We start from the raw sequence: 142887 nt of genomic DNA, 5'->3' as shown, positions 1-142887 counted from the left end.
CTTTAGAAGTATGTGTAAATGTCTGTTTTTCATAATTGCTCTTTATATCGTGTGTTATCAGACAAGATAGTTATTTAAGAAACATGGGAAATGCAGAAATGACTGCAGTGCAGCAGTAATTATGGTGCACTTTTTCGCTATTTAAGTTGGATATTTCTCTACATTCCTGAAACAATTTTTAGGTTTTTTTTGTACTAGAAAATGCAGGCAGTGTTTTCACAAAAGTAAATGTACAGTGATTTGAAATACAATAAATGAAGGCAATGCATGGCCTTCCAATAAAAAATATTTGAAGACTGAATTAAGTGGAAATGGTACTTTATTTTACATATATAATGTCATGTAAAACTTGGCTTAGATGGTCTTTTTTTAATCATAAAAACTTAAATTGAGTGCTTTCTATAGTTTTGGGAAGTGGGAAGATCAGAAGGCCCTTCTTCCTGTGATCTATTCCTATTTTAAGGATTAAAATGCGATTGATTTAGGTTGATTAACAATTCTAGGCTAGATTGCATAAAAGCTCTCTACTTCTCAACATCAGGTGAGTCATTTAATAGTCTCTTAGCAGAGGGGTGAAATGAGATACTAGAACATACAGGAAATAACTATAGCCCCACCCTCAGACCGCTTAGTGTGAGAACACAGATGACTTCTGTTCCCTTTGCAAAATTTATAATTAGAGAACTCTCCAAATAACTTATTTTTGAAGAGATTATATTTGTGCTCCTGGCCATGTTATGAATTAACTGAAATACTGAACGAAGCTGAAAAGACTACACCCTTGAAAAGATGGTTGGCCAAGAGCTAAGTTTGAATTTGTTTTCAGTGTTAGTGTAGGTAGTATAGAGAGAGGCTCGTTTCACAGGCTTCCTGGGACTCTTTAACTGTAGTCACACTGGGAGTCATGAATGTCCAGTAATTCAGGGAACTCAAAATGTAAGGTGTATTTATGTTCAAATGAACATTAGGAAAATCCTCGAAATTAACGGTTAACCTAGAGGAAAGCCATGTTACCAAAAGCACGGAGACTACGATATAGGTCCTTCTGTTAGGGTCAACGTGGGTTTATTGCTAAAAAGATCCAGTGGGTAGCTTTAGGTTTAACTTTGGCTCACCAACCTTAATACTTCCTTTCGGTGATGGCTAGAAGTAAGACCTGAATGTCTTCCCAGCGGCTCTGGTGTGTGTTTTTTTGCAAGAAGAGAAAAGGTCTTTATGAGACTGCATTTAAATACTGGTTATTAAAGTGAGGCTTTAATTGGTGTTAATGCCTTAGGTCTAAAATGTAAGACTGAACTAGAATTTTCCTGGGGCAGGATAATGAGTGGTATTTTTAGGACTAATACATTGAAAACTGGCTCAGGCTCTAGTAATTGAACAGTTTTCAATAGCATGATTAGTCAAATTCATTATGACTTTTAACTTACAAGAAGCTTTTGGGGTAGGTTGGAGTATTTATTACATTTTCTGTTCAGTGTCTAACGTGGGCCTTTTATTTTGTAAACACAAATGATTGTGGGGCTGTGGAAAATATTTAACTCTTTACCTTTTGAAGTAAGTTTTAAAAGACAGTCCACTTTTTAGCATGTGTGTTGTGTCCAGCCTGTGGTTGTCTTAACTAATAAATGTGATTTTTCTCCCCGTTCTCTCTTTTATTTATTTGCGTTTAGGCCTCTCGTGTGTTTCCGGGGTGTGGAAAACACACATAAATGTTACCCAGCTTTGCAGTTAATATAATTGCTTTCCAGCAATACCGTTTTACTAGCATCTTCTTTTAAACAAATTTTCACATGTTCTGTATGGAATGATTTTTTGAATGTGTCCAACACCACCTTAAATGTGATGAATTTTAACTTCCTATATTGTGTTCATTGCTAAGCTGCTACCCTTTACATAAACTGTCTCTTCCAAGTGTTAAAATGGAGCTGTAAAGCCAGAAGTCTGCTCCGTAGTCCTGGATCTCCGTTTTAAGCAGGTTTTCTCAAGTTATTTTTGAAGGGCCTTTTAGAAGGGTACTCTGGTAGAACAACTCTGCACGAGTGGTTCGTTGTCAGTGTGCCTCCACGTTAACCTGGAGAGTTTAAATACTGCTGGGCCCTTTTCAGCAGCTTGTTTTTTAAGCAACGTTTCCAGGTGATGCGGGTGCTGCTGGCCCAGGGCATCCCTTTTAACACCAATATGTAAAGGGACTATACTCCTTCCCCGTCACAACCTCAACGGGCACTCCCAGGAGAGGGCAGGCAGGACACCATTTTACTAGAGATGCACGCAAGGCGTGGGTCTCTAAACTACCATTAAGGAGTACAATTGTAAAGAGGGGAACTAAGATTTATTTTCGTGAACACATAAGGCTGAGAAGGTGTATTTAAATGGTAGTTTGTAGAATACCGAAGTAGTTTATTTTACTTTTTTTTTTTTTCGCGGTACGCGGGCCTCTCACTGTTGTGGCCTCTCCCGTTGCGGAGCACAGGCTCCGGACGCGCAGGCTCAGCGGCCATGGCTCACGGGCCTAGCCGCTCCGCGGCATGTGGGATCTTCTCGGACCGGGGCACGAACCCGTGTACCCTGCATCGGCAGGCGGACTCTCAACCACTGCGTCACCAGGGAAGGCCACCGAAATATTCTGATGTTTCATTTGCGGAAAAAAAAAAAAGGGAAGGTAAAGCTGACTCAATAGTGGCAACAGCGGGATAGTGAAAAGTAGATGGGAATGATCTTTATCGGTGTTGAAGACAAAAAGAACAAGTAGAGAGAGCCGGACGTGACGGATGTAAGAGACAGGAAGCCTAACTTCGCCTTGGCGAGTGGGATAGGCACGCGGCGGTGGCGGCAGCGGCCGGAACGCAGTGACGTACTTCCGTTGGTGGGGTCGGCCGCGCGCACGCTCACTTCCGTCGCGCCTGCGCAGGTGGCCCCCTACTCCCGGTTGTGGCGGGTTTTCGGGACCCATATTACACATGTTAGCCTTTCATAGGAGTCTGTGCACTTTTAATTCCTGAGGGCGATGCGCTGTGGTGCAGCCGTCAGGGCCGGCCAGAAAGTCTGCAGGTGCCTGCTGTCTGGGTTTAGTCGAGTAGATGGAGGGCAGTTGACGGAAGGGAGCGGCTCCTTTGTAGGGCCCTTGAGGTCGCACGGGGAGCTGCCCCCGGTGAGCGAGCTGAGAGAAGGCCCCGAGTCTGGCGGCGAGGAGAGCGAGGTGCTGGTAGAGATCTGTCAGAAAAGGCGTTTCCTCAGTGGCACCAAGCGACAGCTTAGTCGAGATTCTTTACTGAGCGGGTGCCACCCCGGCCTTGGCCCCTTGGGTATAGAGTTGCGGAAGAACCTGGCGGCGGAATGGTGGTCCACGGTGGTGGTGTTCAGGGAGCAGGTCTTCCCGGTAGACGCCCTCTACCATGAACCAGGCCCTTCGCTGCCCGGGGACAGTGCCTTCAGGTTAGTTTCTGCAGAAACGCTACGCGAAATCTCGCAAGACAAAGAGCTGAGTAAGGAACAGCTAGGAGCATTTCTTGAGAACTTACTGAAAACTTCTGGGAAACTGCGGGAGAACCTTCTTCACGGTATGCTTCACGATTTCATGCTTCAAAATAGGTGTCGGGGTGGAAAGGCAGACTCGCTCGATTTCCCAGATTGCAGCTGGCCCTGTGTTCACATGGAAAGGAAATTATCTGGTTCTCAGTCTTCTTGAAGTAGTTGGGTTTGTTGACAGTGTTGCTGCCTTGGAGAAAACTGGTTCATGGGATCGTTATTGTTCCTTAAAGAATCCGGCCCGGGGCCTCCCTGGTGGCGCAGTGGTTGAGAGTCCGCCTGCCGATGCAGCGGACACGGGTTCGTGCCCCGGTCTGGGAGTATCCGACATGCCGCGGAGCGGCTGGGTCCGTGAGCCCTGGCCGCTGAGCCTGCGCTCCGCAATGGGAGAGGCCGCAGCGGTGAGAGGCCCGCGTACCGCAAAAAAAAAAAAAAAAGAATCCGGCCCAAGGCTCTAGTAAAGCTCTCAGTTTCACAAGGCAACCCTAGAATTTTGGAGTTTATTGAGCGGCCCTAGAATTAGGACCTAAATTAAATCGTGTGTTTGAATCATTGGTTCATTGTTACTGAAATATTTATAAATACTTCCATAGTTTTCTTTTTTTTATTTTTATTTTTTTTCATAGTTTTCTTTTTTTTTACACACTATAGGCTAATCGAGAGCTCGTTTTTCTAGAGCAACAAGAAAATGTCCTCCCCCAGTTTTTCTTACCGAAAACTGATCTACACAATCTGTTGTTTGAAGAGCCCTTAAGGTAATTTTTGAATTGGCAGAATAATAGGACTAATCAAGTTTTATAAGCGATTCTTGAGTGAATACACAGAAATTTGTAGGGCACAATATGCCTTCAAAGTCAAATAGATCATGATAGCAGAGATTCTGGAAAAAAAAATTCAGAATTTTTACAGGACAGACTTGCTGCCACAGCATCTCATCTTTGCAAAATGCTATCCTTACCATTTTTTATTAAGTGGTACTAGGAAGTAATTTAAAATAACCAGTGTCCATGGTTCTCTGAAAATTGGTACCTATATTGTAAACTTTAAAGATTTCCTTAATAAAATAAAGCAAACTTAAACTGGTGGGTAAACGTGACAATTTTGATTTGTACTGCTTTAATTATTCTATGATGATTTTACTTTGGGGAAGTTAAATCACTGCTCATTACCATGTCCCAAAACAAATAAATCTTTTCTTCCCTATTAGAAAATGAAACATAGCTCTCTTAGATTCATCAAAGCATTTATTGATGTGCCAGACATTTTCTTGCCTTTAGAAACTTAAATCCACTTACTTGCCAAATTTTTGGTTGTCTAGTGTTTTTAGTTTCTGAGTACCCGTTTGCCATTTCTTTCTATGCCCAGTGCCCTTACCCTCTTTATTTCATGTTTGAGCTGTTGTGGTAGCCTCTACTTATGAACGGTTTTTAAAATTTCTCAGCCATTTTGTCTCCAAATATTTTTACTGCCCCATTCTTTCTTCTGTCCTTCTGTGATTAATTACACATATGTTAGACTCACCCCCCAGCATCTTGTTATCAGCTTTCTTGAACACATTAATTACACTTAAAAGTCTATATCTGATAACTCAGATATGTCGGTTTCTGTGATCTGTCTTACTCCGGGCTTTTGGTCATTTGGACTTAAGATTTTCTAGGTAATTTGTGTGTTAATTGTAGAGATAAATTGAGGCTCTGGGTGGCATTGTTTTCTTCTACCTGGGAGGGTTTACTTTTGCTTTTGGCAGGCAGCTAGGGCATATCTTCTTAATACAATCCGGGATTAAGTGTATTGAGGCTGGATTTCAGTCTTTTTGCTTCACCTCTGCTCCTAGAGTGTAGCCCTTTGAGTGTGCGTAGTGAAAGGTTGGGGTGTTTTCCAGGGCCCCTCCTCCTTAAGAGCCTCGAACTACAATTTTTGGGCTTCCTAGCCCCATACGATGTCAGGAAGCTCTGCTCAGCATTTCAGCTTCTTAGTTCTCCTACTTCAGATTGGAAAAGCAGCACTAAATGTTGGGTTCACCTCTGTTCTTACATTCTCTCCAAATCTTGGACCCTCAAGTCCTTACTGCCTTGACAGCTCTCCTGTGTCTTTAAACAGATTCTTTTTTTCAGTTTTTTGACCTGTTTTTCTTGTTATCAACAAGCTTGTCTACTATTACCAGAAGTGGAAATCTCAAATCAAGTAACTTTTGAACACAGTGTTATCATTTAGTGGGATATAATCTAAGTGCATAAAGAACTACAAAGAAATCTTGAACTTTATTGTATTGATTTATTGTAAGTAGAAATGTTGGGATTATAATTCTGAAGCTGTTTCACATATAGGATAAAGCAAATAGACCAATGGATAGATTTATTAGGAACCAAGATTTTCACTGAAAGAGAAAAGATGTACAAGGCAAGGATAAACTTTATAATGTTAAATTTGAAATGACTATTAGTGTGAATTCATGATTTTTTAAAAATACAAATTTCCTAACTTTCTTCATTGAAGGGGCCTAGAAGCGATGACAATAGCAATGATCACACCTAGTACCCAGAATTTGGTTTCTAAAGGAACCAGTGCTTGGAGAAATGGCTCATTCCAGGTATGGGGCAGGGCAGTACAAAGTGACTCTGGCACAGTTTATGGTGCTAGAAAGCAAAGAATTACTAGAAGACTAGTGGGTTTATGTTAAAAGGACATAGATGCTGGCTTGAAGGAGACTCCCACTGGCTAAGTTTGGGACAAATTGAACATTAAAATAAATATTGATGGTAATGGGATCAGAACACATTAAATAAAATTAAAAATCTAATCCACAGTGTTAAACAAAAAATTAAGTAATTGAGGCTGCTGGTAGAAAGAGGAGTTGAAAAGAGTTTGTCTTTGTAGGAGCTATGCAATAAATGTAGAAGGAAAGATAGGATAGAAAAATCACCTTTTTATGATTTTGTAATCCTCGGTATAATAATAATTCAAGCAGGGGTTCATCAACAGATTCTAAAATATCGGGTGTGGGACTTCCCAGGTGGTGCAGTGGTTAAGAATCCGCCTGTCAATGCAGGGGACACGGGTTCGAGCCCTGGTCTGGGAAGATCCCACATGCCACAGAGCAACTAAGCCCATGAGCCACAACTACTGAAGCCCGTGCGCCTAGAGCCCATGCTCTGCAACAAGAGAAGCCACTGCAATGAGAAGCCCGCGCACCGCAACAAGAGCAACCCCCCCACTCGCCACGACTAGAGAAAGCCCGCATGCAGCAACGAAGACCCAACACAGCCAAAAATTAATTAATTAATTAAAAGATAACGATTGCCCCTTTGTTAAAAAATAAATAAAATAAAATATTGGGTGGAAGATTGTTGGGGAGCAGGATAATGTTGGGGAATGGATATTCACTACCTTAACTTGGTAATCAAATCTGGTTTCATTAAAAGTGGGATTATTTGATACTGTGTTACTCCTGTTAGGATGCAACAGCACATATACATCAACTATGTAGTATTTATTCCTGCTAAAAATGATTAAACCAAATTAAATAAGGAAAAATTCAGACAAATCTAATGTGAGATAATCTATGACTGGCCTGTTCTCAAATTAAAAATTGATATTAAAAGCAAAGTTAGAGAGGGAGAAGTCCGGGGAAATATTCTAGATTCAGAGCGATTTAAGAGACCTAATAAAATGCAGTGAGTTAACCTTAATTAGGGAGAAAGAGAGCAGCAGTAAATGGCTTTTGGGGTGACAATTCGAGAAAATAGAATATTGACCATAAGTTAGATGAAATTATGATATTATGATTAATTTAATGGTGTAATAGTGGTATACAGTGAATATTTTTAATTTTAGGAGGTACATGCTAAAATGTTTTGGGGTGAACAAGAAATAGAAAATAAATGTGGCAAAATGTTGACAATTGGTGAATCTAGGTTAAGGGTTTACAGATGTTTATTGTACTGTTCTTTCAACTTTCTTGTAGATTTGAAAATCTTCATACTAAAAAGTTGGGGGAAACTACCTAAAATTAAGTGGTAATCAATTAGGATCTGCCTTAGTAGCTCCATGCTACTGTACTTACTGCTGTGTTAGCATTATATTATTAATTTGTCTATAAATTGACCAAAATTATTTGGGTTTATAAAATAGGTTTATATAGTGATTGGTTTATCTTTTGACAGGCGCCTTGGAGCATTATGTTAATTACCTGGATCTGCTAAACAAGAGGCTACCTTTTGGCCTTGCTCAGATTGGAGTGTGTTTTCATCCTGTTTCTGATACTAAGCAGACACCTGATGGTGTTAAAAGGTACACAAAAAAATGGAAATAACTTGGCCTTGTATTTAAACAGTCACTTTCACTGTGGGATAGATTATATGATTTTCAAATAAGTGATTATCTGATATTTCTGATATCCAAAGAATCGGTGAAAAGACTGAAGCTTCACTGGTATGGTTTACTTCAGCAAGAACTGCGAGCCAGTGGCTTGATTTCTGGTTACGTCATCGACTCCTGTGGTGGAGAAAGGTACTACAATAATTACCCTTAATTTAATAATGATTAGGCAAATTGTCTTAGTGTGTCAGAGGTAATACTTCTCTACAATAAATGAAATTTATTTTGATGTAGCTATGTTATATTTATAAGAGACAGCTATAATAAATTAACAACTACATATAAAAAACTCTTTGTAATAATTTTCATTGTTCCATAAAACAAAGTTACTTTACGTCTGTTGATGTCTTGCTCAGAAACTTTTGTTGGTAAGACTTTACATTCTAGGTAAAGTTCAAATCCCTCACCTGGCATTCCTGACTGGTGTAGAGTTGGACCCTTGCCCACTCTTACAGCTTTAGCTTTTTTTTTTTTAAAGATCTTTATTGGAGTATAATTGCTTCACAATACTGTGTTAGTTTTGCTTCCAACCTCCATGAACTCTCCATATTAGTCAAATGGTCCTGTAATTTACAGTCAAGTTTCAGTGTAAGCCTAAGAGAAAAGAGTTGAAGTAAGCATTTTTGTCATGCCATTGTCTTATTTCTCTAACTCTCAAAATCTCCAAACACCCATGTAAACTAAATGGAATGATCACAAATAAGGAAGGATGAGAATGGTGAGTGTGTGATACTTTCTTCTTTATCCCACTTAGTTCATGGTTCCTTCCCTTCTTATTAATTGACCACAGAAATGCTAGATAGCATGAACAGTTTTTCTGTGTAATTCTTTCAGATTAAAAAACACTGTTTGTAACAGTATATTCACTCATATTTAATTAAACTTAACAATTTTTTATTTGGGACTTGACCAGTTTCATTCAGTTGCTGGGGGCAACTTTACTTTTTAATATTTATTTTAATAAGTTAATAAGACAAACTTTCTTTTCCAGTTTGCTGTGAGTCCATCTAACTTCAGCAGCAGTGACTGTCAGGATGAAGCGGGCCGAAAAGGAAACAAGCTTTACTACAATTTTCCGTGGGGAAAGGAGCCAATAGAAACCCTTTGGAATCTAGGAGATCATGAACTTTTACACATGTATCCTGAAAATGTAGCTCAATTACATGTATGTTTTACCTTGCGCGCCTATGTATCCTTTACCCAGATTCTCTAACTGTGATCATTTCTGAACCATTTGAGAATAAGCTGTAGACATGGTGCCCCATGACGTCTTAATACTTCAGTATGCATTTCTCAAGTACAGGGACTCACCTGTATAACCACAATGCAATCATTATGATCAGGAAAGTAGCAGTAATCTGCTATTATTCTCAAATCCACAGAACCCTTCAGATGTAACCAATTATTCTAATCTGCCCTTTATAGGTCCAGGATCCAATCTAGGATCCTGTATTTCATGTAGTTGTCATGTGTCCTTAGTTTCCTTCAAATAATTCCTTTTATTTTTCCTTGTCTGTCATGACCTTGACAGTTTTGAAGAGTACAGACCGGTTACTTTGTAGAATGTCCCTTGGTTTGAGTTTCTTTCATGTTTCCTCATGATTTATGTATTTTTGCTAAGAATGCCACAGAAATGGTGCTACCCTCTTCTCAGTGCATCATATTGGCTTGTTACTGGTGATGTTAACTTTTATCGCTTGGTTAAGATGATGCTTCCAGGTTTCTCCAGTGTAAAGTTGACAAGTATTTTGTACTTATTAATTGATGAGTAATTAATAAGCCTTTTGTGGGCAGATACTTTGACTATGTAAATAACCTGTTTCTCACCAGATTCTGGCCTACTGGTTGCAACATCCATTGATGATTCTTGCCCAAATCGATTATTACTGTGAGGGTTGCCAAATGGTAATTTTAAAAATTTCATCAGTCTATCTAGACTTACTGATCAATTTGTATTCTGATTCTGTAAGTGCAAAATGTAATTTTAAGAGGTAGTTCTGCTAAATGATGCTTTATTTTTGTTCTCCTTTTCTGTGAAGGGCAGAGATGGACGGAAAAATGTGGTTCCTTCTGTTTTATCCATAAATGGAGATCTAGACCGAGGCATGCTGGCATATCTCTATGATTCTTTCCAGCTAACAGAGAACTCCTTCACAAGAAAGAAAGATCTTCATAGAAAGGTGCTTTGATATTTCAGAGATAGACTTGGGAAATTAAAAATATAAATTTCTCTCCCTTTTTTTATGTTAGTGTACTTGGTTTCAAATATAAACTCTGAATAATAATTTTTTTAGTGCAAGTTATTTATTTTTCAAGTTTTTTTAGAATCTGCCCACAGGAATAATAAGCAGGTTCTCACAGAATAGAAGAAGGAATCCCTCTTGGGTAATCCCAAAGGCGTTTCTGTTTGAACTTGGACATCTGGACAGCTGTCTCTGATTCTTAGCCCCTGAGCCTTTTCACTTATGGCTTCTGCTTGTATCAGAAGCTGAGTGTTAAGTAGGAGTAAGTAAAACAGGCCAGCAAGACTTGTGGTATTAATCTCTCTGCTTCTGGTCTGACCCCAAGCGGCTGATCACTGGATCACAGGAACTAGACATGGGTCTGGGTCAAGGGAAAGGCTTATTTTAGGATGTGCAATTTGAGCATTTTTATGGGCTCAAAATCAAGAGAGAGGAGAGGTTGAAGCTATAGGAGAGAAATGAAGTACCTAATGGAGCAAGATTTTAGAAGAAACAGGAAGGACCAAGACAGAATCAAGAACACAAGTTGGGGGGTTTTGTCTTGAAAAGGGAGTTATTTTTTGAAACAGCAGGGTGGAAAGAAACAATGGTATAGATATAAATAGGCTACTGGAGCTGGTTAGCCCTTGAAGGAAGTTTTACTCATATCCTCTATTTTCTTGGGGAATTAGGAAGCAAGATTATTAGCTTAAAATGTGGAGGAATAGGGGTTTAAGTGGCAAGAGTTTAGAATAGTCATATTTCCCTTGAATGGGAAAGGGAGCTTCCCCAAAATCAAGTTTTCACGTGTTGAGTGCTCAACTGGGATTAGACACCATGAGTTTGTAGCACCACTCTGCCTAGTTAGTGATTTATTATGCAGTGCTCGTTTAGCCTGATGTGGCCATTTATAGAATTGTTTGGGATTTATAGGGTGTGTGTAGCAGACAAACAGGGGGATCCTTTCTTTTCTTTCTCTTACATACTGCACATCCAAACCATCAGCAAAACCTCTTTGATTCTGTCTTCAAAATATATCCTGAATCTGACGGTTTCTTAGCACCTCCCCTGCTTGCAGTCTGATCTAAGCCACCATCATCCTCACCTCCCTGCACTGAGTGGCCTTTTTAAAAGGTACGCGTTACTTTGTTCCTCTGCTCTAAACACTCCAATAAGCTCCTCCTCTCACTCAGAGGAAAAGCCAAAGCCCCTAAAATGTTTTACAAAGCATTATCCTTTTTGACCTTCAACTCCTCTCCACCTTACTCAGTCTGCTCCAGCAGCACAGACCTATAGTTGTTTCTACAACATGCGCAGTGTGTGCTCCCAGCTCAGGAGCCTTGTCATTAATGCTCCCCTTTGTCTGAGTGCTCTTCCTCCAAGTTCACATCTCGTCCCTGCATCCCCTTTCAAGTCTGCTCACATGTCACCTCAGAGAGGAGACTTTCTCTTACCCCCTTATTTATTTATTTATTTTTAATGGTCCCATTGTAGCTTTTTTTTTTTTTTTTTTTTGGCTGCACCGTGCAGCATGTGGGATCTCAGTTCCCTCACCAGAGACCTCGCCCCCTGCAGTGGAAGCGTGGAGTCCTAACCACTGGACTGCCAGGGAATTCCCTCTTACCACCTTATTTAAAATAGCAAACAACCCTCCACCAGCCCACCCCTTGCCAGCACTTCCTATCTTCTTTTTTTTTTTAACACTTACCACCTTCAAATATATTATTTACTTATCTATTTTGTTATCTGCTTCTCTGCATTATGAGGGACAGGATTTTTGTCCCCACCACCTAGAATTATTTCTCGTACCAAGTAGCCATTCACATGTTTGTTGAATGGCTGAATGAATGCATAGAGTGATGGGTTTTGGCAAGAGAAAGTCCAAGTGATAAGCCACATGGCTCAGGCTGGGTAGGGAAGGCAGTGATGCCAGAAAGGGGCATTTCAACTGAGAGAAAATGGATTTGTCAGAAAATGGGAGAATATCAAGTGAACTTATTTCTGTAGAATGCCTGAATGGAGACATCTATGAGCAGTTGAATAAAGATGGTTGATACATCATTACGTGATATTTTTTATGACCTCAGCTAGCTTCCATTTTCACACAGAAAATTTTAACTGCTTAAACATCTTCATGTTTATTAGTGCTTGTCCTTTTTACCCCTTCTCTTTAAATTGTTTTAGGTGCTTAAACTTCACCCTTGTTTAGCCCCTATTAAGGTTGCTTTGGATGTGGGAAGAGGCCCAACAGTGGAACTAAGACAGGTGGGTTAAATAAGTTTTAATGTCATGATTTCAATTATAACCGTTATTCCAAGTAAATGAGTAGTTTGCCATCTAAAGTTTTATTTTCATTCATTTTTTTAAAAATTCTAATTAAATAATGAACTGTGAACATATTTTAATTAAATAATGAAATTTTTATTAAATGAAAAAACCATTTTTAATGAATTTTTAAATTTTTAATTAAATCATTCATTAATAATGAATTTTAATTAAATAATAATAAATACTACAGTTAATTACAGATAATTTGAAGTATATTGTATTAAAGAAGCTGAATACAGTTCAGTGGGCTTTGCTGTTAATGTCATGCCCAGTCATAGTTGCGTTTTTTTTAATGAGTATGCATAATTTTGGCAATCAAAATATTTGTACAGACGTCTAGTGAATTATTTCTTACCCTCTTCCCTTTTTAACTTAACACTTTTGATACTTTTTGGTATAAGCACAAGTTCTAGATCTGTAATCTTATTTTTCTAATCTATCTGGTCAAATTAAATACTGTTAAGAAAAACCAGGACCCCTTCAGCAGTCATTTCTGTTTGGGTAACTCAGACCCATCCAGGGACCTGAGTGAGGATACTAGAAAGATTGACCTGGCTTTCCTGGGCTCCTGTGCAGGGGTCTGGGAAGGTGGGGATAATGAGTTCAGGGAAAGGGAAGAGAATGGCTTAATTTCCACATTTCCCCCAGGATTGCAGGAGGCTCCACAACACCCTGGTAGGTACCAAGTTCCTAGGGATTTTTTTGCTTGAAGGACAAAGAACTCTGCTTCCTAGATTTTCATCATTACCATTGCAGGCCTTTTGTTTTGTTCTGTTTTTGTTTGTAAGAATATTAGTAGTATCTTGTGCCTTGGGTGTTTTACCAAAAGAGTAGTGTCTTATTCTGTTTTTAACACTTTTCCCCTCAGCAGTATGACAAAGAGAATCCTTACGTATGTAACTTTCTGGGCTATGAAAGAGATTTTGTGGGTTATTTCCCCATGTCTTCACCTGCGCTTTATCATGCTTAGAACTTTTTCTCTCCTTTTCTACCTTCTGTTAGAGCACATTTTCTGCTGGCAACCAAAACTAAACTTACTAAAACTCATATTTATTTTTCCCTGATAATTTCTTAGATTTATTAATATCTATATTTTCATCTATCCCCAAAATATCCTGTACCTTAATACCCATTTACTTCGCTGTGGTCTTTCCCTGGGAACTTGTTAGAAATGCAAATTCTTGCCAGACCTGTTGAATCCGAAACTCTGGGGGGCGAGGCTGAGCCATCTGTGTTTTGCAAGCCCTCCAGGTGATTCTGGTGTTTAAGTTTGAGAAACAGTGCTCTAGCTCAGGCACACACCCCTACCCCATCCCACCATCCTCCCCCTCTCCCTCCCCATGGGGACATTTGGTAATATCTGGGGACATTTTTGGTTGTCAGAAGGTGGGGAAGGGTGCTCCGGACATCTAATGGATACCAGGGATGCTGCTAAACATCCTATATCAGTGCCAATGAGAGAAATTCTGCTTTAGAATTTTAATTCTAGATTGTTAAGGGAGTTTAAAATTTTTCTTTTTCTTGCTTCACCATTTTTAAGAAAACAGTAAAGTGTACTATGTCATTTACTCATCATTACTTCTGTATTTCCAATCAGGCTTTTGTCTCCAGCATTCCACTGAAACTAATCAATCATTCTTTTCTTCTTGAAACATTTTCTTTTGTTGGCTTCAGGAACACCACTCTCTGGGTTTTCTTCATACTTTTCTGGCTCCTTCTCCTTAGTTTCCTTTAATGGCTCTTCCTTACATCGTATTATAACCCTTAGGCTCAGTTCTCAAGTCTCAGATAAGTTTAGAGTTAACATAGCCCTTTGGACTGTTTTTTTCTGATAGAATCTGTTTTGCTTTTGTTTATTTGTGTTATGAATGATGATAATAAAAATTCTTATATTTGGTATAAAAATTTCAGATTTGCATTTAGTATTCAGCTTTGCAGTGTTTAAGTTCTTCAGAAGAAGTATACAATTTATAAGTATACAATATATAAAATTATCAACAATATTATCATGTAATTAAAGGGATTTATGCCCACTTTAAAGAGTGAAAAAGATGATTGGTGGTTTCATAAAAATAGGGTAATAACTCTAGCTACTTTTCTTTCTTTCATATTCAGAGTTTTTGTATTTTTCCCCAGGTTTGTCAAGGGCTATTTAATGAATTATTAGAAAATGGAATATCTGTGTGGCCTGGTTATTTGGAAACTGTGCCATCCTCATTGGAACAACTTTATTCAAAGTAAGAATTGTGTTTTTTCTTGCTTAAAAAAATGTATTCAGAGTTTTTGATTATACGATGTTTCTTTATGAGTAACAGATTTCTTCTAAATATCTATATATACTATAATTCAAAATTATTCCTAACTTTCCTGTTTACAGAACCACATACCCTTAGTTCATTGGTACAGCAGGAAACAATACTCATCAGGTATATATGAGCACAAACTATGTGAAACTTCAAGATTTAACACCATGAAGTATGTGTACCTGAGTTTATCAGTTTATCAGGGATGGAATTATTTATATTAGACACATTTGTTGAATCGGGACTGGGGGAACATGAGTGGAGTGCCTTTTCCTTGCTGGCCTTGTTCATTCTCAGGCTGAGTGGAAGGTAATTCTATTCCAGAGAACAGAGAACTAGTTTTTTCGGTGATCTGCACCTCTGTTTACCTGATTGCTCAAGACTGAAACCTGGATATTGTCCTTCACTCCTCCCTCTTCCTTACTGTTAGAGTCTAGTCCATCACTAACTCTTGTCTTCCTCCTAAATGTATCTCACATCCACATCTCCCCATTAAGATCACCAGTATCTCTTGACTGGATTATTGAAATAATCTCCGAACTGATCTCCTGTCTCTAGTCTTACCCCCTGCTATTTTCATTAACTTCTGTTTTTTAATAAAATAATTCATTTTTCCCTACTTTGGGTTTATTTTGTTATTTTTTTAGCTTTTTGTGTTGAATACATATCTTTTAGGTGAAAAGTTGTGAAGCCTCGTGTTTTGCTCCTCAGTTCTGTAGTAACTTGTTAAAATATACCTTTCAGATGATGTCAGAAGAAAAATAAGTTTCTATAGATAAAGCAACTGATGGCTTTATCATATATAAAATGAAGGGGTGGTACTTGAACTTCCCAGTGTTCTCAGTTTCTAAAATCTTACCCTTTGAGTCATGTGGACAATATCAAGTTACAGTTGTTCTTTACATGGTAAAGGCTTTATGTTCCAGGATAGTTTTTTTCCTTTGTCCCAGGATACTTTTCTCCAGATATTTATTAAGCACCCACTATATTTTTTGTTCTTTGATACAGCAGTAAACAACACAGAAAAGTTTCCTGTTCTTAATGACACTTATATTCTAGTGGGATAGAATAGACAACAGGCAAGTAGATAAATAAGATAATTTCTAGTGGAGTCCTAAAAGAAAAGAAACAATGAGATAGTATGACTGGGTAAACAGAAGGAAGGCCAGTGTGGAACATATTCAGTTATTGCTAAACTAGAAACTGTAAGTTAGTGTACTAAGGTATATATTTAGCATGGTTTTTGGTATAATTTGTTGTACACTAGATCTTAATATTATAGTAGTATTATAAGAGAGTTTTGTCTAAAATTATTTTCTTGGATTGTATCCAAATACCAAAAGGCTGAGGTTATTCTGAGGTTCATCCAGATCACACCAAATGGTGTGTTGAGGTACCAGTGTTCATTTCTTATATTTTCTTTTCTTTTATGACTGCCTAGCTATTATAATAAGTCAGAAACTTCCTGAAAATTTTACTTTGAAAATGATTCAGAAACTTGAAAAAAGTATTTTTGGGTTCAGTTCTCAAGCCCTGCCTTTGAGTTTTGTGACTCTTTTTTTCCTTTCTTTCTTTCTTAATTTTTTTATAGAACTTTAGTTGTTGTATACAGGAACTTTAGTTGCAGCATGTGGGATCTAGCTCCCTGACCAGGGATCGAACCTGGGCCCCCTGCATTGGGAGCTTGGAGCCTTAGCCACTGGACTACCAGGGAAGTCCCTGAGTTTTGTGACTCTTGAAGGTGGCATTGGCTCCTGAGTAATTAAAGCTGGTAATGTGGTGAATTTACAATCTATATTTGTGCTCACGTGTTTTGGTTAACTACCTTTTTTTCTTAGATACGATGAAATGAGTATCCTCTTCACAGTGTTGATTACTGAAGCTACTTTGGAGAATGGATTAATACACCTGAGAAGTAGAGACACCACAATGAAGGAAACGATGCATATATCCAAAGTAAAAGACTTTTTAATTAAATATATATCATCAGCTAAGAATGTATAGATTCTAATATTTGTGTAATAAATATTCTCCTTTCCTAATTTGGTTGTCTTATTTAACTGAGATTACTATTAGTGTTTTTCTTTTTTAGCCTCTTTGCACTCAGAAGTGGATTTTTTGGTGCTTTTTTTGATTCAGTTTTTATTACTTATATTTCTTGATGTATTTCATGGTATCAGGAATATGTTCAGCTATAAGAAACAAAAGGACTGCTATACTGGCTTAAGCAAATTGGAGTTTGTTTCTTTCATAACAAGAAATCGAGGGAGTAGACTGTCCAGAGCTGGTGTAATTGTTTCCTCTATAGTAGTTAGAGAGCAAGGCGCTTGGCTGTCTTTCCACCATCTTTAGTATATTGGCTTTTAACTTTATACTTGTTTCTTCTTAGTCACAAGATGGCGGATGTATTTCTAGCCTTCTCAGCCACATTCGAGTTAGGAAGAAAGTCAAAGAGATAAGAGCTAGCCAGCCAAGGCTCTTCTGTTTTTAATTAGGAAAGTAAAAGCTTTCCCAAACATCCTGGTCAGAAGACTTATTTACATTTTATTCTATTTATCAGAACTGAATCACATGGTCATTACTAGGCCAGTCATTGTCCAAGGGAATGAGAATATCATGATTAATTTGGATCAAACACAATTTATCCCTTGGGGCAGTACTGTCTTGTCTTCTCTGAAATGGGTTTTGTTATCAGGAAAGAAGGGTCTTTATATACACTGTCAAATATCAAAGATTAACCTAAAACTAAAATTTTAATAATGAGAACATTTATTGACTTTTACAAAGCAAGCTAAAATAAATGTTAAATGGCATAATCTAATATTAGTGTATTTCATGTCTGATTCTAATAGATATGTTTATAAGAAATCTTTAAACTTTTGTGTGCTGATTATGTTTGTGTTAACTATGTTGTCATTACCAACCTGACAAAAATTCTGATACTTTGTGTAAAATGTCTTAAAAGCTTGGCTGGCTTATCTGAGTTGACTTTACTTAGTAGGTCTTTATTTTTTGGTTATTATTTTTTGCTCTTGGGGAGAATTTCAAACACAAACATACACAGAATAGTATAATTAACCCCATGTACCTATCACCCAGCACCAACAACCACCAACCCTTGACCAGTCTTGCCTCATCCACCCCACATCGCCCTTCTACGTTATTTCGAAGCAGATCGCAGCTATCAGTTCATTTGTAAATATTTTAGTTCAGGATCTTTTGTTAAGTTAACCATTCTCATGCCTGAAAAAAATTAACAGTAGATGACAGTAGGAATTATTGAGAATTTCCTTGGGTGTGATAATGATATTATGGCTTTATTTTTCTTTTTAAAAAGTCATTGTCTGATAGAGACACATACTTAAATATTTTTGAGTAAAAATATATGATATCTGAGACTTGTTTTAAAATTTAGTTTTAAAAAGTGGTAGAATATGGAGGGAAAATAGGGATAGTGCTGAGTTGTTGAAGTTGAGTGATGGGTACATGGGAGTTCATGTACTGCTTCTTTTTGTGTATGTTTGAAGATTTTAATAATAAAAAGTTTTTAAAAACCAATTCTTTAATATCATATCCACTTAGTTTCCAGTTGTCTCATTGTTGGATCAGGATCCAAATAAGACCCATTTATTGAAGTTGGCTGTAGGTCTTTTAGTCTCTCTTATCCTTATACAATAGATTTGAGTTCTCTCTCACCTGCTCACACTCTTTTTTTTTTTTTCCAAGACATTTGAGTTGTTTGTTATGGTGTTTTCTACTGTTTGGATTTTGCTTATTGAATCCCCTTGGTGTAGTTTAACCTATTCCTCTCCCGATATTTCCTATAGATTGGGAATTGAATCCAGAGGCTTGATCAGCTTCAAGTTCAGTTTGGCGGGGGGGTGGGCAAGATTATTTTATAGGCTGTATTCTCCCATCAGGGAGCGGTGACTGTCTGGCTGTTTCTCTTGGGGGAATGCTAGCAATCATTGACCAATGCCTAGATCAGTCAGTTCATTAGAGGTGGCAAAATGGGGATATTCTGATTCCATCTTCCTTCTTTATTTATTAGCTAGAATACTTATATAAAAGAAAATATCTCATCTGCTGTTTGCTTAGAGGTATGGGAAAGGTGGGAGAAATGCTAGATTTGTCCTCTTTAAAGTTACTCTTTTTCATACACAAATTGTTCTGTCTTTGGCCAGTAGGAGCCTCTTCATGTTGGCCTCAAGTCCTTTTGGCACAACTTTAGTAGTCTTTGATAGCTTCCTTGGTATCTAATATGTAATATAGAGATTGTATAGTTTAGAGTTTCTCCAAGGAGCCCTGGTTCATTTTACTGGAAAACTGTTTGGAGACTATACTCTGGGTGCCATCACGAACTCACCAATAATTGCAATTCAAATTCAGGACTGGTGTGTGTGTGTGTGTGTGTGTGGATTAGCTTTATTGAGATATGATTTACATACAGTAAATTTACCTATTTTAAATGTACAGATTATGAGTTCTGACAAATGTGTAACCACTACCACAATGATAATATAGAACATTTCCATCACCCCCCAAAAGTCCCCTCATGCCCCTTTAGGACTTAAGAGTTTTTACTTTAACCTCTTCTATCACACATCTGTATCTCCTCCCACATCAAGAATCCCGGGGCTTCCCTGGTGGCACAGTGGTTGAGAGTCCGCCTGCCGATGCAGGGGACGCGGGTTTGTGCCCCAGTCCGGGAAGATCCCACATGCTGCGAAGCGGCTAGGCCTGTGAGCCATGGCCGCTGGGCCTGTGTGTTCAGAGCCTGTGCTCCGCAACGGGAGAGGCCACACCAGTGAGAGGCCCACGTACTGCAAAAAAAAAAAAAAAAAAAAAAAAAAGAATCCCAATTCTCAAGAATACTGAGGGTGATAAAATTAGAATGCCATGACACACAACTGCTCATTTGCTTTATCTCACCTTAACCACAGAACTCTCAGAACTGCAACGCCTGTATTCCCACCATGGCTACTTAAAAGTTTAAATTTCATTTTTGCAGTTTGGGGTCCAATATTTAGTTTTAATATAACTGTGAGACTAAAATGTTTTTAAAAATTATTTTTCTGAAGAAAATCTCAGTCCTGCCCACAGGTACCTTTATTTAGGTACTTTGTCTTCTTAGGGGCCTCAGCCTCACAGGAAGATCGAATTCCTGGTCTCAGATCAGCTGACTGCACTAACTGGCAACATGGAATGTCTATACTGCAGTTGAGGTAAGTAATATTTATGGAGGATTAAAAAAAAAAAAAAAAAACAAGCAAAAAAATATTTATGGAGGATTATCCAGATCAGAAGTGTCTGACTGGAGTTACACATCAGAATCTCCTGTGGAGCTTTTAAAAATAAACATATTTGAGCCCTATCCCAGACAGACTTACTATTTCTCTTAACAGTGGGGCCCTCATAAGTATATTTTAAAATATTTATGGGTGGTTTCTGATGTTCACTCCTGTAGTAACCACTGTTAAATTTATCAGAGAGCTGCATACCTGGATGGTATTATTTTCACAAAACTTCCCTCCAGCCCAATTGCATTTAATAAATTTTGTTTTATCAAATACTCTTCTTAGGTATTACACCACACCAATATGTACTGAAAGATGTTATTAGAAATAGTTCTATAAAACTCATTCTTCATTTAGCCATAAGAATGTTCTTGAGGGCATTTGTTTGCTATGTACACCACGTCTTCCTGTGAGGAAACATGGGAGAAATTTCTCTCAGATTTAAATGCCAGGGGTAGTTGTGCTTCTCCTAAAGACTGGCCTGTTATTATATGTGTTGTATATCTGTTCATTTTGTTTATTCATAAAGGCTTTTTGAGCATCCAAGTACCAGGAACTCTAGGTGCTGGGGATGTAGTGGTGAACAAAACAGACAAGGCCCTTCTAGGGGTGGGGAGGCGGGGACAGACAATAAGCAAGTAGGTGCATGGGCAATTTCAGGTAATTTTGGGTAGCGATAGTGTTGTAAAATAGGACAGGATGGCGTGCTAGATCATGCCTAGGGTAGTGTGCTTTACATAGGTGATCAGGGGAGCCTCTGAGGACTGGCCTTCCAGCTGAGACTGAATGATGTGAAGGAGCCAGCTGTGTGAACATCTGGGGCAACACATTCTAGGCAGAAGGGAGTAGCAAGTGCTAAGGCCCTTAGGAGGAAAATGGTGTAGAGTGAGCAAGGAACATAAAGCAGGCCAGAACAGAGGGGAGAAGGGGAGAAGGTGAGGTCAGAGAGGTGGTCAGGGCCCATGTTGCTTAGAGCCATGGGGGCCACAGTAAGGACTCTGGAAGCCACTAGGGCAGGAGGGGGCACAGTTTGAGCAGAGAAGGGACATACTGTTATTTTGAAAAGATCACTGGAGAGTGGAATGTTAGAGGAGCTCTGACAATGCCCAGGTGATGGTGGCCAGGACAAGAGAGGTAGCAATGCCCTTCCTGGACCTGGCAAGAGGAGCCCCTGCCCTTTAGAGGGTCCTGCTCTGGCCCTTCTCCAGCTGTGCCTTCCCCCGCATTATGTCTGAGGGGCCAAGGAGATGTGCTTGGAGGTCATTGTAATCCTTAGGTGTCTAATTGTCCTAACCTATAAGTTTATGTACTACCTGAAATCTCAGTTACTGTCTCTGGTTGTGTGTAATAAAGGTCAAAGACAAGGCACTAGCCCATGTCCCTTCAGGGCAGTAAGGGAGAAAGAAGGAGCTTCAGACATCACTGAACCACTGTTGATCATTCCTCTGGTTAAGTCTCCCCTTTACATCCTTCAGGAGAAGCAGCACTGAGAGAAGGCAGTCTCCTTAGGTTGTAATCCCCCAGCTCTGGGAGCAGAAGGGGCAGAAGGGACAAATGCTTGAGGGCAGCTGGTCAGAGCACACCTGTTTGCAGCTCTTCATCCCATCAAGGTTTTTGTGCTGCCCTGGTGTCACCTTGCAGATACAGCCTTTTCCTGGTTTCCTATTGGATTTTTGGCTTTTTTCTTAATTTGTGAGAGCTCATTATACATTGTAGAACTTCATACTTTATCAAAGACATGGATTCAAAATACCCCCCATTCTTTTGACTTAGTTTAAGATTTTTAAATGTAATTTTTAAATGTTTCATCTAACTAACAATCATTTATGTCTTCTGGATTGTGAGTCATACCTAGAAAAGCCTTTCCCTCTTAAAGATTATTATAAAATTCCTCCTGTTTTCTTTTAGCACTTCTGTGGCTTCATTTTTAGGTATTTTAATATTTGAGCTAGCTGAATTAATTTTGTTGCAAAGAATGAAGTGGAGTTCTAACTTATTAAATATGGTTCTCAAGTTTTTAAAGTGTATTGAATATTGCATCTTTTCCCCATTGACTTAAAATGCCATATTTTTCATATGCTAAACTCCTATATGTATTTAGATCTATATCTGGACTTTCTGTCCCATTACATTTACATATTTCTACTTCTCCAGCCATATACCCATACCACACTTTCAAAATCATGGTAACTTTATAATGTTTTCAGACCTCATAGACCTCTCTCTCTCACTCTGTGCCTCCCCCTGACACACACACACACACACACACACACACACACACTTACATTTTCTCATATGCTTCTTGAATCCTACACCCTTCCTCTGTATTCAGTTTCCTTCTTCATCGAGTACACTGTGTAGTTCTTTCAGTGTGAATGTGATTGGGAAACCTCCTTCTCAGTCTTTGTCTTAAAATGTCTTTATTTCCCCCTCAGTCTTGATTGATATTTTGGCTAGTGTGGTAGCTATTTTGATTGGTTCTCTTAAGCCACATCATAACCCTTCTTCTATTTGGTGGGGTCTGAAACCTGAAAAATTACAGTTCCTTTGCTGCCAGGGCATGGCTGTGAATATCTTCTACCAATCAGATGCATGTACATGGGACCTGGAAAGTAGAAGGGAGGTGATGGTTTCCACTGAAAAGCAACTGTCTCCAGTGGCATAACTCCACACTCCATTGGGCTCCAGTTTCTGGGTGAGGCAGTTGTGGCAGAGGCAACAGCGGTAACAGCAGCAGTAGTTTTCTGATCTCCAGACTGTAAGAAAAACCTACAGATAAATTGTTAAAATCAAAAAGAGAATTTAGCAAGGTTGCTGGATAGAAAGTCAACCAAAAAAAGTGATTGTGTTTCTATATATCCACAGCATGAAATAAACATACAATTTACCGGCCTTTCTCACCTTCTGAGATGGCCCACACTGTCTGTGGAGTGTGTCTCCCAAGGCCACTCTTGCCTTCTGAGATGGCCCACACTGTCTGTGGAGTGTGTCTCCCAAGGCCACTCTTGCCTTCTGAGATGGCCCACACTCTGTCTGTGGAGTGTGTTTCTCTATAAATAAGTCTACTTTTTACCTATCACTTTGTCTTTCACTAAATTCTTTCTGTGATGAGACATCAAGAACCTGAGCTTCATTAAGTCCTGAAACCAGGTGCTGACCCTTTATTCCCAACTTATAGCTAGACCAACTCCCGCTCATCGTCAGCACCACTGGGATGTCTTCTGTGCCATTTCTTTGCGAGAACTTTTTGGGCACTAACACCTGGTTGAGAGAATACCTTGGAATGGATAGCATCTAAAATCATACGGAAACCCCCACCAGGTGGGAGAAGTTAACTCTATGCTGCCCACAAGCACGTAGACCCCAGACTGGTTTGAACCAGAAGGCTGAGGATGCTAACTCCCACTTACCTCCCCACCAACCAATCAGAAGCATGTCCACCACCTGATCATGCCCTCCTCTTTGAACCATTACTGTAAAACTCCTCACTTCCCCCTCCAGGTTGGGACACACAGGTTTGAGGGCATGAGCCTGCTGTGGCCCCCTTTGCCTGGCAAAGCAATAAAGCTATTCTTTTCTACTTCACCCAAAAAAACAAAAACAAACAACAACAACAAAAACCAATTTACCATAGCATCAGAATATCAAGTACTTAGGACTAAATCTAACAAAAGATGTGCAAGCTGTTTATGCAGAAAATGATAAAATGCTATTGAGAGAATTGAAGAAGACATAAACAAATGGTGAGATATTTGTAGTTTGGAAAACTCAATACTGTAAAAATGTTAATTCTCCCCAAATTGATCTACAAATTCAATGCAATATCAATCAATCCCTATTATGTTCATTTTTTCTTTAAGAAAATAATAAGCTGAGTCTAAAATTTATACAGAACGCAAAAGGTCAAGAATAGCTAAGACATTCTTAAAAAGAACAAGGTGGGAAAATTGTTCTTGCAGTTATCAAGATGCATTTGAAAGCTGAGTATGACATTGACATGGAGAGATAAGCAGAGCAATGAAACAGAATCTAGAGTGCAGAAAGAAACCCACATGTATATGGGCATTTGATTTGTGACAAAGGTGACAGTGCAGTTTAGTGGGGAAAGGACAGTCTTTTCAGTAGACAGTGCTGGAACAATGGGATATGTCCATGTGGGGGAGTGGAAACAAGTATGATGGCAATTTCACATCACAGAAACAATTCCAGGTGGATATAAACTGAAATATGAAAGTTAACTAAAAGAGCCTTTAGTAGATAGTAGTATATGGTAATGCTTGTATGACCTCAAGTTGAAAAAATTTTCATCTGGGCACACATCCAGAAAAAAACACTAACCATAAAGGACATGGCAGGACTTCCCTTGTGGCGCAGTGGTTAAGAATCCACCTGCCAATGCAGGGGACACGGGTTCGAGCCCTGGTCTGGGAAGATCCCACATGCTGCGGAGCAACTAAGGCCATGGCCCACAACTACTGAGCCTGTGCTCTAGAGCCTGCAAGCCACAACTACTGAAGCCCAGGGGCCTAGAGCCCGTGCTCTGCAACAAGAGAAGCCACTGCAATGAGAAGCCCACACACCACAACGAAGAGTAGCCCCCGCTCACCACAACTAGAGAAAGCCCACGCCCAGCAACAAAGACCCAACGCAGCCAAAAATAAATAAATAAATAAATAAATTTTAAAAAAGAACCAAAGGGAAACTTCTAGACATGAAAAAAGTGTAACTATTGAAATGAAAACTCAATAGATCCTCTTCCTCTTCCTTTTCTTCTTCCCCTCCTAAACAATTCATGCAGAAGCCATGGGGGTGGGGCTCAACATCTGCTCAGTGGGTAGGTACAGGCGGAAGCCACAGAAATTCAGAGTTGGGTGAGGATAAGTACACTTGGCACTTAACTGCCCATGGCAGTTATTATTATTGTCATTATTGTAGTTGTTACAAAGGAAATGTTGAGAGATGGCAGAGCAACCACCAGTCACATCCTCTGGGCCCCACCTCTGATTCCAGCTGCATCTGAGGCCTCACCCACTTTGTGCTGACAGCTTTCTTGCTTTAACTATACAATACATATCACTCCTTTTCTGCCCTGGGGCTTTCCAGTGCCCTGGGTGAGACGCCAATGGAAGCGCACTTGGAATGCCCACATGCACAGCCTAGAAGTGGGAGATGCATCACCTCCTGGGGCAGCCCTTAGTGGGGGATGGAAGCTGATGGGTAAATGCTTCTCACTATCAGTCCTCAAGTGGACAATTCTGAGAGACATTTTTCCACTCTGCAGATGGTTCCAGTGGGGTCAAGCGCCAGTTGCCCACAGCAATGCCCAGCTCAACCTTATACCTTGTTCTGGCTTTTTCTCCAGTCCCTCACGCCTGTTCCCTAGTGTCCCTTCTGTTCCACACAAGGCCTTTTCTCAGGCTCTGCTTTCCAGGCTAGCTCAGGATAAGACTATCAGAAGGCCCTAGAAAGCAGCCCTGGGAAACGGAATTCCTCCCAGGATGAATGGCAATAAGGACTCTGTTGCCGGTGGTAAGGGGAGTGGAGATAATCCTTACATGCCATAGCTTCACAATTTCTAAGACTTTCCCCTGCAGTGGGGAAGGGAGCAGAGGTAGATAATGAAGCACTAGGTTATGCAATAGTTCTAGCACTTGAAAGGCATGAGGCAGTAGTAATTATATGGATTGTGGAGTTGGTTGGCTTCTACTAACTGCTTTAGAAGCTTTGCAAGAGAAAATGAGAGGCTGTCAATTCAGGGCATGCTGTGAAACCCAGGGGCATTCTGGACTTCAAGACCTCAAAAGGTCTTCATAGGGGACTACCCTGGTGGTCCAGTGGGTAAGACTCCACACTCCCAATGCAGGGGGCCTGGGTTCGATCCCTGGTTGGGGAACTAGATCCTGCATGCTTGCCACAATGAAGAAGCAACTAAGACCCAGTGCAGCCTGCATACATACATACATAAAAAAATAAGGTCTTAATAGGATCAAATCCAGTTACTGGTATGCTCATTAATTTGCTAGCCCCTCCCCACCCCTTTCCTTCTCTATTTCACTCTCCCTGGGCCCTCATATAAACAACCTGCACCAAGTCCTTGCCTCAGGCTCTGCTTCATGATTGAGACATGAAGAAGCAACGGTGGCCAAGTCACTAAGTTTATAACCTCAAAGACTTAATGATTTCTAAGGGGAGCAGCCAATTAGTATAACTCAAGCTAAGCATGATCAATCATACTATGAATAGGTAGTCATTTTTTTAGTTCTTACTTTGTGCCAAGCCCTGTTCCAAACCTTTTACATCCATTACCTGAGTTAATTCTCACAGCAGCTCCATGATGTAGGTATTATTTCTCTCTCTCCCCCTCCTCTCCCCCACCCTCTGAAATGAGGAAACTGAAGCCCAGGGAGTTTATGTAACTTACCCAGAGTCACACAGTTAGCACAGGACTGAACCTGGATTCAGCTCAGTCTGACTCCACAGCCCCCACACTCTTAGCCTCTGTGATATACCGATTTCTTCCAAATAACAATATCAACAGAGAAAGGGGGGAAATTATGTTCATGAATGCTGCTTTAGGCAACAAAATCCTCAAATTCATCTGGACCTGTGTGCACAATATCCTTTCCCACCCTGAAGATGCATGCCCACAGCCAGTGCTGCTGCTGTTCTTTGCTGGGATTTAAGTCCCAGTTCAACCACGTACCAAGCTAGGGATGACCCTGAGAAATTATCCCATGTAAGCCTAAATTTCCTTACCTGTAAAAGCAAGTTAATAATACTGGCCTTGTAGGTGTTCCACAGATTTAGTGTCTAATAGCTATGATTTTGCTAGTCAAAGGTCCATTGTTGGGAACAGAGAAAAAGAACAGAGCAGAACAATTTTGGTCAAGTTATTTTGTTTGTCTGGAACCCAAGAAATGCCTCTTGGCTTTACTGGACTTAACTTATAACTCCTAGGATAAGAGATTCAAACCAGAAATAATTTTGTCCCCTGAAGTGGGCTGAATGGTGGCTCCCCAAAAAGACAAGTCCTAACTCCTGGAACCTGTGAATATCACCTTATTTGGAAAAAGTGTCTTTGCAGATGTAATTAATAAGTTAAGGATCTCAAGATGAGGTCAACCTGGATTGACCTAAATCTGCTGACCAGTGTCTTTATAAGAGAAAGGCAGAGGGAGAGAAGGCCACGTGAAGATGAGGCAGAGATTGGAGAGGTGCTGCCACAAGCCAAGAAACACCAGGAGCCACCAGAAACTGGAAGCGGCAAGTGAGACTTCTGCCCCAGAGCCTTTGGAGGGAGTGCAGCCCTGCTGGCACCTTGACTTTGGATTTCTGACCTCTGGAACCATAAGAAAATACATTTCTGTTGTTTTAAGCCACCAGTTTGTGGTAATTTGTTACAGCAGTCCTGGGAAACTAATCTACTTCTCTCTTCTCCCCCAAGTCAACTCTGCGCTGTTCTCTTGACAGAGAGCTGATGGGAAATGCAGCATATAAAGGCATGCCTTTGACATGACCTAAATCTTGATGACTGAGAAAGTCCATGGAAATCAATATAAATAATTTTGCAGGCTTCCAGAAGCTGAGAGCAAATTTTAATGGCAATGGATAATAAATGTGTACTTGTTGAGTAATCTTGCCTTCCTCCAATGGTGACTGCAGGTGCCATTTTCTTCAGACACCTTTTCAAGGTCACCAGTTTTTGTTTTAGAATTTAGACATGGCTTTTGCTCTGTGTGTCTGCTTCTGAACCTTTAATGGGCATGGGGATGGGTAGATGATCGTTGTAGCGCTTCCAGGATGCACTTATGAAGAGCATAGTGGTTGAACAATTATTCTTTATTAAATGGTGTGGTCATGGGGGAAATGGTCCATGCCTAAAAATAGCAAAAGCATTTAAAAACTGTCACTAGTCAGGATCCTATCTGACAAACCTGTTGTCTGATGACAGGATTGGATGTACCTGAAAGGTCCAAAGGATAGTGTTTAAACATGAAAAACAGTGAGTCGCTTTAGGTAACCAGGTGAAACCTTTTTAAGTGTCAATCAGGTTTGCTTTTTCGTTATGGAAATCAGCTTTATAAAAAGCATCTTACCCTGAGATGTAGTTTCTATCTTTAAATCTCAGAAGATGAGTTCAGAATAGACATATCCAGTTTTACAATCATTACAAGTTTCTATAATATAAAAGAGAAAATAATTCAGTAAACTTAGGATATATATCCATAGAAGCTCTTAAAAAATTCTATTTTAATAGCTGGGTGGCCTGACAGAACCAAGTATTAACTGTTTTTTTTTTTCCTGGACTATATTAAATGATTTATTCTTGAAAAGTTTTTAGAGGTGCACCTGCATCCTTCTCTCTGGAATTTTTATATGATATTTTCCCCTCCACATCCTTCTCTCCTCCCCATCTACCCATCTCCTGATGAAATTTGTTAGGAGCCATGGTACTGATTGCTATTGGTTTCCTAGGGTATGCATGTTGCCCCCATTCATCCCATCCTTGGGTTCCTAAAGCCTAGGAGTATGGTGACCTCACAGAGACTACTCTCCCATTTCGATAGCATCCCTTATCCCAAACTGTGGCTCACCCTGATCTCTCGGTGCCACCTCCTGGAACATGGGGGTGGCATAATGTATCTCCTGAGAGTATTCAGTCCCTGGGTAAAAGACAAGAAACAGAGTTATTGGGCCTATAATCCAAATCTCTGATCACTTGAGGGCAGTGGCTTGCCAGCTACCCTCACAATGTCATGTCACCTCTGGACTTTGCAGAGAGTACTTACCATCTCAGGCTTTGGAAACACATTGCCTTGGTTCTAAGCCTGGCACAGATTTCTCATCTGTACAGTGGGAATGATATAAATTGGGAGTTAGTGGCGTTTGTACCAGACAGGGCAGGTAAATTGCTTAGCACTGTGCCTGGCACATGGGTGGCCCTCAGTCAGCGTTGGCTGGGATTGTTCTCATTGTTGGCCAAGGTCCTGGGTCTGTTTACTATAAAGCAGCAAATGATGCCAGCCTTAAGAGGTGATCATCAAAGAGATTGGAACACAGTGTGGATCATTCTGAACTGATAGAAAAAAATCTCCAAGATACGTTGTTAAGTGAAAAAATCAAGGTGTAGAATGACATATCTATGACATGCTACCATTGCTACCATTTATTTAGATGCTAACATACACATAAAATATCTGTGGAAGGATTTTAAAATTGGTTAATGCCCCTGGCAAGTGAGATAGAGTGTCGGGATGGGAGGGAGACACTATACCCTGCTTCTGCAATTTTTTACACATGTGTCTGTACGACCTTAAAAATTTTTTAAAGACAAAAACCCCAAACCAACCAAAATCACCAACAAAGTTCTCTTACCTGCTTGATTTTTACAGATATTTGTATATATTCCATCTTCCATGGGTGTATTTCCATAGACTCTGTGTGCATTATCTTTCATAGCTTTTCCTATATAAATTGGTGCAGAATCATTAAATTAAACTACTTTGGCCACAGGAGGGGAATTCCCCAGAGTTCTGAAAGAATGACCTGCTCCAATGGCCTAAACTGTTGTCTATTAAAGGAAAACCATAGACTCAGCAAGGAGTCCATAGCATCTGCTTCTCTAAGGCAGGAACCCTTCTGATTTATTTTCTTGGGTCTGCAAATAACATCCTTTGCCTATCAGATTATGCTTGAGATGGCCAGAGACACCTTTTCTTTCCTTCGCTGAAAAGAATAGGCTGTAAATAGCTTTGTAATATCTGTGATAGTAAATTACCCAGCTGACTTCCATTTAGTCCTGGCCAGTACTCAAGAATATTAATTCCACTTTTGTAAGACCCTGCGCTTTTTGTAGGAAGAGGAGACATGTTTTTTAAAAGTATGAGATGCAATAAATTTAAGAGGATTGAAATCATATCAAGCATCCTTTCTGATCACAACAGTATGAGACTAGAAATCACCTACAATAAAAACACTGCAAAAAACACAAACACATGGAGGATAAACAATATGCTACTAAACAACCAATGAGTCACTGAAGAAATTAAAGAGGAAATTAAAAAAATACCTGGAGACAAATGAAAATGGAAGCACAACCATCCAAAATCTAAGGGACCCAGCAAAAGCAGTTCTAAGAGAGAAGTTTATTGCAATACAATCCTAGCTCAGGAAACAAGAAAAATCATAAATAAACAACCTAACTTTACACCTAAAGGAAATAGAAAAAGAAGAAAAGTTAGTAGAAGGAAAGAAATAATAAAGATCAGAGTAGGAATAAGTGAAATAGAGACTAAAAGAAAACAATAGAAAAGATTGATGAAACTAAGAACTGGTTCTATGAAAAGCCAAACAAAACTGATACACCTTTAGCTAGGTTCATCAAGAAAATAGAGAGCTCAAATAAAGTCAGAAATGAAAGAAGTTAAAACTGACACCACAGAAATACAAAGGGCTGTAAGAGATTACTACAAACAATTATACACCAATAAAATAGAAAACCTAGAAGAAATGGATAAAATCCTAAAATGTACACTCTCCTAAGACTCAATCAGGAAGAAATAGAAAATATGAAGAGACCAATTACCATTCAATATGAAATTGAATCAGTAATCAAAAAACTCCCAACAAACAAAAGTCCCAGACCAGATGGCTTCACAGGTGAATTCTACAAAATATTGAAGAGGAAGGAACACTTTCAAACTCATTCTATGAGGCCAGTATCACCCTGATATCAAAACCAGACAAAGACACCAGAGAAAAAGAAAATTACAGGCCAGGGCTTCCCTAGTGGCACAGTGGTTGAGAGTCTGCCTGCCGATGCAGGGGACGCGGGTTCGTGCCCCGGTCCGGGAAGATCCCACATGCCGCGGAGTGGCTAGGCCCGTGAGCCATGGCCGCTGAGCCTGCGCGTCCTGAGGCTGTGCTCCACAACGGGAGAGGCCACAACAGTGAGAGGCCCACGTACCACACACACACAAAAAGTTACAGGCCAATATAACTGATGAACATAGATGCAAAAAGCTTCAACAAAATATTAGCAAACCAAATTCAACAATATATTGAAAGGATCATACACCATGATCAAGTGAGATTTATCCCAGAGATAGAAGGATGTTTCAATATCCTCAAATCAACGTGATACACCACATTAACAAATTGCATAACAATTATATGATCATCTCAACAGATGCAGAAAAAGATTTGGACAAAATTCAACATCAATTTATGGTAAAAACTGTCAACGTGGGTATAGAGGGAACATACCTCAACATAATAAAGACCATATATAACAAGCCCATGGCTAACATTATACTCAGTAATGAAAAGCTGAAAGCATTTCCTCTAAGATCAGGAACAAGACAAGGATGCTCACTCTTGCCACTTTTATTGAAAATAGTATTGGTAGTCCTAGCCATAGCAATCAGACAAGAAGAAGAAAAAAAGGAATCCAAATTGGAAAGAAAAAAGTAAAACTGTCACTGTTTGCAGATGACATGATACTATATATAGAAAATCCTAAAGATGCCACCAAAGAATTAGAACTATTAGAACAAATAAATGAATTCAGTAAAGTTGCAGGATACAAAATTAATATACAGAAATCAGTTGCATTTCTATACACCAAAAATGAACTATCTGAAAGAGAAATTAAGAAAACAATCCTATTTGTAATTGCACCAAAAAGAATAAAATACCTAGGAATAAATCTAACCAAGGAGGTAAAAGACCTGTACTTGGAAAACTATAAGACACTGATGAAAGAAATTGAACACAACACAAACAAATGGAAAGATATACCATGCTCACAGATTGGAAGAATTAATATTGTAAATGACTGTACTCCCCAAGGCAATCTACAGGTTCAGTGCAATCCTTGTCAAATTAGCAATGGGATTTTTCACAGAATTAGGACAAATAATTCTAACATTTGCATGGAAACACAAAAGACCTCAAATAACCAAAACAACCCTGAGAAAGAACAAAGCTGGAGGTATCATGCTCTCTAATTTCAAACTGTACTACAGAGGTACAATAATCAAAGCAGTATGGGACTGGCACAGAAAACAGACACATAGATCAGTGAAACAGACTAGAGTGCCCAGAAATGAACCCATGCTTATATGATCAATTAATTTACAACAAAGGAGGTAAGAATATACAATTGGGAACAACAACACAGTAAATGGCATCGGGAAAACTGGACAGCCACATGCAAAAGAATCAACTGGCCTACTTTCTCACACCATCTACAAAAATAAACTCAAAATGGATTAAAGACCTAAATGTAAGATCCGAAACCATAAAACACCCAGAAGAAAACATAGGTAGTATGCTCTTTGACATTGCTCTTAGCAATATTTTTTTGGCTCTGTCTCCTCAGGCAAGGGAAGCAAAAGCAAAAATAAACAAATGGGACTACATCAGACTTGCACAGTGAAGGAGATTATCAACAAAACAGAAAAGCAGCCTACTGAATGGGAGAAGATATTTGCAAATGATATGTCTGATAAGGGGTTAATATCCAAAATGTACAAAGAATTCATGCAACTCAACATCAAAAAACCAAACCCAATTTAAAAACAGGCAGGGAGTTCCCTGGTGGTCCAGTGGGTAAGAATGTGCTCCCAGTGCAGGGGGCCTGGGTTCGATCCCTGACGGGGAACTAGATCCTGCATGCATGGCGCAACTAAGAGTTCGCATGCCACAACTAAGAGCCTGCATGCTGCAACTAAAAGATCCCACATGCCGCAACTAAGACCTGGTGTGGCCAAAAACAAACAAGTAAATAAATATTTTTTTAAAATTACCCCATTAAAAAAAATAAAAAGTAAAACAGGCAGAGGAACTGTATAGACATTTTCCAAAGAGGACATACAGATGGCCAACAGGCACATGAAAAGATGCTCAACATCACTAAATCATCAGGGAAATGCAAATGAAAACCACAATGAGATATCACCTCACACCGGTCAGAATGGCTACCATCAAAAATATAACTAACAAGTGTTGGCAAGGATGCGGAGTAAAGGAAACCCTCATGCACTGTTGGTGGGAATGTAAATTGCTGCAGCCAATATGGAAAACAGTATGGAGGTTTCTCAAAAAATTAAAAATATGATCCAGCAATTCCACTTCTGGATATTTTTCTGAAGAAAACAAAACACTAATTTTAAAAGATATATGCACCCCTGTGTTCATTACAGCATTATTTACAACAAACAGCCAAGCTATGGAAGCAATCTAAGTGTCTGTTGATAGATGAATGGAGAAAGAAGATGTGGTATGTGGTACACACACAATGGAATATTACTCAGCCAAAATGAAGAATGAAATCTTGCCACTTGTGACGACATAGATGCACCTAGAGGGTATTATGCTAAGTGAAATGAGTCAGACAGAGAAAGACAAATACTGTATGATTTCACTTATATGTGGAATCTGGAAAACAAAACAAATGAACAAACATAACAAAAAACAGACACATAGATACAGAGAACAAACAGGTGGTTGCCACAGAGGTGGGGGGTGAATGAAATAAGTGAGAGAGATTAAGAAGTATAAACTTCAAGTTACAAAATAAATGTCAGGGACTTCCCTGGTGGTGCAGTGGTTAAGACTCTGTGCTCCCAATTCAGGGGGCCCGGGTTTGATCCCTGGTCAGGGAACTAGATCCCACATGCATGCCACAACTACAAGTTTGCATGCCATAACTAATGAGCCCACGTGCCACAACTAAGGAGCCCAGGTACCAGAACTAAGGAGTCCGCCTGCTGCAAGTAAGACCCAGTGCAACCAAAATAAATAACTAAATAAATATATACAAAATAAATGAGTCACAGGGATGAAATGTACAGCATGGGAAATATAGTCAATAATATTGTAATAGCTTTGTAACAAGACTTATCATGGTGGTCATTTTGTAATGTATAGAAATTCGAAGCACTCTGTTGTGCACCTGAAACTAACATAGTGTTGTAGGTTAATTATACTTCAATTTTAAAATGCTTTACATTACAAAAAAAAATTTTTTTTAATGTATGAGATGTATACATTTTGACATCTGTTTTCAAGTTTCCTGTCAACTGGGTCCTGGATTTCTGTGAATTAGGACTTTAGAGATGGAAGAAGGCCAAGAGCCTAACATGTATCACTTAGTTCTCTCCCCAGGTCTGACAGTATCTCCCATGGCCCCATTTTACAGGTCAGAACGCTGAGGCTCAGGCAGGTGAAGGAGCCCACTCAATGCCCCGAAGCTCACTGGCAGGTGTCGGTCCTGAGACACAAACTGTCTTTTGTGTAAATCTCAATATTCCTCCGTAGTAGTGTGCCAAATGAAAAGGCCACTTTGAAATCTTAACTAGAGGTCATAAGGCGTGAATTATGAAACGCAGTAAATGAGGTTTAATGCAGCACTTAAGGTGGGGCAGAGAGAATGAGGCTCTTTTTGTCTTCATGTACTGAGCTTCCTCCGAGTGGCAGACCCAGTGAGGACACTGAAAACTACAAAGCAAAGCTCTGGCAGTCTGAACCCACTACGTCATTTGCAGGCTTTGTGCAAAATGAAAATGCAGGGCCTCTTGTTTAAAAATTATTGAGATTTGTACACCCACGTTCAAAGCAGCACTACTCACAATAGCCAAAAGGTGGAAGAAATCCAAGAGTTCATTGATGGGTGAACGGGTAAACAAAGTGTTAGTGTGTGTGTGTGTGTATGTACACATATGTGCGTGTGTATATATATGTGTGTGTGTGTATATATATATATATGTATATATATATAATGGAATATTATTCAGCTTTTAAAATGAAGGAAAAAAATTTTTTGGGCCCCACCGCATGGCTTGTGGGATCTTAGTTCCCTAACCACAGATCAAACCCGTGCTCCCTGAAGTGGAAGCGTGGAGTTTTAACCCCTGAACCTCCAGGGAAGTCCTGAAATGAAGGAAATTCTGACATGTATACAACAGCGATGAACCTTGAGGACATTGTGTTAAATGAAATAAGCCAGTTACAAAAGGACAAATACTGTATGATTCCACCTATATGAGGTTTCTAAAGTAGTCAAATTCATAGACAGAAAGTAGAATGGTGTTTGCCAGGGGCTGGGAGGAGAGAGAAATAAATGGGGAGTTACTGTTTAATGGGTACAGAGCTTCAGTTTTTGCAAGATGAAAAAGTGGATGGCTGGTGTTGGTTGCACAGGAATGTGAATGTACTTAATGCCACTGAATATATACTTAACAATGGCCAACAGGGTAAATTTTATTGTTATGCATATTTTACCACAATTAAAAAATAATATGAAAAATTTTTTTTATTGTATTACGAATTTCAAGACAGTGACAGCAGAGCATTAAACTGTCTCCTTAGCACGGGGCCCTGTGTGACTGCACAGGTCACACACCCACAAGCAGTCTAAATAGGGAAGTCTTTACCAGAGAAAAGAGAACTGTGCTATGTGTGAACCGTTCAGGAAGTCGTTCATTACCTTCTCCTTTTGCATCTTTTCCTTCTCTTCTCATTTTCTTCACATCCCATTTCTGATTCCCCTTTCCCTTCCTCCTTGCCCTCACCCTGCTGTCTGTATCCAAAACCCAGGGAAAACAATGGCAAAGCTCCTAAGGAACTTACTTGCTTTGTACTTTGGTAGCATCCAAAATGCCAGAATTAGGATTATTGCTATGAGTACCAGAAGCAGAAACCCCAGAAGCAGTAGCTGCAGGCAGAAAGGACAGCTCTCTCCTGGAAGAAGACAGCATTCACTGGTCACTGCACAGCCTTCTTTTCCAATGATATTGAATTGTGAAATGTTCTGGAAAGGGTGATCACGACTGTCTCCCAGGTTAACCAATGTACCCTGAACCCTGAATCCCTGCCCTGCAACTTGAGAGGTAACTTGTTAGTGAGGTTCTTAAGGTTCATACCAAGTCCATCTTCCACAAGGGGTCATACACAAGGAAGAAAAAGCAGCACAGCATTTAACAGACAGATGTTGGCTACGTTGTTAGGGTTATAAGCCTGAGAACAGCCTGGCCATTTATTGGGCAAAGGTTTTAGTCATGTCGGCATGATTTATGTCACCCAAATACCTGCCACTTATTGAGTGTTAATTATATGCAGTCATTGTGTTAAGCACTTTACATGCATTACTTTATTTTTCTCATTGGTATTACTCCCATTTTACAATTAAGTAGAGTAAGACTCAGAGAGGTTAAGTGACTTTCCTAAAGTCACACAGCTAGTGAATTGAAGGCTGTGATTTGTAGGCAAAAGCCTGACTCTGGAGCCTGACTCCAACAGGTTGCCTCACTTGTTAGAACTTACTGAACACCCAGGTGTGGGCTCTGATCTTCTGAGGATGAGGCCACATGAGGTGTTCAATGCCCAATTGTGCCTGCTACCTTTGCTAACCTAATTTTTGTTCTATCCTCCTACCTCGACCAATGTCCCTTCATAAGGCCAGATTTAAATCTAAAATTCTCAGACTCCTCAGAGTTCTGCACTGGAACATGACAGTATGGGGAGAGCCAGCCCCAGCCCTAGCCTGGCCCCCTTTCCACCCAGGCTCTGACATGCACCCTAAGGAGCCTGACATGCTTGTGGACACCCCCAGCCTGCATGGCCAAATGCCATCCCCCCACTCCCCACAAACAACTCCCTTGGTGTGGGCCCTGGAATGTTCACATCCTTACCATGGTCCACCCTTGGGAGGATGAGCTGGGAAGGAGACTTGTGCAGGCCCTGGAAGGTGGGTTCTGATCTGATTGGGTAGGGAATTCAGGTCTAGGAACCTAGAGTAAGGTATAGAAATGTGGGGGTATAGGGTCCAGGCAGACAAATCCCCATGGCTTATAGGAAGCTTATGGGAAGACACATGGCTAAGAAGCACCAGAGCAGTGCCTTCCAAAACACAAGGTTGGGACAGGAGCCATTCTTGCCTCAAGGAAAGGGTGGCACTGGAAGTCTAGACTCACCAAGCATTAAACAGCCAAGCAGGTGAGTACAGGTGTTGGAAGTGAATTTAAAAAATGATTTTTAAAAAGCAAAAAAAAATCAAGAGACCCAGCAGCTTCAAGAAAGATGCAAATTCTAATGTGACTGCTTAGAACCTGAGCAGTGAAAAGTCAAAACAGGAAGCAGGGTCAAGTCAGGAAGTCTTACTATTGATACAAGTTCCCTCCCTGCACCACTTTCCAGGCTTTTCTTTGGTTCCTTTATGGCAGAAAGCAACCCCATCAGAACGTGTGGACCCTACAGAAGGAAAAGCATTTGGAAGCAGGTGGGCAAAGTGGGAAATGGGAGGGCAGAGGAGTAGCTGGTTTCTGGAAGTAAATCCAGATCCTGTTGAAAGAGTTCAGGTCGCCTTTACCTGTTGAGGGTATGGTGATGAGTTGACTGTATTTTGCATGGTCAGGCAATCTGTTTTTAGCTTCACACCTATACTCTTTCCCTTCTCCAGTGTTATTCTTGGTTAAGTTAAATTCAGCAGGCTCCCTTACATTCTTGGAGATAACTGGTGATATGGCCATGTTTTTTTCAAAGAAAGTATAATTGATGGGCAGAGAGCCGTTGAATGAGATGCAGCGTAGCATTATGTATCTGCCTGTTTTTGTTTGAACAACACTGATGTTCAGCACTGGTGCAGTCACTGGATCTAGAAAAATAAAGTGCATGTTAAACAGATAAGCAGATTGGGTTCACTCACTCAGTTCACAAACATGGATGGGAGCCCTACTCTATTCCCAGCTGTTAACCCAAAGATGGATGACACCCCTCTTGAGAAGTCAAGTTGCTCACAAGAAGCTCCATCAGGAAGGATCAGTGGGTATGTGGTTAACCCCATGCCTCGTGGCATGCACCAGGTTCCGAGAAAGCCAGAGGGTGGAGGACGTCTCTGCTTTGAGGAATCAGAGTGCAAACTTGCCTTTCATCAGAATTCACAATTTGTTTGTGGCTGATAGTATAATTTTGTCAAGGATCCAGCTCCAAGTATGTAGTTGAGAGGTGCTTTTATTCCCAATCATTGTAAGATTGCAGTGGGTTTTTTTTAAATCAAAGAAATCTAAAAATAGCATCTTTTCTAACTGTATTGTCATTTATAGAATTCGGCTGTACAATTGTCTTTCACTTCCTCCTTAAAGAAGGAAGTAATCCTGATAGAGTCAAGGGAAATTCTTGACCAGAAATGAGTGGGTCTGGTAAGCTCTGTAAGATCATACCCTATATAATAAATTATATAGCTGGATAGTGGGAGAATCCAGCTATATAATTTATTATATAACTCATTAATAAAACAGTATTATAGGGAAAGGAAAGATAATTGTTAAGTATCCATCATGTGTCGGGGTCACTACCCACATTATCTTGTTTCACTTCACAACAGTACTACAAGGTGGACAGCATCATGCCCATTGCACAGTTGAGCCAACTGTGATTCAGAGGCCACAGAGCTAGTAAATGGCAGAGCCAGGGCCAAATCCCAAGCATATGCGTTTGTTTTTAATAACATTGTGCCAATTTAACAATTTGGTGCAGAAACAATGAAATATGTTTCATTGTTTAAGTCAAATCAAAGAAAGTAATTTAGAGTCTTGTTGCTCCATCCCTCCCCTGAGCAGGAATCCCTGTGGCAGTATCCTTGACAGAATGGCACCCAGTGATGGTGGCCTCAAAGAGCAACTTTGTTTGGGAATAGCATAAATAGGATGTTTTTCCTATGGAACTGAAATCTACCTCCTGTAATTTTCAGGAAGGAGGAAATGAAACATTCATGAAGAAGCAGAGAGCATGGATTTCTCTCTGAGATAAGATGATTCAAACTAGAAGTACCTTCCCTGAGGGTTTGTAAAAGGACTGGTAAAGTGTATCACAGCATCACAGTGATCAAGGGAAAGGAGTGGTGACTCTTCAATAAATTAGTTATATTTTTTAAATTAAAGGAGTATTTTAATGGGACTTCCCTGGTGGCGCATTGGTTAAGAATCTGCCTGCCAATGCAGGGGACAAGGGTTCAAGCCCTGGTCCAGGAAGATCCCACATTACGTGGAGCAACTAAGCCCATGCACCACAACTACTGAGCCTGCGCTCTAGAGCCCGCAAGCCACAACTACTGAGCCCGCGTGCCACAACTGCTGAAGCCCGCACGCCACAATTACTGAAGCCTGTGCACTCTAGGGCCAGCATGCTGCAACTACTGAAGCCCACATTCCTAGAGCCCGTGCTCTGCAACAAGAGAAGCCACAGCAATGAGAAGCCTGCACGCTGCAGCAAAGACCCAGTGCAGCTGAAAATCAATCAATCAGTCAATCAATCAAGGGGTCCTTTAAGGCTCATTCAGTTGCCACCTTCCCCAGAAAACTTTTCCTTAGTCCTCCAGGCGGAACTTCTCCCTCTTCCTCCGCTTCCTGTAGCACTTGGTCCCATCCTCTTAATACTTTTCTACTTCTTATTACATGATCCACTTGGATGTCTCCTGGTCACCTCAAACATAACCTGTTTGAAACTGAACTCTAGTTAATCTGCTAGTTAGTGAGTCAATTGGTAGGTAGATAAACATATGTTAAAATCCTGTTCTTTTTTAAAATGTTTTTATTCATTCAATCATTCATTTATTTTCATTGTGCTAAGAACAGTTAACGTGAGATCTACCTTCTTAACAAATGTTTAAGCGCACAGTACGGCACTGTTAACTATAGTCACAGTGTTGTACAGCAGGATCTCTAGAACGTACTCGTCTTGCATAACCAAAACTTTATACCCATTGAACAACAACTTCCATTTTTGCCCATCTCAGTAAACGACACCACTCCTCATCAGCTGATCCCACTTGACATCTGGAAGTCATTCTTGATTCCTTCCTCACCTTTACTACCTGTGATTCCAAATCTAATCAATCAGCAAGTCCTGTTGTTTCCTTCTCCAAAATATATTTTGAATCCATCCACTTCTCTCCATCTCCATCATTGTTTGTCTCCTGGATGACGGCAGAAGCCTCCCAACCGATCCCCAACCTCTACCCTTGCCCTGCCCCACCCAGGATGAATTAACATTGAAGGTGATAAATTGGGCCTGATAAAGAGGCCTGACTTGGCTCCCCCTCCCTTTCCAGTCTCACCTGGGGTCACACTCCCCTCATCAGACCTCCAGCCATACCAGTGTCCTATTAGGTCCTTCCCAACAGCCAAGTTCTTTCCTAAGTTGGAGCCACCAGCACAGGTTATTGTCCCTTGACTAGAGCCTTTTTTCCCTGTCTCTTCACATAGCTAACCCCTTCTCATCCTTCAGGGCTCTTCTTAAATGCCACCCCTGTAGCAAGGCCTTCCCTAACTACCCTATCTAAGGAGGTCACTCCCCCATCCCCAACCTTTCTCCATCACTGTGCCAGTTTCTTTTTCTTTATAACAATCCACACAGTTTGTGATTATGAATTTATTTGGGTACTTGGGTTTTATGCTTCCCCAAATAGACTGTAAGCTCCACCAAGGCAGGAACTAATATATATCCAGGGCTCGGCACATCGGGGATATCATTAAATATTTGATGAGTGAATCAGTGATTCATGAATTTGTGTTCACGGCTCACATCCCTTACTGGGTTGGGGATAAGATCATGTCCTAGGCATCATTGAAACCCTGGCAGCATCCAACACAATTACTTGCATGGGGTCGGCATTCAGTAGGTATTTATTAATCTGACGTAAATGAAGATGATGCAGGTTTTTATAATCTATTTTAAAAGTTCTACAGGATGGTATAATTACTGTAACGCATTGCAAGAAACTTGTGCATTTGCTCTGAAGGCAGGATGTGGGAAGATTGTATACATATCTGTGGGATGGAAGCTCAGGAAATGAAGACTTGGGGCTTTTTAAATCAATTGATTTAAGGCTTCAGCCTTGCACAGGAAGCTAGTGGTACACAGGTCCCCTGATGCCCATTCTGTTGCTCTTTCTGCAAAACCACGCTGCCCAGTCCAGCAGGAATCTGACCACCAGAGAATATTATCAGCCAGGGTACTGCCCTCACATCATCCACTACATCCCAGACCATGTTTGCATGGTCTTCTTCTTTTTACATTTCATTTACAATTATGGCTTCCATTGAGTTTGTGTTCAAATTTGTCCTAAGATGGTTGGCTCTAATCCAGAGCCCACGGTATCCCTTCAAGTCTTACGCAGAAATTTGCATCTGTCACATGTCTCAGGGAAAGTATCCACTGCTATCATTAGATTGTTAAAATGGTTATAACCTAAAAAGCTGAGAACCGTTGATCTAGAGCAGAGGCGTCCAGTGGAACTTTCTGTGGTGATGGAAATGTTCTGTGTCTGTGTTGTCTAATACAGCAGCCACCCCACATCTGTGGCTCTTGAGCACTTGAAATGTGACTAATGAGACTGAGGAAATGAATTTTTTAATTTCAAGTAATTTTAATTAACTTGAAATTAAACAAATAAAACATGTGGCTAGTGGCTACCATACTGGAGAGCACAGACCCAGAGAATCACTCAAAGATTCAATCAGTAAGTCAGGGCTTCTCTGTTTGGAAGACTCCAGGTACATATATTACCTGGAAACACTCTCTCCTTCTCCCAGGAGTCCACTATCAAGGTCACCTTCATGGATGAGGCCATTAATGCTAGGTTGTGAAAGGCTTGGGGTGGGAAGATGGGAGTTCCCTGGTGGCCTAGTGGTTAGGATCCTGGGCTTTCACTGCCGTGGCCCAGGTTCAGTCCCTGGTCGGGGAACTGAGATCCTGCAGTATACCCTGCGTGTCGTGGCCAAAAGAATGTGGTTGGGCAGGAAGAGTGCAGGCTGATGGCCATTGCAAAGGGAAGAAGGTGGGAAAAGCCTGGGACTCTGGAGACCCTTGCCACAGGGTCCAACGTTGATTCTAAGACTTCTTATTTGAATCTTAAGAGAAAAAGTCTTTTTTTACCTACACAATGAGAATCCTAGAGTAAAGCATCTAGAAAAGATCTCAACAACTTTTCAAATTGTTGATGTAATACTTTTTGCCTTGGGCCATCAGCATATTATTATCTGAAACAGCCAAAAGTATTTGGAGAGAAAGTGAAATGGAATTATTAAGAAAAAAGATCTCAGTGACATACTTGCCAGGCTCTTGAGGGAGTGTTAACAAGCAGAACAGAGAGCCCATCCTAGAACAGGAAAGAATCCCTCCAAATCACAGGGCCGCCGAGTAACAAGCACTCTACTTACCGACAGATGTGAAGTTGAACTCACGACTGTATTTTGAACAGTTAGAAACTTGGGCTTTGCATTTGTAGGGGCCCAAGTCACGGGCTTCTGAGATTGTTAGGTTAAAAGTCATGGGTCCATTCTGGATGCTCAGGCATTTCTCACCCCGAAACAAAAAATAGGTGATCCGCAGTGATTTGTTCTGGTTGAAACAAGATAGAGATACATTCTGACCCCTCATGACTGCATCCGTTTGTGAGTTCAAATTTGGAGAAGGGAATTCTGGAAAGCAAAATAACACAAGAGAAAGTCCTTGTTACCATCCATCAATAATAACTCAGTGGTTGTCTACCCACATTTCGTGGGTCAAGGTGGTGGAGACCCTCTGTGTCTGGTGAACTTCCCAAAGGTAGGGGACATTTCTTCCCTGCACAGCCAGGCTGGACAGTGTGTGAGGAAACCTCAGTGCCTACAGAGGCCTCTCCCAGTGAGAGACGGGTAGCCTTACCAAGCTGTTTTGTGCTGGTTAGGAACTGACTGGTCACCAGTACCAGACAAGGCCACTCTGTGACCGTATTAGAGCAAGACAAAGACAAGATGACTCCATAATCATGTCTGAACACAGATGAAGACACGAACATGGTCCAAAACACAAAAATGGCCAAGTATCCCTCTAAACAATATGATTGACTGCTGCTTCTTTATCAGTCAGAGCTTTTGCCTTGCACTGCTCTTCTTATCTTTTAGATGAGAATTATTAAGATTCCCAACCATATCATTATTTCCACTTCCTAAAAGAATCCAATTCAGAGTAAAGCCTGCTGCCTTGAATCTTCCTCCAAGTTACCTAACGCAAATCTTACTGTAAGATGCCCTCTTGCTTACTCCATGGTATGCATTTTCTCTTAAAACTCAACTTGGTTCAACTACACATGTGTCCCTGGTGATCTTTGGCTGGAGGACGTTAATAGTTTGTACCTCCAAAAGATAAGGACTCTGGTAAAAATAACAATACCATTATCACACCTAAAAATTAACAATATTTAAAAAATATCATCAGATATCTAGTGTTCTAATTCCCCCAATTGTCTGATTTTTCTTTTAGAATCCATAATGGTCTGTTGTAGTTAGTTGCTATGTTTCTTATGACTTTTTTCATCTGTAGACCTTTCTGTCTCTTTTCTTTCCCCCTGCACTTTGTTTTTGTTTTTTTTAAATAAATTTATTTATTTTATTTTTGGCTGCATTGGGTCTTTGTTACTGCGTGCAGGCTTTCTCTAGTTGCCGCGAGCAGGGCTACTCTTCGTTGTGGTACACGGGCTTCTCATTGTGGTGGCTTCTCGTTGTGGAGCATGGGCTCTAGGCGCACGGGCTTTAGTAGTTGTGCGTGGGCTCAGTAGTGGCTTGTGGGCTCTAGAGCACAGGCTCAGTAGTTGTGGTGCACGGGCCTAGCTGCTCCGTGGCATGTGGGATCTTCCCGGACCAGGGCTCAAACCCGTGTCCCCTGCATTGGCAGGCAGATTCTTAACCACTGCACCACCAGGGATGCCCTTTATTTGTTGAAGATAGCAAGTTGTTTGCTCTGAAGTGTTTTCCATGGTCTGGATTTCATTAATTACATTCCATGCTGTCCTTTCCATATTCTTCTCTCTCCTGTCAGAGGCTTGATGAAATTCAGATTAGCTTTTATTTAGCAAGAATGCAGCATAGGGGGTAGGGTGTACTTCTATTAGGAGACACAGAATGTCTGGCTATCTCTCTTTTTGTTTGTTAGCAGACTTTGATGATAATTACCCAGAAAGCATTATTTCGTTAGAGGTTGCAAAATGGTGATATACCAATTCTATTTTTCCTTCTTCATTTGTCATCCGTAATTATCTGAAGAGAAACACCCTTGTCAACTCTTTGGTTACACTGAGGTACAGTTTGCATAGAAAAGGGAGGATAGGGGACCCTCGTGGTCCAGTGGTTAAGACTCTGTGCTTCCAATGCAGGGGTTGCGGGTTCGATCCCTGGTCAGGGAACTAAGATCCCACATCCCACGGCCAAAAAGAAGAAAAAAGAAAAGGGAGGATAAATACTTGGTTCTCTTCTGTTACTGACCAATTTTGAAAATAATGAGTTGGTTTCCTAGCATCTTGTAACAGTGAGATATTTCCCTTTATTGTTATTATTTTTTGTTTAAGAATCATTATGAACTCATAGATTTAAATGTATTTGATGTGTCTCAACCCACAGCCCATTACGATTATTTTATTCTTATTGTCTCTTTTTTTTTTTGGCTATAGGGAGCATCTGCAAACTGCCTTCTGCCTTCACAGCTGTGAACTGCTCCGTGCCTCATTGAACCAATTTCTCAGCCCTGAGAATAGGTCAGTTTTGTTAAGCAGCTGTGTCTCATTTTAGGAGGCGATGTTGGGGGTGGGGTCCCGCCAAAGTGAGGCCTTTGTAAGGGCAAAGCCATCAGCGTTTAATGGGAGGTACTTCTGTAGAAACAAAGGAAAAGCCAACTGTCCAGCCTGGTCTGAGTCCAGAGGGTGGTCAGCTGGGGGGACTTCCAGGAGGGTGGTCTCCGTGCCTCCCTGTATGGGGGAGGGGCAAGGGCAGGTGGTGGCAGTTCTGCTGCTTTTCCTGGGTCGCAGTTGGAATGCGGCCGTGGCGTTGGGTGAACTCTGAGCAGCCCCCACCCCGGCATTACCAAGGTTGTCCACATGTAATCTGTGTGATTTCTCTGAAGTTTATACTAAGTTGTCAAGCTTCAGCTTGTAGGGAAGTTTTCATTTTTCGTGATTCCAAGTCAGAAGGGTAGGAGAGAAATTGGAAATGTTAACTGCTGACAACGAGATGTGGCCGTTCGACACCCCACAGTGTGTGCTGTACTTTTACTGAAGCAGAGCTCTCTCCCTACAATCACCCCCATTTTTTTTTTTTTTTTTTTTCCGTACGTGGGCCTCTCACTGTTGTGGCCTCTCTCGTTGCGGAGCACAGGCTCCAGACTCGCAGGCTCAGCGGCCATGGCTCACGGGCCCAGTCGCTCCGTGGCATGTGGGATCTTCCTGGACCGGGGCACAAACCCGTGTCCCCTGCATCGGCAGGCAGACTCTCAACCACTGCGCCACCAGGGAAGCCCCCCACCCCCATTCTTAATAGAGATAATTGAAGATTAATTAGTTTGCAAAATCAGTCTGGTCTCATTAAACTTGGCCTGATTATTGATATCAGTGCAGCAAGAGTAGATTGAACATGTAGGTCTTTTAAGTCTGCTTTGCTGGAACTTTTATAAGGAATTCCAGATTAGACTTTTAATAGCCTCTTGAGGCTAAGAAGCCAAGTCAGCAACTTGTCACAAGACTGTACCTTCAGTACCCATGAATTTGGGTGAATTCCTCTCTTCTCGATGTCCCCAAGACATCCTGAGACCCCTGGACCTGCTAAGAAGTGACCTTTACTCACTTGTGAGTGAAAAAAAAAGAGGAAAATAGGGAAATGTTTTTTATATCACCTGCTTGGAAAAAGTCTTCCAAGTAAGACACACGAAATAGCCATAAAGAAAAGAGAAAAAATAACAATCCTAAAACTTTAAACTCCTCTATGGCAAAATTAAGAGGTGTAAAAGGCTAGAAGAAAATACTTAAAACATAAACGAAAGCATAGTATTCTTTTTATATACATAAACCAACAGCAAATTAATAAGAAAAAGATAATCAAATAAATGGGCAAATAATCTGAATATGTAATTCCCAAAAGAAGAAATAGTGCTGGGGCTGAGGGATGGCTTGGGTGGAGGAGGGGTTTAGACCCCTCAAAAATGCCAAAACCTCCCTCCTTCTCTTTGATCTGGACAATTAATATTTTCTCAGCCTTATGTAAGCTCAGCTTCAAGATGAGACCTTGCCTCTCTTTCCAACCAGATAGCCATCCCTAAGTGTCCTTTATATGGGTGTACTAGAGCTTTCACAGTCAACAGACATGAAAAAGAAGCTCAACTTTATGAGTGATGAGGCAACCACGAATTAAAACAACATGGAGGGCTTCCCTGGTAGTGGCGCAGTGGTTAAGAATCTGCCTGCCAGTGCAAAGGACACGGGTTCGAGCCCTGGCCCAGGAATATCCCACATGCTGTGGAGCAACTAAGCCCGTGCACCACAACTACTGATCCTGCACTCTAGAGCCTGCAAGCCGCAACTACTGAGCCCATGTGCCACAACTACTGAAGCCCACACCCCTAGAGCCCATGCTCCACAAGAGAAGCCATGACAATGAGAAGCCCACACACCTCAAGGAAGAGTAGCCCCCGCTCACCGCAACTAGAGAAAGCTCACGCACAGCAACGAAGACGCAACACAGCCAAAAATAAATTAATTAATTTTTAAAAAAACAACATGGAGATATTATTTTGTACTCATCAGAGTGACACATTAAAAAACTGACTGTATCCACTGTTTGAGAGGGTGGGAAACTCACACTTACCCATGTGCGTGGTCAGTGTTGGTGACCATGCACCAGTTCAGCGTGTGGGGAGGGCAACTTAGCAGTATCTGTAACAATTCAAATGGACATGCCCTTGGACCCAGCCATTTCACTTCTAGGATTTTATCCTACATGAGCTCTCACACACTCATGTGTCCACAAAGCATGTTGTGTACAGCGATGTTTACTGCAGTATTGTTTCTATTACAAAGAAAAAAAATGGAACAACCAGTAAGGGGGTGATGGTTCAATGAATTAGGCCGTGGGACTTCCCTGATGGCGCAGTGGCTAAGGCTCCGCACTCCCAGTGCAGGGCATCTGGGTTTGATCCCTGCTCAGGGAACTAGATCACATGCATGCCGCAACTAACAGTTCGCGTGCCACAACTGAGGAGCCCGCAAGCTGCAACCAAGACCTGGCACAACCTAATTAATTACTTTAAAAGATATTAAAAATTATTTTTAAAAAATGAATTATGGCTGAGTCCTATCATGAATTGCCATGTAGCTGTTGAAAAGAAAGGAACTAAATCTAAATGTTCCTCTTAGAAAGATGTCTGGGATATATTGTTAATTTTAAAAAGGACAGGTCACAGAAGAGTTTGTTTACTATGATATTGAAACAAAAAGGACTGTTAATAGTGATTGCTTCTGGAAGTGGAGAGGGGAGAGGGATTGAGGGGATATAACAGAACTTTCACATTTTATAGTATAGTAACAACAACGACCTGAGCTAGCATTTGTTGATGGTTCATCATACACTCGGCTCTGTGCTGAGGCGCATGGCTTGTCTCAGTCCCCACAACAACCCTCCCAGGAAAGTGCTTTTATTTTCCCCACTTCACAGAAGATAGAAATTAAGCTTTAAGTGGTTTCCTCGTGCGCGCGGGCTGCCAGCTGGAAAACGGTAGAACCAGGGTTAGGACCACAACAGCCTAGCTCTATGGTGATAAACTGCCTCCCAGGATATATTTTTAGTGTTGCTTGACTTGTTTTACAACAATTATGTGTTGATTTTTCTAATTAAAAAAACAACAACAGAGAAAGAAGGAACCATTACATTGTAAAAAAAAAAAAATCTCAGTATTTTGTCTCTGAGTCTCAGGAAAGATTCTCCAACTCCCTTGCTAAAATCACTTCATTTTAAACAGTAGGTCATAGAAACGACTCTCCCTTTGGTTGTTCATCAGAAAGCACCGAAAAACCTGTTCATGAACGCGCATGATTTAAAGCTGACAGTCTCACCGTTTCGGTGAAAACAGCTTTAGTACAAGAGAGAAGTAAATGAAACTTACCATTTGTTTTTCTCATTCTTTCACAATCCAGTGCAGCCTTCTGAACTGAAAGAGAGAAAAGGAACATAAGAAAACTCTTTTTCCACATGTTGTTTTGGTTTGGAGATTCAAGCTTCAAAATGGTAAGTGAGCCTTATACTTGACAGCAGGAAAAATGCCCCCAAAGAACAGTCTGTTCAAATGGCCCCCACGTTCTCCTAAATGAAATCGGGGAGGAGGGCAAAGGAGGCTTTGTGGGCTCCGGGGTTGGTGAGTCACATAGAGAACTTCCTCCTTTTTTTTTTTTTTGGTACGCGAGCCTCTCACTGTTGTGGCCTCTCCCGTTGCGGAGCACAGGCTCCGGACGCGCAGGCTCAGTGGCCATGGCTCACGGGCCCAGCCGCTCTGCAGCATGTGGGATCTTCCCAGACCGGGGCACGAACCCGCGTCCCCTGCATCGACAGGGGGACTCTCAACCACTGCGCCACCAGGGAAGCCCAAGAACTTTCTCCTTTTTGACCAAGTTAAAGAAATGGGAGTTGCATGGACAAGGCTGACATAAGATGACTGGTTGATGTGACCCTGTGCTCCTCTGTGAGCTCTTGTAGGCAGAGAGAGATGTGACAGGTTGCCTCTAATTCAGGCTGGCAGGGAAGCTGGACAGTGGGAAAAAGAAAAAGTATTGTCTTTATGCAAACCCACCCAATCGTCTCTTTCTAGATATGGCCTGTGTCCAAAGGAATTTAGTGGAAGTTTGGTTTAGTCTTGGGAAGGAATACTGACTGTGTAGAGAGACACAGGGAAACATGGCAGCAGAAATGCCTGATTGTGTTAAATGCTGGCTTCTAGGCCCCACTCCAGGCTTACTGGGGATGAAACCTGGGACTCTGAATTTTCACAAGGGCCCAAGCAGTCTCAGGGTCTCTAAATCACAACCCTGAAGTAACTAGTGATTCACTTCTCTGCAGTGCAGAATTCTCCTGACTCTGCGAAGTGGATGCATGTTTTTGCTGTCGCCAGCCTGAAGTGGGGAGTGGGAAGGGGTGAGGGGTTCCCGAGTGGTGGGAGCTGTGATCAGGCTGGGCCACTTGGGTTACTGGTTCTTTTCTTTTTTTTTAATTATTATTTTTAAATTTTTTGACCTCTCTGCACGGCTTGTGGGATCTTTGTTCCCCTGACCAGGGATTAAACCCGGCCCTCCGCAGTGAAAGTGAGGAGTCCTAACCACTAGACCACCAGGGAATCCCGGGTTACTGATTCTTGTTGCCACTGAGGGTTGGCCCTGTAGGTCTGTTGCATTCCTGTGGACAGGTGCCCTCTCTGTGGGGGACACAGAGGTGCAGGTTCTTTCAGATCATCCAACCTCCAGTATTAACTCACTCCTAGTGCTCCTTTCTCGGGCTCCCCAGGTCCAGCCCGTGGTGGTCAGTCATTCCCAACCTCACACCTGGCCACTACTGGGGGTCTGAGCAGACCAGGACCTGCTGCCGTCACCCCCACTTCCTCCCTGTCTGGCTGCCACTGTCTGGAAGCAAATCATCTTATTTAGCCTTCAGTTCATAAAAGGCCTTTATTTCCTTCTGACAGTAAAAGTTACTTCTCAGGCACCCACTCTTCTAACAAAGATGGCACTCAGTGCTTGACGGTGACTTCATACGGTGATATTGGTGGCAATTTCTTTCACTAAAGAACCCCACAAGTTTAATCTCTGGTGGGATGACCCTTAACGCCAGAAATTTCTGCTAAAGGGAATCAGAGGTTTCATTTTTGACATTTCCCAGGAGTATCTCATCCATCCTGGCCTGAGCAGAGGGTGGAGCTGGGTTCCCGAGAACTGTCATGCCCAGAAGATGGGGGGTCTTTAGAATAGCTGACGTGTCTGGGGCATTTCTGTGTGTGGAACTTTCAGCTGGCGCAGGAAGCCTGCAGACCACAGCTTGGATACAGAGACAGCAAAGGAAACCAGAAGAAGTGCTACTTAGAGCTGTTAGTAAACGTTGCTAGGAGTACCTTAGCAAGGCCCCGGAAAAGGATCATAGTCTGTCAAAGATTACACAACAAATCAGCTATGAAGTCTCAAGTGGAAAAAGAAAAAGTTCATCCATGGACCTGGCACATTCCTTAGGGCCCAAATCATGGCAAATCCACATTGTTATGGTCCACAATAATTCACCATATCGATAAGCTTGATAACAAGAGATATAGTCAAACAAACGGTAAGGTTAGGCTTTCTGTTGTCTAAGAGCTTTACACTGATAATCTCATTTAATCCTTATGAAACCTCTATGAAGTGTGCAGAGATATTATTAAATATGTCACAACCAGTAGAGTAATATATATGTCGATGCATGGATCAGATATTTAAAAATATATTCTACCACCCCTAGTTTATCTCTAAATAAACTAAGATGTTATAAAACTACTCAACAAGTGATATAAATTTTTGAGCAAATCTTTAATAAATTATTCTAATAATTTCCAAAATTTTGTTGGTTTTTAGAAATAGTTGGTATGGTGTTTTGAAACAGGGCTCACGTTCCAGGATGATTGGACATGGGGAACTGCCTTGAATTTTTCCAGTGAATTCCTTGAAACTGGTGGCCATTGGATAATGTGTAATCTCGATAAATTGAGAATTTCTCTTCACACCGGTTGTTCCTGGTGTTAAATCCTCAACTCCTGATGAACAAAAACAATGATAAAATTTTTAAATATTCCAGCCCTTATAATGTTGTTTGAAATTTTTCTATATCCAAAATTTCTGTTATCTTATATTTCTAAATCACAAAAAATCATTTAATCCATTGGTTTAATTTCACTTATCCTTCCACAGAACTTTACAAATACCATTTAGTAGTGTCAGGATTCTATAAATTTAAATGACTTTAGAATTCATTTATTTTCACTTTTGCCCTCAAATAATAAATGTATTTTTATATAATAATTTATTTTAAAGTATTATATTTTCTCTTGGAATTGATACTTTATTTTGTTTTGTTACAAGAAGTCATGCCATATTTCTTCATTGTTATAGCATCTTCCACTTCTCTTTCATTTATCAAACTAACCTTGTAAATCTGAAAGTATTAAAATCTCCACATGATAATAAAACTATAGATTTATAATTTTAAAAATTCCACATGAAAAGATGTTCAACCTCACTAATCATCAGGGAAATGAAAATCAAAACCACAATAAGATATCTCCTTACACCTGTCAGAATGGCCATCATCAAAAGGACAACAAATAACAAGTGTTGGCAAGGATGTGGAGAAAAGGGAACCCTCATGTACTGTTGGTGAGAATGTAAATTGCTGCAGCCACTATGGGAAACAGTATGGAGAGTCCTCAAAAAACTAAAAATAGAACTGTCATACAATTCAGCAATTCCACTTCTGGGTATTTTTCCGAAGAAAACAAAACAGTAATTCAAAAAGATATAGGCACCCTTATATTCATTGCAGCATTATTACAACAACCAAGCTACAGAAACAACCTAACCCGTCCATAGACAGTTGAATGGGTAAAGAAGATGTGATGTATATACACAATGGAATATTACTTGGCCATAAAAAAGAATGAAATCCTGCTGTTTGCGACAAACTGGATGGACCTAGAGGGTATTATGCTAAGTGAAATAAGTCAGACAGAGAAAGACAAATACCATATTATCTCACTTATAGAATATAATATTACAAGACAATTATACTTTAATTTAAAAATATAAATAAATAAAAGTATTAAAATTTCTGTTAGAATATCCCTAATTAAGCATAAAACTCCCTAAAATGTTTCCTTTTCCAAAGATTTTACCATTTCCGTTAAAATGAACAGGCTTCATAGTTTCCAGACTGTGCGGCTGTAGCACCGCAAGTTCTCCATAAGGTCCAATGGCCTTCCAGTTTTCATTGTCTCAGTTCCCAAGTCTTGAGATATATTACTTAATTCTTTCTGATGTTTATTTGATGAAAGAAGGTAAATTAAAAGTTTGTCAGGCTTCTTCCTCTTCCAGGGATGGTATCTAGAGGCATTCAGGATGATCCAGCATTTGACATGCCGTCATAGGCTGTTCCATGATACAGCCTCTAACAAAACCAGGCTGTCTCGAACCCCTGGTAACAGAATTGTTTACCTTTATACCAAGAAGGTTGAGAAAGCACCAAAATTCGCATGTGGTGTGCCCAGGCTGACTTCGAGGAGTTCGTGCCATGAGACCTAAAGTTCTTATGAGGTTGTCTAAAACAAAAAAACATGTCAGCCGGGCCTGTGTTGGTTCCATGTGTGCTAAATGTGTCCGTGACAGGATCAAGCACGCTTTCCTCATTGAGGAGCGGAAAATCGTTGTGGAAGTGTTGAAAGCACAAGCATGGAGTCAGAAAGCTAAATTTAAAAAATGAAGCTTTGGGACTTCCCTGGTGGCTCAGTGGTTAAGAATCCACCTGCCAATGCAGGGGACACGGGTTCGATCCCTGGTCTGGAAGATCCCAGATGCCGCGGAGCAACTAAGCCCGTGCACCACAACTACTGAGCCCGCATGCCTACAGCTTCATGCTCCACAACAAGAGAAGCCACCGCAATGAGAAGCCTGCGCACCGCAACGAAGGGTAGTCCCCTCTGGCCGCAACTAGAGAAAGCCTGAGCGCAGCAACGAAGACCCAAAGCAGCCAAAAATAAATTAAAATTACAAAAAAAGAAGCTTTTTTGAGTATGAAAATTTTTTTTAAGTTTGTCAGGAAAATACTTTAAGATTGACATTATTCACATCTTTAATTACATCACTCAGAGGTGACTATAGAGGGTTCGACACCACCTGTCTGAGGACGGGTTCCTGAGCAACAGAGCCTGAGGTGGAATTCTTGAGCATGTGATTTACCAAGGGAGTGATTGAAGGAGAAGGGAAGGGCACTGGCATGTAGAACAGGACACGGGAAGCAACTAAGCAAAGATGAGGGTTCAGCTGAACTTGACGCACTGTCTGCTCCCATGGAGTGATGTGGGATGTGAGTTGTGCCATGGGGTTTGGTCCATCTTGTGGCCAGGGAGCTGGGTTTTTACCCCTCCCCTCCATTGTTCAGTCATGAAAACGGGCCTGGGGGGGGATGTGCCTAGGACCACTCAGGCATCTCTGGACAAGCTGTCCTCCAGGGAGGATGAGCCACTCCACCCAGTCCAGAGGAGGGGAGTGGTGCCTGCCCGACAGCACTTGTCTAGAAATAGCTTCTAAAATCTTGGCTGAAACTCCAGATTTCCCAGACTTCCTCTCTACCCTGCTCTAGTATTCCTACTCTGTACAAAACCCGGTAAGGTTTTCATGAAACATCATGGAAACCATATTTCTCAAGCACGGACAGTAACATTTGGATATAGTATTTCACATGTTCCTTCCCCTTTAAGAGATGAACAAAAACAAGTGACTATTTTTGAAGACTTGAATTTTACATTTTAATTTAAAAATACATGTTAGGGAAATAGTTTCAAATTTTGTTTTCTTATTTCAATAGTTACATTTTACAACAAGTAGGACCATTAATTTAGGTCACAGTGATACACCCATGCTTTTTTATTCTTTTTTGAAATTCATTAATTTCATGTCTAAAAATACTTAACTGTTTAAAACTATACACTAGATTGTGTTAAAAATTCTGATAGCAGTTTCTGAATATTCTCATTTGCTTTATAGATATAATTTTGATTTTTACATTTCCAGAATTTTTATTATTTCAAAAACCTACGTGAAACAGATTTAAGGTATTCTTTTCATTATTTTGCTCACTGGGTTTGCAGAATTTATCAGAGCAATGAGCTTTGCCAGAACAAGATTACCATTCTGATGAAATATATTTAGCATTTTCAATTTTTTACATCATAACATCTGAGCCCAATTTGTTCACAGCACAACTTTTTAAAAAAATTTATTTTATTTATTTATTTTTGGCTGCATTGGGTCTTCGTTGCTGCACGCGGGCTTTCTCCAGTTGCGGCGAGCGGGGGCTACTCTTCGTTGCTGTGCGCGGGCTTCTCACTGTGGTGGCTTCTCTTGCTGCAGAGCACGGGCTCTAGGTGCACCGGCTTCAGTAGCTGTGGCACGCAGGCTCAGTAGCTGTGGCTCGCGGGCTCTAGAGCGCAGGCTCAGTAGTTGTGGCACATGGGTTTAGTTGCTCTGCGGCATGTGGGATCTTCCTGGACCAGGGCTCGAACCCGTGTCCCCTGCATTGGCAGGTGGATTCTTAACCACTGCGCCACCAGGGAAGCCCCCGCAGCACAACTTCTGAGTCCTATTCATATTTTTTGTTAGAATAATTAAATTGGTTTTCATTCCAGAAATAGAAATCATTTGCTTTATTTTGTACTGCTTCTTGTACAGTGTAAAAAGACATTCTGGGCTGTTCTGATTTGAGCAGAAGATGTTCTGGGCTGCAGTTCACTATTCATTTCACTTCTGATTTGTTCCCACAGATTCTGTACTTGGTTGAATAGTGACCCCTAGACTTCATACCCACCCAGAACCTTAGAATGTGAGCTTATTTGAAAATGAGGTCTTTGCAGACGTAATTAGTTAAGATGAAGTCATGCTGGTATCCTTATAAGAAGGCAGCTTTGTGATTCATCGTAGGGGTTAGGGCTGGCAGGGACTCCACTTGTTCTCCAGTTTTCCTGCATCAAGATGGCTGGGCTGCTGCTGAGGAGGGGTCTCCATCCCTGGGCTCTGGAGTGATGTCAACTGACCCCCTACCCCCTCTCAGGGAAGGGGGGTGCTGAGGATTCTAGGAAGATCCAGTCAGTTCACAGGCCAGTTGCCAGCCTCACCCTCCTTGTCCTGATTCTTCTTGGGACTTGCTCTACCTGCCCACAGCTGTGAATAGTGAGCTTTGGTGTCCATTCCTGGACTGGGCTGGTGACCGCCCAATTGTGGGGGTCACCACTCAGGAACAACACCATATGAATAGATTCACCAGGGCCTTTTCTACCTCTTGGAGCTTGCTGTGCTCTCATCTAGAGTGTTTCAAGGACCAACGGGAAGGATCTAGCACTTGCTGAACATCTCCTGGCCAGGGGTCAGCCCATCAGATGGGCCAACTCACTCCATCTTCATAATAACCCTATGGGTTGTTCTGTTTCACAGATGGAAAAACCGTTCAGGAACAGAGCTAGGTCTCCAGCGTAGAGGCCTAGCCACACTGAGCTATGGCAGATTGTCGTTAGAAGACTAAACACGTCGCCCTCCTCCCCTACATGATCAGTGAGGGGATCACAGGCCCACCCTCAACAGAAAATTCACTTTAGCGTGTGTTTGACCCCTTATATACTTGGAAGAAATTTGCAGCGGCTTTTACAACACCAGCTAACATCAGAATTCCTGCATTCGCATCCAGAGCTGTGATGTGTAGACCTAGAATCTTCCGTCTAGAGCTACAAGTGTGCAAAGGTAGGCGCCCAGGGGCATCCATGCAGTTTTGCCTGTAATCATGAAAAATTACAAACACCTAAATGCCTATCAATTGGGAACAGGTTGTTTAAACTGTAGGATGTTTTTGACATTCTGTTCTTTTGTGAAACAGCTTTTTTGTGTTATGTAATTCACATACCATAAAATTTAAAGTATAGAGTTCAGTGGTTTTTAGTATATTCACGAAGAGGTGCAACCATAGCCACAATCTAATTTTAGAACATTTTTATTACCCTGTAAAGAAATCCCATACAAGATATTTTGGAGCCATTTTTTAAAAACAGAGGTAGTTCTCTGTGTATTTAAATGAAAATATGTGCATGATGTGCAAAAGGTTAAAAAAAATCACGTTGCAGAAAGTATATAAGATATCCCATCTATTTATAATATATATCTAAACATGTTTTTTTAATATTTATTTTGGGGGGCTGCATTGGGTCTTCGTTGCTGTGCACGGGCTTCTCTAGTTGCAGCAAGCGGGGTCTACTGTTCCTTGCAGTGCACGGGCTTCTCATTGCAGTGGCTTCTCTTGTTGCGGAGCACGAGCTCTAGGTGCATGGGCTTCAGTAGTTGTGGTGCGTGGGCTCAGTAGCTGTGGCTCGCGGGCTCTAGAGCACAGGCTCAGTAGTTGTGGCGCACGGGCTTAGTTGCTCCGCGGCATGTGGGATCTTCCTGGACCAGGGCTTGAACCTGTGTCCCCTACATTGGCAGGTGGATTCTTAATCACTGCGCCACCAGGGAAGTCCTAAACATGTTTATATGTTTGTTCATTCATTCATTCATTCACTTATTTGTATATGCATAGAGCACTCTGTCTGGAGAAAGGAACGAGGAAGTTTTATTTTAAATACCTTTTATATAGCATTTAAAAAAATTTTTTTTTTATTTTGGTCGTACTGGGTCTTAGTTGTGGCATGCGAACTCTTAGTTGTGGCACGCATGTGGGATCTAGTTCCCTGACCAGGGATGGAACGCACATCCCATTCATTACAAGGCGGATTCTTTTTTATTTATTTATTTGTTTATGGCTGTTTTGGGTCTTCGTTTCTGTGCGAGGGCTTTCTCTAGTTGTGGCAAGCGGCGGCCACTTTTCATTGCGGTGCGCGGACCTCTCACTATCGCGGCCTCTCTTGTTGCGGAGCACAGGCTCCAGACGCGCAGGCTCAGTAATTGTGGCTCACGGGTCTAGTTGCTCCGCGGCATGTGGGATCTTCCCAGACCAGGGCTCAAACCCATGTCAGCTGCATTGGCAGGCAGATTCTCAACCACTGCGCCACCAGGGAAGCCCCTTATATAGCATTTTTATGCTATATATTTTATACAGTATTTTTACATCAGTGCTGTGTTTCTACTAGAAATAATAACCAAGGGTGAAATAAGCAATGAGGGTGTCCAAAGCTGATAAAGAAGTGTTAGAAGTGATTGGTACAAATTTAAAGGTAAAAAAAAAATGATTTTTTTGTGTGTCTAACCTGATATTCCATTAGATGGTGCCATTGTAAAATTTCTGTAATTTCAAATGGGCCATGGAAGGACTGGGCACACCCATTAACTGTTTCTGCCCGTAAAGACTTATTATTGTTGTTGCTTGCTTTTCTTTTAAGTCACTTGAAAAAGAAAAAAGTTAAAGCCCCCTTCAGTAATACCCTTTTAGTTCAAGCCAATGGGAGTAAATGAAATGAGGTACTTATTAAAGGAATTTAATCATTAGATGAAAAATACTGTCAAATGCAAGTAAAACGGGCACTTGGGGACAAGTTATTTTCTCTCAGTCCTATAAAAATTCGCCACTGATACTCTGATTACCAGAAGTGCAAAATGTTGTCTGCTACTTTGGAATTTTCCACATTCCTGAGCAGGCTGGGATTCCTACCTTTTCTCCAACGACAACTCCTCCATTACTTCTCTGTCCTAAATCTCATTACTGGGAAGATTTTACCCATATAGTAATAGCATTTACTAAGTAGTTAAAGGTTTTTCTGTTTTGTATTTATGTATATATGTATTTGATCAATTGAAGTTCTTAACAGACAAAGGGATGGCCTTGCTGGGTTGATATAACTCCAGCCAAAAGCTGGAGGAACTTGAACTGGGTGGTAGAAGCAAGGGCCCTGGGGCCAGCCTCTGACCAGCCTGGCACTGTGGGCAATGACTGTAGCTGTACCGAACTCACGGGACTGAGCCACAGTGCATGTAAATCACATGTCGCACTACAACAAACACCAGTTACTATCATCGGCATTTTATTCAGCATGTGCCGCCGTATCTTCAGACAGCCACTTGGATTCTCTTTCACTGACCTACCCATCGCTCACCCTGGAATGCACAAGCTGAGCACTGTTGGCCTGGGTTTACCTCTGGGCTGACAGTTACGATGCTCACAAGTGCTTCTCTTCCCTGCTTGAAATGCCCCAAATCACCTTGTTTATACTGTTGGTGAGCTAAGTAAGGGGATTTTTAGTTTTACAGCTTTACAAATCATTATGGAAGCATCCACTTTTGGGGGCCAGTTTTCGTGAAATCCTCGGTACTGAAACGGTACCACAGAAGTAAAGAGCACAGAGTGGAACGTTGATGAGTCCTTTTAATTCAGAAAAGAGTCAGTTTGCAGATCTCAGATGGGGTGAATCTGAAGAACAAATTACCGTAATTTTGACATTTGGTCAGAATTTGGTACCCGGATTGCTTACAGCCAGACCTACCAGCAGGTGGCTTCGTCTGTACTAGGGACAGGTGCAAATGCGCCAGTTCTAAAAAGGGAACAGGCTCTTACCGGATTGCAAAATGCAATTCTGCAGACAAACCCCATAGATATAGGAAAATTAATTTTATCGGAGGAGGTGAAAAAAATTCTGTCCCGTAAGAGGGAGAGAAGAGGAATTGTTCTCTTTGCTTTTAATGGTATTAGTGTGTGTTGTGTGTGTGTGTTGGCAGGTAGGTGCATACTAGGCTTACGTTCTTTAGATGGTGACCTCCTTGAGAGCAGGGAAGTGTCGTACTCATTGCCCCCCACCTCACCCACCCAGCCTGTGCAGGGCATTCAGTGCCCACCCAGCTGATGAGAGTTGAATTGCTGGGTAGCAATTAGCAAGGAATGACTTTAGGTGGGGGTGACTTTAGTGTTTGGAGCTCCCAGCAAGTGGAGGCCTGCTCCAAACTCCAAACTCCCTGGTTTGCCCTACGGTGTTTCTTGCCCTGAGGTCTTGTCCTCTTTCAGGCCCCAAGCCCCAGGAGAACAAAGCTGTAGTGACTGTTCAGATTTCCTATACTGGCGATCTCTATGGGTTCCTGGGCTGGTGGGTTTTTTGGGGTTTTGTATGTGTGTGTTTGGTTTTTTTTGCCAGGGGTGAGAGTGGGGAGGGAATGGAGAGGGTGTCCAGAAGGAAAAACTGTACTTTTCTTTAAGCGCCAACATTATTCTAGGCACTGTGTTAAATTTAGTAGCTAAGCGTAACTTACATGCCATAAAATTCATGCATTATAACTGTATACTTCAAAGACTTTTAGTTAGGATCTGGCGATCCTAACTGCTAGGATGCCCAGTTAAATTTGAATCTCAGGTAGACAACAAACATTTTTTTAGTGTAAGTATGCCCCCATAGGAATATTTGGGATACACTTATACTAAAAAGATTATTTGTTGCTTTTTTGAAATTCAAATTTAACTGAACAGCCTATATTTTTATTTGCTAAATTTCAAAACTCTTCGTAAATATATAGAGTTGTGCAACCATCACCACAATCTGGTTCTAGAGCATTTCCATCACCCAGAAGTTCCCTCTTGCCCATTTGCCATCAATCCCTAATCCCTCCCCAAGTCCCAGGTAGCTACTGGTTTGCATTTTGCTTTTATAGATTTGAGGAAGACTGGGGTGGGGGTGGGGGGGGTTGTTTGGTTTTTTTGTTTGCTTTTGTTGCTGTTTTGTTTTGCTGCAAAAAGCTTTGTTGTTTCTATTTGGTCCAGGGCTTGGAAGAGGGCTCCAGGGTGATTAAAAAACTGCCTAGTAGCTGCAGAGAGAGGCTTCAGCTGTTACACAATTTAGTTTAAACTCTAAGTATTTGCATGAAGAGTTTGGTTTCATTTTTCCTGAATGTGAAACCACAGAGAAGACTGGCCACCCCATATGGGGTTTGGTTTGTCTTTTGTCACACACCTCACAGTATGGTGTGGTAAGTTCTGTGAGACCCAGAAAACAGGTCTCTGGGGTGCAGTTATGTGGATTATTTGAATCTCTCCGTGTTTACAGACCACTTGGGTAAACCGCCTGTGGTGAAGTCTGAGAGCCGCCGGCCCTCAGAGGGGGGCCTTTCCAGGCCCAGCCAGGGCAGGGCAGGAGGATGCCCAGTTAAATTTGAATGTCAGGTAGCCAACAAACATTTTTTTAGTGTAAGTATGCCCCCATGCAGTATTTGGGATACACTTATACTAAAAAGATTATTTGTTGCTTATTTGAAATTCAAATTTAACTGAACATCTATAAGTTCAGGTGATCTGAGGAGCCATTCAAGGACACTGCACGCTACACTGGTCGAATGCTGGTCCTTGGCTACCTGGGCCCAGTCTTGGAGTGACTTAACTAAATGAAATATTACGTGTCAAGGAGCCTTACACTGTGCCTGGTGTGTGTAGCTGAAAACAGCCTTCCGTGAATTCAGAGTTCATCTGACACATACTACTGGAGACCCAGTGAGGCCTACAGCATCTCCAACTGAGAGTCTGCACGAAAGATGGCCCCTGCTTTAAGACAGGTAATGCTTTAACAGCCTGTGTTTACTGAGCACTAGCTGTGTGCCAGCATTTGCTAAGTGCTCCGTGTGTGTTAACATCTAATCCTCACAAACGCTCTAAGGCAGTTACTGTCATTCTCCCTATGAGAATGACTGTCATTCTCCCTGTGAGGAAGTGGAGGCTCAGAGAGGTTAAGTCCCCCGAGGTCACACAGCTTGTCTGGACCTAGAAGAGCCTTTTCTTACTACTGCTCTGTGTTGCCTCACGTAATGACATGGTAAATTCTGTGCAAGCCCAGAAAGCGAGGTGTTTGAACCATGGGGAAGCTTTCCCAGGCATCTCCCCTCAGGGGTTAGCTAGCCAAAGAACTGGGGAACGGCATTCCAAGCAGAGGGAATGGCATATGCAAAGGTAAGAGGCAAGAGAACGAGGCACGATGAGGAGTAACCAATGAGGCCTGGGACAAATATTTCAGAGCATTTCCCAAAAAACTGGAATTTTCCTTGGGAAAAATTAAAAAGTCTAATTTTAGCAAGGGAAAGAGTCTCAGGTGAGAGCCCTGAAGACCTTCAGGAGCAACTTGCAGCAAGTACCTTAGATTGGTGAGCTGTCTCCGGCCCATCTCTCTCCCTCACCAGGCGTGCTTTTCTGCTGTAAAAAGGCTAATGATACCCATATGTGTGTGGCTCACATACCAGAACCCAGAATCCTATAGGGCTTAATGTAAGATAATGAAATGGAATAATGTGGGTGACATACATGGAGGAGTTTTATAGTCGGCATGTGGCCACACAGGTGTGACGTAGTGCTGGGCCCGCCAGGTCGCCCAGGCACCTGTGCCCAATGTACACCTTTAAGAGGAGCCTAAACCCCTTCCCTTCCACTCTCAGCAGCAGAGGGTTTTCAGTGTTGATTTCCAGCTAGCAGGCACCTCCTCTTTCTTCCTCTACCTGTGGTTCTGGAGGCTGAGCCTGGAGAGGTGCCAGGCATCTAACTGACTCTGGAGCTGGGATTTTTTTGCAGGGAGCCAGAGGAAAGGAAAAATCCTCTTGCTGACTCTCCCTCTCTGGCTTCCCGGTGATTTATCACTATGGAAACAGAGCTCTTTTCCTCTTTGCTGTGGGCTGGCTGGGGGCGCACATTGTTGGTGCCCTTGCTGCACAGATCAGAAGTTCCTTCCTCTTTCCTGTTGCAGAAATGCCACAGTCACCACCGTTGTCCAAGAACTGCAGCTCACACCTGAAGAGCTCAGTCTCGGGAAAAACAATCTCATTTGATTCCCCAGGGGTCCTGGGGGCCTTCTGGGTAATCGGTGGGGGCCTGAAAACAATGCCAGTGTGAGAACAATGCAGCCTCCAGGGCTGAACTGGGGCCCTGCTTTTCCCCTTCCTTCAGCTTTCCTAGCTGCATTTTAAAAATGGATTTACAGGCAGACGCAGGTAGTCTGTATTGTGTTAGGTTGCAGTAAACTCAAGGTGCCTTTGTGTGGGCAGAACCTTCTTTGAGGGCAGGGCAGATGTGACTACAGGCAGGCCTGTGCCCACCCACTTGTGGAGACCCCAAGAGAAATCTGTTCTTGGAGGGTAAGACTTGCAGATGGAGGGCAGATGTGGATACAGGGGAAGGGAGGTGCAGATGTAGGGGAGACTGCGTACCTGTGTCATCATCAGCCACTTGCGCATCCACATGAGGCTTCAGGTGCTGTCAGCTGGAGGCCTGGCTGAGGGCTGGCTCTGCTGCGGTTGGTCCAGCACTCAGGCCGCTCGTTAAAGGCTGGTGCCTGGGGCTCTTACCTGGCTGTCCAGTGGTTAAGACTCCGCGCTTCACTGCAGCGGGCACGGGTTCAATCCCTGGTCAGGGAACTAAGATCCCGCATGCTGCCGTGGGCACGGCCCAAAAAAAGGCTCGTGCCTGGGCTGGAGCACCCTAGGCCTAACATCACACGTACTGGGCTAGGTCCTGGGTACAAGGACACAGAGCATGTGGTGAGCAGGGATCCCAGAGACAATGAAGGAAGCTTCCTGGCCGGGAAGTCCTGAGACAGCACCAGATCCACTTTGGCTGCACGGGCAGGTCATGGCCAACCTCAGGGACCTTCTCTGTAAGTTGACCTAAGGAATATCTCTCCCAGCCTCGTCCTATGGGAGGAGGAGGGGGCTAAGGGCACCTCACATTTATCCATTTCACTGTTCAAGAGGGCCATCAAGAATAACTGTCTAGGGACTTCCCTGGTGGTCCAGTGGGTAAGTCTCCACGCTCCCAGTGCAGGGGACCCTGCTTCAATCCCTCGTCAGGGAACTAGATCCTGCATGCTGCAACTAAGACCCAGCGCAGCCAAAATAAGTAAGTAAGTAAATAAATAAATAAGAATAGCCGTCTACATGAAACTGGTCTTGAAATTATCTGGGAGGGAAACACTTCATTTAGGAGGAGCTGGTGCATTTCAGTGCATCTCTAGGATAGTATTCAAAAACCCCTTTACCTCCTCAAACATCCAGATCTTTCCTAGGTCTCAAAATATTCCTATTCTCTTTGCATCTAGAAGGTTCTTTTATTTGGGAGAGGATTTCCAAGGTTCTACCAGATTCATATTCTAAGTAGCAGTGTGAAAATTCGTGTTTTATTTTTGTCAGCAGAGCTGCCTGAACCCCTGGACCCCAAGGGGAGCCCTGGCCTTTAGGGAAAAGGTGACAGAGGTAGCCCTGCAAAATACCTTCAGAGCAGCTCAGCTCACCTCTTCCTCTTGGTACAAGAGAATGAGCCTCTGTGAGGAGGACCTTCTAGTTCTCTCTGATTCTCTGTGTGTACTCCTGGGACCAGCAGAAATGGAGGACTTTTGTGCAATGCTTAGCTTCCTCCTCACTGCCCTGAAGGTCTCATTCCCTATAAAACCTCAGGAGAAGTGGAGGGGCTACCCTCCAGTAATCCCCCCAGCAACACCTGAGTCAGGGAGCATCTGACCAGCGCTTGCATCCTCCAGGAACAGGGAACCAGTCCATTTTTTTTTAACAGCGCTTTTTTTTTTTTTTTGGCCATACCACACGGCATGCAGAATCTTAGTTCCCCCGACCAGGGATCAAACCTGTTCCCCCTGCACTGGAAGCACAGAGCCTTAATCACTGGACCACCAGGGAAGTCCCTAAATAACGATTTTTATTGAGATAATAGTAGATTCGCATGCATTTGTAATAAATAATAGAGAAAGCCCTTGTACGTTACCCAGGTTTCTGCAGTAGTAACATTTTAGTGTTACATTATAATGTCACAGTACATTGACATTGATACAACCCACCCATAGTATTTAACCTCCCCAGTTTTACTGGTACTCACTTGTGTCTCTGTGTGTAAAGTTCTAAACAGCTTTATCACCTCTGTAGAGTTATGTATCCCTCACCACAGTCAACACACAGTTCCCAAGACACAAGGATCCCATCCCTTTTATAGCCACGCCCACTTCCTTCCCTGTCCCCATCCCCAACCTCTGGAAACTGCTAATCTGTCCTTCATTTCTAAACTTTTGTTATTTCAAAAATGTTATGTAAATAGGATCACATTTGGGGGATTGGGTTTGTTCGCTCAGCCTCTTGCCCTGGAGATTCATCCAAGTTGCTGCATGTATCAATAGTTTGCTCCTTTTCATTGCTGAGGAATATTCCATGGTGTACATGTACCATCGTTTATTTAATCATTCATTGAAGGACATCTGGACTGATTCCAGTTTTTCAGGAAAGCTGAAATGACAAAGCTGCTGTGAACATTCACGTACAGATTTTTTGTGTGAACATACTTTTAAAATTTCTCTGGGCAGCTGTTCCAGTTTTTAGATAGCTCTAATTAAAGAAGATCCTTGAGGGACTTCCCTGGTGGCACAGTGGTTGACTCTGCGCTCCCAGTGCAGGGGGCCCGGGTTCAGTCCCTGGTCAGGGAACTAGATCCCACATGCGTGCTGTCACTAAGAGTTCGAATGCCACAACTAAGGAGCCCGAGAGCCACAACCGAGACCCAGCGCAACCAAATAACTAAATAAATTTTTTAAAAAAGAAGATCCTTGAGCTCTGTGAGGGATCCATTTGAGACCCACATGTGTTCTCACATTCTCAAGAGTTAGAAATGTTTATACAGACTCCTGGCTTGGTCCTAAATCACATGAATCTCATGTCTGTCCAGAAGCACCGTTTCCTGTGCATATTCTCCTACTCCAACTTGGCTGCCTTTTTTATTTGGGGGTATCTATTTTAATTTTGTTTAATCAGGTAATGAAGCTGTAAAGAAACAGGAAACATTAAGACAGTTGTATAGAACAAATTGAAGGATTACATCCTAAAATAACCTGGGTGAATAAATATTTCATATTCAGTGTGTTTCAACTTTTTTAGAGTTTGACCCCTTCAGTCTTTGTTCTAAGCCAAAGATTTTCCTGTTGTGGGGCATTTCAAGAAGCCCTGAAATGTTTTTCTTCCAGAGGCACCATGCAAAGGATTCAGGGCTCAGGCCTGGAGTCAGGCAGCCAGCGTTACAACGGACTTAAATCAGCTGTGGGATTGTGAGCAAGTGTACTGACCTTTCCGAGATTCTCTTTTCTCTCCTGTACAATGAGGATAATTCTAGCATCTAATCCACAGGATTAAATGAGACAATCCATGAGAAGTCGTAAGTCCTCAGTAAATTTTAGCAGAAACCCCTCTCCAAATCTCTTGAGAACAATGCTTCAAAACCCTTCACTGAAGGTTGTCTCAAGGGGGTTGTGGGGGAGAATTATATCTCATTGCCCAGAGAAAAACTGGCTGCAATTCTTCTGTACCTAGTTTCTCCCTCAAAGTCAAGTCCCCACCACCCCTCCCAAATCAGCCAGTCAGCCTCCCACTGTGGCCCTTGCTCCCAGATGGGCCCCTTTCTTCCTCAGGTAGCTGTTTAGAATTCTCTGTGTTTCGCCGGGGACTCTGGTCATTCTGCCACCCCCAGCTGGCACCCCATCCCCCTGAGATGAAGACTGAGCACTTGGGCTGCATTTTGCTTTCCTTCTTGTTTTCTCGGTTCCTGTTCAGTTGGTCAGACAGATCCACTCAGGTTTCCACAATAGGGACACAGATGCCTTTTCGCACCGTCTGACGGGTGATGCACGAGCTTCATGAACAACTTCATGGCTCTTCTTAGCATCGAGTCGGAATGGTGATCCCAGCCCAGCCCACAAGCAACAGAGGCCACTTAATGACCTTTGTGATGAGGACAACTGTCTTCTTTCCATTTCCTTTGTCTTCAACCCCAGCAATCAGCAGGAACACTGCTCAGACTCATGGCATTGGCTTTTTTCTTTTTTTTTAATAGATTTTATTTATTTATTTATTGGCTGCTTTGGGTCTTCATTGCTGTGTGCCGGCTTTCTCTAGTTGCGGCGAGCAGGGGCTACTCTTCATTGCGGTGCAAGGGCTTCTCATTGCAGTTGCTTCTCTTGTTGCGCAGCACAGGCTCTAGGCACACGGGCTTCAGCAGTTGTGGCTCGCAGGCTCTAGAGCGCAGGCTCAGTAGTTGTGGCTCGCAGGCTTAGTTGCTCCGCGGCACGTGGGATCTTCCTGGACCAGGGCTTGAACCTGTGTCCCCTGCATTGGCAGGCAGATTCTTAACCCCTGTGCCACCAGGGAAGCCCCACGGCATTGGCTTTGACAAATATTTGCCTCCTAGAAGCTTTATCAGTAAGATGAAGAGACGTGCAGTAGCCAGTCTTCCACTGGACAGAGGAGGAGTGGCCTCCGTGGCTGCCAGGGTTCGTCCCAGAGGAGACTCCGCAGCCCTCTGGAAACATCTCCCCCTCTCTCAACTGTCTTTAAAAACTTTCGCAAAACTTTCCCTCATCCGCTGTGTTACAAAGATCTAACTAAAATAGACCTCCCTATAGGTTCTACCCAAAGGTTAAAAAAAAAAGTCCCATTCCTTTTTCACATAAAAACAGTGCAATTGAGAAATGCAAATCAAAGCTACAATGAGGTATCAACTCACTCCGGTCAGAATGGCCACCATCAAAAAATCTACAAACAGTAACTGCTAGAGAAGGTGTGGAGAAAAGGGAACCCTCCTGCACTGTTGGTGGGAATGTAAATTGGTACAACCACTATGGAGAACAGTATGGAGGTTCCTTAAGAAGCTAAAAATAGAACTACCATATGATCCAGCAATCCCACTCTTGGGCGAGAAAAACATGGTTCAAAAAGATACATGCACCCCAGTGTTCACTGCAGTGCTGTTTATAATAGCCAGGAGACGGAAGCAACCTAAATGTCCATTGACAGATGAATGGATAAAGAAGATGTGGTACATATCTCAATGGACTCTTACTCAGCCATTAAAAAGAATGAAATAATGCCATTTGCAGCAACATGGATGAAACTGGAGATTATCATACTAAATGAAGTCAGACAGAGAAAGACAAATATCATATGATATGACTCATATGCAGAATCTAAAAAAAAATGATACAAATGAACTTGTTTACGAAACAGAAACAGACTCACAGACTTGGAGAATGAACTTATGGTTACCGGGGTGGTGGGGGAAAAGTGAGGGGGAGGGATAGATTGGGAAGTTGGGATTGACATGTACACACTGTTATATTTAAAATAGATAACCTACTCTAAGGTTATCTATTTTAACCTTAGAGTAGGTTATAAGGACCTACTATAAAATAAATAAATAAATAAATTTAAAAAATAAATAAAAGCAATGCAATTATTTAAAGATAATTATCAGATACTCTCCCAAATTTTCCTTCTTAGTCTTAACATTTCCACTCCCTTCAAATGTTCCTCTTATGATGTGGTTCAAAGGCCCCTTGCCTTGGTATTTTCATCACCCCTCCATATGCTTTTGGGTGTCACCCCCTGAACTGATCATGTGTGACAAAATACAGTGGGGCAGTCTTCTCCCCACTTCTGAACTCTTTCATTAATGCTGCCAACGGGGACGATAGCCACGCCCCTTTCAAACTCATCAGTCTTTCCCCACGCATCCTCCTGTTAAGCAACATGTCTGTCATCTGTCATCCAGTATTTGCAAGGTCAGCTTTGAGGAACTAGGACCAGGAATTTTAACTTTCTATTGTGTGTCATCATTTGGCCCATTGCACCCTCCTAGTGACATCCTTTTGACTACTGATCCTGTCCTTTGGCCTCTTACCTATCTATCCCTCCCAGTGTTGTGTTGTTCAGGGATCGAGTCAGCACACTTTCCACCCCTCCTGTGAGCCAGGAGAGGGAAGAAGACAACCACATGGCATTCCACTACAGATGTCTTTTGCTTTCTGGGTTTTTTGTTTGTTTGTTTGTTTTTTAATATTTTTAAAATATTTATTTATTATTATTATTTTTTTGGCTATGCTGGGTCTTAGTTACAGCACGTGGGATCTTTGTTGCGACATGCAGGATCTTTTTTTTTTTTTTTTTAGTTGCGGCATGTGGGCTTCTTAGTTGCAGCATGCGAACTCTTAGTTGTGGCATGCATGTGGGATCTAGTTCCCTAACTAGGGATTGAACCTGGGACCCCTGCATTGGGAGCACAGAGTCTTACCCACTGGACCACCAGGGAAGACCCTACAGATGTCTTTTGAATTGACCTTGAATAAAACTCTTTGGATCTAATTGTCCCACAAATGACAGATGCCACACACTTCTCCAGGAGGACCCCAGGACACACCTGGTCAGACGTCTTGCTGAAATCAGAAGCCCTGTACCTGCAGTGTTTTACTCATTCAACAATCTAGTAACTCTGACAACAAAAAAAACCAGGTTAACTTGTCTGACTTACTTTTGGAAGATCTTTGCTGGTTTCTGGTCATTTCTGCTTCCTGCCTGGTAGCTACAAGTGCCCCCTGCCAACACCTGTAAGAGTTCTGCTTTGATCTGTACTGACTGTTGGGTGCTAGGATCCCATTTTAGTCCCTTCACTGAGCACCCTTCCTCCTGTCCCCCCTCCTTCATGACCCAGGCTTCATCTAGCCCTTAATACATGGCCTAACTCCTCCTGGGCGTGACCCTCACTGGCAGCCCTGTCAGGTCTGACCTAGACTTCGCATTCTCTACCCTTCCCTGAATTCTAGCCACAGAGGTCTGGGCCCCCCCTGTATATATATATATGCGTGCATGCATGCGTGTGTGCGTGCATGTGTGTGTGTGTGTGTTTTTGATGAAGACTTTATTGAAGTTCCGTACACAATGAGAGCCATAACTCACTAGGAAAAGATTTTAGGGCGTGCTTAGACACAGCATAGAGTTTTTACATACCTAATAAGTAATCTGCTAGAATTTTGTAGAGGATGGCTATCAAGGCCCCTGTGATCTATGGTTTTTGGAGTCCCTATCCCCACCCTCACCCCCTTTTTTAAAACTCAGTATATTTCCTGGGGTTCAGGCTAGATATGAGAAGGGAACAAGTCTGCCCCCCCACAACTTCATCACCTGGACGTCCAGCTCAGGAATAACACCAACCTGCTTAGCCCAGAAGGCTGGGGAGGTGAAGCCTCTTCAGCAGGAACCATTGTTTCCTTTCAAAGCAGGGGATGGAGGGATCCCCTGAGAACCGAGAAGAGAGAGGGCCCTCACAAGCCCTGGCCTCTGCTTCCTCTGTGGCTGCCCCAGCCAAATTTCCTGTTAAAACTGAGGTGACGAATAGATGATCACATTAAGAAATGGACACGCACTTCTGCCGACCTCATGAAAGCCAGTTGGGCACGGACAAAGCTACACACACACACTGGACTGAGAATCACGCCGGTAGGTAATGTTTTAAATACTTTAAAGCAATTTTCTTTCTTAAATTCCTAGAATCTATGTGCAGAAGTGGGCAAGTCATAGAGAGGTGGACTTCCCTGGTGGCACAGTGGTTAAGAATCTACCTGATTAAAAAAAAAAAAGAATCCCCCTGTCAATGCAGGGGACACGGGTTCAAGCGCTGGTCCGGGAAGATCCCACATGCTTTACATGCGGAGCAACTAAGCCCATGCGCCACAACTACTGAGCCTGCGCTCTAGAGCCCGCGAACCACAACTACTGAAGCCCGCGTGCCCTAGAGCCTGTGCTCCGCAAGAAGAGAAGCCACCACAATGAGAAGCCCGCACACTGCAACGAAGCGTAGCCTCCTCTCGCCACAACTACAGAAAGCCCGCACACAGCAACGAAGACCCAATGCAGCCCCCAAAAATAAATAATTTATTTTTTTAAAAAAAAAGAAAGAAAAGAAAAGACAAGGGGCTCAGGCTGCTCACAGTGTAGTTTCAACTCATTGCAGACAAATGGTTTTGAAGAGGGCTTCCGGGAGCTTCCAGAGAACCTAATCAGTGTTTGTCAGATTGTTTTTGAGTACATTTCACATTTGCTCAACAGCCAACTTAAAACAAAATTCTGAATCAAAACCTGATGATAAGCTGAAACTGCCTGTTCTTTAAACCTAAGTCACTTTTTGTATCTAAAATTCATTTTGCTGATCCTCAGATAAACCATGACCATTTCCCACATCCTCCTCCAAGAGTTGTTCCTGGCAGGGTAATTTCTTCATGAACTTAGGATAAATTAATTTGGATTTTCTCTTATTTTAGCAAAGTTTACCTCGGTCTTGGATAGAAGGGACAGAAAGGGGAGGGTAAGGACAAAAATTACTCCGTTTATTATTATTATTATTATCATTACTGCTGCTAAGGTAGTATCAAGAGCAGCCACCATCTAATGGATGTATCATTACTTTTGGAATTTATCAAGACATCCTCATGGAGAAGGCTGGAGTAAATGGTAGTAGAATGAGGGAATTTATAGCTTGCAGAACATTTATATCAAAAGAATTTTGATTAAGATCAGCCTGGGGCAAGTCTCTGGTAGAGTGCCACAGGGCTCTATCTTCATTCTTCTCCTATTGAATATTTTTATTAATGAATTGGATTAGGACTCTGGTGACCTTCTGATAAAATCTGTGGATGACACAAAACTGGGAGGGAGAAGTCAGAGGATAGAATCAATTGTCAAAAAGATGGATAAAGGCACTGCCCTGGTGGTAGATATCATTACCCACCTTAGACTGATGAAGTAAACTAAAGAGCAACACCCAGTGCAGGCCACCTCTCAGTCCCAGGAGGTGCTTATCTCCCAGGAGGAGCTTCTCTCAGCAGCCAGACTGACTGTTGAACGGTCAGTTGATAGGACAGCCTCCCCTCCAAACCCCTGGAGGGCAGGGCCAGGCCTACCTGGTGCTTAGCCTGCTTCCTGCAAGGGTTGAGAGACGCCATCCCCTCTGCCAGGGCATCCTTGCTGTTTCATCCCTATGGGGCCTGGCCTGGAGCAGAAGGGTCCTGACACTCCCTCCCATCTGCAGCCCGACTTAGTGCCTTGTTTCTCTTCATGTCCCTTGGATAACCTGAAAAAGCAAAAATCAGGAAAGGGACGGCTTCAGCCCCTGAAAGTTCTGGCTTTTCTACACATGACTCCAGTTTAGCTGAAGCATTCCTGGCACAGGCTGCTTCCCAGAAGGAGTCCTGAACAAGTCCTGAACAAGGAGTCCTGAACAAGTCCTGAACAGGATGGCCAGTTACATTTGAGTTTCTGATAAACAACAAATAATTTTTTTGATATGTCCCATGTAGGATGTGAGACATACCAAAAAATGACTTGTTGCTTCTGTGAAAATGTAACTGGATATCAGGTATTATTGAAACAGGAGGGAAGGGGGCAGGGCACAACACTTGAAAGAATGACATAGCCCGAGGACCTGACATAAACTGATTAGAACCAAATGGGTCCAAGATGGCGGACAAGTCGACTTCCACTAAACCTTGAGCCCCACTCATTGTAACACAGCAGCAGGCTAAATGACACACCCACAGGGGCCGTGACAGTTCCAAGACGGAACAGAAGGATCAAAAAGTGGGTGGTGACCCAATTACTGGAAATCCCCACTCCTTCCCCAAATAGCTGGAATACTCCTCCCACTCATTAGCCTATGAAATTACCCACCCCTATGAAAACTGACAACCCCATACCCTGGTGCCTTTCTCACCTTCTGAGGTGGCCCACACTCTGTCTGTGGAGTGTGTTTCTCTAAATAAATCCACTTCTTACCTATCACTGAATTCTTTCTGTGATGAGACATCAAGAACCTGAGCTTCATTAAGTCCTGAAACCAGCTGTGATCTCAGTTGGAAGACTGTGGGTTTTGGCCAGGTACAAGTCCTGGCCGCATGGGTTCAAGTCCCAATCTGAGTTGCACGGCTTCATTATTATTTCCTGTCTCTGGTGGCCCTACCCTGAGCTCACCCAAGCGTGTTAGAAGTGATTACCATGGGCCTCTTGGAAGGCCTGGCCTGGCCCACTTCCAGTCCAAACCACCTCTCACCTAAAGGAAGAACATATGTTTGGGCTGAGGCTACTGCCCACTCAGGCCCCTCAGGGGATCAGGCCTCCCAAACCACCACACACACTTCCTTCTTCACTCCTGTGGGCTCCTCAAGCCCTAGTCGTCTGCGCTGGTCTCCGGCCTGCCCTCCCTTCAGGGCTGAATCTTGCCTCCCGGTGCTAGGGACTGACACTGGCCCTATCTGGCCCTAAGGAGCCTAGCTCAGCGCTAAGGACAGCCATCCGGAGCTAATTTGATGCCATGGCCTGTGCATGGCTACCGCACATGATGACTGTTTACATCTGGCTGTGCTTCCAGTTCATTCACTCATTTAGCAGAAATTTATGCGGGGCCCACTATATCAGACATTGTGTTGACTGCATGGGCACTGGCGTAAGCCCAAGAGACCCATTCCAGGGGAGATGCTTCTTGGGGATCATGTAGATAAATATGGGGTTACCAACAGTGATAGGAGCTATGAAGGAGCATATGGGGAGCTTTGAGAACATGCAACCAGAGGCCTGCTCTGGTCCAGGAGTCTCCTTTGAGCTGGGCCTGGAGGGGAAGAATTACCTAGATGGGGATAGGGGGTCAGGGAGAGCTTTCCAAGCAGAAGAGGAGCCTGGATGCAGGTTGATGGGGCAGGGGCGGGTGACTGGTACTTTCCAGGGCTGATGGGAGGCCGTGTGCAGGAACATTTCCACCCATCTCATCTCATCTATTCCTTTTCTCATTCAAAATCACATGCAGGACCCATTACATAATGTATGGATCCATTGCAAAATGAAAATGCAGGGCCCTTTTTAAAATATTACTAAGAATTTCAAGATGCCTCCACAGGGTATTAAACCAAATATGGACCCTTCTGAGCTCAGGGCCCTGTGCAACTGCCCAGGTCACATGCCTGGGAAATGGGTCCTGATCTCATGACTCGTGTGTGTGTCAGGTCAGGAGCTGGATCTGAGTCTTCTGCTTATGAAGGTGCTATACAAGGTCAGTTACTGGAGGCCCTGGAGCAGCCAGACAGGCATTGGCAGGCAGACGTGACTCTGAGAACTGGTTGATACTTCACCTTCTGGGCCTGCTTCTCCATCTGTAACAGGGATCATGATACCCTCTGTAAAGGGCTGAGAGTGGCCCCCAAAGACATCAGGTCCTCTAGAACCTGTAACTCTTACATTATATGGAAAAAGGGTCCTTAGAGATGTAATTAAGTTAGGGATGAGATGGGGAGACCATACAGGACATCTGAGTGGGCCCTAAATGCAATCACAAGTGTCCTTAAAAGAGAAAGGCAGGGGAGTCCCTGGCATCCCAGTGGTTAGGACTCCGTGCTTTCACTGCCGAGGGCCCGGGTTCAATCCCTGGTCGAGGAACTAAGATCCCACAAGCCTCGTGGCATGGCCCCCCCAAAAAAAATAAAAGAGAAAGGCACAGGGAGATTTGACACACAGAGGAGAAGACAGAACAGAAGATGATGGCCTAATGTTAGAGTGATACGGCCACAAGCCAAGGAATGCCAGCAGCTGCCACAAGCTGGAGAAGGCAAGAACAAGTGATCTCCTAGAGCCCCTGGAGGGACTGTGGCTCTGCTGACACCTTGATTTCAGTCCAGTGGTACTGATTTTGTAATTCTGCCCTCTAGAACTGTGAAAAAATAAGTCTATATGTTGTAAGCCTAAATCTACTAATCTACTTTCTGTCTCTATGGATTTCACTATTCTGAACATTTCATATAAATAGAATCATATAATATTTGGCCTTTCATGTTTGGCTTCTTTCACTTAGCATGATGTTTTCAAGCTTCATCCATATTGTAAGCATGTATCAGGACTTCATTCTTTTTGTTGCCAAATAACAATCTATTGTATGAATATACCACATTTTGTTTATCAGTTGGTGGACGTTTGAGTTGTTTCTACTTTTTGGATATTATTAATAATGCTGCTATAAACATTTGTGTTTCTGTAGACACATTTTCATTTCTTTTGGATAAATACCTAAGAGTGGAATCACTGCTGGGTCATATTATAACTATATATTTTAAACTTTTGAGGAACTGCCAGACTCTTTTCCAAAGTGGCTGCATCATTTTATAATCCTACCAGTTGTGTGAAGAAGGTTCTAGCTTTTCTGCATCCTCATCAACATTTATTATTGTCTGTCTTTTCAATTTTAGCTATCATAGTAGGTGTGAAGTGATATTTCATTATGGTTTTGATTTGCAATTCCCTAATGACTAATAATGTTATGCATCTTTTCATGTGCTTATTGGCCTTTGTATATCTTCTTTGGAGAAATGTTTATTCAGGTCCTTTGCCCATTTTAACAAATGGTTGTCTTTTTTTGTTATTGAGTCATAAGAGTTCTTTAAATATTCTGGATCCTTATCAGATATATGATTTCCAAATATTTCCTCCCATTCTGTGGATTGCCTTTCAGCTTCTTGATAGTGTCCTTTGCAACACCAAAGTTTTTAACTTCAATGAAGTCCAATTTATCTATTTTTTCTTTTGTTGCTTATGTTTCTGAGAACGGAAAGCACAAATACCTATCGAGTATTTTTAAAAAATTAATTATTTATTTTTGGCTGCACTGGGTCTTCGTTGCTGCATGCGGGCTTTCTCTAGTTGTGGCGAGTGGGGGCTACTCTTCGTTGCAGTGCGCAAGCTTCTCAATGTGGTGGCTTTTCTTGTTGTGGAGCACAGGCTGTAGGTGTGCGGGCTTCAGTAGTTGCAGCCTGTGGGCTCAGTAGTTGTGGCTCACGGGCTTAGTTGCTCCACGGCATGTGGGATCTTCCCAGACCAGGGCTCGAACTCATGTCCCCTGCATTGGCAGGTGGATTCTTAACCACTGTGCCACCAGGGAAGTCCCATGGTGAAGCTCTGGACCCTCTTTCCAGGCCAGTGCCTGGGCTACTCAGGGCAGAAGAGAGCAGACCCCTTGGTCCTTTGGGCCGTTGTGCAGTTGATTTGCTGTCAGGGCCAACTCAGCCATTAGGCCCAGGAGGCACAGTGCCAGGGCCTACAACAATACTTTTAGAGGCCCATGAAAAAAAATAATAATTTTTTTTTTGGCTGTGCCATGGCCAAAATAAATAATTTTTTTTTTCAGGATCTTGATTCCCTGACCAGGGATTGAACCTGCACCCACGGCATTGAAAGTGTAGAGTCCTAACCACCGGACCACCAGGGAATTCCCCCCAAATAATGTTTTTTTTAATGGACAAAGGGGCTCGCAAAAATGCCCACAGCCATGAATCATGATATAACCCTGTGTCCTGTCAGTAGAATGGAGGGGGTGCTCCAGCTGGGGATGGAACAGCACTGACCCCTCCACAATGTCCCAACCTACTTCCCTTTTTCCCAGCCGCCCACCTTTGCAAGGGGCCAGACTGGGGCTATGAGGACAACACCTGGGTGGGCATTGAATTAGGGGCTCTGAGTCCCTCCGCTTGAGCTCATTAAGATGGCTGATTTGCCAGACCAGCAATTCAGGTGGGGCAACCTGGGGCCCAAAGCAGACCTACAACAATTGTTATTACTACTCTTGTTTTTATTGTTACCACATTCTGTTCTTATTGTGCCCCGCTGGTTAAATGTGCTTTCAAATACTAGCTGTCATTTTCTCTTCATGACAAGCCTGTGAAATGGGTAGAGTGGGCATATTATTCCCATTTTATAGGTGTGGAAAGTGAACCTCAAAACACTGACACCGTTAAGCTGCAGAGAAGGGACTGGAAACCCAGGCTTCTGATCTGTGTGTTAGTACGTGTACATTCTCCCGTTAGGTGACTTTTGAATCTGGCAATGGGGGATTAGTCCCACTCGTAAACTTGACAAGGTTAATTAATCAGACCTCCCTCCCCGGGCTGGTCACAGGTCACTGCTGGGGGAAATGGCCGATATCTTGTTTCCTATCAGTGTAGTCATGAAATAGATGGGAGGTCCGTTCTGCCCAGTGCCTGTAGCCCTCTGCCATGATTGCCGCCTGCCTCCCTCGCCCTTCCTCCCCCACCCACCCCAGCTTCTCAGAAAAACCACTTCCTGAGGTTTATTTCACCAGGCAATTTTTTCAGGCGGTTAATGGATTGCTGTGATTTAGATTTGTGACATTCCTGTTTTGTGTTGTTTTTTCTCATAGCTTTTTTTTTTTATTTTTTGCGGTACGTGGGCCTCTCACTGTTGTGGCCTCTCCCATTGCGGAGCACAGGCTCCGGACGTGCAGGCTCAGCGGCCATGGCTCATGGGCCCAGCCGCTCCGCGGCATGTGGGATCTTCCTGGACCGGGGCACGAACCCGTGTTCCCTGCATCCGCAGGTGGACTCTCAACCACTGCGTCACCAGGGAAACCCCTGTGTTGTTTTTTCTAATGCAAGCATATTTATTTATGCTACCTTTTATAAAAAGGGGAGAATGGTGGGATATAAGAGAACAGTATATCTATATATCATTAGGAGCAAAGGCGTAATATGGATCATGCCAGAGTTAGTTCCATAACCATATTAAAAACAGAATGTAACACTCTCCACCAAAAAACCGGGATTCTGAAGCTCAGATATGTCATTTGTTAAATGAAAGGTGACGTCCCCGGTTTTTGAAGGCAGAAGCACCGCATGTAGAAAACACCTTGTCCTCCTTCCCTTCGGCTGAGAAGAAGGAGAAGAGAGCAGTACTGTGGTAGAAATAGGGCCCTGGGTGAGCTTGTTCTGCCTGGTGGGCATTCCTGGGGTCTTCATCCCTGGCAATGTAGGAGTCAGTTCCTTGTTTAGTTACCAAGAAGCTAAAATAGCTATGCGGAACCTTTTTTTCATTTTTGTTTTCCCCCAATCAAGGAATCCACTAAGAACCAGAGGAAGGAAGGGGAAGATATGTGGGGGCCACACACATATAAAAAGCCACTTGATTTCCTATTTTTAAAAAGGTGAAATAGGAAAAAAAATCCTTTTATACTTTTTTTAACTTTTAATAAGACATTCTTATTTACAAATAAAGAATAAGGAGCATGATGATCTTTTCAAGGAATAAAATAAATGATGGACAATATATGCTTCAGTTCTTATCTCACAGCCAAGTTATAAGAGAGAAGGAAGAGATTTCCTTGAGAACTAGAAGGAGTGGTTCCCCTGGAAAGAGAGTGAGAGACAGACAGACAGACAAACCTGAGGAGAATAGCAAGGGAGGCTCTCCCATGAGGATCCACAAGTTCTGTGAAGGACCAGCCCCATGTTGACGTGACTCTGGGGCCTCAGCACAGGTGACCCTGCTGTACTGGCTGGGCTGGGCTGGGGTGGATACAGCAGCCATTTTAAGTGATTTTCAACACTCTGACACATTCACATGATTTAAAAACTAAAAAGGACACAAAGGTTTATAATGAAAAATATACTGAACACTATAAAACATTGGGGCTTCCCTGGTGGCTCAGTGGTTAAGAATCCGCCTGCCAATGCAGGGGACATGGGTTCGAGCCCTGGTGGGGGAAGATTCCCACATGCCATGGAGCAACTAAGCCCGTGCGCCACAACTACTGAGCCTGTGCTCTAGAGCCCGCGAGCCACAACTACTGAAGCCCACAGGTCTAGAGCCCATGCTCTGCAACAAGAGAAGCCACCACAATGAGAATCCTGCACACTGCAAAGAAGAGCAGCCCCTGCTCACTGTATCTAGAGGAAGCCCATGTGCAGCAACGAAGACCCAACACAGCCAAAATTAAATAAATAAAATAAATAAATTTATTTAAAAAAAACTATAAAACATTGCTGAGAGAAGGTAAAGAAGACTTAAATAAATGGAGAGATATGCCATGTTCATGGGTCAGGTACTCAGTATTGTTAAGTCATCAGTTCTCCCCAAACTGATTTATAGATTCAATGAAATTCCAATCAAAATCTCAGAAGGCTTTTTTTGGTTGAAATTGAAAAGTTGATTTTTAAAATGATATAGAAGGGCAAAGGGTTTAGAATAGTCCAAATAACTCTGAAAAGGAAGAAAAATGTTTGAGGACTACTAACACTATCTGACTTCAGGATATATTTTAAAGCTACAGAAATCAAAACTGTGTAGTATTGCATAAGGGTAAACAGATCAATGGAACAGAATAGCGACTCCAGAATATACATATGTCCACATATATGGACAACTCATTTTCAACAAAGGTGCAAAGAGAATTCACTGGAGAAAAGATAGTCTTTTCAACAAATAATGCTAGAACAATTGGACATACACATGCAAAAAAAAAAAAAAAAGAAGGAGAAGAACTTTGATCCACAGCTTGCATCATGTACAAAAGTTAACTCAAAATAGATAATAGGGAGTTCCCTGGTGGCACAGTGGTTAAGAATCCGCCTGCCAATGCAGGGGACACGGGTTCAAGCCCTGGTCCAGGAGGATCCCACATGCCACAGAGCAACTAAGCTCGTGCACCACAACTACTGAGCCTGTGCTCTAGAGCCTGCAAACCACAACTACTGAACCCGCGTGCCACAACTACTGAAGCTCACATGCCTACAGCCCGTGCTCCACAACAAGAAGCCACTGCAATGAGAAGCCCGTGCACCTCAACAAAGAGTAGCCCCCACTCGCCACAACTAGCGAAAGCCCACATGCAGCAACGAAGATCCAACACAGCCAAAAATAAATAGATTAAATAAATAAATTTTTTTAATTAAAAAAATAGATAATAGATCGAAATGTCAAAACATTGGGGAAAATTTCTGAGACTTTGATAGGCAAAGATTTTTTAGATGTGACACCAAAAGAATGATGCATAAAAGGAAAAATTGATAAATTGGATTTGATTCTTTAAAATTTAAAGCTTCTGCTTATCAAAAGACACCATTAAGGAGATAAAAAGACATGCCACAAACTAGGAGAAATATGTGCAAATTATATAATTGATAAAGGACTTATATTCAGGGTATATAAAGAATTCTAAAAGCACAACACTAAGAAAACAAGCAACCTAGCTAATAACTGAGAAGATTTTAATAGACCCATTAAATGGCAAATAAGTACATAAAAATATGCTTAATGTCATTAGTCATTAGGTAAATGCAAATTAAAACCATAATAAGAAAGCACTATGCTCCCCACTAGAATGACTAAAATTGAGAAGATTGACCTGCCAAGTGTTGATGAGGATGTAGAGCAACTAGAACTCTCATACATTATTGGTGGGAATGTAACATGGTGAAATCAGTTTGGTAAACAGTTTGGTAAATTCTTAAAATGCTAAACATATACCTACCTTATGGCCCATGCATTCCACTCCGAGGTATTTATGCAAGAGAAATGAAAGTATGTGTCCAGACAAAGGCTTGTTCATAGCAGCTCTATCTGTATTAGTTCAAAACTGAAAACAACCCAAATGTCCATTAATAGGTGAATAAGCAAACCCGTATTTTCATGCAATGAAATGTTACTCAGTAACAAAAAGGATGAAGTACTTATTATGCTGATTGAAAGAAGATAGACCAAAAAAACCAACAAAAAGTGCATACCGTATGAGTCCATTTAAATAGAATTCTAGAAATGCAAACTAACCCATAGTGACAGAAAGCAGATCATGTTTGCATAGGGGGTGGTGGGTGTGGGGAGAGGGATTCAGGGAAGAAAGGATTGCAAAGGTGAAACCATGTAACTCAGATTGGGATTTGAACCCACGGTCTGTTAACTGAGATTACACACCTGGTCTCAGGACTTAATGAAGCTCAGGTTCTTGATGTCTCATTGCAGAAAGAATTCAGCAAGAGACAAAATGATAAGCAAGAAGTGGATTTATTCAGAGAGAAACACAAAAGGTGAGAAAGGCACCAGGGTATGGGGTTTTTCGGTTTTTATAGGGGTGCGTAATTTCATAGGCTAATAAGTGGGAGGAGTATTCCAGCCATTTTGGGGAAGGAGAGGGGATTTCCAGGAATTGGGCTACCACCCACTTTTTGACCCTTATGGTCAGCCTTGGAACTGTCATGGGGCCTGTGGGTGTGTCATTTAGCTTGCTGATGTGTTACAGTGAGGTATACTGAAGCTCAAGGTCTAGTGGAAGTCGACTTGTCTGCTGTCTTGGACCTATTTGGTTCTGATCAGTTTATGTTGTGTCCTCAGGCTATGTCATTCTTTTAAAGGTCGTGCCCTGCCCACTTCCCTCCTGTTTCAGCGGGGCACAAGGAAACTATTGTGGGTGATGTATATATTCACCTTCTTAATTGTGGTGGTCATGTCACAGGGTGCACACATGTCAAAACTCTTCTAATTGTAACTTTTATTTATTTAGGCCACACCCAGCGGCTTGTGGGATCTTAGTTCCCCAACCAGGGATTGAACCCTGCCCTCGGCGTGAAAGTGCAGAGTTCTAACCACTAGACCGCCAGGGAATTCCCAAATTGTAAATTTTAAATATGTGCAGTTGTTGTATGTCAGTTATACCTCGATAAAGCTGTTAAATTTTCCAATTTCTTAAAAATTTAAAAGGTAATACAAAAATAAAAGATAAAAAGTCACATAACTTAAGAACTAAAAAGTACAGAAAGGTTTACAATGAAAAATTCCTAGTTGCCCAGTTTCCACCACCCACTACAGGTAACAAAATCTTTTGCATTGCTATCAACTTTACGTAAGTGAATGTTTGCCTTTACTGACAATAGTCAATAGTAAGTAGCAATTCAAACAAAGATTTATGTACCCTTAGAGAGTCAGGTAATCCCTAGGAGAGCCTGCTGGTCAATGCCCAGTACTGTATTGAAAGAATACACTGTAATCCTTTTTGCCTATTTCTAAATTTCAGATAACTTTTCTGAGAATTCCCTGGTGGTCTAGTGGTTAGGACTCTGAGCAGTCACTGCCGAGGGCACAGGTTCAATCCCTGGCCAGGGAACTAAGATCCCACAAGCTGCACAGTATGGCCAAAAAAAATTAAAATTAAAAAATAAATTTCAGGTAACTTTTCTTATGTTATCTATGTGTTCATTTCCTTTGTCCATTTTCCTTTTGTATTGTTGATCCTTTTCTTCTTGATTTCTGAGAGCTTTTTACATATTAGAGTGGTTAGCTCTTTGTCTATGATGTGAGTTGCAAATATTTTTTCCAGTTTATAGTTTTTCTCTTGATTGAACTTTTTTTGGGGGTGGGGGGCAAAGCAGAACATTTATTCATGGAGTATACTTTATCAGTCTTTCATATTATGACTTCTGGATTTTAAGTCATAGTTAAACCAGCCTTTGCCCAAGATCATGAGGAATTCTATGTTTTCTTCTAGAACTTTTATGTTTCATTTGTACCTTCAGATGGTTGAATCTGGAATTTATTCTGGTGCACAGTGTAAGTTGTGGGATATAATTTTTCCACTTTTCTTTTGAAACATTAACACATTTTTGAAATAAAGCTTTATTTTCTCCTGGTGTTCTAAAAGTACTAGCATTGTGGATGAAACAATGACTAATTTTTAGAAGTTTACTTTGGAACTTAGGGCCATGCGGTGGGACATTTATCAGTATGGCTTGAATGTCACTTTGAGAAGCAAAAGTTGCTTACTCTACAGTTTGTAAAAGTTACCTTTGAAACCAACATTTATTTTATTACTCAGGGCGTTTCCTTTTTTTTCCTGCCAAATCAAAATTTGGTAGCTGGTGGGGGTAATTTCCAGTAGGTTGCCAAAGGAGATAGTTTACAGTGGGGAATGGAAAATACAAAACAACAGAAGTAAAAAAACACAATAGAGGGCTTCCCTGGTGGTGCAGTGGTTGAGAGTCCGCCTGCCGATGCAGGGGACACGGGTTCGTGCCCCGGTCTGGGAAGATCCCACATGCCGCGGAGCGGCTGGGCCCGTGAGCCATGGCCGCTGAGCCTGCGCGTCCGGAGCCTGTGCTTCGCAAGGGGAGAGGCCACAACAGTGAGAGGCCCGCTTACCGCAAAAAAAAAAAAAACAACAAAACAAAAAAACACAATAGAAAAAAATTCCTTTAGGCATACATTGCTCTCTAACAGCTCTTATCAAAACTTCCATTGAACTGTAGATCACAGAGAGGTATTGTTCTCTAGCTGGAAGCCACCACCTCTTGGTACTTGCCCTGAGGCAGAGAAGTCTTTGGTTTCTCTGGTCCCCGTTCAAATCTGACTTAGCTTTACCGTGTGACGGTATTCAAGGGTAGCATTTCAGAAAGCAGCACCGTTACCCCAAGGCAATGATCATCTAATTCAGACAATACAGTTAACTTGTCCTCTTTCAGTCAGTCATCCATTTTGCTAATGTTTTGGTCATCTACTAGGTACCAGGCACTGTCCCGCTGTCATGGAGCCAGCAGTCCACTTGGGGGAGGAGCAGCTATTATGGCACACGGTAGAAAGTGTCTGACAAAGGAAGACTAGGGAGGTGAGGGGGCCCAGAGGAAGGGCAGCTCAGTGTGGGGAAGACAGGGGACGATGCTAGAGGATTGATGCCTAAACTGAGTTATGATGAATGGGTAGGAATTCGCCAGAAAAGGAGAGGGGAAAGGGTACTCCAGACAGGGGAAGAGCATTGGCAAAGTCACAGACATGTGATGTGTTCTGGGAACTATAAATTCTAGCAACCAGAATGTAGGGGCAAGGAAGGAAGAGGTGAGAGACCAGGCTGGAGAGGTAAGTAAGGCTGGATCGTGCAGGATTGGAAACTGACTTTCTCTGCAGGGCAATGGGGGGAGCCATTACAGGGTCTCCCTGACAAACCTGCAATTTTCTGAAAAAGTCAGCCCTCTCCATGCCTTTGTCAGGAAAGGCAGGAGGTCCAGGTTTAGGCTGTATGGAAAGAGCCCCCTTGGAGGGGCCAGAGGAAAAACAGAGATTTGGTGAGTGTCCAGGGAGAGAAGCCCTTTGCGGGGAGGTCAGAGAGAGGGAGGAACCCTCTCTGGCTGCCATGAGAAGGGGCCCCCAAATCCAGGCCAGACGCAAGGAGGGTCAGGAACGCTGAGGCAAATGTCACTTGTGCCTTTTTTTCCCTCTAAACAAACTAAACAAAGCAGCTGCGCCCGGTGGCCCCTCAGGAAGGCCAGTCATTTCCTGAGGAGATATGAGGCCGCCCAAGCATTGTTCCCGGTTTCCAGCATGGCCGCCATTACCTGACCAGCAACACGGCCGGTTTGTCCGCGGTGCCTGGAGAAGCTCCCACATGGGTCTCTGCTTTTCACGGGGCAGGTTTCTCACCTCCGTTGCGTGGGAAGTGGCTTCTTTCTCCGGAGCATGGCGCAAAAGCAGAACTAACTACCCGAAGCCTTCGCTCACTCTCAGGATGCAGCTGGGGTGGACCCAAGGGGGCACGATGTGGCTCCGCGTCCTGCTGACACTTCTGCTCTGTGAGTTTTCCCTCTCTTCCCACATCACTTAAACTTCACGAGAATTGAAGCTCGTGAAATCAACTTATTTCTCCTGTCTTTTCCAGGTTCAAGCCTTGAGGGTCAAGAAAACTGTAAGTTGTAAAATTCCTACCTGTGACTCTTAAAACTCATGTCAAATTGCTCGGGTTTAATGTTTATAACAATTCAGAAACATATTCAAATTGTCAGCTAAAGTTGATTCTGCATTTAAAGAAGGTTTTGGAACAAAACACTTATTCTAAGCCAAGTTTTAGTCAGCATGTTCTAGAAGTCGCATACATTTCCAGATCCTGGTGAACTGCTGTCTGTTAGGATTGGGGGCAGTGATAAGAAAATGATTCCATAATTTGTTTTTTGTTGTTCTACCATAAATTTCTTTCTTTCATATCCTACCCTACCCCTGATTGTTTATTCACAAACGAGATATAATCAGTTTGTTAAATCCATGAAGTCAGAACATAGTTTATTTAGTTATTTTTTTAAAATATTTTATTCATCTATTTTTGGCTGCGTTGGGTCTTAGTTGCGGCATGCAGGATCTTTCCTTGCGGTGCTGGGGCTTCTTTCTAGTTGTGGCGTGCGGGCTTAGTTGAGGATCTTAGTTCCCCAACCAGGGATCAAACCCGTGTCCCTTGCACTGTGCTGGGGCTTCTTTCTAGTTGTGGCGTGCGGGCTTAGTTGAGGATCTTAGTTCCCCAACCAGGGATCAAACCCGTGTCCCTTGCACTGGAAGGCGGATTCTTAACCATTGGACCACCAGGGAAGTCCCGAAGTCAGAACATAGTTTAAATTGTTGTTGTGACTTTTTTTTCTCCTAAATGATCTAAAACAGATTAGATATCATTTCCCATCTACCCATGAGGCTACAATGGTATCTGCAATATTTTGTGCTTGGGCATGGGAAGTGGGGCTCCTGCCTGTCTTTGAAATCTGGTCTGTCATCCACTTTAGAGCTAATTTTGAATCATTAAGATGAGCGGGTTTGGAGACTTCCCTGGTGGTCCAGTGGTTAGGACTCCACGCTTCCACTGTAGCGGGCACAGGTTCGATCCCTGGTTGGGGAACTAAGATCCCGCGTGCTGCACGGCAGTGCAACACACACACAGAAACACATGCCCACACACACAAATAGATAAGCAGGTTTTGTTTTGCTTCATCTGGACCGTGTGAAGGAGGGGACTGGGCTGGGTCTGGGGGCTGAATAGAGGGAGAGCCCACAGAACAGGATCCCCTTGTCAGAGGTCACTTCATTCCACGCAGAGTCGGGGTGACTGGGTTGCAGACAGTTGTAGAGCTATTTGGAGATGATGTGTGTGGGTGACACTGGTTTATTGAGCCAAGGCTTGGAGCAGTAGCTCTGCACAGAGAGGGCTCGTGCTGGCTACTTAGCAAAGCCGGTCTGGCGGGTCTCCTGTGCGTGTGTCCATGTGCTTCGATGGGTGTTTGATCCCCATGGCAACCCATGGAGGCAGGATGTCCATTATCTTCATAATCAACCTAATTGACTGATGATATCTCTGCACCTCAGAGAAACAACCGACTCGTCCAAAAAGAGCCGGATAGCAGGACATCAGCACCAGAACCTCCCCTTCCCAAAACCTGATTGTCCAGAGCCTGGAGCCATAGGCCTGACTCAAATCTTTAAAGCCACTGTTACTCTGTCTTTCTGAGCCTTTTTCCCAATCTGTAAAATGAGGGTGATGCATCAGTATGAGATGAGATTAGATAAAAAGAGGTGACGTGCCAGCCCAGCATGCGGTGATTAGTAAATAATGGTTTCCTATGGTCCTAGCTCACCCACCATCATGGCTCCTGCACCTCCCTCGCTCTGTCCACTCCAGCCCTTGTGCCCTTGCTCTAGCCCAGACCACACCCTGCCAACACGTGTGCCTCTGGGCTTCTGCTTCTCTTGCTCCAATCTCTCTCCCATCTTTGTCCTCACCTCAGGGGGAGGTAGATCTCTCCCTGCCCAGGTTTCCTAGAGAAGGGTCTTCGTACCTTCAGGGGAGACCTCAGAGCCGCAGGACCCAGAGCCGGGAGGCTCTCCTACTCCCTCCTCAGGCTTCTGCCCTGTTTTATACAAGGTGCCTGTGCAAGGTCACCACTGGGTGCTGGCAGAGTGGGGGCTGGGACCCAGGTCTCACATTCCTCAGGCCACCCAGGACCACGTTGCACGTGCATGACCTGCCAGCCTGCTCCATGTGGCCTACTCCATGGTTGAGGTGCTTGGTCCGCCCTGGCCCTTCCTCTCCTTTTACTTCGGGCCCCCGCCCAGCCCCAGCCGGCCAGTCTCAGGAGATGACCTCAGCTCCCTCTTCACCTAGAACACAGTGCTGTCTGGAGGGAACTCCCTCCACTTCCCGCCCTGCCCCGGCTTCAGGCTTATCTTCCTCCCCACCCGTCCTCCTGACTTCCCTCCTGGCTTCAGAGGCCATGTCTATCCCGTGGTGGGGCAGGGCCAGCCTGTCCACCTGGGCTCCCAGCCCATCCCTGGCATCACCCTCCTCCCCCAGGCTCTCACGCTGTCTTTATTCAGCCTCCACCCCACTTTTAGTATCTATTCTTTCCTTTCAGTCTACAAACATGATTGGTAGCTCTTGGTTTTTTAGGAAAAAGAAAAATCACAAACAATCCCCCCACCCCCCCAGACCCCCCCGTTTATCTTGTGCCCCACTATCTATCCACTCCCTTCCTCAGTCAAACTTCTCCAATGCCTGGTTTCTAATCACCGTCTCTGCTTCCTCACCTCTCAGGCGCCCCTACCTAGCAGGTCTGGCCTTGGCCCCCACGCCTCCCTGCTACTAGAACCCTCTCATAGATGCCATTATCATGTCCAGCCCTTAGCCTTTGGGACCCCGGTGTTAGCACAGAGCCTCTTTCTTTGGCCTCGTAGACCTTCTTCCCTGGTGTTCTTCCACCTTTCTGACAAACCGTCCTTTTTCCCCCGGGAGACTTGGACTTTCCCAGGGTCTCATCCTTTCTGAAGCTCAACCCCCCCGCACTGTACACCTCCACATGCCCACCCTCTAGTCCACTCCATCTCTGGCCACTCCCCTGACCATCAAGCTTCCCACGGGGCCAGCGGTTGACATCTCCTCCTAGTGGTCCCCCAGGCCCCTCAAACCAGCTGCGCCACCGAGACTTTGGCTCTGCCCTTATCTTTCTCTGGCTTTGTCTCCGTCAGCCCGCGGCACCCATATCCCCCGGGTACCTAATCCAGGAACCTTATCTTCCACTCTTTGCCTCAATCCCCATAGCCAATCAAACAAGTAAAATACATATTACAAATGTTATTATTAATGACATTTAGTACGTTCATAATGTTGTGCAAACATCACCTCTGTCTAGTTCCAGAACATTTTCTTCATCCCAAAAAACAAGTCCGTTTGCATACACTAAATATTTCTCAAGTCCACCCCTTCTCCTCAGCACCACTGCATCTGCCTGAGCAGAGGCTGCATCAGCTTTCACCTGAACCATCGTCCAGGTTGTTACAGGCCTCCAGTCTCTCCTCCAGCCCACAGTGATCTTTCTAAAGCTCCAGTGTCATCCTGTTACCGCCTCCCCGGCAAAACCCTCAGGACAGGGCACAGCTTGTCAGCATAGTGGGCAAGGCTTTCTGTTCTGCCCCCTCCTACCTGGCCCCCTGGACCCTCCAGCCTCACACTCTGTCTCCTGTAACCACCAATGCCCAGAATGCATTGATTTCTCATGCCTCTGTGCCCTGGTACATGCTGTTCTCCTGCCCCGAGCACCCCACCACCCTTTCCTGTCCTGGTCCAAGGCTCAGTTCAGGGGTCACTTCCTTCAGGCTTCCCTTGGCCTCTCCTGGGCAACCCTTCCTCCTGGTGCTTACATGATTGTACTCCAGCTATCTGGGTCCCCACCAGCCTGCACAGTCTAGGACAGCAAGGATGCTTTCTTATTCACCTTGTAATCCCAGCACCTGACACAGGTGCTCAAGAAATGTCTCACTGAAAGGGACTCGAAATGAACTTGGAGGTGCTTGAGACTCAGATGAGCTGGGTCAGCACACTCCATTCTGAGCACCGCAGTTCATCAGAGCCTCCATGCCTCATGGCTCCCTGGATTTTCCTGACAATGACGGGGGGCCCCTCCTTCTCTACCCACTGCCCCCTTTCTTTCTGAGTCATTTCCAGGTTGAGGGCCGAGTGGCTGGCTGAGTCATGATGCCTCATCTTCCCTGGAGCATCAGCGTCTGCTGACCCGTAGCCCGAGATAGAGGGAAGCAGGTCCCTTTGTTTTAGGATCTGGGGATTTGGCGCTGTGGTCGCTAGGTGCCTTATCTGTGCTGTGGTGACTTTGTTACTTGGATCATCTCCATCAGCCCCTCGTCTCTCCAGGTTGAAAAGGTCTGGCCTCTTCAGGCTATTCTACAACCCCGTCCTTCCATTACAGTTCTGAACGTTTTGTGTCCTGTCTCCAAAGAAACGCATCAGAGGTGGTTCATGGGCCCCCTGACACCCATCTGTGAACCTGCGGGAGGCCCGGGTTGTAGCAATCACTCTATCGTGTAAATAATGAGACCTACACACAGGTCTCATTACTGGCTGTTCCTGGAAAGTTTATTCACAAAGAGGATAATATTTTCCATATTATCTTAATAATCAGGTAGAGATTTTTTTTTGAATTTTTGAATATTTTATGTACTTTTTTATACAACAGGTTCTTATTAGTTATCCATTTTATACATATTAGTGTATACGTGTCAATCCCAATCTCCCAGTTTATCACACCACCACCAGCCCCCCGCCATTTTCCCCCCCGGTGTTCTTACGTTTGTTCTCTACATCAGTCAGGTAGAGATATTTGAAGGTTGGGTGGTGTGTTTGTTATCTATTGCTCCTTAACAAATTATCCCAAAACTTAGTGGCTTAAGATAACAATTTATTATCTCACAGTTTCTGAGGGTCAGGAGTCTGGGAATGGCTTAGTTGGGTGGTTCTGACTCAGGGTTTGTCAGGAGATTGCAGATAAAATGTTGGTCAGGGTTACAGTTATCTGAGGGCTTGTCTGACGCTGGGGAATCTGCTTTTAAGCCCACTCACGAGGCCATTCCTCACCATGTGGGCCTCTCCATAGGGGTGCTCATGACATGGCAGCTGGCTTTGCCCAGAGTGAATGATCCCAGAAAAGGAAAGAGTGACCAAGATGAAAGTTGCAATGTCTTTTACAAACTAATCTCAAAAGTCACCTACTAGCACTTCTGCTGTATTGTTGGTCATAAGACCAACCCTGGTCTGATGTGGGAAGGGACCGTATGTGGGTGTGATAACCGAAGGCAAGGCTCACAGGGGCCCGTCTTGAAGGCTGGATACCAGAAGGGTGGTGGTCATGGTGATAAAATCTAGGCTGCTGTTCTGTTGCATCAAGTCAATGAGCTGGGATCCGTATCTTTTTTTTTTTTTTTTAATATTTATTTATTTTTGGCTGTGTTGGGTCTTCGTTTCTGTGCGAGGGCTTTCTCTAGTTGTGGCAAGCGGGGGCCACTGTTTATCGCGGTGCGCGGGCCTCTCACTATCGCGGCCTTTCTTGTTGCGGAGCACAGGCTCCAGACGCGCAGGCTCAGTAGTTGTGGCTCACGGGCCTAGTTGCTCCGCAGCATGTGGGATCTTCCCAGACCAGGGCTCAAACCCGTGTCCCCTGCATTGGCAGGCAGATTCTCAACCACTGCGCCACCAGGGAAGCCCTGAGATCCGTATCTTGAATAATTTTTTTAATATAAATTTATTTATTTTTGGCTACATTGGGTCTTCGTTGCTGCGTGCGGGCTTTCTCTAGTTTCAGCAAGCAGGGACTACTCTTCATTGCGGTGCCCTCGGGCTTCTCACTGCGGTGGCTTCTCTTGGTGTGGAGCACGGGCTCTAGGTGCATGAGCTTCAATAGTTGTGGCACATGGGCTCAGTAGTTGTGGCTCGCGGGCTCTAGAGTGCAGGCTCAGTAGTTGTGGGCTTAGTTGCTCCACTGCATGTGGGATCTTCCTGGACCAGGGCTCGAACCCACATCCCCTGCATTGGCAGGGGGATCCTTAACCACTGTGCCACCAAGGAAGCCCTGTATCTTGAATAATTAAAAAAAAAATGCTTTTCCTTCTCCTGTCCTGCCTTCTTTTTTTTTTTTCTTTTTTTTTTTAATTCTTTTGGCCACACCACACAGCATGAGGGATCTTAGTTCCCCGACCAGGGATCGAACCCGTACCCCCTGCAGTGGGAGTGCAGAGTCCTAACCACTGGACCGTCAGGGAAATCCCATGTCCTGCCTTCCTTTCTTCTTCCTTGTCTGCTCCTGCTGACCATGGAAGTGTGTGGTTCCTACCAGTGAATCAGCTGCGTTAATTTATTAAGCAGATGTATATTAGATTTGCTTAGAAAAGCAAGGTAGGCGGAAGCGTCTTGTGTTAGTGCACATCATCCTCTCTAAAAAACTGCTACCTGATGCTTTAGCCAAGTTTGTTTTAAAATTGTTAAACAGTGGTAGAGCTCCCTAGGGATGGTCTGTAGGAGACCCAGGCAGGGCTGGCGCTGAGGCTGGAAGGCCTGGAATAAGGAAGAACTGTGAAATGCAGACTGTGAGCTCTAGGTGGGCAGAAACTGTGCCAATCTTACCCTTCTCTGAACCTCCAGTACTGGGTCCAGTGCCTGGCACAGAGACGCCCCCTTCACTGTCTGCTGAATGAATGGTACTGAGGAAGCAGGAAGGAGGTGTCAATCAGGGGCCAGGCATCGGGCAATACAAACCTGCCCCTTCAGTGCTCTCAGCCACCTTGGTTCCGTCATTGTTCAAGATTAAAATACCAGGGAAGGCAAGTATTAGTGTTCCTACTTTATAGGAGGAGAGGTGGTAGTCTGGAGAGGTTAAGTAACTCCCAGTGACGCCCAGCTAATGACTGTGGGATCAGGGGTTTGGACTGGGTGTGCCTGACTTGCTTTCTTCCTGTACCCAGTTCTGTGTCCCAGTCTGGGGTGTACCAGCCATGGGTATGCGTTTCATTCAGGATGATGACACTAAAGTAGCCCAACACAGTGGGATGACTAACACCGGGAGTCTGGAGAAGTTGCTGTAATTCACCTGGGAAATTAAAAAATTATTGGGTTTTTATTTTTTTTCTGAAAAAATTGACTAGAAATATGATTTCAAGAAAGACCTTTAGAGACCTCAAGACTCAAGAGTTGGTATTATATCTGTGACTGACAGAATCTAGCTAACATTTTGCAAGCAATTCATCTGTGCCAGGAACTGTGCTCCAAGAACTTAAACTCAGGTTCTCCTTTACACTTACTGTTATTATGTCCATTCTATGGATAAACAAACTGAGGCTCAGAGAAGCTCAGTAACTTACTAAAAGCCACACAGTTTGTGAGCAGAGATGGGATTTGGCCCAGGAAGTCTGACTCTACGCTCATCTTCTGCTCTTTACCATCTCCTGATAGAATCACTGTATTAACAGCATGGCTTGAAATGAAGAAGGAGGTACTGAAGGAGTAGGGAGACTTGCCTGTCCCTACCTGGGACGGGAACGTATCAATCTACGGGAAACTAAACATGGTTCAAAGAAACTTCTGTTCCGAGAGCTCACCCAGCAAGCTCCTCAGACCAGGAGCTAATAAGGAATGCAGTAAGACAGAAAAGGGAATTCTAAAGATTACTGCTGTAAGAAATAAATTTAAACAATCATCTTGTTTCATCTCATGACTAATCAGATGCCATTTTTTGTTAAATTAATTGCTCAGAAAAAAAGGCACAAGGATGGACTGTCGTATTCAGTTTAAAACCTGAGACATATTATAGACAAGTTAAATTCTAAGGTGTTCAAAAACAGTTTGACGTTATTAAAAGAGAGAGAGAGAAAGACCATTTTTTGCCAGTATCTCTGGCCAGCTACCTTGCTATACCTTTTTTTGTTTGTAAAATGATTTGGGACCGCTTGTAAAAAATATGTATTATTGTTCAATAGGATAAAATAAATAAGGAAATCAGAATGAGAGGGAAATATGGCAGTCAAATAAAACTGTGACTCTTTTAGCACAGAAAAATGCATCCCAAAGGTTGCTAGAGGTAAAATTTGGGGCTTATACTTTTTAGCAGCCAAAGCAAAAACGGGAAGCAAGATGCATGAGAAAAAGTGGTTTCAAGTTCTCACCCATCTGGTGAGGCTTCTGACTTCATCAGCTAGAAAACACCAGTTGAGACTGTGCTAATTTGTTCAGGCGGGGGTGGGTGGGTGGAGTGGGGCTGGGGGAGCGGCTGGACGTGAGCATGTGATTTCAGAATGGTGGTAGCCATCATTTATCAAGCAATTACCGTGTACCAGGCACTGGTACACCCAGGAAATCACTAGGTAATTTCCTGCTCGTCTTCTGTAAGTCTTACAACAACTTACTATGTAGGTATTATAACCCCATTTTATAGATGAGAAAGTTGAGCTCAGAGAGGTTAATCACCCAAGGTCACACAGTAAGTGATGAGCCAGGACTTGAACGTTTGTCTACTTGAATCCTATGCTCTCTCCAGGGGCCACCATGTGGCAGCTCACAGGCTGCATCCATCTTATGGACATGTTTTATTTGTCACACTCCGAAGACTGCCACCTTGTCATGGTGGGAATATGAGCAGCTTAGTATTAGCTGCCTCGTGCTTGACCCGCCACACACAGTCACTACTCACTACTCACCTGGACACTATACTGCATGGATGTGATGATACCAATCTGATGTGGTGATGTTGTTTCTGAGATAACAGGTGTGTCTGCTCTCCTCCCCTTGGCCTTTAGCTTTCACCATCAACAGCATCCACATGCAGATCCTGCCGAAGCAGGAGGTGCAAAACGGGGAGAACCTGACCCTGCGGTGCGTCGTGGATGTCAGCACCACCTCGAGTGTCAAGCCTCAGCACCAGGTGCTGTTCTACAAGGATGACGTGCTGTTTCACAACGTCTCCTCCATGGAGAACACAGAGAGTTATTTTATTCCCCAAGCCCGGGTCTATGACGCGGGGACATATAAATGCACTGTGATCCTGAACAACAAGGAGAAAACGACTGAGGAGTACCCGGTGTTGGTGAGAGGTGAGTCCCTGGAATGGAACACAGCTCAGGCAGGTGAAGCGTGAACACATGCAGGAGCCAGCATGGTGATCGAACGAGTCGTAACACCGGACCTACCTGCCCGTCCATCATCCTCACTCATCTGCCCGACACTTTCCTAACCTGGAAATGCAGGCATTAGACATGCTCCCAGTACACAAGGCTTTTCCTCACCTCCATGCCTTTGCACATGCTATTTTCTCTCCCTGGAATACCCTCTTCATCTCGTCTCCTCGTGAACTATTTCTCCTTCAACACTCAACTCAATGATCTCTTCTCTGACACTTTCCCAAACAAAACTGATCTCCCCCATGGTCCCAGTCCTCACAGCTCTTATGCTCTCTCTGCGTTCAGTGGTATTGGTATCAAGGTCACGGGGCTGAGTGTTGACTCTGGATTCTGCAGTCACTCTGCCTAGATTCCAATCTGGACAAGTCCCTTAACCTCTCTACACTTTAAAATTCTCATCAGTAAAATGGAGCTAATAATACTACAGAGCTCAGGAAGTTATTAAGAGGATTAAAAGATATCCTGTTAGTAAAGAGCTTAGTGCAATTTCCAACACATAATGAGTTTCCAATAAGCGGCAATTACTATTTGACTCGATATTGCAACTTTCTCACATATCTGTCTGCTCTTCTGGATTTTGAGATCCTGAGGGAAGAGATGGTGTTTGGTCTAATTTTGTATCTCAAACAAACAAACAAAAATCTGGCTCACAGTAGGCCTCAATAAATGACTGTGGAATAAATTAAACAGTTGAAAACAGCAAGTAGAAATAGAGATGGAAAAACAAGAGAAATATCATTGTGGGAAATCTGGGTCATAGAGTTCCATCCGTCCATTCATTCATCGATTTACTCCTTCAAGAAGCATGTCCCAAGGCTGCAAGTCAGGAAAAAAAAATAGGTGCTAGACATGAAAATGCATCAGACAGGTCCTAGCTCTGGATGCAGTTACAGTCCTGTGGGGAAGAGAGACATGTAAACAAATCATTGCGGTCCAACAGTCATCTGATCTGAGCGCCTTGGGAGCACAGTGGTGGGAGGAAACAATTCTGCCTAGTGAAGTTAGGGACGGCTTCCTGGAAGAAGGGACACTGGGTCCAGATATAGAAGATCGTGTGGGAATTTGCTTGATGGTGAAGCGGGGCAAAGGACAGAGAAAAGGGATGTAGCATAAAAGTGAAAGCGCAGAGCTGAGAAAGAGGTTGCCAACCCAGCAGAGTGCCCCTCGGTCAAATTCTCCACCTCCTGAAGACAGGTCTTCATGTCCTGTCTCTAAAATAGAGATCACTGGGAATCTGTGTGTACCCTTGAAGGTTGCTTTGTTTTTTTTGGTTTTTTTATAAATTTATTTATTTATTTTTGGCTGCGTTGAGTCTTCGTTGCTGTGCACGGGCTTTCTCAAGTTGTGGTGAGCGGGGGGCTACTCTTCGTTGCTGTGCGGTGGCTTCTCTTGTTGCGGAGCATGGGCTCTAGGCACACGGGCTTCAGTAGTTGTGGCTCATGGGCTCAGTAGTTGTGGCTTGCGGGCTTAGTTGCTCCACAGCATGTGGGATCTTCTGGGACCAGGGCTCGAACACATGTCCCCTGCATTGGCAGGCGGATTCTTAACCACTGAGCCACCAGGGAAATCCTGGTTGTTTTGTTTTGAGGATTAAATGGGTAGCAGATGAAGCCTTCTTAGTGATGGAGTGTTGGATGAATGAATGGCCCGTTGTGTGCGAGGTGCTTGCCCAGACCATCCTTAGAAAGAAGTAACCCTTTCATCAAACAAGAAGCAGGAAGAACCAGTGGGCAAGTGTTTGGGGGCGTTTTCCTTTCAAAAGTATACAACCTCTGGCCACCTTCCCGTCAGGCTTTGAGGCTCACAGGGGAGAACCTGACTACATCACCCCCCAGGCCAGTTCCTCCCTGGGTGTCCTCTGGTCTGTCGGGGCATGGCTGGCCAGACATCCCTTTGTGTCACCAGGGGCAACAGCCACAGGGATGCAGACCAGCCCTCCTCCATCTCCACTGCGGACAGGGGAGGAGCCAACAGGTCCAGGTATTCACGTTAGTGATGAGGAAAGATTGGCAGGCCAAGAGTTTGGGAAATGTATGTTGAAAAGAAATGCGCTGGCAAACTTGGATGATTTAATGGATACAGTTTGTGAATTCAGCCCTGTGCCTCCTTGACAGCTGCTGACATAGCTGTCATTTCTGCACTTTTGAGCTCACTTCTGTGATCAGAATGGTCATTCATACTATTGTTACCTCCAGCAATAAGGAATACCGCTTATCAGGCCCTCATGAGATAAACAATTCTAAGTGCTTTACACATGTTGCGTTTTCCTCCTGCAGTTGCACTGGCAGATAAGCCTGGTCCCTCCCATGTACAGGTGTGGCTGCTGGCACTCGGAGAGGTTGGGTGGACTGGTCCCGTAGAAGGCAGAGCCAGGGTGAGAACCAAGATCTATCTGACTCCACAGTTGGCCTGTCCAACGCTTGATTATTATGATAGGTTTTTGAAGTAGACAAAAGGCAATTCGTTCATTCATCAACCATTTATCGAGTGCTCACTCTGAGCCAGACTGAGGACCCAACCGTGAATAAGAAGAACACCTTTTCCAACAGCTGCCACCAGAAGTAATAGCAGTGGTGAGAACACAGTACAGATCTCCTTCCCAAGAGGACAGCCCTCCATCTCTGACCTGGGTGGGTCAAGAAAAAAGGTTCATGAGTCTTAGGTGACTGGGGGAGGTGGCACATCCAGGAAGAGTCAGTTTTAGGATACAAGCAAGTCTGTCTGACTCCAAGGTGGAGTTCATGATCCCCAGACCACGGGGGCTGGATGGGACATCTAGTCTCAGCCAGGCTCTCCTGGCTCCCCCGAATCTGACCTTGGCTTACCACCCATTGTATTTTCCCCTCCAGCCCTTCCTCGGCTCCAGACGGCCCTCCTGAAAAGCCACTCCTATCACTTGGCACAAGCAGATCCCCATGCACATGTGCGCCCTGAAATGCCTGTCCTTAGCCCTCATCCCACCTCATGTGTCCAAATAACCCCCTCCCTTCAAGATTCCTCTAGGATCTTCTCTGATCCCCCCAGCCAAAGAGGGCCTCCTCCTTTCCCTACTGCTCCGTCACTCACTGTCTCTATGACACACTCTGATGCTTGGTTATTTTCAGCTTTGCTTTCTGAACTGAGAGGCCACGCCTCCCTCCTCTCCCCCAACCCCCCAACCTCTGGCTCTGGAGTCACACAGACCTGGAGTCAAGTCTCAGCTCTGGGGCTTGACGGCTGTGAGCTTTTGGATGAGTCTTGAACCTCTCTGAGTATTACCTTCTTCATCTGTAAAATGGGCATAATTTTCTCTTTCCTGCCCACCCAAGAGTTTTATTATGAGAATTAGAAAATCGGGTCATGGATATAAAGTCAATCCTAGCTTGTGGTAGGCATTCAATAAATTATAACAACAATCACAATAATATCCATAAATACTGGCTGTTTTGTTTTGTTTTTAACTCTATCAGTTGGGATGATTGCCTTCCCAATGGAGTTATAAACATTGAAAGCACCAACCACATCTTAAACATATTTTATATTTTTCAAAGTACCTGGTACGGTGCTGGAAACATACTCGCTCAGTAATTACCTGGTAGGTAGCACTGAGGTTCTGGGAACAAAACAAAAGAACCCTCAGATGGGTCAGCCACAGTGACTCAGCTGAGGGACGCTTGTGCCACTGGAGCAAACATACTAACGGACTTTCTCTTCCCCCAAAGGAGTGTCTGATCCCAGGGTGACGCTGGACAAGAAGGAGGTCATAGAAGGCGGGGTCGTGATGGTCAACTGCTCTGTCCCAGAGGAAAAGGCTCCAATACATTTCACAATTGAAAAATTCGAACTAAATGTAAAAGGCGTCAAGCAAAAAAGAGAAAAAACTTCCCAGAACCAGAATTTTGTGACGCTGAAATTCACAGTTGAGGAGCAAGACCATGCTATATGGTTCCAATGTCAAGCGAGGATCGTTTCCGGGACCCACGTGGAGCCCTCTAGATCCATCAGGAGTGAACTGGTCACCGTGAGGGGTCAGAGTCCTACTCTCCTTTTTATCATTCTTTCTGGTTTGCTGGTTTGGTCTGGGGAGGAAGAGCCCAGAATTGGAAAGGGGCTGGGGCCTTCTGGCTGGACTGCTGTCTCAAGACTGTTCTTAATCACTTTATGTTTTTCAAACTTTCTGACTGTGACACAGTTAAAAAAATATATATACATATATATTTCCCAACAACACGTAACCTTAATATATGATGCATTTTGCTATTTTTCTTTCTATTCTCTTTCAGTTTTTTAAAGCACTGGCCTCGACTCCCTGAAATGATGCCTTGTGTGACCTGCAGTTTGGAAACCATGGCTTTAAGCCAGTGAGGATCAGACACCAGGAAGTAGGATCTGGAGGGGATCCAGAGGGAAGGGGGGCCAGGTCCTCAGCCTTTGCCGCCCAGGTTTTTTTTTTTTTTTTTTAATTTATTTATTTTGGCTGCGCTGGGTCTTAGTTGCAGCACGCGGGATCTTTTTTAGTTGTGGCATGCGGACTTTCAGTTGCGGCATGCGTGCGGGATCTAGTTCCCTGACCAGGGATCGGACCCGGGCCTCCTGCATTGGGAGCGTGGAGTCTCACCCACTGGACCCCCAGGGAAGTCCCTCTGCCTCCCACATTTGATGAGGGACTCCACTCTTCTACCCACCCTTCCATCCCCAAGACATTGGACAAATAGGAAACAAATGAGGTGACCTGAGAAATGCTCTCAGGAGAGAAAGGCAACAGCAGAGGGGAGCCTGGGTGTCAGTGTCCAGGACAGAGAGAGCTCAGAGCTCCAGGTTAGGCAACCAGCAGCTCCCGGTGACCTGAGAGGGAAGCCGTTGTGAAGCAGGGAGGAATCAGGAGAAGGCACGGTCTACTGCAGAGAGCCGCAAATGTATTCGGGATAGGAGCCCTAAAGCTTATCATAAACGACCCTCTGCTTTTGGTACCTTACTTCACCTCTGCCCAACGTGTATGCATAATACTTTATTTATGTGTATATATTTACTATATAGTATTATGTATATATAATATATAGTATTTCGTATATACGATATGTTTCTTATTACGTGGTGTGGGTTAAATTTTCAGAAAACATGGTATTATATAAAGTATAAAGTGACAGTCTTCATAGTAAGTACCACTACTCAGAGAAAACCCTTGTGTTGTCTTCTAGACTTGTTCTGCTCATTCATCATGTACATACACAATTTTTGCTTGTTTTTCTTTGCTTTTACAAAAAAATAGGACCAGTCAAACATTCTACCTTATAACTTCTTTTTAACAACCATAACACATGTGGACTTTTGTCCATATCAAGAAATACAGATCTTTATCATTTTAGTGGCAACTCGGAATCCTGTGCCCTAATATATTTGCCTCGTTTTCTATTGATGGACATTTAGGTATTTTCCCACTTTTTTGCTATTAAGACAATCTTGCTTATACTTATAACTTATACCTTCTGTACTTTCGTGAGTATTTTATTATTATTTATTGGTCAAATTGTTGATTCAAATGTTTTGTGCATTTTCAGTATTGAAAGATATCGCCAAAGTGCTCCTCCAAATGGATGAACATTTCCATCAAAAGTGTTCCATTTTCCCACATCCTCACCAACACAGAATATTATCAATGTTTTGTTATTTTTGGCAATCTGATTGAGGTGCAGTGATATATCATTGCTGTGATTTGTATTTCTTTGGTCTTCCGTGAGGTTGAGTATGCTTTTTATGTTTATTGGTCTGTTACATTTCCGCCCCCATAAACTGCTGGTTCATACACACTTTGCCCATATTTACCACTTCTGGTTGATTTGTTTGAGCCCTTTATAAATTAAAGGAATGTGCTCTTTCTCAGGTACTATGCAAATATTTTACTCAGTTTGTCATGTGTCCTATTTTTTATTTCCATGAAGAAGCTTTTAATCTTTAGTTAATTAAATTTATGCATCTTTTGGGAATTCCCTGGCTGTCTAGTGGTTAGGACTCAGTACTTTCACTGCCATAGGCCCAGGTTCAATCCCTGGTCTGGAAATTAAGATCCTACAAACTGCACGGCACAGCCAAAAAAAAAAAAAAAAAAAATCTATGCATCTTTTTTCCTTACAGTATCCAGTTCTGTGATTCACACCTAAAGTTCCTCCACACTCCAAGATTATTAAAGAAAAAATGCACCTATGTTTTCTTTTACTGTTTCTGTGCTTTAATTTTTTTTTTCTTCCGCATTTAGATCTCTGGTGCATCTGGAGTTAGTTAGATGCTCTCTCTTTTTGACTTTTACTCAGGAAAAGACTTTTTAAAAATTATACCTTTTTATTGTGAATTGAAATGACTTTACAGTAAAAAAAAAAGAATATTAAAGTATTATATTACTCTGAATTCACTTTTGGCATTTTTTAATGTTCTTATCTGCATTTTACATAGTTGTAATCTGTGTACATACTCCCTTACGCACTGCTGTTTTTTTGGTGGGAGCAAAGGCCTGGCCCTATTTCTCTCACCATCTCCTGAAGATCCAACACCCTGATATCTGACCCATATCCATATTTTATTAAAGCAGTGTTTTTCAAACTGCATGAGTCATGAAATCAATTTAGTCTGTCACAACCAGTATTTTTACAAAAGAGGTAGACTAGATTAGAAATCACTTTTGGGGGGCATACGGTTATTTAAATATGCATTTCCACGAAGCTGCACTTGGGAAAGTGATGGAATACCTAGGCTGAAATGCCAGAGGTCCATGAAATGGTGTGATAATTACCTAGGAAATCCTTGGTGGGCAGGGGGAGAGTCTGTTTGTCACTGCTGTGATTATTTCTGAGGTCATTTGAAGAAAGTTCTCTAGATGAGATCTAGGGAAGATGGTTTGGCCTTTGGGAAGCTCAAGAAAGTTAGAGAACTGAAGTTAAGAAGAAGGCTGAAGATGCAAGAATGAGCTAGAAGGGTGGGAGCATCAAAGCAGCCTAGGCTACGGTTTTTGAGAGGAGAGGTTGAATTTTTTTAATTAATAAGGAAAAACTGTTGTTGATATGAAAAAGAAAAGAAAAGGGGAGGAAGTGCCTTTCCCCCTCACCCAGGTTTGAACCTGAATCCAACAAGCTTGTCCTCTTCTTGTAGAATCCTTCTCTAATCCCAAGTTCCACATCAGCCCCAAGGGAACGATCATAGAAGGGGATGATCTCCACATCAAGTGCACCATTCAAGTGACGCACCTGGCCCAGTCGTTTCCGGAAATCATAATCCAGAAGGACAAGGCGATTGTAGCACACAGCAGGCACGGCAACGAGGCCGTGTACTCAGTGATGGCCACGGTGGAGCACAACGGCAACTACACGTGCAAAGTGGAAGCCAGCCGCATATCCAAGGTCAGCAGCATCGTGGTCAACATAACAGGTAGGGCTGCTGCTGGAGGGTGTCGGCATATGGCGGGCTCAAGAAGCTGCTGTGCTGAAATCCAGGATGGACAGTGAGAGCTGACCCTTCTGCTCCTGCTGGTCTGAATGAATGTGCTCAGGCAGGGCCATGGTGCTGGTGGGGAAAAGTCAGTACAGAGCAAGTAAGCCGCTCACTGTGGTGGTTGAGGGTGCAGGTTGTGGCATCAGATCCCAACCCGGCCACTCAGTACCTCTGTGACCTTGGGTGCGTTATTGACCTTCTCCTTGCCACAACTCTGAGATGGGGATAATGACAGCTCTCTAGGACTCTTACAAGGACCAAAGGACATCACCCTGCCATAAAGGGCTGCATATAGAGTAAGCGCTCCGTGAAGTGTCAGCTGGTATTTCTATTATTACATCACATTTTTCTTTCCTCTGTGCCAAATACTATGCTAGATCCCTGTATCCATGTGCCGGTCCTATGACAGGGTCAGGAATGAGAAAGCATGACTAAACTCAAAAATAATAGTCCCAATTCCTCTTTGTTGAATACTGTATGCCTGGTTTACGTACATTTTCATTTCAAGCTCACAACTGTAGTATAAGGTAAGAATTATGATCCTGGCTTTATGGAGGTGGAAGCTGAAGCTGAGAGGTTAGGTCACTCACCCAACAATTAGAGCAAGGGTCACCCCCAGGCCTGTTAGAGTTCCAAACCCATGTACCTAAAAGTTCCGTTGGACTCCTTCCTCCTTTTCCTGGCTTTACTTTTCAAAAAGTACTCTACTTTGGGAATTCCCTGACGGTCCAGTGGTTAGGACTTGGCCCTTTCGCTGCTGGGGCCCAGGTTTGATCCCTGGTTGGGGAGCAAAGATCACATAAGCCATGCGGCCAAAAAAAAAAGTACTCTGCCTCTTCCCGTGTATTGTATGTATTCACGCACTAGAATGTAAGCTGATGGGGGCAGGGACATTATCTATGTTATCCAGTGCTATATCCTTAACACCTAGAACAGTGCCTGGCACATACTAGGCATTCAATACCTATTTGTTGGCTGAACAGATGAGCATTGGATAACAGTGTTCCAGAGGCAGAGAGAGTCGGCACTTCTTGGTTCCCAAGTGAAAGTGTGCATTCATTCATCATTTGTTCACTCATTTACTGAAAGCCTGCTCTGTGTCAAGCATAGAGTGTATAGTCACAGTGACAGTCACCAGTATCATAGGTAGGCTGCCAACTACCCAACCAGGTGATTGGCATGTGTTGGACCCTGCTAGCAATTTAGTTTATTATTGAGAATGACAAGTGTTTTGATGGCACATACTGTTCACTGATAAAATATAATTATCTCATTAGAGAACAGTATTCAGTTCAACATATATTGAGCACCTTCTGCATGCTGGGCAACTCTTGGATAGGGAGCTGCCTAAGGCCAAGCTTTGCCTTCGAAGAATTCACAGACATAAATAGATCATGAGAATGCAATGCAATGAACAACTACATTAAAGGGATGGGTGTGCTGCTGTGGGAGCTGCAGGGACCACGTGACAAACACATGGGCCATTTCACCAGTTAGAGCAGCACCCCGACCCCTCAGGCCAGCCTACCTGAGGGAAACGTAAAGCATCTTTGGACCATAAGATACTATTGTTGTAGCTGATCCCCCACATCCAGAAGTCCAAGTCATGCGGGGACACAAGTCAACCAGGAGATGAGTCGCCCTGGCCCAAGAAAGCAGAGCGTTAGACTCGGCCTGCCTCTCCCACCCCCTCAGCCTGGTGCTCTGTGGTCCTGTTCCACGTAGAGCTACCGGAGCCAGGCCAGGGCTGGCAGGCAACGCCCCCACGTTCAAGTGCTGCAAGCCCTTGGACATGGCTCCAGGCCCACTTACGCATCTGGTTTTCCACTCCTCTGTTGCTATCAAGCCTCACTGTAAGTGGCTCTATGTAGTGATGTTGGAGAATCACAATAATTTTGTGAACATAAAAATCATTGAATTAGTAATTTGTCTTTGGCTTGAAAGTGGGTTTCCTTCACCCCTCACTGTCCACCTTTTCAGAGCCAATCTGCCACCAAGTGCTGCCAGGACTCTCAACTCTGCCCTTTCATCTTGTCTCCACAATCACACCCTAACTCTGGCCCTCACACCAGGATGCTTGCAGGGGTTCCCCAAGCATCTCTGCTCCAATTCATCCTTCAGCCAACCTGTAGGAGAAGCACCTATTCGACATCATTATTACCTTCACCTTGACTCCACCCCCTTCCAAACATCCCATCCCACTCTGCCTGGAGTATCCTTTCCCCTTGGCCACTGGAAAACCTCTGTTGTCCTTAAAGACCAAGCCGCAAATCTCCCTCTGTGCTCCCCCAGGCAGAGTCCCATGGTCACACCTCAGTCCCCATCACACTCTTCTCCTGTCTTCATGTCAACTGTCACTATAAAGATTTAGCATCCTTCTCCACCGCCCTGGGTGAGCTCTTGAAGGACCAGGTCTGTGGCTCAATTCATCTGACAACATTGATACTTAGCACAGAGCCTGGCACATTGTAGGAACTCAGTAAATAATTGTTCAGTGAGTGAACAAAAGACCCATCCTTGTTAACCCCCATGATGGTCCAGCTGGTCTGTTTACGTTACCTCCTTTACAAACAGACATTCCCTGACAACATCGTATTCCTAATTCTAAACCACTGTGCACCCACCCTAGCAAGCTGTTTTATATTTTTTGCATTTTTGTTTACATGTTTTTATTTTTTAATAAATTTATTTATTTATTGTTTATTTTTGGCTGCATTGGGTCTTCATTGCTGTGCACGGGCTTTTCTCTAGTTGCGAAGAGCAGGGGCTACTCTCCATTGCGGTGCACAAGCTTCTCATTGTGGTGGCTTCTCTTGTTGCAGAGCGTGGGCTCTAGGTGCGTGGGCTTCAGTAGCTGTGGCACACGGGCTCAGTAGTTGTGGCGCACGGGCTTCGTTGCTCCGTGGCATGTGGGATCTTCCCGGACCAGGCCTCGAAGCCGTGTCCCCTGCATTGGCAGGCGGATTCTTAACCACTGCACCACCAGGGACGTCCCTGTTTACGTGTTTTTTTTGTTTTTTTTTTTTTTGCGGTACGCGGGCCTCTCACTGTTGTGGCCTCTCCCGCTGCGGAGCACAGGCTCAGCAGCCATGGCTCACGGGCCCAGCCACTCCGCAGCATGTGGGATCCTCCCGGACCGGGGCACGAACCCATGTCCCCTGCATCGGCAGGCGGACTCTCAACCACTGCACCACCAGGGAAGCCCCTGTTTACGTGTTTTTAAATGTAGAGTCATTGCTGTGGGATTCTTCCTGTCATTTTTTTCACATTTTTTGGTGTTTGTCCAATGAGATCATAAGGCACTTAAGGAGGTCAGTTTCTTCGGTTCCTTTTCCCCACTCCTAACCTAGAGCTTTTGATGGTGATCTGAAAAGAGGTAAGTCGATGTTTATTGTATGGAAGGACAGAGAGATGGAACGTGCCTTAATGAATTAATTATTGGGATATCACCTTACTTGCGGTTTTATTTTATTCCCTGTCAAGGAAACTAGGAAGACACCGTGGACTGATTATGATGGAAATGAGTTCTATTTCCATCTGTGGAATATCAGTGAAGACGATGACAGTGTTGGTTTTTACTTCCAAACCTCTATGGCAGATAAATTTAGAGCCAAAGGTAGAATTTGGTCCCTGACTCCTAGTTGCATTCTCAAACCTCTAAGAAGGTTTCCTAAGAGAAACTTTGAGTCTCAGTCTCTTTCTTCATATGAAGATAGTGTCAAGCATTACTGGCTCCTTCTTCTTTCTGCATCAAGGGTCATAACCATGAAGTCACTGTACATTTGCTTACACGAAGGATCCAAGTCTCCACAATGGTTAAGTAGTTAATTAGTAATTTCCCTGCTGCTGAAAATAAAGACATTCACCATAATTATAAAATATTGATATAGTTCAGGGGATACTTAAATTAGGAGATGGCAAGACTTCTTGAAATACAGCCTCAGTCTTTACTACTGTTGACATCCAACCTACATTATGGTACTAATAACTCCTTACAGTAGCATAGCATGTTATAGTTTACAAAGTGTTTGACCTTGGGAGGCTTCAGGTGGCATCTTCATTCTTCTCCATGGGGAGTGCTGGAGGGATGGTGGCCAAGCTGCCACTTGTCCCCAACCCCATGCCATGACCCTGCTTCAAGCTTGGACTACATCGCCTCCTGCTTCCAGTCTGGGCCCCTCCAACCCCAACCATTCTCCTCCCAAAGATCTCCCTGCAACACACATCCGATGCCATTCCCCTGACCCAGACCCTCCATGGTTCCCACTGCCCTGAGGACATAACCCACGCTTTTTTATGTGGTTCCCAAGTTCCTTGAAGATCTACAAGCCTTCTTTCTTCTACTCCCACTATGTCCCAGGCTGCCTGAACTTTGAGGTGCTTGAACCTCCTGCCAGGCCTTCCATATGCTATTCTCTCTGCCTGTGATACTTTCCATCTTTGCCTGGATAACTTCCTCCAGGAGCTCTTTCCTGATTCTTCAAGTCTAGGTTCTGTGTCCCCTCTGTGGGCTCTCCTGCAAACACTATCTGAATCACCCGCTAGACTTAAGAACTTTGGAGTCAAGGACTGTTTCTTTTTCATTGCTGTCTCTCCTATGCCAAGCACAGAGATGGCCTGAAATAAATACTTGGGGAATGAAATGAGTGAGTGGATGAATAAATGGGTGAATGTCTGAGTCATTACTTGCTGCGTTACAAGTTGCAAAATTTTTCTAATCCATGTCTGTGAAATAAATTGGATTAATGAGGGAGGCAAACCTGCCATTCTTCACCTGGAATCCCAGGTGAAGAATGAACCCTGGCTCTTCAATTGTGTGATCGTCAGGTACATGAGAAGCAAAGGAAAACTTTGTGCAGGAAGTTGGGAAATGGTTCTGTCAAAAGCAGCTGGGCCGAAGGCCTCTCCATAAATGGGCTTTCGGGCCGGTACCCAGAAACATCTCACCCCATTCCCACTCACTGTTTTTTTTTCAGAGCTGTTTTCCAAGCCAAAGCTGGAATCTTCCGCCACACGTCTGGATCAGGGGGAAGGCCTGAACCTGTGGTGCTCCATCCCAGGGGCACCTCCAGCCAACTTCACCATCCAGAAGGGAGGCGTGGTTGTGTCGCAGGCTCAAAATTTCACTAAGATAGCCTCAGAGTGGGACAGTGGGACATACACCTGCGTCGCGGGCATTGGCAAGGTGGTCAAGAGTAGCAACGCGGTCCAGATAGCTGTGTGTGGTGAGTACGTCCTCGCTGGCTCTGAGGGTCTTGGGACTGAATGGGAGAAAGGGAATTTTTTGCCAGGCGCCACCCTCTGTGTTCTGAAGGCGGTTCAGACTGAGGCGGGGTAAGAACTCGGGGGAAAGAGAGAGGAGTGGAAACGAGAGACCAAACAGCAGCAAGTGGGTATTTCTGCTCAGAGTACAGGAGAGAGGCATCAAGGAAAATGTCGTTGGCAAAAGTCACATTCATGGCTTTGTTGTGGCTTTATGCTGATGGTGTGGCCTCTGAATCGGCAAGATTCTGCTGCTTGAACAGGCAGCCACCCAAAGGGTCAGGGAGGAAACACTGCTTAGTCGACACTAAACTTTAAGATCTAAGTTCCAGCTTTTGATCCCTATCCTGGCTCACCCGAAGGGCTGGGACTCCCAGTGGGCAGAAGTAGGTACTTGGACCACCCAGAGCCGGGCTTCTTAGACTTGAATGTGCATGCAAAACCGGGCACAGCGCAGGTCAGGATGGGGCCAGGTTTTGCATCTCTCACCAGTGCCCTGGGGATGCTCGTGCTGCTGGGCCCTGGACCACACTTTGAGTAGCGGGGTTCTAAATGGATGTGGAACACCAGGCAAGCTGTCACCGTCACTATTCTTACTCATCATGATCCTTCAGTTTAGCCTTCAGTTTAAATCCAGCCAAGATTTTATTCTCAACCGAAGCAGGGTTTTAGCAGTCATCTACCTCACAAGGAAATAATGTAAGAGACGAATGTGGGTCGTTCCATTGTAATTCTTTTTGTTGTTGTAGCTCTTGGGAGGAGGTCGTTTCATTTTATTAGCTTTATAAATAAGCTAATTTCTAAATAATAACCTAGTATAATTCTTGTTTCTGAGGCATGAAATTTACTACCAGGAGAGGCTGAGGCAATGAGAATTTGTTTTAAAATATATTCTGTTTGGGTACTTGTATTTTTTAATATTTTTCTTGTGTCTTTTCTCAATACAAAAAAAAGATATGAGGTGTGTGTATGTGCACATAAGATATGTGAAAATATAAGCATATATTTAGGGGGATGTAATGTTCTTCCTGAATTTGTGCCGTCCTTTTTTGTTTATATTACTCTCTTTCCCTCTCCCTCCTCAAGAATCTTAAAGCAGTCCTCCAAAGGTAGATAAGGCAGGCAGGCATTTTAAATTCGAGTAATGACAGAGAAAGCCAAGCCCAGAGTTTGGAGACGGAATCCCTTAGGCTGGATGTTTTGCTTCAGATTGTTTCTCTCTCTCTGTCGTTCTAGAAATGCTTTCCAAGCCCAGTATTTTTCATGACTCCAGGTCTGAGGTGATAAAAGGACAGACCATAGAAGTCAGCTGTCAATCCATAAACGGAACCTCACCCATTTTTTATCAGCTTTCAAAAGCAAGTAAGACTTTGGCGAGTCAGAGCATGGGCTCCAATGAGCCCGCAATATTCAAAGATAACCCAACGAAAGATGTAGAATACCATTGCATCGCGGATAATTGCCATTCCCATACCAAACTGGTCAGCGAACTTCTGCAGGTCAAGGTGATAGGTAAGTCATGTGGGAAGAAGAATCCATGTGGGACTGGGGCTTTAGTTCACATTTTCAAAGGTTTGGGGTGGACAAGAGAAGTGGGTGGTACTTGTGCAAAGTCCATGAACGTGACGTGTGGCAAAGCAGACCAAGGCCCAAGTAAATGGAGCCGGAAAATATCTGGGGGTTATCAGTGTGGCCAGTGTCATCCTTTTCCAGAACCTTTCAAGTGAACTGCTGAAATCATAAGCGTAAAGTGTCCCAAGTTGAGGAAGCACAGAAGTTGTGCTTTGGGGCTCCCTTAGCATTTGCTCATGTTTAGATGAACTGACAGTCTTCTCTGAGAATTGTAGACCAGAGCTCTTCTCTACCATAGACCCTCGGTGGGGCAAATTCTGTTGTGTGTGGAACCCACAGCAGTCAGAGCTTCAGGCTAACAGTCACTAGGACTCTCATACTCAAGAGAAATATACCATTGTCCTGAGATGGATAGTTTTCCTCAAGCCTCTGTCTTGTACCTTTCCGGAGGCCTTAGGAGTGCCCATTACTTGCATCTCTGAGACGTTCTGCATCTTGTTGTAGAAAGCTTAAAAAGGCTTCCTCTTCATCCTCCTCCTTTTTGTTTAATAACTGCTTGTCTACACGTACCACGTGGACATCTTGAGTTGGACAGTAGTTTCTCCTACTATTTTGGGGGGGTGGTAGGGCATGCCATGCAGCTTGTGGGATCTCAGTTCCCCGACCAGGGATTGAACCCATGCCCTCTGCAGTGAAAGCCCGGAACCCTAACCACTAGGCCACAGGGAACTCCCTGATTCCTCCTACTATTAATGTATAGCCTAAGAGAAACAATACTTTTCAAATTAACATCAATATATATTAAGCCTCTCATGCCGTAGGGCATACAGAAAAAGAAGACATATTCTTTGTTTTCAATGATATAATGACAGGATATAAACAATGATATAAACACAGGATCTCCTGATTAAATAGTGAAGAAACAATTTAACATATTTGAATAACAGTGCAAACAAATATAGAAAAAAATGTTACCAGGCAACACATGTTTAATGGTCACACGAACTCTCCTTACAATGATGGTGATAGGAATTTAAGGCATGAAAGATATCATCTAGCTTGAGTGGGAAGAGCTGGGTCAGGAGCCAGGGTTCAACAGTGGGTGGGCAGAGAGGGCTAGAGATGGTCCCCAGCCTAGTCAAATAGGTGATCAAAAGGCTCCAGGGAGCAGCTCTAAAGGCTGTGGGTAAGTCAGATGCCTGGAAAGAAAGATTGGGAATGGAGAGTCATTGGATATAAGCTGGTAGAGTAACTGAGCCTAACTGTAAAGGGCATCAGCTGCCAGCCTTAGGAGTTGGGGGTTTGTCCTGTGTGCAGAGAAGGACCAGAAGAGAGAAGGAGGGCATGCTGAGAATGGAGTCTTGGGAAGATTAACCTGCTGGTCCTATCAGTCAGAAGGAGTGGAGACTTCAGACCTTACAGTACCTTAAGAAGCTAACATAGAAGCCCATGTGAAACTCTTGGTTTGAAGTGAGTCAGTATTAGTGGCTAATATTTACTGAGCTCTGACCACATGTACAACCCCATGTGAAGTCTGTTAGTAAATTATTCCCATTCATACTTACAATAGCCATGTAAGCCCCATGTTAATATCATCCTTATTTTACGATGAGGCAACCAGGGATTAAGATAAACAGCTGATGGGCAGTAGGGTGGGGAACTGAGGCCAGGCAGTCTGGCTCTTGAGCCTGGCCCACCACCACCCGCTTGTGCTTCACATGAAGACAGGCTGTCAGGTCAGGCTGCACCCTCCAGGAGTCTGTCCTTGTGCTTGACCCCCACCATCCCATCCCAGGCCTGGTGCCCCCTTTCGTTGGATCGGCAGCTCCATGGTCTTGGCCACGCCCTGCACTCACACGAGGGTGATTCATAAATCAGATGCCGGTCTGCTGATCGGTTCATTCTGACACTAGCAGGAACATACTTGGGAAGACAGTTTAGGATCAGAATCTTAATGGTTGAACATGGAGTGAAAGGGTCTGTCTATAGGAGCAAGATGAGTTCTTCTTGGATCTGCTGGGAATGAGAGGCTGGCAGGGCTTCTCAGTGGAAATGTGCAGGTAAAAGTCAAGACTTGGAATTCAGGGGAGTAACCTGGACTAGAGCTATATATCTAGGCATTAAATGCCATAAGTTTATGTGTTAAATTCGCAAATAGAAGCTATAATGTAGATGAAATCACCAAAGACGAGAATGGAGACGGCAAACTGAGGACTGAATTTTGCAGAAAGTCCACATTTAAGGGGCAAACGGAAGAAAAAATGGTAAATAAAGAGGGAGTGGCAGGTGAGGAGGTAAGAGAATCAGAGTGTGAGGCTTCACAGAAGCCCAGGGAAAGCTGAGTTCCAAAGGAAGGGCTGGGTGACAGGCGAGAGCTGTAGGGAGGCCAAGGATGGGAAGACGGAAAGAACATCTACCATGGATTGGACCTGCAGGGAACACAGGGATGAGTTAGTCAGGGGTCAGGTCATCTTTGAGTTTCTTCAAAACCAGAGATACAAAGCAGTTTCAGAAGCAGAGGGATAGAAGTCAGGTTTCCAGGCTAACAAGAAAGTGGGAAATGAGGACATGCAGGCAATTGGTTTAGATCATTCAAAGGAGGAGAGAAACAGGACAAGAGCTCGAGAAGGCAGTGCGTCAAGGTTATTTGCTCGTAAGATCTGGAGGTGCCATGCATCTTTGTAAGCAGAGGGAGAGAAATCACATACAGATACAGACACACACACACACTCTCACTTACACACTTACACACAGTCTCACACACAGACTCACCCAGAACAGACCCTAGTAGAACACATAAGTTAATCGTATAGTTGAGCTAAGTGGTCAGTAATACTTGAGGTGGTAAGTGAAGGGAGGTGTCCCTAGCATCCTGTGTCTAATCAAGACGTGAGGGCAGGAGGTGTCCATTGCTGCCCTTCTGGGCTAATCGGGGGAGGAACTGTGAAGAACGTGGGATAACACAAGTGACTTGAATAAAAGGCAAAGTCCAAGTCTGAGTCACAGTCACAGATAGCTGGTCTTGACCAGTGGCCGTGTCAGGTTCTTCCTCTTCCCCACTTCTCTTCTCAGTGCTAATCCCTTTCCTGCTTTCCAGCCCCAGTGGATGAAGTCAAGCTCTCTATCCTGTTGAATGAGGAGGTGGAGTCTGGGAAGCCCATTGTGCTTCGATGCTCTGTGAATGAAGGATCTAGTCCCATCACATACAAGTTTTACAAAGAAAAGGAGGGCAAACCCTTCCACCAAGTCACCTTGAATGACACCCATGCCATTTGGCACAAGCCAAAGGCTAGCAAGGAGCAGGAGGGACAGTATTACTGCACGGCCTCCAACAGAGCCAGTCTCTCCAAAAATGTCCTCCAAAGCAACACCCTGACAGTCAGAGGTGAGTCGAGGTCTCAACGGCAAAATGTCGTGTGAGCTCCAAGGGCAAGGCTAGAAAAGCACTTGTCAGAGGAAGTGGGTGGGAGTTTGGTGCATTTTACTGAGGGTTAAGGGACCAGCACATTTGCCAGGCTCTTTGGTTTCAGGTAATAAAAATCCACTCAAATTAAGTATAAAACAGGAATTGATTATTATAAGGAATTAGAAGTATTTCACACAGTCCTAATTACAAATTCTCGGTGGAGAGACACCAGCTTGGGTCAAATGTGCGCCCATGGACCACCTGTGGTCAAGAGGAGTGGGTCATGCAGAACAGACATGGTTTTAGAGAAGCCCACCTATGTGGGCAGAGGGTGATTTATGGAGAACGAGGAAGGGTGAACAGACACCCTATGAAGAGTCTCCTTCAGTCCTATGGTCCTTTCAGACCATCACTGACTCGTTTTATAGCAGAAACAACTATTTCTGCCCCTCCTATGAACACAGAGTCCCTCAGAGGTAGATGCTCAGTGAAAGACATCAGTTACAAGGATATAAAAATCAGTCTTATTTGCTGCTTAGAGATGATATTATTTCTTGCTGGCAGAGGAAAAACTGATCTATTTAAAATTTTTTTGCACTTCCAGTCTATCTTGCCCCCTGGAAGAAAGGACTTATCGCAATGGTTGTCATCGGAGTGATCATTACCACCTTGATACTTGGGGCCAGATGCTATTTTCTGAAGAAAGCCAAGGGTGAGCACAGTCCTTTCATTCCATTCTGACAGGCTACCCTGCCAGGAAACCTGTCATGGATGTGAGGGGTTTCAGCCTCACGGGAGGCTAGTGCTCTGCTCCAGTGAGGGCCGAGGACATGTGCCTGACGACAGCCATTTTCCTCCTGGGGTGTCACCTTGATAACCAAAGATTTTGGCTTTGGTGGGTGTGGAGATTTTACCACCCCTGGATTTAGCTAGGCAAAAGTGAAAGCAATTGCTTTCTTAGTTGGGCTCCCCAGAAAAGATGAATTTGGGGGAAGTTGCATCTACATGTGGTCAGAAGCAGCCCTTCGTGTGGATTTGGCAACATCTAGTCCTACAGTTGGTAGAGTTGGGCATGGGTGGAGACACCCACACACGCTCCCAGTTAGTGCCTCCCAGTTAATCTTCTGGTTGTGCCACGATTTCTACCCTGTGCTTGGGGTTAGCCATGTGTGGAGGGAAGCCAGGATTACTCATGGACACTCAGGAATCAGAGTCAATTAAGCAAGATGCAAGCAAAAGGGCACAGCACCGGTAAAGTCTGCAAAAATTTTGGGGGGATAAGACGGGTTGCTTATCCCTGTTGGTGCTGCTGCCTGGGATGGGAGGAGACAGATGGGATGAGGAGGGTTTTTTCCTAAAGCAGGAAAGGGGCAGCCCCCCCTGGGAAAACAGTCCTAAGGCTGAGTCTGGCCTTGGCCTCAGGCCAGTTTGGAATTAAAAGCTCGGGGATTGATTAAGCCTTTACTTTTGGAGTGGTCTTGAAGCAAAGAAATAGTCGCCCGTTTATCTGGCTCATCTGGTTCCTGTGCTGCTGTCTTCCTCTCCGTTACATTCCATGACGGGAAGTTGCTTCTGGCTAAAACAGTCGAAATGTCAAATTTCAGGGAACATGATGTGAAATCTCTTGGTATAAGACCAAGAGAAGACCTGCTTCGTTTATTTTCCTTTTTAAAAAAGTGCGAATATATTTGGCGTTCTGTTCTCTCTTTTTATGGGTATTCAATCTTCAAACAAGTCAAATATGGTTGAAATGAGTGTTCCTGTCTGATATGGTTGTGGGTTCTTTATACTGACTTTGGTTCTTTTCTTTGTCTTTCAAAGCCAAGCAGATGCCGGTGGAGATGTCCAGGTCAGTGCGCTTGGAAGAGAGGTGGCTGTCCTATGGGTGTGGATAGACTTGTCTGGAGGGATTCCTGTCATTAGGAAGTTTTCAGTGGTTCTTGGCAAACTCAGAAAAATTAGGACCTTGGGTGTGAGCGGTGTAGGGGTGTGTGTGTGTGTGTATGCGTGTGTGTCTGTGTCTCAGTGGAAGATTGCCAACTGTCCTTCATGGGAAGGAATGGCTTTATTCTGAGGTCATGTCCTGTCTACACTTTTCCTTATGAAATTATAATGGTAGATGGAATTTAAAATGTTTTTACTTACTTGGCAAAATAGAGTTGCCTTAAAAATGGTTGTACTATTTTTACTGTTCTTGAGATCTAAAATCCCAAAGCATGGAAACTATCATTCTGTTCCTGAAAGAAACAGGATGAGGAATCCCCTCCTGACATGGGATTCACCTCATAAAGGACTCCTCATGTTTGTGCGCCCTTTGGCCCGGACACTTATTTCAACCACAAAAAGGGTTTTGTCAAATAATCATAGAGCTGAAGAAAGCATTAGTTCCAAATGAGAGAGTAAAACTTTCCTCACTTCAGAAAACTCTTCCTGATTTTCTCATGCTCTTTCCTTGATTATTTTGTTGGTTTGGAGTTAGAGCCAAAAAATGTTATTTCTTTTTCCTTTTTAAATTTCGATTTAAGGCCAGCAGCACCACTTCTGAACTCCAACAATGAGAAGACGTTGTCAGATCCCAACACTGAAGCCAACAGACATTATGGTACCGTCATGGTTTTGTGCAGTTGTTAAGAGTTTTTCCCAACTTGCTCTACACTCTCCTGTCCCTCTGAGAAGCAGAATCTATGGGCGGTGGGGTGAGGTTGGAAGGGAAACTCTGGCTTCAAGCTGGGACACTTAATCTAATCAGTCATTGGGTGGTGAGCTAACAAGCAAAACAAAAGCGTAAGAAGAAAGGCAGAACATTATGCTCTAATTTCACCACCTTCTAAATATCCCAAGGAATGAAAGGTGGAGAATAATTATAATGCTGTGGACACCCGCGTGGGTTCTCTTCACACACTGGACGCTGTGCAAGTGAAATCATTCTTCATTTGTAAGAGAGAGACCAGCTATCAAATGAAGGCATTGGGGGCTTCCCTGGTGGCACAGTGGTTGAGAGTCCGCCTGCCAATGCAGGGGACACAGGTTCGTGCCCCGGTCTGGGAAGATCCCACATGCCGCGGAGTGGCTGGGCCCGTGAGCCATGGCCGCTGAGTCTGCGCGTCCGGAGCCTGTGCTCCGCAATGGGAGAGGCCACAACAGTGAGAAGCCTGCGTACTGCAAAAAAAAAAAAAAAAAATGAAGGCATTGGTAAAACATCTTCTCAGGTGGAATTATTTATTGCAAACACAAGGCAGTCTCATTTCAAACTTGCCCCAGTGGGAAACCAATTTAAAGATCTCACTGTTGATAGAGGCATTAAAAAAAAAAAAAGAGTGGTACAATAATGGAATACCTGGTTGTGAGGTTTATCACAGCTTGAGAGTCAGATCAATAGGGTGGGGAGCCAATCCCAGGTGTTCTTAATCCCATTAGGTCTGTGAGAAAATTGTTCACACCTTTTAGCAGGGGTGTTGTCTGTTTCCCAGAGGGGGCCATGATTAAATCACACAAAAATTCTGTCCCAGACAGTTTTGGGAATTAAACACTGATGTTCTTTTCTTTTTTTTTAAAATTTATTTATTTATTATTTATTTTTGTCTGCATTGGGTCTTTGCTACTGTGCACGGGCTTTCTCTAGTTGTGGCGAGCGGGGGCTACTCTTCGTTGCAGTGCGCAGGCTTCTCGCTGTGGTGGCTTCTCTTGTTGCGGAGCATGGGCTCTAGGCACACGGGCTTCAGTAGTTGTGGCATGCAGGCTCAGTAGTTGTGACTTGTAGCCTCTTGAACACAGTCTCAGCAGTTGTGGTGCACAGGCTTAGTTGCTCCACAACATGTGGGATCTTCCCGGACCAGGGCTCGAACCTGTGTCCTCTGCATTTGCAGGCAGATTCTTAACCACTGCACCACCAGGGAAGTCCCCTGATGTTCTTTTCTAATTCTGTAACATCGTCGCACAAAATAAAAACTTTTTAGAATACACCTTTTACAGGGCATTCCTGAGAAATCTTTTGAGAAATGAGCAATTCCTATAGTACTGAATCATAAACTTTTTAAAAAGTAAAATAAAACATATGTCGTAATAAGAGTAATATGCCAATAAAGAGAAAAGAGCAAATATGTCATTGAAGAAACTACATTCGGAAGAGTTTGGTGAATATTTAGCAAAAAGTAATCCAGTGCTATAGAGAAAATACCTCTTTGTGGTATAAAGTGGGTTCTGTTGGTAATTTGTATTTGTACATAAGAACAAAGATATGATATTCTTAATTAAATGCTGATAAAGACTTATATTAAAATAGAATTTCCTCCCAAATTTCCAAAGTGCAGGAAATACTCCAATTCTTATTATATTTTCTCTGCATGGATTATTTCAGTTTATAAATGTATGTTAGTAATCACAATAGTAATTTGTAAATACATAATGGAATGGAATGGAAAACCATGTGTTCTTCAGGAGTAGTGTTTGTAACACTTGAAAGAATTCTTTTTAATAAAGAACATCTTGATAAAAAAGATCAAAAAATTTTTGCTCCTGCCCAGGTGGCAGCCTGGAGATATTGCAATATCTTTAAACCATGTTCTCATGGATCCAATTCTCCAGCTGAATGATACTGGTCCACTAGTATCCTTCATGTTTGTGGTCACTGGCTCACCCCTTCTAGAATTAAGCTTAATTTCTTCTGAGCTTGCTTCTAGTGAACAATTCTGAATTTTGAACAACTCATAAATAGCCATGTCTCTCCCATGCGATGGTGGGCATCATACCGGTTTTAGAAAGAGACCAGGCAGTGGGTTGGATGGGGCCCAGGGCCAACAGGAGGGTATTCGGACCCCAGCTACACTGCTGGTTGCCAACTACACTGAAGAATTTGGGCTTGACTCCTTTTGTTAGTGGCACTGAGTTTTCTAAAATTTATATAGAAAACTAGGAATTCCACTGTCACTCATCCTGTTATTTTTCAACTAGGTTACAATGAAGATGTTGGAAACCATGCAATGAAGCCATTAAATGAAAATAAAGGTAATTATCTGTCTAACTTTTTAAAAATTAGAAACCTTTGCTTTTATATAAAAGACCCCTAGGAAAAGAACAAAAGCTGTGAAGACCTGTGGATATTTCCTCATCTCTCTTAAATGGAGATGGCTATTGCTTTCTCCAAAGATGCTGTCTAGTGTCTCTTGTTACTTGTCTTAAAGATAAGCAGCAGTGCTATTTTATTTTATTTTTTATAGTGTATTTTTCATTTTTTTGTTTTTTCTCATGTATTTTTCATTTTTATTAAACATTTAGTAGATACAAAGTAATATTTATAAGTTATGTATAAAATATAAACAATAGCAATTCAATAAATAACTGCATACTCATCGTCCTTTAAAAAAGAACGTTTCCACTACCTTTAAAGTACCCTGCGCACCTCTTCCCACCCCAGCCTCTTAACACTTTCTTTGCCAGCTTTATTGAGATATACTTGACATATAACATTGTGTAAGTTTAAAGTGTACAACACGATGATTTGCAGTAATGCTGTATTAAAAAACACCTGTGCCTCTACTATCCAAGAGAAGGGAGATCCTCCTGACTTATTTCGTAGCCCATTCTGAATCAGGAAGTTCCATTCTGGGTGTAACTTGATTTCCTATGTGTATGCCTCATACTCTCAAAGCAGTTTGAGGCTGGGGACCCTGTTCCCCATTTCCTGAGATCCTTTCCATCTTGGAGAAAGCGTTCTGTGCCTGTGGCCATGGAGAAGTCTTCTACAGTTAACTGCTGTGGCCGATGCCGGCTGTTTTCTGTATCTAATGAACTTTACAAGTCCTCACACTGTGGTAACAACGGGACCTGAGCCGGAGGGTCCTTCCACATCCCGGGAGTGCAGGCCTCCTCATTACCTCTCCCAGCCTGAGTTTTCTCGCCCACTTAGAATGGAGTTAAGCCTGCATCCAGCTTCCCTGTTCCCAGACTTCTTCGATCACTTGAATAGAAATCTCTACTGTGGTCTGAGACCCCCCAAGGAGACTCTGTCTAATCGCAGGCTGCTGTGGTTCTTTCGAGCAGAGCCTCTGACCTTGGACGTGGAGTACACTGAAGTGGAAGTGACCGCCCCTGAGCCTCACAGAGGTAACACCATCACTCAAGGGATTCCCCATGTTTTACTGTCTGCTTGGGTGTAGATGCCAGGGTGGGCTGTGCTGTGGCCCCCGGACAAGAATCTAGTCACCCTCATCACTCAGAAGGGAGGTGGTCAGCAGACAGACGGGCTGGACATGCCCAAGGCAGGAGCAGTGACACCCACCCAGGTTTGGAGGTGTAAAATTTCATTAATTATTATTTATCATACCAGTAATGATGGCTGCGTTTTATTGAGCAGTTACTAAGTGCTAAGAAATGGGTCTGTTGAGAGACTTTTAGCAGGCAGCCTCACTCCTGGGTATTTGGGCATCCTTCCAGAGGTAGCCCCCTTGCCCCAATCTAGCACCTTCCTTAAAAAGTTGCTTGCAGACTGAGCTTGTATAAATGAAATGTGCAAGGGGATGAAAGGACTTGGCTATTTAAAGGGACAATTGGGTAAAGGCTTTTGAAAGCACAGACTCCCTCTGCATGTAAACAGTGGCACCATCATTATGCTTCAGGCTTTGTTTTTATTGTGTGGTTCTCTTGGGCACACTGCCCTGGAGAAGGCCCCTAGCCCTGGTCCTGCACTGGGGAGACTGACTCAGGGTGGGTCAGTCCACAGCAAGCACTAGAACGTCAATCTCAGCTGCTTCGGGCACCACAAAAAAAAACAGGCACATCCTCCTAAACCTCCTTAGTTCCCCCAGAGGCTGCCACACAAAGGAAGCAGCCACCCGAGCCTTCCTGCCCTGCTGGGAAGCTCGTTAGGGCTGTTGCTGTGCATCCCCCTTCCTGCTGAGGCTGAGGCCAAGCCGCGTCCACTCAGCCTTGCAGGCCCGGGGCTGCTTTGCAGACCATGCCTGTGTAGCCTCAGCCAGAGCCACGTGGTGATGGCGTTCTCTTGTCACCTCTTGCTCCATGATCTGGAAGGAGTTTGGGGTTCCTTCCTTCTTCCCTTGCTTAGCACGGTTCTAGGTACCATGTCCGCAGATGTGTCCGTGGAACCTTCCAGGCAGGGCCGTCCTCTGTAGCCCCTGGGGCTGGGTGCTGCACAACAGGGCCACCATGCCCATAGTCTGCAGTCAGCATGGCCCCTGCAGTTGGTACTGCCTGATCTGCACCACTACACAGGGCGTCCCAGTTGCAAGTCTAGACTGGACGGGGCAGCAGTGGGGGCCACGGCCGGCCTGAAGTTCTCTTTCTCTTTACTTCATGGTAAAGTGATTTGCTTGTTGGGTTAGCAAATTATGGGCCCATGATGGACCAGCCCCGGTGCAAGCAGCAAAGGTACATATGTGGTCCCCTTCTCGTGGAGGTGTAGCCCCTGAGGGAGTCAGGAAAACAAGGAACCGATGAGCAGGTAGTATCAGGTTAGAGTCAGAGTTTGCAGGAAGAGTGGGGTGTGGTGGAAGGCCTGAAAGATGATGCCTTTTCTGGCTGGGTGGTCCCAGAAGGCCTGTGTGAGGGGTGGCAGGACAGTGGGTGGTGGCCTAGAGCTTGGCTCATTTAAAGACCTGAAAGGAGACCTTAAAGGATCCTTAAATGACTCTTTCTGGTCCTTAAATGTCTGCAGAGAGGGCGAGAGGGAGTGGAGGCAGATGAAGCTGGGAGGACCAGGTGGGGCCCAGGGACTGCAGGGCCACTGGGGTTCTCTTTTTGTTCTAGTCTCAGTGGACTGGGGGCCTTTGGAAGCCTTTAAGCAGCGAAGTGACAAGTTCCAACTTCCTTCTTTTAAAAACGATCCTTGTGGCTGGTGTGGAGGACGGATTAAAGGGAACAAAAGTGGAAACCGGGCAAGAGGGGATGAGGATGGAGCCAAAGTGCTGGCAGTGGATAGATTCTGGATAGATGTTACAGACAGACCGCAGTACTGGATGAAAAATTCGTGGCCAGGATGGGAGAGACAGAATGACTACATGTTTCTTGACCAAACAACCACATGGATGGTTGTGATGCCTGCGATTGGGAGGCACAGGCTCATGGGGAGCCTGGTTCGGTTGGGTTAAATTTGAGAGCCCAGGAGGAGACAGCGCAGGGGTCTTGGTGCTCAGAACCAAGTGTGGGTGGGCTCTGGCCGATGGGACTTTAGGGCTCTCCTCGCCGGCCTTCCCTGGTCCAGCCTGAGCCCCTCCATCACCATGCATCGTGGGTGCCGTCCCACAGGTAACAGCTTACTTCCTCCTAAGGGGGCTTCAGACTTGGAAGGAAAGGGGAACCACAGCAAGAGGGCAAGGCTGAATGTGTGTGGGAAACCCCACTGCCCTCCATGCCCCACTGTGCTCAAGCAGAGAGCGATTGCCCTGGGTTCTGGCCTCTCGGTTCTGATACCTGTCCCAGAGGGCCGGGCCCCACCCTTACCCTGCTGCCGGCTGGGCCCGGGCAAGGTGGAGTTATGAGGGCTGTATGTGAGGCCTGGAAGGCTTTGGATTGAAGGAAACTGAAGCAGGAAGAAGGAAGCAAGGTTTTGTCCTTGGAAAAGCATCCGTTTTCCATTCCTTTGGGGATGTTTCCACGTTAGCAGCGTCTGGTTTTCTTTTTCTTGCTTGAAGGTGGGGAGCGGTTGAAGGGAAAAGGGAACCCCTGGGACCGGGCGAAGCAGGGGTGCTTTCCTTTGCCAAGCTCTGTACCTGCAGTGTTGTAACCAGCCGGGTCACCTTTCCCCAGTCTGCACAAAGGCGCTGAGTGGGCTGCAGGGGCCTCGGCAGAGCTGGACTGAAAGTCACTCGGATGGAAATGGAGAGTTTCTAGAGGATTCAAGTTGTTTTCTGGACCCAGCCTTCTTGGCAGCTGAGGGACAGTGGGGGAGAGCGGCCTGGCCCAGGATGCCGTCCCCCTGTTTTCTCATGGGTGGGGAGTGGGGCATTACTAGGTGAGGGCCAGACTTTGTGGGTTCAAGGCCAGTGGTGAGTCAACTTGACCTGGTCTTGGCCAACCCAGCTCCCTGTCCTCAAGGCCTCCCTCCTCTACAGATGGGATGGAGGAAGGAGTGGGGACCATGTCCAGCTCTAACTGTGGCTGGCAGCTGACCAAGTGGTCACTTGGAGGTGGAGGAGGGGTGGGAAGGAACTCGTTAAATCCTGGTCTGCTGCATGTTTGCTCTGAGACTAATTGCTGGGAAAACCCCATGACGTTGAAGCCATCTCTTTCTCTGTTAACAGAGAAAAACAGAAGCCAAAACAAAGCCCATCCGGAAACATCCCTGACAGCAGAGACAAACAGCCTGCTGGCCTGGTTTAGTCATTAGCAGGCAGCTGCTGCCTCGTAGCAGCGGGAGGAGGGGCACTCTCAGTGAGCTGCAAATCCCGTCCCCCTGGCCGGGCGGAGCCAGGAGGGCAGTGGGGGAAACTGCTGGGCCAGCTGCAAATCTGGCAACTCAACCAAGAAGTGAAACCATCCTGCTGCCCTGGCTGATACACAGAGTTATGAGGTGAAAGGGAGTTGAGTGCAGCTCCTTGGGTCCAGAGGGTGTCAGAGCATCCCCAAGGTGACCAGAGGTCTACCCGCCACCCCTTATGTGCCTGGGGGCGGTGGAGTTCCCAAGGGTGTCCAGGGCCCCAGGCTTGGCCGCGCAGTCCCTCCCCTCCATTCCCTCCCCTCCATTCCCTCCCAATGCCCCCAGCTCCCACTGTGAAGGAGGATGAGCTGGCAGGGCCCCCAGTGCTCCTGGTATGCAGTGTCCTAGAGCGTTTGTCACAGCATTGTTTGCATGCCATCTGCCCCAGGGCCCGGAAATCTGGAACCAGGTCCCCGGTCACCTTTTCCTTTTCCACAGTGCCCAGCACACACTAGGTGTTAGGACCATGTTGAACGAGTGACTTGCCCATGCCTGACATTGAGCAAAGAGTCCCTTAGTGATGCGGTAGAACCCCCAGTAGATAGGGGAGTTGCTAGAGCTTCCCCTACACCTTCAGGTCTGGTGCCATGGAGAGTGGAGAGTGGTGAGGGCATCTCTGCTGTCCTCTTAGAGAAAGGCAGGTGTCCCAGCAGGGGGTGCCTGGCATCTCAGCCACTCTGCTGAGTACCAGCTGCTATTCGGTGCCCTGGGGGGAGTCGCTACGATGCCTTCTGCAAGGTCCTGGCACCCCAAGTGCCCCAAGTACAGCTGTCTATCTGAACTGCCACCCAAGCTTTCTCCTGCCATTTAGATCATGACATAAGAACCACGACCACTTAGTGTGTGACGAATGACCGTGATTTTAATCCTAGGACCTAAAACCTCAGGGATCAGACTGATCATGCCAAGAGCCTCCTGAAGGTTGGGAGTCTGAGACAGAGACACCCACAGGGACGTTGACTGTTGTCTTCACTGTCCCATCAAGCTTTACAGGTGCCCCAGGCAGCTGTGCAAAGTCTGGGATCGGGAGGAGCACAAGACCCGGGCGCTGCCCTAGAGGGCGTGGGGCCCGCCAGGGGAGACGCTTGTGGGGGCGAGTCGTGTCAGTGTGCCGTGGGCGCCCACGTAACTGCCCAGGGCACAGGGAAGGGGGGAGTGTGTCAGGGAGTGTGTAGGTGTGTGAGGGTATGTGCACCCCAGTGCAGGAGCGAAGCTTGTCCTGGGGCTTGGAGGATGAGGAGGAACGGGGCAAAGCAAAAGGGCCGTGCAGACAGTGGAGGAGTGTGTGCAGGACCAGGGCGTGAGAGAGGGGAGCCTGGTGAGTCGAGGGTATCTTGGTGTAGTTAGAATCCGTGTACGTGCCCTGGCCATCTGCCACTGAGGAAAATGACATCCACGTGGCACTGACCATGGCGGCAGGAAGCATCACCCAGTCTAGGGTTCCGTTTCCCGATTTATAGAGAGAGAATGCTGGCCACACGGCATCAGGCACCTTTCTACAATAAGGCTTCCTGGTCCTTTGTGCAGGTGAGAGGGAAGTGGCGGGCTGCATCCCCTGAGGGTCTGTGTGTGTAAGCGCATGTAGATGCACCATGAGTGTGTGTACGTGTGTGTATACATAACCTGTGTGTGTACGTCAGCTTAAACAGATGGCTGTACAGGGGCTCTTTGTCTCTCAAACCACTGAGTCTCCTCTGGGTGTAATCCACACCCTAAGTGGGTCATCTTGTCTGCTGTTCAGAAAGGGTCCAGACCAGAGGATCTGAACCCTGTCTGCATATTAAAATCCCCTGGGAAGCTCTTAAAAACACCAACACCAGGGCCCACCCTGGACCAATTCAATCAATCTGCAGTGAGGCCCGGCTTGCTGACATTTGAAATCAACCAGCCCAGTTGTCTAGAGTTGTAACTGGGTCCCAGCTTATCCTTAGAGTCACAGATGATACCCAGGCTCTAACCCTGACCTTGGGTAATTGGGAGACCCTAACCCAGCCTCCTGAGAGGGGCTGGCAGAGCAGCTGGATAGAGGGACACAGTGGCAGAGGAAGAGGGATGGGGCCACCGAGCTGGAGGCTACAGGTCTGTGCTGGGGGTACCCCTACCTGCGCCCCCTATAGGTCCAGGGGTCCCACAGTGGCCTGTTGGCCTCATACTTCCAGGCTGAGAGTGATGCTGGAGGGACCATGATCTTCTAAAGCCGGGAAATGGCCCGGGCTCAGTAGTGACAGGGATTCCAGGGGCTCCTGGAGATGGGCACTCGTGGGGTGGGTAGTGGGGTACAGCCTTGCCTGGGAGCCTCCGACATTTTCCTGCTTCAGCAGTGAGCTGACCTGGTGCCCAGAGGCAGTTGTTGACCTGTGCTTGGTCCCTTTCCAGATCTGGGAACAAAGGGCACGGAGACGGTGTACAGTGAAATCCGGAAAGCTGACCCCGGTGAGTGAGGGCCCCTTAGCTCCCCCAGCCGGGGGCTGGGGGGAGGGCACTTCCCGCAAACTCATCCATGGGGTCTTGGGAGTGGGCAGGGGAAAGAAGGAGCCAAGGTGGCCAGAAAGGGTGCCAGAGTTGTTAACCCTGTCTTCCCCACCACCCTTAAAAAGTGGCCACAGGTGACGTGTACTATTTATTTAGTCGATGAACACTTATTGAGTGCTGGCTGCATGCCAGGCAAACAGAACCTTATACCTTCACACCCAACTGACGGCCAGGTGGACCAAAGCGTGTCCTGGCACCCCTGTGTGCTCATGAGATGCCCAGCAGTGTCCCGGGCACTCCTGACCCCAAGAGAAGCAGCGTGGCCCTGCCTGTTCTCAGGTGCCAGCCAGGGGCCCCACCTGCTCCTCACCTGGGCCCTGGTGCACTGGGGCTCCCAAAGGTCTTAGGCAAAGTCGGTGCTTTGCTTTGAAGATGTTCAGTAGCTTCGGCCTTTCTGTGAGCACGCCGACTTTGGGGAAGGGTGTGTGGATCTACTTCCGCTTCCTTTGATTTCAGCCCAGACCCCACTTCATTTCCCATTTCCACTGCTTCCTCATGGAGAGATTCCCTGGGACTGAACAGACACGGAACTGGGGATGCTCCCAGCAATCTCATTTTTTGTGTAATTATTCTATTCTATTCTCATGAAATGAAATCCACAAAGACCACTTTTATTTTTTTATCTTTTGTTTTAATTGAAATCAAGTCGATGTACAATATTATGTAAGCTTCAAGTGTTCTACATAGTGGTTTGGCGTTTGCATACATTGTGAAATGATCACCACGATAAGTCTAGTAACCATCTGTCCCCATACAGAGTTATTACAATATTATTAGCCATATACCTTATGTGATATATTATATCCCCATGACTTATCTTTTTATATAACTGTAGGTTTGTTACCTCCTAATTCCCTACACCTATTTCGCCCATCCCCCATCCTCCTCCCTTCTGGCACTAACGGTTTGTTCCCTGTATCTGAGTCTGTTTTTACACAAAGACTACTTTTAAATTCTGAAAATAAGTCACAACCCAAAGAGCATAAACATTCCAGGGGAAAATAGTCACTATGCAGATATCTTGCTTTGTACAACAAACTTCTACTTAAGTGGATTCTTTGAAAGGGAATTATTAAAACAGGCTGGAAAACTTTGATAAAGCCTGGCTACCCCAAGGGTGGTCCACAGACAGGTAGCAACGATCTCAGGCCCAAACCAGACTCACAGGGTCAGAATCTCCAGAATCTGAACTCCCAACAAGGTCCCACGTATTTCTTTTTTTTTCTTTAATATTTATTTATTTATTTTGGTTGTGCCAGGTCTTAGTTGCGGCCTGTGGGCTCCTTAGTTGCAGCACGTGGGCTCCTTAGTTGTGGCATCCGAACTTCTTAGTTGCGGCACGCATGTGGGATCTCGTTCCCTGACCAGGGATCGAACCTGGGCCCCCTGCATTGGGAGCACGGAGTCTTATCCATTGAGCCACCAGGGAAGTCCTGGTCCCACATATTTCTGATGCTGCCAATATTAGAGAAGCACTGTCTTACCTGAAGAGCCTACTTGTTACCTGAACTAGGAATCACCCCTTAATTAATCTTTTTAAAAGTGGTATTTTCATGGGTAGAGCAGAAACTCAGCCCCATGGAGAACTTGACACTGACTGAATGATAATTTGAAAACCATTTCCTGGGGAATTCTTGGCTTCAGTATCTCATTTTGCATTCTCAGTCTATTCAGAGCTAGCAAAACGCAAATTTAGAAACAGGCTTCCTCTGTTCTTCCAGTGTAACAGAAAGCTGAAGCTCAGATCAGGTTCAAGGTTGGTCCTGATGGGTAATTGTGTAAAAATGCCCCCTTTGCTTTCCTCGTGGTGGTCCCTGAGATGGTTCGCTTTCAGTCGCTTTGGTTATGCAAAAACTCACGTTTATTAAGCACTTGCTGTTTGTGCTAAGTGGTCTATATTACATTATCTCTTTCAATCCTCCACAGTAAATCCCATTTTTCAGATGAGGATACTGAGGCATAGAGGGCTTACTTAAAACAGTTCCCCACGGTTAGGGTTAGTACACCAGAACTGGCCCACCCCGGAGCTGGATTCCATGCTCCTGATCATTGAACTGCCTTTGGTTTTGGGGAAGGGAAGCTGGTGAAGTGTGGAGGCCACAGGGAACCCCGGCTACAGGAGGCCGGGGAGGGGCGGGGGGCGGGCTGTGGCCACCTGAGGCCACCCCTAGAGGTCCCATACAGTTGGTGAAGGCCACGCCCAGTGTGGATTCCAAAGGCTTGTGTTAGGGACCCTGCAAATTAGCCTGAAAAAAGACAGATTAACAAGATAAAAGCAGTGAGAGTAACTCGGTGGAGTGGGGTGAAGGAAGCTCCCAGAAGCCTTCCCTCTGCATCCGTTGATTCTCATTTGCCTCTAGCTCAAAATAACCCTTATACCAAAGTGGCATGTTTTGGGGTGGCATATTCTGGTTTTCTACTCTGCTTCAGGGTAGCTGTTCAAGTGGGTTCTCTCAGTGTCCCCAGGCTGGTTCTAGATGCCTCCTGAGTCCTCAGTTCCCAGCTGTTGGAACCTGACTGCTCCCACTGGCCTCAGGCTGGAACAGACCACAGGCACCATAGAGCCCAACCCCGTAGGGATTTGAGGTGGTAAAGAGCCCTGTTTTGCTGGGGGATATCTGAGCCGCTGTCCTGGTGCTGCCACTTAACAACTGTGCGACTTTGACCAAGAGGCCTGACCTCTCTGTGATGACTCAGTTTCTTCAACTGTTAAATGGAGATGCGATTAAATGAGAAAAGGGGGCGAGATGGCGCCAGGGGAGATGGTGCCATTTACTCCAAGCATGCAGTCAGTGTATCACCCCTACCGTACAGTGAGCATTCAATCCATTTTAGCTGAAAAATGCATGAGGAACTTGAGCCCTAGTGCCTGGCCCAGGGCAAGACTAGAGCCAGCTCCGGACTCCCAGGCCAGGGCATTCCCACTGTGCTATCTGGGCCATTAGGTGTCAGTTGGGGCTTGGGTCTCTCTATAATCTGGTCTTTCATCTGGCAACCAGCTCCTGCCAGGTAGGTAGAGGGAGCCCTGGGTCTTATAGCCAAAACCACATCGCTGCTGCAAAAGCCAGTGTCCTGGAAGCCAAAGGAGTTCCTGTTTTTGAGCGTTTCCCACTCAGCTGCTGCCCAAAGGGAGGAGGCTGCAGGCCTTGGTTGATTCCTCTTCCCTTTTCTTTTTTTTCCTCTGTCAGCCACTCAAAACCATCATAGGGTTGAGGGAGGCTCTATTATTATTCCTGCTCTACAGATGGGGAAATGGGCAGAGGTGAAATAGCTTGTCCTGGTCCCAAGGCCAGTGGTGGCAGAGCAGGGACTGAGTGTGGGGAGCCTGGCTGCAGAGTGGCGCACTTCACAAGCCTCACGTTTCCTCTGTGTTGCCAAACCAACTGGTTTCCACTTTCATCAGCCTAATTAGAGGATGCAACTCTGTCTGCTTTAGAAATTAAGAGTAACAGCCTGGTATGGTCTGGGTGAGCCTGGGTGAGTCATGGAGCCTCTCGGGACCTCTGTCACCTTCTCTGTGGAATGAGGGGCATTGGCTCGAATCTGGATCAGGGGTTCTCCAGGTTGGTTACAATACAGGTAGACTGGCACCACCTCTGATTCAGTAGGTCTAAGTGAGCTGAGAATTTGCATTTCTAACAGATTCCCACATGCTGCTGCTACTGTTCTGGGGACACACTTTTAGAACCATTTTCTAGATGCTCTGAGTTCCCTTCTGACTGTACCACTCTGAGTTCTGCTGTGCTTCTCGTTTGAAGAGGTAGAGTCTTTCTTACTCCCCAGCAATCCTGGAGGGATTGCTCTAGATTGGCCGGCAGAGATAACCCAGAAACACTGTGTGTGTGTGTGTGTGTCTGTGTGTGTGTGTGTCTGTGTGTCTGTGTGTCTGTGTGTGTGTTGAGGGGAGGGTGTGACCCACAATAAAAAAAGGCCCCGTGAGGGTCTCTGGGCTGGTCTGGGAGCAGGCTGAGCGCAGGGCTGAGTCTTATCTGACTTTTCCTTCTTAGGTTTTTGTTCTTCCCCAACTGTGAAACCCCCAGTTTCTCAGTTCCCCATCACCTTCCAACGAGCAGCACTTCAGGGCTGGCTATTTTGGGAAATGGCTCACAGGGCGTAGTTCTGGCTCTTAGACCCCCTTTTTCCCCTGAGTGATGCAAAGGAAAACTGCTCCTCTAGATAAGCAAAAGGGCAACAGGCAGGCCTGCCTCCAAGGAGCAACCCCAGGCGGGGCCGGAGAGGGTGTCAGGGGATCTGGTAGGCCATGGGAGGCACCAGGTCTTTGCAATCTTGGCTTTAGGCTCTGAGCTCAGCATTTTTTTTTTAAACCTGTGGTAAAATATATTGGGTTGGCCGAAAAGTTCATTCGGGTTTTCGTAACATGGAAAAACCCAAACAAACTTCTTGGCCAACCCAACACATAACACTTGCCATTTTAACCATTTTTACATGTACATTTCAGTAACACTAAGTACAATCACATTGTTGTATGATCGTCACCACCATCCATCTCCAGAACTTTTTCGTCTTTCCAAACTGATACTCCTTACCCATTAAATGATAATTCCCCAGACCCAGCCCCTGGCAACAACGACCGTTCTACTTTGTGTCCCTGTGAACTTGACTACGTTCAGCTGTTTTAATCTGTCAGATCAGGTGGTTGAATGAATGATCTTAAGTTGCTTTCCAGTCATAACATTCAGAGTCTCAGCGTCCTGGCGTTTGGAAGGGATGGTCATTTGTCTATACCTTGGTCACTCCAGACCCAGGCTCTGGAACATGTCTGTGGTGGGTGGGGACTCAGTCCCTTCTAAGAGTCACTCCCCGGGTCCCTTGGCGCCAACCCTAATCCTCTGCCCACCTTTGACTCCACGTTTGCCCTTCAAATCTGAGTTAAGTCCTGGATCTCAGGGGCCATTTTACCGTGTTTCTGCTGCATTTGTGTCAGCCAGAGGCCAGCCTGGGCGGTTCTCTGTACTGCAAACCTCATGGAAAACACCCTTAATAGGAGACCTGGGGGTTGGTCTTGGCTCCGCCCTCATCAGGTTATAAGACTTGGCCCCACCCCCACTGCTATCCCATCAGACGTCAGTTTCCTCACAAGTCCCCACTAAAATTCCCTTGGCCTCAGTGCAGCTGCTGCGGGGTGGACGTGTCAGTGTTCCTCAGGAATGTACATGGCCCTTGAGTGGATAAGGGCTGTTGTGGACAGGTGGGTTCTATAAAATGAGGAGGGAGGGAGGCATCTCTTCCAACTCGTTACCTCCCACTGGGTCTTGACCACAGTCACACACATCTGCTCTTCTGTATTTTTTCATAGTTGAAAATTTATTGGAAAAAATTTTTTTCTATAGATTTATTTTATTTATTTTTGACTGCACGGGGGCTTTCTCTAGTTGGGGCAAAGGGGGGCCACTCCTCGTTGCGGCACGCGGGCTTTTCATTGCGGTGGCTTCTCTCGTTGTGGAGCACGGGCTCTAGGTGGGCGGGCTTCAGTAGTTGTGTCTTGCGGGCTCTAGAGCACAGGCTCAGTAGTTGTGGTGCACGGGCTTAGTTTCTCCGTGGGATCTTCCTGGACCAGGGCTCGAACCTGTGTCCCCTGCATTGGCGGGCAGATTCTTTTTTTTTTATTTTTTATAAATTTATTTTATTTTTTTTTGCTGTGTTGGGTCTTCATTGCTGCTCCCGGGCTTTCTCTAGTTGCGGCGAGTGGGGGCTAGTCTTCATTACGGTATGCAGGCTTCTCACTGCGGTGGCTTCTCTGGTTGCGGAGCATGGGCTCTAGGCGTGTGGGCTTCAGTATTTGTGGCACGTGGGCTCAGCAGTTGTGGCACGCAGGCTCAGTAGTTGTGGCTCACGGGCTTAGTTGCTCTGCAGCATGTGGGATCTTCCCGGACCAGAGATCGAACCCGTGTCTCCTGCATTGGCAGGCGGATTCTTTTTTTTTTTTCCTCTCACTGTTGCGGCCTTTCCCGTTGCGGAGCACAGGCTCCGGACGCACAGGCTCAGCAGCCATGGCTCACGGGCCCAGCCGCTCTGCGGCATGTGGGATCTTCCCGGACCGGGGCACGAACCCGTGTCCCCTGCATCGGCAGGTGGACTCTCAACCACTGTGCCACCAGGGACGCTCCTGTTGGAAAATTTAAATTCATTATTAATATGTTGTTACAGTGACTCAAGCACAAATGGCATTATGTTGCCTACTCTTAACTATTCCAACACCTGAAATATTCATTTTTAGGAAAATATAAGTACTAATACAGTAGCATACTAGAAAATTTTGATATTAAAGCTTATTTTCCCATTGGAGTTACTTTGCCTTTTTTTTTTTTTTACATATACATGTATCTATTAGTTTTCAAATTCTTTTCCCATTTACGTTGTTACATAATACTGAGCAGAGTTCCCTGTGCTGCTATTCTATTTTGTTGACATACTGCTGAGCTAACATCTTCCTGTCCCAGCAATTAAGTCACTCTGAGGCGAGGAAACCTCTCGATCTTTGAGCTTTTTCACTTTCCAGCCATTAGATGATTCTTTGCTACATGTTCCCTGCCTGTTAGGGAGGGAAGGAGAGGGATTCTCAGAACTTGGAAGACTTTATCAGAAAGAGACCAAATTGAAGTCAGCCTCAGGAGAAGACAGAGCAAGCCCTGGGGACACTGCCAGAACGGGTGGAGAAAGAGATTTTGCCCCTCACTAAGCTTCAGCTTTCTCAGGGGAATGGAGAAAATGATAATTTCCTCATAATTTAGATCTGCAAGCTTAGCACTTGGGGTTTTTTAAAGTTCTTGTTTCCTTTTCCCTTGTTTGCCTGAGGTTAGGATTTGTCAGCAGTAGCAGCTCTAGTTATGGTTAATGATATGGCTTACCAGAAATGGGAAAATTCGTCTGTTTTTGTGCTCCTCAGTAAGCAGACATGTGGATGATCCTCAGAAGTGAGCATTGCAGGAAAGTGATCCAGGTCCCAGTGTGGTACCTTTCTCTCCCAACCCTTAACTAGAGCCCATTTACTCCCACCCACGTGGTTTTGGACTTCACGCAGGATAGTCTGTTACTCAGCTGAGCCCTCTTGGTTGAGATGGACGAGGCGTCTTCGCAGGGTTTGTTCATAGCTTGGTGCTCTGGGCTGTGAGCTGACCTGGAGTCAAAGGCGCCCCCCACCCCACCTCTTCCTCCTCTGCCTGGTGCCAACTAATTCAAGGAAAGGTTTGATTCTTTTCCTCCCCCTTGTTCTCTAGTGCTCTCCTAGTGACAGGAGCTAAAAGAGCTAAACCGTAGCTGGGTAGAGAGCCTCTCCGTGAGTCAGCTCATGGTTATCCGTGGCAACGCTCCTCAGCTTCCCTCAGCCTGCTGGAGCCTGGTGTGAACTGGAATTCCCGGCTAGCCAGGGAAGTGTGTATCTTCACTCTGATTCAGCAATTGATGGCTTTACAGTGCCCCAGCTCGTCCTGAAAGTACTTTATAAAATGGTTTGCAGTTCATCCAAAGCATAACTTACTAACATATATTTACCCCGGTTTTTAAGGCAGGAGAATAAAGCGGTTCATTATAATTAATTAGCAATGCAGTCAAGTTCTTCCCTATGAAAGAACTAAGGTCTAGGATAAGATTTCCACAGTTTAGGGCAGAGGTTCTCAATGCAAGAGACATTTGGCAATGTCTGGAGACATTTTTGGTTGTCATAATTTGGGGCGGGAGGAGGGGTGCTACTGCATCTAATGGGTGGAGGCCAAGGATGCTGCTAAACATCTTAGAATGCACAGGACAAGCCCCATAACAAAGAATTATCCAGCCCAGAATGTCAGTAGTGCCAGTGTTAAGAAACTCTGGTTTGGAGGAATTCGTTTCCTGTCATTCCTCCAAGACGAGAGCTGGTTTTCCTCCCTAGATGCTCTGTGCCCACCTTGGAGGTATCCTGGGCACATCCCACCCAACAACTAGTGGTTCTGGGGAGGGATGCCAAGTCCTGCTCCAGACACTAACCTATGTCTTTTGGATCAGGCAGGACCCACCTCCCTCACTCAGCCTCCTTCTTCTGCTTTCTCTTTGCCTGGAATTCAGACTTCTGAGATACTTCTTAAGGGAGCAGAAATCCAGTATACCAAGAGTGGCTGGTCATGGAGACGGGACCAAAGAACAGAGGGGCCCTATGCCATGTCCCCTCTGGGAGGGAGAGAAGAGCACTTGAGGACCTGTCCCCACCCATCCTGCGAGGCCCAGAGCAAACTAGCCTAGTGGGCACTGCCAGCCTGCCCCCAGGGTGGCATCTCCTACCTCAGAGTGCAAGGCAGTAAAACTTGCTCCATTAAAAAAATATATGGGGGCTTCCTTGGTGGCGCAGTGGTTAAGAATCCGCCTGCCAATGCAGGGGACATGGGTTCGAGCCATGGTCCGGGAAGATCCCACATGCCACGGAGAAACTAAGCCCGTGCACCACAACTACTGAGCCCATGTGCCGCAACTACTGAAGCCTGTGCACCTAGAGTCCGTGCTCTGCAACAAGAGAAGCCACTGCGGTGAGAAGCCCACGCACCGCAACAAAGAGTAGCCCCTGCTCGCTGCAACTAGAGAAAAGCCCATACGCAGCAAGGAAGAACCAATACAGCCAATAAATAAATAAATAAATTTATTTTAAAAAAATATGGATACTACCCACCAGATTCTGGTACCAAAAAGAAACAAAACAAGTGTGCATAACTTGGAGCTCCATCAGCATTATCAGCATACTTGAATTTTAGTATTCTGTGTCCCTGTTGCTTTAGGAAACACAGCCTGAGGCTCTTGCCCTCCTGTGTCTGATTCCAGAGCCCTTGGGGCTTTGGAGGAACGGGAAGCATGGGATCCTTTGGGTCCTCCCAGGTCAGGTTTGGGCTGGGGGTGGGGTGCTGCCCACAGCCTTACTCAATGTGTGGAAGTTTACACAATGGCTCAACTTCTTGGTCGGGCTGATTCATCCATTTGGCCTTTGACGCCTACCTCTGACCCAGCCAGGACAGAAGGGGGCCCCTTAGGAACTCCTGGCCCTGTTCCCTCTAGAGGAGACGCACAATGGAGCTGTGATAAGACAGGGTTTGAGGAGGAAGTAGACTGGTGGAAACAGGATATTTTTAAATTAGAGAAAGAAACAGAAGATTGTGACTCCTGTTGTGACAGTTGGGTCCTGAGACAGCCCAGGATTCAAAGGGACTGGGCTTGAGCTTAGGCGGTACCAAGGCCCCTTGAATTGCCTCTCAGGTAAGACTGAGGATTTGGGAGTGGGGACAGGGTATGACTCTCCACCACCTTTAAGAATAGCAACCAACCCCCAAACCCTCATCTCCTCTTGGGCCTTCCCCAGGCTTCTGTGTCTTCGGAGCCATGTCCATAGTGGGCTATTTGGGGAATCAGCCCCAACATGTAGGCCACTCCCCATTCAGAAACTCTGCTGTTAGTGGGGCCTGGTCCTGTCCAAGAGGCAAATCATAGCCCTCTCTTGCCTCTTGCCGTGAAAATCATTCCTAACTAATGCAGGCGGGGGTCACGCACCCTTCGACGCAATGTCTCCTGTTCTCTTCTGGACATTTTCAGAATGTCCAGCCAGTCCCGGCATGTACCCTGGCAGGAAGACTGTGTGGTCTCCGGATGACTGAGATGAGGCTCCCCGGGCCCTGCCCTTCAGACAGCACTTGAACCATATATGCCAAGGGCGTTGGCCTTGTTTGTACTTTCTGCTCCATTTGATCCCACTCCTGGGAATAGACAAACTAGTATGAAATATGGAAATTGCTTTATTCCCAAAGAGGACATTGGCAGCATTATTTAAAATAGCCAAAACTTGGAAAGCACCTCAACTTAAATGTTGACATTTAAGTCAACAGTGGAACCAGAGATAATTTTTACCTGCTTTCTACTTTTCTGTAGTTTTCAGTTTTTTCCCTAAACTAACAGATGCTATTAATTCTTAAACAACTGTTTAAAATGTTAAACTAGCTGCCCGGGACTTTATATGCTTGTCACATGGAGCTACAGGGCCCAGGGGAAGCTATCTGTGGGCAAAAGAGCCATAAACCTGGGGACCCAGTGAGCTTGAGGGTCTGGCGTCTCCTGCACCGCGCTCCCTCCCTCCCTCTTTATTTGCGCAGCTCCTGAGATGTTGGGCGTAGGGGGTGGGGGGAGCCTAACTCATGCTCTGTGTTGCTCACCTCCATGTTATCCTTTGTTTTGCAGATTTCGTGGAAAACAGATATTCTGTAAGTACACATTTCATATGCACTATTTTTTTTTAAAACAGTCCATCGAACAGTGAAATATTTCCAGACTCACCCAGGTTCTGCAGCCCCAGCAATGACACCCCTAGACTAGCCTCGTCTGTTTTAGACCAGGAGCCTGGGCTCCTCTGACTAGCCTGGTCATCAGGCTAGCCAGGTTTTCTAGGCCAGCTGTGATTTTGAAATTCTCTCCTACTGTTTCCATCATTATGATTCAGCCCACTTGTGAAGGGAGAGCCTGGAAGTCCCCCGCAGGGTTGGGAATCTAGGGCTCTCAGCTCCAGATGAGCAAAGTCCACATTTCCTCTGAGTCTAGGTCCTTGGAGGTGAGGCAGATTCGGGGGGTGTACTTGGAGAAGAGAAGTGTCCAACAGTCACCCTCACACACCAGGCCCTCTGCTGCAGGGGACACACAAGGTCTTTGATCCAGTGAGGGAATCAGATGAGTTTTCTTGGCTGAGAAAGCAAAGGGATAACAGCTACTCCAGAAGCCATGGAAACAGAGAACAGAGGTGCTTTGTTCTGCCTGGTTAGTGGCCTCTTCACCAAGGAGGGGTCATTTGGATGGGCCATGAGGAGTGAGCGGGTTCCAGCAGCGTCCAGGTAGAAGGATCATCAGGTGCAGAGGCGTGAGGGTCGGAGCAGAGTCTCTAGCAGCTCAGAATGGGGGCAGACGGGGGTGCCGGTGACAAGTGATAGGGGAAAAGCAAGTTAGGGCTTGCTTGGGAAAAACTCGAACACCTCATTATGAGGTTTCATTCTGTAGGAAATAGAGGATTTAGGAAGCTGCCACTTGGCAGATGGGAATGTTTAAAAGAAGTGCAGAGGCCCAAGTTCAAGTTTTGTGAAGACCCATTTTCCCCTATCTTCCTACTCCCAACCTTTTTATGAGCTACCCAGCAGCACAAGAGTTAACTAACTGGGCAGCTAACATCTTAAGAAATGAGGGATTTGTCTGGCAAACTGCTTCTTTAAGGTCTGGGAAGAACTTTCAGCAAGATTGCCGGTAGCCCTTCCAATGGGCCCCCAGCTTCCTTTGTTTTGCCTGAGTCTGAATTCTTGTAAAACAGAGAACTCATTATGCCTTTGACAGACAGGAAGCCGCTGACATTCTTTTTATGGAGGAAGGCTATCAATTTAAGGAAAAGAGGAATGAAATGAATGTCTTTTTCTAGCCTAAGCCACCCAGAAATCAGAGACTGTTGCATTGGAAGGAAAAGGGGCCCAATTTATAGATGAGAAAACCGAGTCCTGAATTGGCAGGACAGCTTGACCAGGGTCACCCAGCTTGTTAATAGCAGAGCCAGGACTAGAACCCTAGGTCTCCAGACTCCCCAGCCAGTCCACAACACAAGACTTCCTCCAAGAAGTGATGTCACTGTCCCAGCCATCATGGCGTTGCGAGAGTGGAAAGTGAGAACTTTGCCCCATGGGCCTTGTGGGTCTCGGATAAAGAGATGTTCTCCCGCTGCAATAATCGTGGCTGTGTCCACCCAAGGCAGGTCTGCTGGACCTGCAGGACTGACTTATTTACTTTTTCTTCAATCCAGATGATCTCTCTGGACAAAGGCTCTGAGCTCTAGGACAGACAGAACTTCCCCTTTCCCCAGAAGCCAGCCCATGGGCCCAGGAGTCTGCTTCCAGAATGCTCCTGAGAGTTCACCCATGGCTGGTCCTGTGCCCCAAAATAATAAGGCCTTTTGGCGGGAGCACAGGGATTCCCAGCCGTTGGGAAAGGCATTTTGAATCTTTAAGGGAATGCGTCTTGTTTATAAAAGAAGCAGGTATAGTTTCCCTAATAATCAGCTGGTGAGGGTCAGGAGAAAATTAATTGAATTGCTCAGCAGGGAAATGGGAGGGGATTTCCTTCCTGAAATCAAACCTGGCGATCATTCCCAGTTGTTTAATGGCCGTTGCTTCTGAAAACATATTGGAGGAAATACCTTAACAATGAGATAGCCACTTAGCCAAATACTAATTTAGTATTGTTCAACTTGCTTCAATGGCGCATTCTGACTTCATTTTTCCTCTGCCATTTTTGCCTTGTTTATAAATCGTGTTGTGGCCTAGGCAGACAGATAACGTGAAAAGAGAACACCCTGTACTTAAAGGGATGAATCTGGACTCGCGTGGGTCTCAGGATCTTGGAAGGGACTTGCCTTCTTACTGACAAAAGGCAATTTCTAGTTACAACTCATCTCCTTCCCTCCCGGGAGCCAGCGGGCAGCCAGACTGCAATGGGAACAGCCCTGGAGTTGGGATCAAGAGACTGGGGCATGAGTTCCAGCTCTCCAGCCAAGCCTAAGCTTCCCCATCTGTAAAATAGAGATGGTGATGGCAACAACAAAAACAGTACTGTCTACCTATTTAAAGACCATCTTCAGGGTTAAGTGAGAAACGTGTGTGCAGAGTACTTTGCAGATTGCAAACTATCATATAAAAGCTAATTGATTATCTATTTTAAAGTTCTTTTCATCAAACACTCTGGCAGCATAAGGCACGGATAGAGAATTTACTTCACTTGGCCCTGAAATCCCCCTGTCACCTGAGGGGAAGGTAGCAGTTGCTTACCCAAAGCACAGGATTCAACCCAAGCCAAGCTTTGACAGGAAGCAGAGACCCACATTAAAACTTGACTTTTCCCTGATACCTATTTATTAGACATGTCACTTCAGGCAGATTTCCTAACCTCTCGGGGCCTTAGTTTCCTCATTTGTAAATTGGAGGAAATAGAACCCTCTCACTTAGTTGTTGCAAGGATTAAGCTAGCACCTAGCACAGATCTGGTTCACTGGAAGTGCTGGGACGGAGTGGGGGGGCGGGGGAGACATTCTAGAAGCAGGAAGTAGAGATCCCAGGAGCGTTAGAAGCAAAATGACCTTTGAGAGTGTCCACACCATGTTCTGGCCAGAAGTGGGGCAATTTCTTGGCTGTACTTGGTGTCTGACAGCTGGCCTCTGATTTACACACAGGCAAGCACAGCCTTGGATGTGAGCACATTAACCTTAACTTCCAAATCCCCAAGGCCTGGATGACTGTGGCCCAGCCTTTCCCATCTCTGGAGCTGGTACTGCAGCAGCTCCCTGAGCACTCACTTCCCCTGGAGAGGGGAGCGGAGGTGTCTGGGGAAGGACTTGGTCTGGGGCCTGCAGAAGGCTGGACACCAGGGTCACACACACACACCCCACCACCCCCAGCTGAGCGGAGGAAGTGGAGTGAGGGTAGCTGCCAGGGCTGGCGGGCCTCCAGCCCCCGGGGGCCAACACAACTCTCTTGGCCTGCTTGCCTGGGTCTCTCCTGGCAAAGGAGGAGGCAGAGCCTTGGCCTTCCGGCTGGGGCCCCACAGACCTGCATCCTGTTCCGAGAGGCTCCGCAGCCCTGGCAGGACCAGAATAAAACAGGGACTCCATCTCAGCCAATCCTCAGGGAGACAGACAGCCCGGCCATGGCGTTCCCAAGACCTTGGCCAATCCCCACAACTTTTGCTCCCGCCTCCCCCTGAGATCCACCTGCAGCAGGGGGCCCTGTGCTCGCAGAGGGCCCAGAGTCAGGCACTCAGGCAGGTGCTGCCTGCTCTTCCGGACTCACTGCTGCCCAGGGCCCAGTATCTCCCAGCATGCTCCACTCTTGCCCCCTTGCTCCATCCATTCATCAAAATCCACCCCACCTCGCTGCCCAGCTAGGGTCCTCTCACCACCTCTCAACTCCTTCTGCAGTTTGCTAGGACCTCTTCCACCTTCTAACTTCATGCTAACATTGTTTGTCAATAATTGATAGGATATAAAATTCTCGGGGGCAGGTTCTTGCATCCTCAGCAGAAATAACAGTGCCTGGGTCAGACGGGGGTCCAGTCACTGATGGGTGTGTAGGGGACACAAATACCCTGTGGAGCAGTTAGAGAACACTGCAGGGTGGCATCTGGAATCTAAGAAAAAATTTTGTTTTCACTTTTATTGTGGCAAAATAGACACAACATGAAGTTTACCATCTTAACAACTTTTCAGTGTACAATTCAGGGGCATTAATGCATTCTCATTGTTGTGCAACAATTGCCAAATCCATCCACAGAACTTTTCATTATCCCAGACGCAAACTCTGCACCCATGAAGCCCTGACTTCCTATTTCCCCTTCCACCCAGAATGGCAGCTACCATTCTACTTCCTGTCACTATGAACTTGGCTCTTCTGGGTACCCCATTTAAGTGGAATCACTTGTTCCTTTTGTGTCTAGCTTATTTCAGTTAGCATAATGTTTTCAGGGTTTATCCATGTTGACATGAATCAGAGTTTCATTCCTTTTTAAGGCAAATCATATAATTTAAGAACATTCAGGTTTGATCATTTGAGTTCAGTCTTTCATTTTTGAAATATAAAAACAAACCTAGAGAAGGTTCACCTCATGTTAGAGGCAAAGCTGGAGCAAGACACCAGGTGTCCCTTAACTTTCCTAGTCTTCCTCTTTTCTAGTCTTCCCCATGTAGCACCCATGGGACCTAGTGCTGGGTTCACAGTGGGTGCTTGATGACATTGGTTGCTAGCCTGATGTGCAACGTGTCTGTGGGGGGAGTAGAGGCTGCAGGCCCTACAGAGCAGGTGTGGAGAGAAGGGAAAAACGAGTGTGGGCAGGAGCTGCCCCACAGGGCGGGGCATGTCCTCGGATGACAGCACTGCTTTGCAGTTCCTTTGAGACGTGCTTTGTGCAGTGTTTCATATCTTTCCACCAGGCCAGTCTTCAATCCTGAAGGGTGTGACCATAGTGTGTCTTGTCTCTTGTCACTGCAGAGAACGGAAGGCTCCCCTGATGGAACTTAGGACTCCGAGAGCGCACGCTCCTCCCTGGGAGGACACCCACATTCTGAGAAGAGCGGATGATTCCTGTATTCCAAGCGTTTTGTGCACTTATTTATGAACCTGCCCTGCTCCCACCGCACCACGTGGCGATTCCTCAGGCCAAGTCACCAGTTCTCAAATCCATCTTAACTACATTTATGTTGGGTATAAAGGGCTAACAGAGGGGCTGGTTCATTTCCCACAAGGCCCGCCTCCCACCAAGCTGGAGCATCCTCGGGAGTGGAGAGAAGCAGCAGGAGGTTCAGAGTAAACTGGCCACTGAGATATTTTGAAACTTGAATATTTTATCTTGTACAGAGATCAAGAACTTTTCCAAGTCCCCTCATACACAGAAACCAGTTTCTGTTTTGTAGTCAATCTCTCCTAGCGAATGGCCTGACTTGGGGGCTAGTTTTTCTCTTTGCCTTTGGTCCTTCAAGGGTGTGTGGTTCTGGGCAGTCCTTGTTCCTTGGAAGTACACAGCATGGACCAGACAGCCGCACCCTGTCCCCTCTACCACCTCACCTGCCACAGATGGGAAAACAGAGCTGCTTGGGAGCAACCCCTTTGAGATGCCAACTTGAAGATGAGGTTCATTCTGTGCAATGCACCAAATAGAAAGTGAAGTTGGGCAAAGCACAGATGTTCTTAAGCTGGTTTTCTATTCCCTTTCTTTCTTTTCCCCTACCATGCTGAAGGCCGAAGGACAGGAAGATGGTTGCCTCCAGCAAATATTTTTTTTACTAGAAAAATGAAATGCCTATTTTTCTTACTAATTTTTTGTTATTTATTCCTTGCTAAAGGAATGGTCTCCCGAGGTCTTCAAATGTTTCTGATGGTGCCCTGAGTGGGTGGATGAGGGGCTGCGGCCATTCTGTGGTGGGGTCGCACTAGTGAGCACACCCACGCGAGACCACCTCCCTTGTCCTCCTCATTGACACAGCTGCAGGGACCCTGAGGGGTGTTGTATTAAATAAATTTGATCTTTACTCTTCACAGACCTGTGAGATGTCATCTTCTGAGAGGCCACACACGTACAGAATATCTGTTGTGCCTGGGGACTCCTCAGGGCATCCAAGGCCACAGAGAACCAAGCAGGTCCCGTCAGCAGGCCAGGACCTCGGTGGCCTTCCCTGCAGTCAGAGGTGGTCTGAGTCTCGAACCCTGAGTTATTAATGCCCATCAACAGGTGCTTCACTGTTTGCTCCCAGCTGAGACCCGCTAGGCTGCTGCTGTCAGACTGAGTGAACAGTAACAGCTGCCCACCCCGCCCCCAAACCAGGACGCCCGGTTAAAGTTGAATTCCAGATAAACAACAAATAACTTTTGAGTATAAGTATGTCCCATGTAACGTTTGGGACATACTTATACTATAAGAGTATTCATTTATCTGACATTCAAATTTAACTAGGCATCTTATGTTTTATCTGGTAACCCTACTGGCAAAGCCTCCTCCCACCCCTCTAGGCCTCAGGATCCACCCTCCCCCGTGGCCTCAGACCAGACCTCCCTGCCCCACAGGCCAGCACCACCCACTGGACCTGAAGGCAGAGGAGAGCTGCGTGTGTCCTGGGTCTGCGGTGGCAGAAACTTGAAGGAGCCTCTTTGTCTCTTCATCTCTAAGATGAGTTAGACTAACGGTTCTTAACATTTGGAGGGTTTAGATTCCTTTCAAAATATGATGGCAGCTGTAGACACACACACACACACACACACACACAATGTTGTATCACAAAGATGCTATACAATTTCCCGGTTTTCAGGGCCATTGACTCAGTGCAGAGACAAAGGATTGGATAATCGCTAACAGCCTTCAAGCCTGATAGTTGTGTCAGTGATTTGGGGTGCACCCCGAGCCCCTGTGTCAACTCCTCAGTCCCTTGCTGCCACCAGAGCAGAGCATTTCTGTGGAAGCTGGGAAGACCCTGTTCATACTGCTTATCACTTATAAATGGAGCATAATTGGGTCTTTATTTTTCCCCTCAGTCTATATGTCTGAGGAGCAGGCCACACACGCAGGGGTCTTTCTTTCAGTATATATATTTTTTAATTAAAAAAAATTTTTAAATTAAGTTATTTTTGGCTGCGTTGGGTCTTCGTTGCTGCGCGCGGGCTTCCTCTAGTTGCGATGAGCGGGGCCTACTCTTCGTTGCGGTGCGCAGGCTTCTCATTGCGGTGGCTTCTCTTGTTGGGGAGCACGGGCTCTAGGCACATGGGCTTCAGTAGTTGTGGCACATTGGCTCAGTAGTTGTGGCACGCGGGCTCTAAGCACAGGCTCAGTAGTTGTGGCGCATGGGCTTAGTTGCTCCGCAGCATGTGGGATCTTCCCGGACCAGGGCTCGAACCCGTGTCCCCTGCATTGGCAGGTGGATTCTTAACCACTGTTCCACCAGGGAAGTCCCTCTTTCACTATATTTAATGGCTGAAACCTCCCAAATCAGGATCCTGGTTCCGCTGTCCTAACCTGAAGCCATAACCAAACGTCTAAGCCTGAGCTCATCACGTAACAAGGACGGTCCAGTCACCATTTCCAGGAGAGGAAGGACGTTTTCTTAGCTGTGGAACTTGTTAGTTAGAGCTCCCTCTTGTGTCTTCGTGTTGTAATAGCTTATTAGAGAAGAGACCACTTAGAAAAGGCAGAGTGGAAGTTTTTCCCTCTTCTGAGGAGCCACACGAGGTCAGCCACCCATTTCATGAGCACATACCGAGCGCTCCACCAGCAGAAACTGACTGACTGAACTCTCACTCCATGACATAGACTCAGGATGGGCAAAGTGATCCCAAGGTCAACATTAATTCATTTATGCAGTGGTTTTCTACCAGGGCGCTTTTAACTCCCAGGGGTCACTGGGCAGCGTCTGGAGACATTTTTATTTGTCACAGTTGGGTGGGGCACGTGGTGGGTAGAAGCCAGGGAGGCCATTAAATACCCTACAATGCACAGGACAAACCCCTATGACAAAGAAGTATCAAGTCCAAAATGCCAACAGTGCCAAGGTTGAGAAGCCCTGCATTGAACCAGCCAGTTTATTCATGTATTTACTCAGCAAGCTTGCATCCATCCACCATGCTCTGTTTTCCCGACACTTGGGAGTAGGAAGATTATAAGAATCACACGGCCCCTGATTTCCTGTACAATCCAGTAGCGATACAGGTGAGTAGAGAGCCAGTTACAACAGTGGGACAAAGTTGGTGATGGAAAAATTCAAAGCCAGTGGGGGCATAGGGAAAGGGCTCCTAACACAGAGTTTGGGGGATCAGAGAGAGTGTCCAAGAGGAAGGTGGGTCTAACCAAAGATCTGAGGGCAGGTAGAGGGTAGCAGGTCAAAAAGGTGGGTTGAGGAGCAAGGAGCATGACCAAAAATGGGGGGACGTGTGCTAAAACCCTGAGGCAAGGGAGAGGATGGTGTCCCCAATGAATATAAGGAAGACTGCCTGTCAGCCCTATGACCCAATCAGTCCTCTTCAAAAAGCCAGCACTGTCCCCTGGGAATTTCTGCCAGGAATCCCATGGGCCCGACCCAATCTTTGAGAGTCTTAAGAAGAAGTTTGCCAAAAGTTGCTCGGCCAGAACTCAACTCCTGAGCACAGTTGTTTTTGAGACTCTGCACCAGTGTCATTAGCATGTTGGAGAGAAAACTTCTGCCATAGGTCAGATTCTGCCCTTGCTCACTCACCACTCTGAGGCTCAAGTAAGAAGGCGAACTGGAGGGAGGTGGATGCCCAGCGGGACAGTCTCCACAACTGGGGTCCACGGGAGGGTGCGGGTAGGGCATGGTGTCTGTGAACACCCTGAGAGTGGGTGCAAAAATTGTGAGAGTACATGATATTCTAGGAGAGAGTCCATAGCTTTTATCAATTCCTCAGAGACATAATCCAAAAGAGGGTTAAGAACTATGAAATAATTAAAAACTCATGTGTTCTCCATATGATTTGATGTCAGTTGAAAACCCAGATAGAGGTCAACCCATTTCTAATCAAAGGGTCTACTTCATGGACAGTTTTAAGTCCAATGTCCCAAGAGGGATTTGGCTTGCCTTGAAAAAAATTGCTCAGAATAAAGAAATAAATGGTGATTTCAGTGTTCAAAAGAGACAGCCGTCATCTCTCAAAAGTAATAAACTATTAGACTGTTTTGGAATGCCAAAGGAATGGGCAGTAAATATTTTGAAAAGCTTCAGAGTCCAAAGTATTTCTAAAGCCTGAAGTGTCCCTTCATACGCATTTCCTAATTCAATGGGAAATGAATCTTTATTTCAACATAAACTTTGACAATAGAAAAACTATTTCCATGTTCAGAGAGGATGAAAGATGCTGGAAATAAATAAATTCTTAAGGAAAAGTAAAAGGCAGATTGGAATGGGTGACTGGCTACCAGTTGACTCCGTGATCTTGGAGACGTCACACATCCTGGAGCTCTTCTCCTGCAAAAGGAAGCGTATTAGTGTCCTAGGGTTGCCATAGCAGAGCACCACAAACTGTGACTCAAAGCAACAGAAATTTATCCTCCCACAGTTCTGGAGGCCAGAAGTCTGAAATCAAAGTGTCAGCCATGCCAGGATCCCTCCAGAGTCTCAAGGGAAGATTCCTTCCTTGCTTCTTCTAGCTTCTGGTGGTCGCTGGCGATCCTTGGTGCCTCGTGGCTTGCACTGCACCACTCTCATCCCTGCCTCTGTCATCACGTGGGCTTCTTCCAGATGCATGTGTATCTGTGTCTTCCCGTGGCCTTCTCATAAAGAGACCAGTCATTGGATTTACGGCCCACCCTAATCCAGTATAGCCTCATCTTAACTAATTACATCTGCAAAGACCCTGTTTCCAAAGAAGCTCATGCTCTGATGTTCCAGGTAGACATGAATTTTGGTGGGGGTGAGGGGACACCAATGCACTCCAGAAGGAATTGGACAAGATGACCTCATGTTCTCGCAGCTCTACTTGCCATGTGTATAAGATGTTCCTGTAAATAAAGTATGACAGGACTTCCCTGGTGGCACAGTGGTTAAGAATCCGCCTGCCAATTCAGGGGACACGGGGAACGAGCCCTGGTCTGGGAAGATCCCACATGCTGCGGAGCAACTAAGCCCGTGTGCCACAGCTACTGAAGCCCGTGTGCCTAGAGCCCGTGCTCCGCAACAAGAGAAGCCACCGTAATGAAAAGCCCACGCACCACAACGAAGAGTAGCCCCTGCTCGCCGCGGCTAGCAAAAGCCCACATGCAGCGACGAAGGCCCAATGAACCAAAAATAAATAAATAAATATATTTTTTTAAAAAGTATAACAACAATGATTTACCATTAAATAACCATTTTAAAACTTAAGGTAACATTGTTTTATAGTATTATATGTTTCATGCACATACATTTTTTTCAACTTCTGTATATACTACAACGTGCTCACTACCAAAAATTTATTTATTTATTATAAATGTATTTATTTATTATTTACTTTTGGCTGCGTTGGGTCTTCATTGCTGCGCACGGGCTTTCTCTAGTTGCAGCGAATGGGGGCTACTCTTCCTTGAGGTGCACAGGTTTCTCATTACAGTGGCTTCTCTTGTTGCGGAGCATGGGCTCTAGGCATGCGGGCTCAGTAGTTGTGGCACACGGGCTTAGTTGCTCCACGGCGTGTGGGATCCTCCTGGACCAGGGCTCAAACCCATGTCCCCTGCATTAGCAGGCGGATTCTTAACCACTGCAGCACCAGGGAAGTCCCCACAACCAAAAATTTAGTTTCCAGCCATCACCATATAGTTGACCCCTTTTAACCATTTCACCCTCCCCCCACACCCCTTCCCCTCTGGGAACCACTACTCTGTTCTTTGTATCTACAGCATATCTTTTGAGCTTTCTCAATCTGGTGTTCTTTCACTATGCTCTGTTCTCGTGTATTTCGTGTCTCTGCCTCTGAAAATATTTAGTTTCTTTCTCTAACCTTCTTCCAATTTCTCTGTGCCTCTCTCATCTCTCATCCTTTCTCTGCTTCCTCTCCCTACTTCTTTTTCTCCTCCAATTCATCTTTTCCTTTTCTCCCCCATCCCCAATCAACTGGCCATAATACAGAACTGAAGTTCATATTTCTCTTATATGGATAGATGAGT

The 142887-nt window shown here is 44.6% G+C and overlaps 4 protein-coding genes and 1 pseudogene across 17 annotated transcripts in view; 4 read left to right on the top strand and 1 right to left on the bottom strand.

Annotated features, from left to right (window-relative positions):
• Positions 1 to 301, top strand: part of DDX5 (DEAD-box helicase 5) — a 6935-nt gene extending 6634 nt beyond the window's left edge. For both annotated transcript variants that reach the window (XM_089901429.1, XM_022589185.2), the window contains one exon: positions 1 to 301. This exon is cut by the window's left edge and continues 406 nt beyond it. The gene's annotated coding sequence lies outside the window, so the exon portion shown is untranslated.
• A 118-nt stretch (positions 302 to 419) lies between these two features.
• POLG2 (DNA polymerase gamma 2, accessory subunit) lies at positions 420 to 20033 on the top strand. 2 transcript variants are annotated; one of them, XM_089901431.1, is made up of 10 exons: positions 420 to 3557; positions 7689 to 7815; positions 7929 to 8034; positions 8894 to 9067; positions 9733 to 9807; positions 9942 to 10082; positions 12309 to 12389; positions 14589 to 14689; positions 16594 to 16711; positions 19890 to 20033. In XM_089901431.1, exons 1-10 carry the CDS (start codon positions 3005 to 3007, stop codon positions 19977 to 19979), a joined length of 1566 nt encoding a protein of 521 aa, XP_089757557.1. In that variant the 5' UTR covers positions 420 to 3004; the 3' UTR covers positions 19980 to 20033. The 2 variants fall into 2 exon arrangements, with proteins under 2 accessions (XP_089757557.1, XP_022444873.1); XM_022589165.3 differs by lacking the exons at positions 9733 to 9807; positions 19890 to 20033 and having other exon boundaries at positions 16594 to 19611.
• Positions 20034 to 21365: 1332 nt separating this feature from the next.
• Positions 21366 to 48229, bottom strand: MILR1 (mast cell immunoglobulin like receptor 1). 7 transcript variants are annotated; one of them, XR_002646773.3, is made up of 9 exons: positions 48016 to 48229; positions 42273 to 42533; positions 37424 to 37708; positions 35686 to 35796; positions 29428 to 29517; positions 28842 to 28898; positions 28647 to 28715; positions 28149 to 28229; positions 22696 to 22808 (listed from the first exon to the last, which is right to left on the bottom strand). XR_002646773.3 is itself a non-coding variant. In XM_022589168.3 (8 exons), the coding sequence occupies exons 1-7, from the start codon at positions 48101 to 48103 to the stop codon at positions 28177 to 28179; spliced, it is 957 nt and encodes a 318-aa protein (XP_022444876.1). In that variant the 5' UTR covers positions 48104 to 48227; the 3' UTR covers positions 22708 to 22821; positions 28149 to 28176. The 7 variants fall into 7 exon arrangements, 5 of the variants coding, with proteins under 5 accessions (XP_022444879.1, XP_022444880.1, XP_022444876.1 ...); XR_002646774.3 differs by lacking the exon at positions 35686 to 35796 and having other exon boundaries at positions 48016 to 48226; XM_022589168.3 differs by lacking the exon at positions 28842 to 28898 and having other exon boundaries at positions 22708 to 22821; positions 48016 to 48227.
• PECAM1 (platelet and endothelial cell adhesion molecule 1) lies at positions 44602 to 137786 on the top strand. 6 transcript variants are annotated; one of them, XM_089901425.1, is made up of 19 exons: positions 44602 to 44623; positions 48047 to 48137; positions 79271 to 79335; positions 82703 to 82860; positions 82947 to 82973; positions 91673 to 91966; positions 95755 to 96060; positions 99173 to 99448; positions 104488 to 104736; positions 106010 to 106285; positions 109443 to 109730; positions 110356 to 110463; positions 111573 to 111600; positions 112277 to 112353; positions 114702 to 114755; positions 115791 to 115853; positions 121558 to 121614; positions 131920 to 131942; positions 136743 to 137786. In XM_089901425.1, exons 2-19 carry the CDS (start codon positions 48102 to 48104, stop codon positions 136770 to 136772), a joined length of 2415 nt encoding a protein of 804 aa, XP_089757551.1. In that variant the 5' UTR covers positions 44602 to 44623; positions 48047 to 48101; the 3' UTR covers positions 136773 to 137786. The 6 variants fall into 6 exon arrangements, with proteins under 6 accessions (XP_089757551.1, XP_089757552.1, XP_089757554.1 ...); XM_089901426.1 differs by lacking the exons at positions 44602 to 44623; positions 79271 to 79335; XM_089901428.1 differs by lacking the exons at positions 44602 to 44623; positions 48047 to 48137; positions 79271 to 79335 and adding an exon at positions 59447 to 60190.
• Positions 48132 to 55109, top strand: LOC149746780 (large ribosomal subunit protein eL34 pseudogene; annotated as a pseudogene).
• Positions 137787 to 142887: the final 5101 nt, after the last annotated feature.

This window comes from Delphinapterus leucas, chromosome 19 (genome assembly GCF_059928025.1).
Source record: "Delphinapterus leucas isolate spDelLeu-1000000601 "Yukka" chromosome 19, BTC_Dleu_Yukka2, whole genome shotgun sequence".
NCBI classification, from domain to species: Eukaryota; Metazoa; Chordata; class Mammalia; order Artiodactyla; family Monodontidae; genus Delphinapterus; species Delphinapterus leucas.
This window is presented reverse-complemented; position numbering and strand designations above follow the sequence as displayed.

Coding starts and splice junctions, on each gene's coding strand:
- PECAM1 (XM_022589159.3), top strand. CDS start 82,578: ATGAGGCCGCCCAAGCATTGTTCCCGGTTTCCAGCATGGCCGCCATTA. Junction 96,061..99,172: donor TGAACTGGTCACCGTGAGGG/GTCAGAGTCCTA, acceptor CTCTTCTTGTAG/AATCCTTCTCTAATCCCAAG. Junction 99,449..104,487: donor CATCGTGGTCAACATAACAG/GTAGGGCTGCTG, acceptor TTTTTTTTTCAG/AGCTGTTTTCCAAGCCAAAG.
- POLG2 (XM_089901431.1), top strand. CDS start 3,005: ATGCGCTGTGGTGCAGCCGTCAGGGCCGGCCAGAAAGTCTGCAGGTGC. Junction 8,035..8,893: donor GACTCCTGTGGTGGAGAAAG/GTACTACAATAA, acceptor TTTCTTTTCCAG/TTTGCTGTGAGTCCATCTAA. Junction 9,068..9,732: donor AAAATGTAGCTCAATTACAT/GTATGTTTTACC, acceptor GTTTCTCACCAG/ATTCTGGCCTACTGGTTGCA.
- MILR1 (XM_022589168.3), bottom strand. CDS start 48,103: ATGTGGAAAAAGAGTTTTCTTATGTTCCTTTTCTCTCTTTCAGTTCAG. Junction 37,709..42,272: donor GTTCAACTTCACATCTGTCG/GTAAGTAGAGTG, acceptor TTATTTTTCTAG/ATCCAGTGACTGCACCAGTG. Junction 35,797..37,423: donor CATCACCATACCCTCAACAG/GTAAAGGCGACC, acceptor GTCTTCTTCCAG/GAGAGAGCTGTCCTTTCTGC.